Consider the following 142,960-nt stretch of genomic DNA (forward strand, 5'->3'; position numbering starts at 1 on the left):
TTTCCCTCCCCCAGCCCCTGGCAACAGTGAATCCACTTATTATCTCTAGGGACTTGCCAGTTCTGGACATTTCCTATCAATGGAATCATATAATCTGTGGCCTTTTGTGTCTGGCTTCTTTCACTTAGCGTCATGTTTTCAAGGTTTATTCATGTTGTAGCAGATGTCAATCCTTCCCACATTTTTGTGGCTGAATAATATTCCACTGCACGGATAGAACACAGTTTGCTTATCCATTCGTCTGTTGATGGGTGTTTCCGTTGTTCTCACTGTTTCGTTATTATGGATAATGCTGCTATAAACCTTCATGTGTAAGTTCTTGTTTGAACACTTGCTTTCAGTTCTCCTGGGTATATTGTCTAGGAGCAGAATTTCTGGGTCATCGGTAACTCTGTGTTAGATACAGCGGCCAGCCCGCTCTAGAGAGGAGCAATCTGAGTTGTAGTGTTCACTTGCCCGATGTCTCAGTAGTAAGCGTTAGGGCTGGGATTTGAACATAGGCCACGGGGCCATTACCTCTGGCCTCCCCTGCCTGTCACAAATGAGGCTTGGGAGAAACTACAGATGAATCGCATGACACAAATCCTTATTTGTTTCTTTTAACTTTTATATTTTTCAGTGTAATTTTATTTCATTATAAAAGTCATGTGTGCTCATTGCAGCATTCCAAATGATTTTTAAAAGCAAGTATATTAAAAAAATACATGCTTGATGGTCCACAGGCTTTAAGCAGCTCTCACATTTGAGCTTCTTTCTATCATCCGTAAATGCTGTATGATGCAATATGCCGACAGAGTGACACTCAGGTTTCATCGTTTTATTTATTTTTATTTTTTAAAGATTTTATTTATTTATTGGGGGGGGGAGGGAGCATAAGCAGGGGGAGTGGCAGGCAGAGGGAGAGGGAGAAGCATGCTCTCCCTCGAGCAGGGAGCCCGATGTGGGGCTCGATCCCAGGACCCTGGCATCAGGAGCTGAGCCGAAGGCAGATGCTTAACCAACGAGACACCCAGGCGCCCCCAGGTTTAATCATTTTAACCTCTGGGAAGGAGGGACTGATCCTCAGCGGCCAAGGGCTATCCCATTCCCATAGACATGAGTGGTGGGGACCGTCAGGGTCTGAGCCGAGCCACCCGGGGAAGCTCTGTGCCCTCCGCAGCCACTGAGGCCCGGCCAACAGCACTGGCGAGCCTCTGTGGGAGCACCAGCGACTATGTTAGGGCAATACCATCCCACCCTCCATTTCATTTTGGGGAAAATGGCTCTTTCCCTCCCATTTTCCAGATGAGGAGACAGAACCTCAGACATGTGCGAGTCCAATCCAGCTCTTCCTGACCTGGAAGGCAGAGAGGCGTATTTAGTATATACTCTCTGCCTTTGGATGCATTAGCGTATTTGATTCACACCCGTCCCAAGAGCAGATACTTTCATTACCCCCATTTTGTAGACAGGGAAACTGAGGCTCAGAGAAAAGGAGTGATTTAACTGAGATCATTTGGTTAAAGATAGAGCCGGGCTTGAACTCTGATGCCAGATCTGAGTCTCTTTTTATTATAAGAAAGAGTTTTCTCGCAATTCAGGTGTTTATGAAATGCCTCTTTGGCATTCCATCTCAGTGTTAAAAGCTTCTAGGTTTCCACCTTGATTAGCTGGGTGGGCTTTGGTGTCACACAGACGGGGCTTGGTTTCAAACGCTGGCTCTGGGCAAGTTGCTTAATGAGAAGTCAAACGAAAGAAATTAAGGTGTATATATTCCATGGAGAAATGATAAAGAAATAACCAACTTGTCCAAAGAGCTTATTGTGTGCCAAAAAATGGGCAAAGCCCTTTCTGTGTATCAATTAATTCTCACAGTGACCCTTTGACCTAGGTTCTGTAATTATTCCTATTTCATAGATGTGGAAGCTGAGGCACAGACAGGTTAAGTGACTTGCCTGAGGTCCCCCAGCTTCCACCTACCAAGGCTAGAATTTGCAATCTAAGCAGCTTGGCTCCAGAGCCTGTGTTCTCAGCCACCATGGCTTAAAATCATGCTGGGAAACTACATCCACCAGCACAGAAAACTCCATGAGTTCAGCTTAAAAAGTAGAGGTCACAAATCAGTACGGATGGGCCTGTTTATTTTAAATTTATATGTAACACTATGTTTTCTGGGTGCTGACTATATGCTGGGTGCTGAGGCCAGCCCTTGGACTGTATTATTTAGCTTAATCTCCAAGCAGCCCTTCGAGGAGGGCACTCCTCTGGACATACTCAGATGCAAACTTGAAGACTCAGAGAGGTTCAGTCACTCAGCAATGGTCACACAGCCCTGAGAGTAGAAGCCAGGATTCAAACCCAGACGCTCGGGCCTCCAGGATGCACCCACATGGACGCATCACTGACTGAGGGGCGTACAGCCCACTGCCAGGAGCTCTGAGCTCCTTCTCCACCGGCCTGTGGCTGGCGGCTCTGATCTATGGGTGCACATTGTGGTCCTGCACTATCTTTGAATTCCCATATAGATTTTAGAATCAGAATCTTAGTTTGACCTTAAAATCCTGCTGGCATTGGTTGACCCTGTAGATTTAAAGGTAGAGTTTCCCTTTTAACACTACTAAGTCTTTCATTCAATGAACATGGTATATCACTCCATTAGTGATATACTTCTGCAAGGTGCTTTTCAAAATATTTAACAACACACAGTTGGAGGGTGGTGCTGGCCGTCCTCACGTGCTGATGGTGCTTCTTTGGACAATGAACTGGAGGGGAAGGGGGGGTCTGGGTTCATGGGAGGGGTACTCGGGGGGCTCAAAGCAATGCTTTTTGCCAACTTGCAGCTTTTTGCTGCAGCCCTGTTGAACGCTGGCCCCCTTCTTTTCCCTCGAGAGCTGGCTGGGTGCCAGGGCTTCCTGTGTCTTCCTAGGAGCTGCCTCTGGGCCCTGACTCTACAACCCCTCTGCAGGGAGAGCCCCAAGCTGGAATCCAGAACATGGAAGATGTTGGGCCCATGAACGGCTCTGGAGAAGTGGCAGAGGGGACACGGAGCAGGGACAGGCCCAGATGCCCACCCCTCCATGTGTAGGCCAGATGCAGGACGGGAAGCCGAAACCACATCAAAGTGGCAGGCGCCCAGGCTGGAGTGGGAGGGGACCAAGGAAGTGTACAGCATGGTGATAAAAACCCGAGCCCTCACGGCCACCACCATCTGCAGGCACAGAGCTGGGGCCGGCGGGGGAGGCCCGGGTCAGCCTTGATCCACAATGACACTGAGACTTGGGGGTCCCTGGGTCGCAGAGCTGAGAACATGGGCTGGTTTGCCAGCAGGGCCAGCGAACGGGTGGGGCCCAGCCCAGCAGAGTTTCGGGACCAGAGGATGTGGACCCAGAGGATGTGGGTAAGAATCCCAGCTTGACTGATCGCTAGGATTATAACCTTACAACAGTTATTTAGCCTCTCTGGGCCTCAGTTTTCCCATCTATAATATGCGCAGAATACCTTAACTACCTTATGGGGTCGTGGAGAGGATCCAATGTGTTTCGCACAACACGTGGCACGTAAGCAGGGCTCTGGGAGTCAGCGCCCCCAGGGGAGTAGCCCTCAGCTAGGATGGATTGAACTGGTGGGTAAATACCCTAGTTTCCACATGGCTCTGAAGTGCAAGCTCCACACTGTCCCCTGGAGTCCCCAGCAAGATAAAGGCTCGGCTGCCCACAGCCATAAGCTGTCCCTGTGTTGGCTGCCTCCCCTCCCTGCCTGACTTCCCCACTCCCCAGGCTCCCACACACCACTGCTTGCCTCACAGGGTCACTGCCATCACCGTCTCAGGGTGGGCTCTGGGGAGAACTAAGTGCACGACATGGACCACGGCCAATGTCCCCAACTCTCCATGCTGTGAGTTAGGCCTCAGTTCAAATCCTGCGCTGCCCCTTGCACGCCGAGACCTGGGACAAGCGATGCGGGGTCTCTGAGCCACCACTTCGCATCTTTAAAATGCACACCATGATGGCATTTCCCCTCTGGGTTAGTTTTAAGACTTGGGACGTTCTGCAGATCATGTGTCTGGCATAGACCCTGGCACATCGTCACCACTCAATAAATGTTAGCAGCGAATATTATAATCAGGGAGACATAGGGCAGCTCTCTGGGCAAGAGAGCTATGTGTCACAAGGTCCCTGTCTGGTTTAAGGCTCTGCTTGTCACCGTCTTGAAATCCACAATGATTTTTGAACAAAGCATTCTGTTTTGTGCATTGGACCCTGCGAACGAGGTAGCCATCCCTGGGGGACCTTGTCGGGTCTCAGTTTCCTCATCTGTAAGGTGGGGGTGACAACAGAGTGAACCCTACTCTGCAGGCAGTGATGTGGGACGGAAGTGTGGGTCTACAGAAGTGCTTTGCTAATAACAGACAACCCCACTGGAACAGTGGCAAAGGATCTGAAAAGATATTTCTTCAACGAAGATGTGTAAATGGCCAAAGGCCCCTGAAAAGATGCTCCACATCCCTAGTCATCAGGGAAATGCAAATCAAACCCACAGGCAGATAGCACCTCACACCCATTGCAAAGGCTAGAATCAGAGACAGACGAAAGCAGGCGTCGACGAGGGTGTGGGGAAATCGGGACCATTATGTGAGGCCGGTGGGGATGTCTAATGATGTGGCCGCTCTGGAAACCAGTCTGGCAGTTCCTCAAGAGTTAAAACATAGAGTTATCATGACCCAGCGATTCCACTCAGGGGATAGCCAAGAGAAATGAAAACATGTCCACCTAAAAACTTGCACATGGATATTTATGACAGCATTAGTGGAAACAACCCAGTTACCCATCGACTAATGAGTAGGGGAACTGCAGTCTATCCCACAATGGAACATTGTTCAGCCACAAAAGTGAGGGAAGTGGGGGTACTTTGCTTCAGGGTGGATGAGCCCTGAAACTGTGACGTGTGGGGAAAGAAGCCAGACGCAGACCGCATACTGTGATTGCACTTAATGAGAAATGTCCAGAAGAGGAGGACTCCATAGACACGGAGGCACATTCATGGTTGCCAGGGGCCAGGGCTGGGGGGGGGGGGTAGGGAGACAGACCCGGCGAGTGGCTGCTGATGAGTCTGAGGTTTCTCTTGGGGGTGAGGAAAACACGCCCAGAGCTGCTGTGATGGGTACACGGATGTGAATACACTAGAAACACTGACCTCTGCGTTACAAGTGGCTAAGTTGTCTGAATGGTATATTTTGGTATATTTTTGCCAATTCCAGAGTGCTGGACAATGGCTGTTGTGATGATCACAGCGCAGTGCCCCTGCCTGCACGCACGTGCGCACGCTCGCTTGCACGCCCGCGGTCCTAGCTGTCTGTGTGCCAGGCCTGCACCACTCCCCTGCTGTGTTCTCTGTGTTTATTCTTCCTCTTTAGGAAAATACATTCACTGCCAAGTCCTCCGGGGAGAGGCCTCGAATAAATATACCAACCAGGAGGAATCCCTCCTTCCTGCTGCTTACTCCATTCGGCATTCCGAAGCAGAAACTGAGGTCACAGAGAGTCGCTGGTGGGACATGTGATGTGGGCCCTCCAGACCCTCCTTAGCACTTTCTGACCTTGCCAAGGAGGTGAAGAGCCCCCTCGCCTTGTTTCCGGCTGCGGATGACAGAAGGCTCAGGACAGTGGTACCCAGATGCGGGGCTCCCAGAGCAGTCAGCATTCAAATGAAGTTGTGGTGACTCATGTGGCGTTGTCTCCCCTCTTCCTCTCCCTCTCTCGCTCTCTCTTTCCCTCCTTTGCCTTCTCTCTCCCTACAGTGCTTGTGTGTGTGTCCCTCTCTGACCGTCTGATTCTCTCCCTGTCTCTCCCCGTTTCTCCCTTCATTTTCATGTTTTTTGCCTCATAGCTGCAAGATGGCAGCTGAGCCTCCAGACATCACACCGATGTTCCAGGCAGGAAGAAAAGGCAGAAGGAACATTCATCAGTGCCTCAAAATATTTTACCAGGTGTTTGTGACAGACATTCAAATCGGTGAATGTTTGAATGCTCCTTCTTTTACCTAAGCACCCCAGAATCACCACCACTAAAAGGAATTTTATATTTCGCTTGCTCAATGTTCTCCTCTGTTCCATGCTCTAAACACAGCCCAGGTTGTTCCTGGGCTTTTGTGAAATGGAAGTGAGGGACTGACAGGGCCAGGGGGACTAGGAGGCAGGAGGCACAGGAGGGAGGGGGAGGGGCTTGCTTAGTTTGGGAAGTCTTAGCAGTTGTGTGGGTTCTGGTGCCTCAGTCTTGTGGACTCCCACCACACCTGTGCTTACCCCAACCATACCAAATCTTTTAGTTCGTCGTTCACTCTTTCTCCCACTTCCTCATTGACCCCCTCCCTCATTTCCACGAGAACTGTGGGCCTGACAGCCTGTGTCAGTCTCCACCTGAGGCTGTGAGCTTGAGTTCCTCTAGGACCAGGGCCAGGGGGGTGGGTGCTCCGCATGCTGCATGTTCATCAGACAAGTGAAGGGATGTGGGGGCTGTGCCATGGTGCATCCAGAGAGGGACCCAGGCTGGGAAGAGCTCAAGTGATGAGAAATCTCTGAGCCAGAGGAGATGGAGAGAATGAATGTGTCTGATCACCTTTCTCCGTGACCCCTTGATGTTGGACTCTTGCTGTGATGCCCTGGTCGGTCTGGCTCGCCTCCGCGGTGACCCACACAGCTTGAGCGGACCTCCCTTTAGTGCTTGTGCTCTTGCAGAGCCTGGAGCATCACTTCCAGGGACGGAGGCGGGTGGAGATGCTTCCGGGAGACTGGCTGGGCTCCACCCTCTGCCAGGACCTGCCGGGCAGGTCCTCGCTTGTTCTGCACTGGTTGTGACATACAGACATGTCAGTGCCAGGAGAAGCAGGATCTGGGTAAATGGGCAGACTGCTTCGTTGAATTCCAATTAATCATGGTCTCACTTAGCTGAGGCTGGCTTAAGATCTGCTCTTTCCCATGCCCTCTATCTCAGGTGGTGGCAACCTACAGTGCGGTGGGGATAATTTCCACTGGCAGAGTCAGGTGGGTCCCTCGAAGAATGGCAAAATAAGCCTGATAATTATAATAACACTGATAGTAACACCAGTCATTGTGCGCTTATGATGTTCCATAGTATCATAATATGCCAAGCACGTGCTGTTGTTTTTCTTTTTAATCTTCACAACAGCCCTATGAAGTAGATGCTATAATTATACCCATTTTGCCGATAAGCAAACCGAGGCTCAAGGAGGCCAAAGAACACAGCCAGCAAGGGGGTGGAGCTGGGACTGAACTGCAGGGGCTCCACCATCAGGGCGCACACCTTGGTCTTCCTTCCCCCAGCTCCTCTCTGCTGCCACCCTCCCACTTGCCCTCCAGCAACTGCCTTGTACTGAGCTTCCTTCCCGCTTTGTGTAAATTAATTTCCTCTAAGGTGTGAGTGGCTGCTGAGCTCGACTCAGCAGAGCAATATTTGCCTTTTTATTTTAAGTGCTAGTTCTTCCAAATGCACGTTTAGTCAGAATTTAGAGAAGCCTCAACCAAGTAAAAGGGTCCCTCCCATATGCCTGTTCCTGTGGGGCAGGCTGGGGGTGCTGAGGGACACCTGCTGTCCCTTCCCTCTATAAACCCTATTGCAGCAGAGGCAGTGAGAACACATCACCTCCAGCCCTGCCCTTGGCCGTGAGTAAGTCTTTCCAGGCTCTTCCACGGCGACTGTTAACCTCCAGCCCTCACGACCAGACTGTGCTCTGTACTTCCAGGTCTTGTTTGGACTGGAACAATTTAAAATGCTTTCTTCTAATTACAGAGGTAGAGCAGGCGGGGGCTGCACCGCCGGGAGGCCAGTGGACTTGCACGTCTCGGCTGTAGCTGGCAATTTCAGTAATGATAGTCATGCATGCCGGTTATCTTTGGGGTTTCCAGAAATACAGGGACTTTTCCAGACACCCGTGAGTGTCTGTGATATGAGTGATGCGGTCTGCATCATTCTCTGAGGCTGTGAGGCCTCACTCCCTGGATGAGCAGGGACAGTGTTCGTGGCTGTTCGGGGAACGCTGAACTCAGATGGGTGCAGACAATCCATGGGATGGAAGACACTCAGAAGCTACAGCTGGAGAAGGACGGTGTCTCAGGATGGAGGGATCTCCTGGGATGTAGGATTTTGAGTTTCAAAACCAAGAATGTCCTGGGCAAATCAGGGCAAAGTTAGTCACCTCATTCCCAGTGAACTCAGGGAATCGAACACATGTGTTTTCCTTTGTTCCATCTGGAGCCCCGGCTGCAAAGGTAACACATTTTTAAATAAAGGTATAAACCTAAGGAACAATTGGGATAGAAGGAGGGACAACAGCAGAAAAAGGACACCCACAAAGGTCTCAGAAATGGAAACCAAATGAATGAAGACAACCGGCTCAGCCCAGCAGGAAAGCTGCCCTCTGAGACGCAAGGGGTGGGGGGAAGGCAGGCAATGACAAGAGGCCCAGAGAATTAGGCTCCTGGATCTAGCCCCTCTCTGGAAGGAGATGGGAAGTCTACCCCATAGAGACACGAAACACGGGACTCTCCATAACCAGGGATGCCAGAAGGGAGAAGACAGGGTGACCCTGTGGTGAAAACAGGGCACTTAAGTGCAAGTCAATGTGGGGAATGGGGAGGCCTCCCCCTTCACCTGCCACAGGGACTGCCTCTACATCAGACCCAGAAACCAAAACACACACGTAGAAAACAACTAAACATGCAGGAAACAAAGACAATGCAGAGAGAAGAAATGCTCTTGAGAAGAACACCAAAAAGCTCGGTTGATATTCTCACAGGGATAAAAGATTGAATTTGTACAAGAAATGCGATTTAAAAAAAAAAACCAAACAACTTTTGGAGAAGCAAGAATGTCCTCTTGTAAAGCTGTAATGAGAGAGTCAGTACAATAATTGAGGGATAAAAGTAAAAAAAAAAAAATATCCCAAAACTTGGCGTAAAAACCTGGAGATGGAAAAGTAGAAATCAGAGGCTCCATGGTGGGACCTGGCTCACAACTAGCAAGAATTCTAGAAAGAGGAGATAGGATGGAGGGAGAAATTATCATAGCATTAACAATTCTTGGAAAACTGGAGATAAAAAGGACACTCCAAGTTTTCCCAGACAGAGGGGAAAGTTCATATACAAATAAACAGAAATCAGAATAGCCCCAAACTTCTTAACAGCAATCCTGGAAATGTTGCAACTCTGAAGAGCATGAGCCAAGCCCTACTAGGCCTTCAAAAGTCTGGAGGAAAATTATTCTTAAATGAGACATTTTATATTGAGCTAAATTATCAAAGTGTGAGATAGAACAATGTTTTCAGATATTAGAAGTTTCAAAAAATTGCCTCCCATGTATCTCATCCCAGCAGCTTCTGGAGGACTTGTTCCAAACATACAACAGCATAAACCGTGAAAGACGAGGGCATGGGATCCAGGAACTGTGGGCTCAGCACAGAGGGGAGATGAAAGCTCATCCCCAGGTGGTGTGAGGGGAAGTTCCAGCCTTGTAGCAGGCCTGGAAGCCACTGAGAGAGAGCCAGGAATAACTGAAAAACCAAAACAAAAAGAAAGTCACCCAATAGATTATCTGATGTATTTGCGTTGAAAAAAATTTAGAATTCTTTTGAAAAGTTGGAGAAAGACATAGTTAAAAGCACAAAGAAAACTGAGCAGATTATTTTCTAGAGGCAATCATAAACTTCAGGAAAAACGAACGGTTGTGCAGGAAAGGAAACGATGCCTAATATACTACATGGCATCGAGGTAGACAGTGTTTCCATGGCCATAGTTATGTAAACACTAAATGTTTATTTCACCAAAAATTGGGATCAATAGATCAACAGGATGTGGGAGAGAAGTCTATATATGGAGATAGTGTAAGGTGTTCAGTCCTCATGTTCTGTATGAGAGGTCAGTGAATAATGTTTAAAATAAGAAATCAAGAAAGAACAGTATGAACCTATTTTGTAGAAATACAAAGGTATATGAGAATAAAGAGTCAAAAGAGTAAAAAAAAAAAGTGTTTTCTTCTAGAAGGCACTAATGTCCACATTGCAAGTGCTCATCAGGTGCCCAGTGCAATAAAGTTCAGAATGGTGGCTACCCTTCTGTATCCCTTTCTGAGAGCAGGAGCCAGTGCCGGAGCAGGGGCTAGACTACAGAGGCTCTTTATGATAAATTTGTATTCAGTTTAATTTTTCATTTACCTCTGCATAAATAGAGATTAAATGTAAAAAGTAACAAAGGCCCAGTTTTCTATGGGAAGAACAAGTAATACGAGGAATTCATTGGCGTACACATCTGTGAAGCAGGGGTGGGGGTGGCCTGCTTTTAAGTACAGCTGGATTTGGCAGCTCACGTGACGGCACCAAGGGCTGGGGTGGCGGACTCACGTCAGTTCGCCTGGGACTTTCTCAGTGACAGTACCAAAATTCCCACCCTCTGAGGAAACCGGTCCGTCCTGGGTAAAACCAGCACAGCTGGTCACTCTAGCGAGGGCCCAGTGTTTCTGTTTCTCTGGTCTGCCTTCCATGGGGTCAGCGTCATGCTCACCTCCCACGGGGTGGCCCCTCGACTATTTGTGTGGTCGTCCCATCCCAGATGCCAGGGCCATTATCTTCACCAACCGCTACTCCAATTTTATTTTTAATCTTCCTATTTTTCATATGTTTAAGCTTTTTGTTAAGCCTCCCACAAAACCTTTTTTTTTGGGAAGCAGTCCATCTATAAATCCTAAATAAATAAACACATCACTCTCCTTTCCACCGCTGTCCTGGCAAGAGCGGCGTTCCCAGTGGACCTGCCAGGCTTCCCGGGGGTGGGGACTGCCGCAACAAAGTGAATTCTTTCGCCTGAATTATCAGGTTTGCTCATCTAGAGTGGTCAGTGAGCAGGAGCCCCGCCAAAACCCCTCTTCATGCTGTGCTTGGTAGATGACCAGTGAGGTCACTTGTTTTTGTTTTAATTCATCCACATACAGGTTTGGGCAAGAAGCCGTTTCCCTGGATTCTGGTTCAAGTTCTCGGATGGGGGGGCTCCCGCATTGGTGATGTTCAAAGCTGGAAAAGGGTGGGAGGTCAGAGCAGGATTTAAAGTGCGACAGACCTGGGTTCAAACCCCGTCCCTGGCTGTGTGACTATAGCAAGCGACTTGCTCTCTCTGGGTCCGACTCCTTTTCCCTGGGGCCATTTCTAACCCTGCCAAGTGCCTCTGTGTGAGTAGGGATGAGGGGGGCCTCCTTGGTAGATGTGGCCCTCCACACATTCTTGGGGGCCAGTCACAGCATCTCTCTTGCGGGGTGGACTGGGACAGTGAGTGGAAATGCCCCGACCAGCACCTGGCCACGGCGCATGGGGCAGCAAAGAGGAGATCTCCCCCTCTCCTCCTTCAGCAGAAGCTGTAAGCTGCCACGTGCCCACCAGCAGAAGAATGGGTAAAGGAATTTGCTACATTCACATAATGGAATAGGACAGAGCAGTGAAAATGAACAGATGACAACTAAACACAACATTACCAACATAATGTTCAGGAAAAGAGGCCAGACACACGAGAACAGGTATCATTCTGTTTTGTTTGCGTAACTTTCTCTGACGGGCAGAACCAATTTTGGGGGTGGAGTGAGAATCGGGGCAATGGTTACCCTGGGAAGCGGGGCTCTCTTGGAAGAGGCCTCTCAGGGCCATGATGCTATTTCTTGATTTATTCCCAGTGCAGAGACCATCGCTCGGGGTTCACTCGGTGAATATCCACGCTTGCAAGTTTGTGCCCTCTTCTGCATGGATGTCGTCTTTCGGTAGAAAACCCAGAATAAATGCAATGATATGACCTTGACTGTGTTTCCCTTGTCCAGGGGGTGGCGGAGGCCTGGGCTGATGGGAACTCCCCTTGGCGTCCTGTCTCAGCTGAAATGTCACCTTCTCAGAGGAGTCGTCTCTGAAAACCTGTCCTAACTCAGCCACAGTAACCGCCATACCCCCGCCCCCCCCGATTGTCCCTTTGTCCCCAGCCGCTGTTTCTCTTGTGAGCCACTTTCTGTGGTTGGTGGGCTGCCCCTTGCTGGTGTGGGGCATCAGAGGATGGTGTCTTCTGTGGGTCACTGCCCAGCCTGCTGGCGTGTCCTCCCCACTGCGTGCTCGTTTTCTGGGCCGGTGCCGGGCATGGAGGCAGAGAGAAGTCCCTGCGGGTGTTGGGTGTGTTGAATGGACGAGTCAGACATTTATCAACAGATCAGAGGAACGGAAATGTGCGTAGCGTTTTTTGTCCAGTGAGAGGAGAAGGTTGGATATCTTTGCGATGTTTTACCTCTTGCGGTGAGCTGCTGTTTATTTCCAAGTCTAAGATGAGGAGTCATCCGTGTTCAGCGCAGGAGCATTCTGACGCCGCGCCGTAGGCAGCCAGACTAAGGTTTCAGGCTGATGCTGAAGGTCACAGCTGGGCAAAGGCGGGAAGAAACGCCGTCCGGGGTGAGTCCACCGAGCATCCCCGGAGCCCAGCGGCCCCACTCTGGCTCAGGACACGTGAGGAGCAGTGGCAGGTCTCTCCGCACGCGTGACCCCGAGGGTGTCACGGACCCCGTGGGCCAGACTCTGCACCAATGTCACGCCCGCACCAGCAGGCCTCCAGCCCCCTGGGCTATTTATATCCCTGGAATGTCACCAGGCTGGCTGGGAAGCGAAGACCCTTGAGGTGCATTAAGCCCACAACCGCCCCATCTCAGTCCGGGACTTCTGAGAAGACCCGCTCAGCGTTATCAGCAGGCCCACTCCGAAGATAAGGAGCCTCCGCTTGGCCCCACTAATGGTATTATTTTAGGGACCACTCGGAAGGACAGGATGGGATGGGGCAGAGGCATCTGTCATCCTGTCCTTCATCAACACGCTACCCAAGAGTAGAACAAAGACCGGCGCTTGTTTGGAGACACCATCCTCCCCGAAGGCAGCTGGGGGAGAAATGTGCTCAGAGTGATTATTTCCATCCCCTTCCTAGCACCTCTGGGCAACCCACCCGCCCCCAGGCCAAGGCGGGGCACAGGGTGGGGGTTGGTTGGGGGTGGGTGGGCAAAACCTCTGCTCTTCAGCTCCGGACTAGATGGAATGTGTCAGAGGACTTCTGCTAAAACCTCCTAAAACAGAGATCCGGGATCTGGATTCGGTTAGAGGGTCAGAGCTCAAATATGTAATTTTTCTGTTGGCTTTAACAATCGAAACCATTTTTATTCAGCATTTCTATAACTTAATTAAGTTGGATATACACCACTGAGGGTCAAGTACAAAGGTGCAGGCCTCTGAGCAAATTGTGGTCCACGTGTCCTTCCCCCAGTCCCCCGCCCACTTCCACCCTGGTCACCACCGTTCCCCCCACCCCCACCCGACACACACACAAACTGTTCTTGGGAAGAGAGCAAGGTCAGATGCATTGTTCCCAATTCCCCAGCCACTCTCTGTCTCAGAGCAGGAAAAGCAGAGAAGACAGCCGCGGGGCTGGGATGGAAATCTGCGAGAAGGTCCACTGCTCCGTTGGTGCGCCTGGGCACACCTGAGAAACTTCTCACTGATGATCCCAAAATGCGGCCAACGGTGCCCATCAGGTGAGGCTGACTGAGAGACCCTTGGCCCTAGCCTTGATCTGAAAGGGAGGGACGCAGAGGGCCAGGGTTAAGGCCTCCCCAAGTTCATGCAGCTACGAGGGGCAGACCCCGTTTGATTCCAAGCCTGTGAATGAATAACAGTAATGACATGTATTCCTCAAACAAGTCAAGGGAGCTCTGCTATGTGCCAAGCCCTGGGCCGGGCCCTGGGGACAACACAGCGACCGAAACAGACTAAAGTCCTTGCCGTGAGTAGGGCTCCTGCACCAGGTGACCTGGGGCAAAGAACTGATGAAGAGTAGGGAACAGCCTGCCGCTGTCTGGAGGAAGGGCATTCCTGGCACGGGGCTGGAACCAGTGCAAAGGCCCTGAGGCAGGGCACGCCTAGGGTGTTGAGAAGGGCAAGGAGGGTGTGCAGCTGCAGCAGAGTATGTACAGGGAGAGGAGATGGGGTGAGGTGCGGGAGCCTGAATGATGTCCCCTCAACTCTGTCCACATCCTAATCCCTGGAATCTGTGAATACGGTACCTCTCAGAGGTGACATGTGCTACTTCGTGTCAACTGTTTTCACCTCCAACACTTCTGACACCAAATGTGGTGGTGGAGTGAGGGAGTCCCCCAGACCAAGCAAGTCTTCAAATCTTCAGTGCCCTCTGATGCACTTCAATTCTGGTACTCGTTACCCGGAGCTTGGGCACACCCGCGGGCTAAGGGCTCACCCGCAGACTGCCCCCACGTCAGACACGTGGGGTCAGTCCCAGGGAGTCACCTCTTCTGACCACTGGCTATAAATTGGGGGTTCCCACAGCCCCTCCTCAGTTGGTTTTTTTTTTTTAAGATTTTATTTATTTATTTGAGAGAGAGAGAGAGACAGAGATAGGGAGAGAGAGCATGAGCGGAGGGGCGAGGGAGAAGCAGGCTCCCGGCTCAGCAGGGAGCCCGATGTGGGGCTCAATCCCAGGACCCTGGGACCATGACCTGAGCAGAAGGCAGAAGCTTAACCGACTGAGCCACGCAGGCGCCCCCTCAGTTTTGATCGTTAGCTAAAACAGCTCGCAGAATTCACGAGTTACTTACAACTACCGGTTTGTTCTGAAGGATACAAGTCAGGAACAGCCAAATGGACGAGATGCCCAGGGCCAAGTATGGCGGGGAGAGGGGGATCACAGAGCTTCCAGGCCCTCTCCAGCACATCACCCTCCCAGCACCCCCCTATGATCACCAGTTGGGAAGCTCCCTAAACCCCATTTTTCAGGGGATTTTATGGATGTTCCATCAAGTAGGCAGCATTGGGTCAACCATTGGCCAATGGTCATTAACTCAATCTCCAGCCCCTCTTGCCTCCTGGAGGCCAGGGCATTGGGCTGGAAGTTCCAACCCTCCAATCCCAGGGTCCGTCCCTCTGGTTCAGGCAAGAGTCACCTCATTGGCATAAACTCAGGTGCGGCTAGAGGGAGCTAGTTATGGGAATCAGACATCTCAAAAACCCCTTCTTCCCATCCCTCAGGACATCCCAAGGGTTTTAGAAGCTCTGTGCCAGGAACTGGAGCCAGAGACCAAATATTTATTTATTTTTTAACCATTTCCCACCTCGCACTGGGGATTTTGCAGGTGTGGTTAAGGATGTGGAGATGGGGAAATCAGACTGAATTATGTACGTGAGCCCAACGTGATCCCAGGGGTCCCTGTGAGGGAAGGAAGCAGACCGGAGAAAGACGTGAGGGGGTTCGAAGATGCCTTTTTGCTGCCCTGAGGCTGGGGGAAGGGGCTGCAGCCGAGGGGTGATGGCAGGGGCACTCTAGGGGCTGGAAAAGGCTGGAAAAGGCGGGCGCCCTCCAAGCTCTGGAAGGAACCAGCCCTCTCCTGAGGCCTGAGAAGCCTCCTGACCCCCAGAGCTGGAAGGGGTAAGTTTGTGCTGCTGTAACGCACTGAGTTGCTGGTCACTTGTTGCAGCGGTCCCAGGAAACCGAGGGACGGGCAGATGCTGTGGGCCTTTTGGGTTATTTCACTCGAAGTGGCACGGGGCTTGGGGAGGGTTCTGAGCAGAGATCTCTTGTTTAACAGGATCGCTCTGCGGCGTCAGTGAGCCAGGCCCTGAGGTACGTGCTCGGCTTACAACCGCTCCTTTAATGCCCCCAACATCCCTAAGAGGTTATTACTACTGTGTCCATTTTACAGAAGAGGAAGCCGGGGCTTCGGGGAGCTATGTGGTCCCTATGTGGTGTTTCGAGGTGTGCCAGCTCACAAGAGGCTCACATTCTTCCTTTAACAGGGCAGAGTCCTTTGTCCGGTGGCCGCACCTGCTATAGGAGTTTTCCTTCAACTGTCTCCTGGAATAAGTGCCCAGCTGTCCACTGCCCCCCCCCACCCCAACTGCCTCCCGCAGGTGCTTACGGCCCTCCCGACGGGGCAGACAATGCCAGAGAGCAGGCTCTGCCACCAACCCAGCAGGCTGGACATCACGGGGGTTCTCCGGAAGGCGGGAGGGGGCTCCCGCCCCTTAAACTCTCCCCCGAGCTGCCAGGCTCCTGCCGTGTTGGGATTGACTTCAGTTTCTCTCCATCGGTGCCTCTCAACCGGGAGCATTGTGTTCCCAGGGGACATTTGGCAATGTCTGGGGACATAAGTGGCTGTCACAACTTGGGGGATGCTACTGGCATCTAGAGGACGGGGCCAGGGATGCCGCTAAGCATCCTACAGTGTACAGGACGCCCCGCAACGGAGAATGACCCGCCCCAAATGGCAGTGGTGCGGAGGCTGAGAATCGCCCCCTGCCCACACACGTCTGCCGGCCTCGTGTCTCTCCCTCGGGGTCAGCGTGCCGCCCTGTAGGCATGGGGCATTACACGTGGGGTTTCTGTACATTCTGCCCGCACACCCTTGTTACACCCCCTTTCTGACGCCCTCCTCAAGTGGTCCTGATTTGAGTGCCTTCTGTTCCCCTCTGGGCCCCCCACTGATCCCTACCCAACACTCACCGTTGTCAGCTCCTTTCCTTGGTTGCTTATTTGCTCTCCTCTCTCTCTGCCCGGGGATGTGCTAAGAGCATGGGGCCCCCCGTACACCCCGTCGTGGTGTATCCTCGGTGCCCAGAACACTGGCCACAGCGCGCCGGGGCTCAAAATGCACTCGTTGAACGGCAGAGGCGGGGGGGGCGGTTCTGAACTGGACCCGGGCCTGACATCAAAGTCTTTTCTACTCACCAGGCACGGGATGGCCCGGCAGGGGATGGGGCAGGGGGCTTGCTTAGAAGGCAGGAAGAGTTGTGTGGACAGTGACTACAGCACATCCAGCCCAACAAAGGGCCATTCAGAGCCCAGAACCCCATGTGGCTGCCTGGGGCGCACGGCACGGGGTGGGGGAGGGGTTGGTACAATCTTGCAATGACCGTCAGTGGTCACCAGTGTCGTGACAAGATTAGTGGCCACACCTCAGGGCACATAGCCCTTCAAGGAGGGCCAGCTCTGGGACACGCGCTCCATGGAGCTGGGGGGGTGCGGAGTCTGGAGCCCCTGCCCCCCGGGGCGCCTCCGGGGCCTGCTAGCCGGAGTCTGAGACTGAGAGAGGGCCACCCGCCGGAGCAGACACCGCCCCCCCACCCCCACCCCAGGCCAGGTGCACTTCGCCTCCGTCCAAACAGCTGTCTCAACTCCAAAGGCTTTGGAGAGCTCTGTGTTTTTCCTCTTCTATTTTTATTTTCTCAAATCTAAGACCAAGAGAGGGCAGGGCCAGAGTTGTGAAGCCATCTGAGCCAGGGTGAATTGATCCGCAGGGGAAGGGAAACGTGTCTGGAAGAGGTCACTGCAAGTATCCTTGGAAGGGATGGACAGACTTCAGCCTGAGGGTGGGGCCGAGTCGCAATAAGGACTGGGTCCCCTGAGAGAGGGTCCGTCCCACCGGCAGAGGCCCCTGGACTCAGGGCTGGGGCAGGCCCAGGAAGCACTGCTTTCATTGACACCCCCCGATAAACAGCGCCCCCTGGAGGTGTGCAGGGCCCAGTTCACCAACATTCAGCAAACGTGTCATGGTCTCCACCTCCCGAAAGTGGGAAGGGCAGTTAGTGTATGGCTCTCAGGCTTGCCCCGAGCATTCAGTGAGCTCAAGCGTAAAGCGCTTCATGTGCCCTGGGCAGGGGCCCTGGCCCAGAGGGGGCGCTCCAGAGCTCGTACTGTGTTTTGCAAAGATCCAGACAGGTCAGTCCATCGTCCTCCTCAGGCACATATGAGAGTAGCTGAGGTGATGAGTGACTTTACAAAGAATTTGGGGACTGCAGGTAATGATTCTGGGCACAACTCAAATTGTGCCACTCATTTGGTGGGGTGGGGGGGATTCTCAGTGGGAGGACCCTACCTTCAGCTCTAGTCATCGCTCTCTCGTGTGCTACTTGCCAGGGAGCATCTGCGTCCGTGGTGCCTTTAACATCCTCTGTAACCCGAGGCGTGTAGTGGAGCTTAGGTGAGACGCAAGGAAAAACGCCGACGTAGCCCCCCAGATTTCTGCCCAACATATGATGATCGCCCCAAAGATGAAGGGATTTTGCAGGTACAATCAGGGCCCCTCACCGACTGATTCTGAGTTAATCAAAGGGTGATTATCCTGGGTGGGTCTGACCTAATCAGGTGAATCTTTAAAAGAAGAGAGATCCTCCCACTGGCTTTGAAGAATGAATTGACCACGTTGTGAGAGGTCCACTTATAAAGGAGCTGAGAGTGACCCATGGCTGACAGCCAGCAAGAGAATGGGGTCCTTGGTCCTACAACTGCAAGGAATTGAATTTGGCCAATAACCCAAATGAACTAGGAAGAAGACTCAGGTTCTAGGTAAGAATGCAGCCTCCGTCACATTGACTGTAGCCTTGTGAGCTCCTGAGCAGAGAACCTAGCTACATCTTGCCCACACTTCTGATCCACAGAAGGGGTGAGATAATAAATGGGTGATGATTTAAACCAACAAGTTTTGGTAATTGGTAGGTAGCAATAGAAAACTAATAAAAATAGCTAATTGCTATTTAGGATGCTCCAGCCTCCCTAAAATTCTGACAGAGATAGGACCCTGACTGCTGATTTTTGACTATGTACATTGCCACCTAGAATAAAAGACTATAGTTTCCAGTCTCCCCTACAGCTAGGTGTGGTCATGTGACTGTATTTTTGTAAATTGGATGTGAATGGGTATTTTGTGTCTACTCTTTAGGATGGCTGCTGAAGGGAGCATTCAGCCCAGAATACGGATATGATGGCTGGTGCTCCAGCAGCCATATTGGACCATGAGGTGAATTGTGAGGATGGAAGCCATGAATTAGGATGACAGAGCAGAAAGGTAGAAAGAGACTAGATACCAAATGGTACAGTGGAGCTGCCATCCTGATCTTGCACAGCTGATTTTCAGGCTTCTCTTAAGTGAGAAACATTTATCTTGTTTAAGTCACTGTTATGGGGGTTTCTTTGTTATATACTGCTGATGCTAATCCTAAATAATCTAGGTGAGCACCATACCATCTCACAGATGAGGAAACCGAGGTCACAGAGATGGTAGAGAGTTGCCCACAGTGAAGGTCCCACAGCTAAGTAAGTAACTGATCGCAGGCCCCTCTGCCCAACACACAATGCTGCTGACTCGATGGCATGAGAATTCTCCTCCATTCCAAACAGATATTTGTAAGAAAGCAGGGGAGGTCTTCCTCCAGAGCAGGGAAGTGAGTGTCCTCTCAGCGGCCTCTAGCAATGACTTTTAGCAGGTGTCACTTCTCACCCCGAACACCGGGTGAGGGCATCTGCGCTCACCCCACCTCCAGCCTCGGCAGACGAGGAGGCGGGAGAGGTTCAACTGGGGCCTCGGAGCCTTTGTACATGCTAATCCCTCAGGCAGAAATGCTCTTCCCTACAGTAGCTCCATTGCCTTTCAGGGGCCTGCTCTGTCCTTCCTTTGGAGTCTCAGCGGCAAAGGCCCCCCTTGGAGCTCTTCCTTGACCGCTCCGTCTGAGGAGCTTGGCTGCCAACCCCTCACTTCCTTCCCCCGCCCACTGTTTTCTTCCAGATCCACATTATTACCTGCCACTAAATCGCTCACCGTGAGTGCCATTTTGTCCATCAGGCACTGCGGAGACAGTCCCCAGGGCTCGTGGTACCTTCAGGGGCCCACAAAATGGCCTAACGTCTTTTAAAATCAGAAGGTAAGAAATGAACGTGATTCCGCCTAACTTGTATTTGTCTTTGTTCCAACACAGTCATAAAAGCGAATTTGCATTATTTTGCATGAAGGGAGGGGTCCGCACAGGCACACTGTGGTGCCAAGTACCGTCTCCTGTGCTCCCCAGGGGCAAGCCCCGCGGGGCGGACACCTTGTCCTGTCCCCCACCTCCAGGGCCCGCAGCAGCGCTGGGATACAGTGGACACCTGGAATTAGCGCGTGAGCAGGTGAGTGGAGGAAGGCTTCTGGCCAAAGAGGAAGGCTGGGCTTCCTCCAAGCCGTCCCCGCTCCTACAAAGGGCACCGAGGTTTGGCCGCCCTCGACGGTGGTCATCCCTGCGTATGGTCTGCTGGCTCCCCCAGGGGTGACCCGGCCTGGACCCCTGTGCCGCATCGGCCCCACTGGGGGTCAGTGCCTCCAACAGGGTGTGGGCAAAGGGTGGGAATGGGGGGGAGCTGGGGTTGGGCTCCCAAGCCCCTTCTCCAGCCACGGGAGAGCGCAGGAAGCTGCAACTGTTACACCACCAGCACGCACGGCCCGAGGCACGTTGTGAGGACCCACTGAGGCTGGCTAGAAAGTTCTGTGAGGCCCCAAGACTTTGTGGCGGGAGAGGGGAACAAGGCCTTGCGAGAAGGACAGGAGCTGCACTGTAATAGAGTGAATGGTGGCCTTAAAAAAGATCTGTCCAGGGCACCTGGGTGGCTCAGTTGGTTAAGTGACTGCCTTCGGCTCAGGTCATGATCCTGGAGTCCCGGGATCGAGTCCCGCATCGGGCTCCCTGGTCAGCAGGGAGTCTGCTTCTCCCTCTGACCCTCCCCCCTCTCATGTGTTCTCTCTCATTCTCTCTCTCTCTCAAATAAATAAATAAAATCTTTTATAAAAAAAAAAAAAGATCTGTCCACGTCCTAATCCCACCTGTGACCTTATTTGGAAAAAAGGTCTTTGCAGGTGTTAATTAAAGGATGTTGAAATGAGATCATCCTGGATTATCCAGGGAATCCTAAAGCTGATGACAAGTATCCTTCTAAGAGACAGGCACAGGAAAGACACATAGGAAAAGGCAGAGGCCACGTGAAGACAGCCGAGACTGGAGTGAGAACAGCCACGGGCCGAGGAAGCCAGCAGCCCCCGAGGCCGGGAGACACGTGGCAGGGCTTTCCCTGAAGCCTCTGCACGGGGCACAGGCCTGCAGACACCCCGACTGGTGACTTCTGGCCTTGGAACTGTGAGAATACATTTCTGCTGTTTTAGGCCCCCACTCTGTAGGAACCAGTGACGGCAGCCCCAGGAAATGAATACACTCACCTTCTCCAAAAGATCTGAACAGAGGGAAGGACTCAATGTACGTGTGAGAATTCTCGGAGCAGATGGCCTCCGTGACCAGCGCGAACCAACCCCCCAGCCTCCCAGGGAGGCCCACACAGCCTCTGTCATTGGCAGGCAGGGGAGGACTCATAGGAAAGGCCACTGGCCCCAGCCCGGGAGGGAGCTTCGAGTTCAGCAGTGCTTGCAAGGGAGGGCCTCGGGCAGCGTGGAAGCAGGAGGGAGACCCGAGGCCTGCACTGGTGGTCCGGGAAGTCGGCACTCGTTCAGGGACTGACACCTGGGATTGGGGGACCTCTCTGCACCCGCTCAGTGTGGCCCTCAGGGACGTCAGGCCAAGCAGTGGGAGCCATGGGACCCGACGCAGGAGCTCAGAGAGCAGGCGATGAAAAACGGCTCCACAGTGAAAACGAGCAAGAGGGGTGCAAAGCAGGAAGGGAAATGTGAAGGCAAAAGATGAGGCCACTTGTGGTGCTTCAGCCACAACACACCTGCCTACAGGGCCCCTGATAGGTGCCAGACCGGGGCGGGGTGTGTGTGTGTGTGTGCCAGGGATGAAGAATGTCTGCCCTCTCTGCTTCTTCCTGAAGGTGTGGCCCTCTCTGCCCAGCTTTTACCTTCCTGCTCTTAATAGACACATGCGTACAAATACCCAGCTATCTGCAACTATTAATACAGCAACTGATGTTCACGCCTTCGTGAGAGAGGCAATTGGGAGTAGTGGGGACTATGGCAACAACCACTCTTTGGCTCCAGCCAAGAGTTTCCATGCAGGAAGGTGGCCCAGGGTAGCCAGCTCTGCCCATTTCTCAAGGGAAGCCAGAACTGGGGATTTTTTTTTTCACCCCCAACCTTCTGGTTCTCAAAAGCATGTTGGCCATGAATTCATTTTTTGAAGATGTATAAACACCACGCGGGGGGGTGGGGGAGAAGACACGTCTGCAGGCCGCATCTGGCCCTCTGGTTTGTGGCTCTGGTCTTTGGCCTGGAAATAGAACAAAAGCTAACTTGCGCATCGGGACAGTGACAGGAGGGTTTGGAAATCACAGGGGCTGGAACTTGTTAGGAGCGGCTGCTTCATTGGAGGCAACGGGGGAAGAGCGAACAGCCTGGCCAAGTAACAGCTGCGGTTCTAACATCCATCAGGTGACCTCAGTGTGCACTTCAAAGCAAGAAGGAACCTGAGCTGTTGTTCCACACTGCATGGCTGAGTGCTGCTCTGTGCGCAGTTAGGCGGCGGGCCCCGGGCTGCCTCCACCAGGCCCCCAGGTGTCCCTCCACAGCTTGAGCCGGGAGCCGACAGCAGCCCCCAAACCACTGAGATAATTTGCACTGGACAATGTTGGCTCTGGAGTCTGTGCTGCCTTAGTTTTGGGTGTACACTTCCCCCACCGTGCCTTTTTTTCTCTTTCTTTCTTTCTTGTGCCTCTATTTTATTGGGATGACTAAATCTTTAAACTATGTTAGCAGTAAACACAGCTAATTTACCCCCTGCCTCTTTGAAACAGCTGTTGACAGCTGCACTGTAATTCAATCAAGGATCTTTGTAGTGGAGCCTACCAAATTCCCATTTGTTGTTGGGTTCCATCTCTCCTGCCTGGAGCCCCACACAGCTGCACCAAACATTGACGAGCACCCCTTTCTCCCCAGAGCCTGGATGATAAACAACATATTAATGGTGGGGGCCAAGGCAGAGAGTCCTTAGCAAACCAAGAGAACTCCAATGTCCAGGAGTTGAGAGAAAAAACAACACACAGAGACATACACAGCCCCAAGAATCAGAACCAAATGTCTCCTTTTATTGAAAAGTCAAAACCCTTTTTATTTTGTCTATTTATACAGAAAATTCACGGAAGACTGCTCTATGCAACAGCTGAAGGTACATTGGTCTGATCATTAATAAATAGTCTTAAATAAGAAAACAAACAGGCTGGGGGAAGCGAGCTCATCATCCTGAACAAGGGATCAAAGGAGGGTGTAAATGAGCTTCCAATGGACATAAATAATTTCTTTGTTTTGTAACAACTATTTACATGTTTCAATGTACAAAGGATGCTAGCCAGAAACCAGGTGGGGCTTGAGTGGTGAGAAAATTTGCACCAAGAGGGAACCACACAGAAATCCCCAGGTCTGCCAATAGATAAAACAAAGTACGGCAAAAACAGTGACTCTTCCCCATTGACCAGGCAGAGTGGAGGCTGTGGCCTAAGCTATTGAAGAAGAAAAATAAAAGAAAATAAAAACGGGGCCCCAGTGTTTCTAGGAACCAACTTAATCAAGGTGGAGAAATGATTCCCTGCTGGACCAGGTTCCAGGGGCATAGGACTCGTCTGGATAACCCTGTTATTTGTTCACAGACAGCCCAGAGCTCCACAAGGCCTGTGTCACAGCCAGAGGCTGGGTGCACAGCATTTAGGGGACCCACTGGCCAAGGCAAGGGAGGCTCACACCAAGAGCCACATCAGAGATGGCAACTTTGAATTGGAATGCTCAATTAGGACATCACTCTCAAAGCAGTTTCTAGATCCTTCCATTTGAGATTCACGTCCAGCATACCCTGCACCTAGCAGTTCTCCACCATGCCATCCGCTCCTTACCTCAAGGAGCTTATTGTTTGCAGAGCCCTCAGTAGGGGTCAGCCAATGAGAACAGGTGGCTACAGAGGCCCCGGTTGGAACCCAGACTCCAGGGTGCTGCTGCCAATCATGACCAACAGGGGAGCCCAGCTAGGGGAGGGACAGTAAGCCTGCCCATCCTACCCCTATCTAGAGCGAGGTTTCGCTGGCACTTCTTTAAATAGGGCCATGTTAGCTAGAGTTCAGGGTCAAGCTGTGGGTTCTCTCCTGATTGCTGTCCCTTCCGCCCTGTCATTCCACATTGATTTTCTACCACTAGGAGAGCTGGAAAACCAATTCTGAATGTCCGTCGGTGCTTCACATGCCTAATTTAATTTCTGCCGCCACACACCCAACTGAAGGATGGAACATATTTTTCCTTCAAGGTCAACACACCTCCTCCTCCAAGCAGAAATTTGCCCTCTCCTTTCCCGGTCAAATCTTGGATTTGGGCAAGTCTATGTAAACAGCGGGCCTCTGCAAGCCTCAGAATGAAACCAGAATGGAACAGAGAGGGGGCCTCCCCTGCCTCCACTGGCCACAGCTTCTGTTTATGAAATCAGAGTAAACCAAGAAATGGGGATAAATTGTTTAGGAAAATATATCTGTAACATCCTAACCATTTTCATTCATTCGTTTTATTGTGACATTTATTACAGGAACTTCCGTGTCAATTTTCCTTGCGCACAGACACAAACGTGCCCACCCCTGGCCGTGCCCCCTTCCTCCCGCTGCTGGGTGGCCTGGCTGAAGGGCGCTCCTAATTACCCCTGGGAACGAGTCAGTGCACGGCTGAGACGTCACAGCCAATGATCGTGGCTGGGCAATTTTTCTTTATATATTTTTTTTCCTTTAGGTTTTGCCTGCCGCAGCATGTAGGATCTTGTCCATAGGAGGCGGATGAAAACCTGATCAAAAGGCATTTGCTTCTCGAATTCCTTAATCCTCCTACGCCCTTAAGGTTGGGGACGGGGGCAGGGCAGGTCTCATGAAAGGCAGTTGCTGTGCTGGGCGGTGGAAGGCACTGGGCGGTGGGAGACGGAGGACCCCGAACAGTGTGGCGCTGGAGGGTCTGACCTCCAGGAGGCGCTAGTGGCAGCCACAGGCTCGGACGACCATGTTTCTGTATTTCTTCAGGATGACGTTGGAGCTGTCGTCGAAGTAGAGGACAGAGATGGCGTTGAGCTGAGTGGGGGCACAGCAGGGCTTGGGCACCGTTTCAGGGTTGATGAAATGGACCTGGAACACACAGCAAATGGTGGCAGTGGTGAGAAGCGCTGGGTCCCTGCTCCCCGGCCTCCTCATTTCTATGAGGACCGCCAACTGCTTGGGCAAAGTGACCGCACGCGACACTCCCCCCTGGGAGTGACTGCACGTGACACTTCCAGTTCTGGCCCGTGACGCATAACCTCTGTTGCACAGACCAGGGACCCAGAGCATAGAGGTGTCCACAGCACACAGCTGGGAAGTCAGTGGCCAGGTTGTTCTCCACTGCCCCTCGGTCCTGTGCATTGAAGAGTGTTTACCAGCGTCCCCCACCAGAAGCCAGAGGCACTCAACCCCCAACCACAACCACCAAAAATGTCTCCAGACATTGTCAAATGTCTCCTGGGAGGGAGATCGGCCCCAAGTGGAGAACACCTGGGGCAGACAGGGTGAGCCAGCAGGCCAAATCCTGTGCCGCTGCCTGGTTTTGTGAATAAAGTTTTATTAGCACCCAGCCATGCCCATTGGTTCCCTAGTATCAAGGTCTTCTTCTGCACTACGATGGCCAAGTTTAGGAGCTGCAACAGAGGCCTTAGGACTCACAAAGCTAAAAAGATTTACCATCTGGCCTTTTTCAGAAAAAAATAGCTGACCTCTTGGCTAGACCTGTCCTGTCCAAGAAAAATACAATGCAAGTCACACTTGTAATTGAAAATGTTCTAGCGGCCACGTTTGAAAAGAGGAAAAGAAATAGGTAAGATTAAATAATATGTTTCATTTAACCCAGTATTTCAAATATATTATCATTTCAATACACACTTACCATAAAGAATCTTTTTTTTTTTTTTTTTTTTGGCACTAAGTCTTCAAAACCTAGCATATTTTAGACTGACAAAGCATCTTGATTCAGACTGGACGTATTTCAAGTGCTCAAGAGCCACATGTAAAAGTGGTTACTGTATTGGATGGTGCAGGTCTAAATTATACTAGACGATTCTGCCTCTTGAGCAGTGAAACTAGGACAAAACTGGGCAAACACCTGGGTGGAAGTCCACGAGAAAGAAGAAGGTCTAGAAAGGAGGAATGAAGGAAGAAGCCAGCTAGCCGCGCAGGTTTGCTGCTCCTTCTTGCTCGTGGGATTCTGTGCACCTTACAGGGGACGAGGGCCAGGGGCAAACAAACTCAAAGGCCCAAAGGGGCCAGGCAGGCACCACTGACGAGCAAAGGAGGCGAAGAGTAAGACAAGAGGGAATAGTGAGGGTTGGGGCAAACCCGAGGGCGGATGCTGCCAGCTAACTGCGGCCAGCCAAAGTCAATGCAGTTGGGTGTGCCGAGTGTCCAGGACAGGCCAGAGACTTAGCTCTGCTCTGTTTGGATGTGAAACTTCCAGGTTTCCAACACACCGCGTGTGCCAAGTAAAAGCATTCTGGAAGCCTCCAGCCTGTGACCTCTGACATAAGACAGCACACTCAGTAGCTTATTATGGACGATTTCAAACCTTACAAATCTAAACCTTCCCCCCACCTCCTCCAACCTTGAATAATTTGAAAGCAAATCCCAGACATCAGCTCATTTCCTCTGTTTTTCACTAGGACTCCCAGAAAGCAAGGACTCCCCCCGCTGTTTTTTTTTTTTATTTGCTTCAGAGGTAGAATTTAAAGATTCATCAGCTGCATGTAATAATACCCAGTGCCCATTCTGCCAAGTGTCCTCCTTCATGCCCATACCCAGGTTACCCCATCCCGTGCCCACCTCCCCTCCAACAACCCTGTTTGTTTCCTAGAGCTCAGCATCTCTTAATGGTCTGCCTTCCTCTCAATTTTCATCTTATTTTATTTTTCCTTCCCTTCCCTCTTTTTAAACATGACCACAGAACCTCTTGTTAGGATAATCAGACAGCTCCTTCTGATCCCAGAGCTCCCTAGTGACACGCAGACTGAGTGGGTGATGAGGGGACAGCCAGGCTTCCGCTGTATGGGCCATGAAGCAGGGGTCGGAGGGCAGAGGTGTGCCCCTGGCAGCCTGGGAGACCCCCCTGGCACCTCCTAGGGGCATGGGGCAGGACCTTAGGGGGCACACAGGCACAGGAGAACAGGCCCAGGCCAAGGAACAGGTTGGGGGCAGTACTGGCTTCCAGCCCAAGGACTTTCAATCCTGAGCAGGATGTCAGAGTTTGCCTTTGGGGAAGGAAGGGCCTTGGAAAAGCATGGCTAAAAGAGAAGCCTTCACTCGAAGGGCAGAGCGTGGTTCAAATGAAAGGACTAAGGGAGCTTTTTCTCCAAGACATAACACGTAGGGCAGGAACAAGTCTGCCACTAAACAAAAGAAGCCGAAAGCTTCAGAACAAACAGAACTGTGGGATGGCCACAGAGGGGAATGGCCCTGGGTAGTGAGCTCTCTGTCACCAGGAGCATTCAAGCCAGGGAAAGGCCCCAGTAATGTTTATGGCAGGGAGCTAGATAACCAAGATCCCTGAACCTCAGATTCTAAGCTGAAGAACGAAGTTCTTAATTTTTATCACTGCTGCTACTTTCAGTAGAGTAAAAATCACTTCTATCAAGGGTCACCAGGGCTGGGTATCCTGTTAAGAGCTTATTTTCTTATCACAGTGAATCCTGCAAGGACCCCGTGGAAGTGCAGCCTGAAACAGCCCCCGCCCTGCCCCATCTCTCTGTCCTATCTGCTTGCTTCCTACCACTTCCTCCTCTCACGCGTCCCCCGTTGTTCACCTGACTGCTTCTCTCCCTGGAAACTGAGGTCCCAAGGGCAGGGACCAGGTCTATGCTGTTCCCGGTGGCATCCTCAGCTCCCAGTGCGGGGTCTACCTGCAGGAGATGCTCTTGGATGGCCGAACCCCGAAGTTCAAGGCTAGGGGGCAAAGACATGCGCTCAGGGAGGCAATGGGCTCTCAAGCCTGCTTGAACCCAGGAAAGCCCAGACTTTGGGGGCCAGGGGTGGGGACACCGATGGATGCAGAGCAGACACGCGGACAACCAAGAACAGGCACCCAGAGAGAGGCAGGGCCAAGGCTGACTTCACCGTGAGGCACAGTGACCATGAGCCAAGATACCTTTAGGAGCCCCTGAAACTGTTCTTATTTCTTTTTGAATTAGGAGAAATCCGTGAACTTTAGGGTTGGAGATTACACACATCTTTATGCCAATGCTGTTATAAAATACAGTTTTTCATCTTTTTTCGTTTTTATGGAGGAAGGGGCCCACGACAGGAGGAGCGCCCAAGGCCTGCGAGAAGTCAGGGCCCCAGCCTGGAGGAGCGCAAGGCAGGGCCCGGAGTGCCCCCACCACCCCGCCCCGGGCACGCAGGCCACACTCACCAGCGTCTGCACGATGGCGTGGTTGGTGGCGTTCATGTAGGAGTTCAGAGGAAAGGCACACTCGCCCTCACAGTAGTAAGCAGCATAGCCTTCGGGAGCGATGATCCAGTCCTGCGGGAGGGAGAGCGTGAGCCCCGCATGACCTTTCTCGCCCCAGCCCGCTCCTGCAGGCCAGACTCTGTGCTCCCAGGGGACCAAGCCGCGGCCCACACCGTCCCGAGCAGCTGGGGGTCCCGCAGAAGCAGGACAAATGGAGGCTAGGCTACCACGGCCCCCCACGGAAGGCAAAATGAGGGAAAGACCACCAGGGGCTGGGCGAAGCCCAGAACGGACGCTTGCACGGCCTTACTGGGAGGTGGCCCAGACAAGCGTGACCGGGGTGGCATCAGTTCTAGCACTACGAGGTGCCTACACGTTGGCAGTTTGCTTTACACAAAACCTCCATGCGTCAGGTCACCGACATGGGAGAGAGACGACTAACCCACAACACTGAGAATTAAGTGACTGCAGATGAGCCAGCCAGCGCCTGGTACATGTGTGCGGCTCAGTGAAGGATGCCCACCGCCAGGCCCGCCTTCAGGGCTGGGTTAGCACAGGAATACCGTTCTAGCAGTATGTACACCCCTCACGGGCTCAAGTCTGTGGACTCCTCCTGCAGAGGAGCTGGAGTCCGGGGCTCGGTTCCAGCACCAGGGCGCATGCATGGCCGGGCGCCCCGCGGAGCACAGAACCACGGGAGGGCTCCACACTGGCCGTATGCTAATGCCCTGATGGTGCGCTTGGGCACGATCCCCGGGGAAGAACCCGGACTCCCCCACCGGACCACAAGCTTGCTGAGGAGTGGACAACAAAACCAGCGGCCTTGGTGATCTCAACGCCCCGTTCGGGATATTTGAGCTCCATGAGGGCAGGCACACGGAAACGCTCCCTGCCGCATCTCCAGGGCCTGGAAGAGCGCCCAGAATGTCACAGATGCTCATAAACAGGCATTAGATTGTATGACCCTAGTGCCTGTCCTAGGATTCATCCCCTGCCCTTCGCCCCATTCCATCCAAGTGGTTCCGGAAGGAGCCGTCATGGTCCTATGACATGATCTCATCCCCCAAATAGCTGGCTGGTGCAGGACCAAGCACCTGACCTGAGCTGGGCCAATCCGCCCCTGCCCTGGGAAGGGGAATCACGGAAGAAGGAAGGGCAGAGGGTGGAAGGCGGCCCTGCAGGCAGCCGGCTTCCAGCACACGGGCTCCACCACCTCTGAGAGAAGCAGGCAGCCGCAGGGTGGAGATAAAGTTCCCATGGAGAATGAGGCTCAGAGTCCAAAGTGTTGGGGCTCCTGGCTCTAACTGGAGTCTCCCCCACATTTCTGCCCTTGCATGTCATGAGTCATCCCTGTATCCCTGACCTGACTTCTCTACCCTAGTTAGGACACTAGGTTCTGGAGTCTTTGCTGAAGTCGATGAGAAACATGGCTCACTGCCCACATGGGACCCAGACCCGCTGCCTTGGGGGGTGTGGGGGACACCCACGCCAGAGCCCCCACCATCGGGGCCGATCCGGCCACCCGTCCTTACCTGCCAGCCCAGATCGCGGAAGCTCACATACAGCTCGTGCTTCTTGCAGGCCTGCCTCTGGTCACCGCTGCTGTTTTCTACGTTGGCGGGAGACGGGGTGCGGGCAGGGGAGAGGAAACACGCACACATATTAGGGTTTCCTCAGCCTAAGGCAGTGGTGTGAGCAATCGAACTCAGCTGGAAGGTGATCTTTCGGACACAAAAGCCACTCGAGTACCTGTATAGCCTTAAAACTCATTTCCATCCCTAGCTAACGGCCTCCGTAAGAGGCACCACCGTCCCCACCCCTCTTGCGCCACCTTAGCTCCTAATGCTCTCTGGATCCTTAGGTGGACACTGGCCTTTTTGTACACACGTGTTGTTTGGAGGCTGACCTCTGCCCAGATTCCATATAGGAATCCATGCGCCACCATGCTGGCTGCGGGAGCCTGCTCAGAGGGGACTGCCTCTGGCCAAGCTCACCTGCTGAGGCCAGCCCACCTCACGATGCTCACCCCTCTTCAAGGGCAAGAGGGGGCACTGACATGGCCTGGGACAAAGTCCCCACCACCAGGAAGAAATGAGAGGGCAGGAAGTCAAATCCCACTGACCTCCCAGAGAAACACACTACTGAGGTTTTTTTAAGGAGTAAAAACTATGCACTGGGGTTTTCCAGAAGTATGTAAGGTTTGTAGGCATTTGGGTTAGGGCTTGAGCACTTGTAAACACGTAGAAAGCTCTGCCCCCCTCTCTCTCCTCTCACACACACACAGACACACACACACACTCTGGTGTTCCTGCACAATTTTCCATCCTGCAGTTATGGAGATTATTATTATTTTTTCTTTTCTTTTCTTACCCATGACTTGTATTTCCTCCAGCTAAAACTTTCTAAGGGCTTTCTATCATGCTTAGAGCAATGCCTCAACTCCTGCCCTTGGCCTGTATGGCCCTATGTGGCCCTGATTCCTAAGCCACAGCCTTCTTTCTGTGCTGTGTATGTACTGCCAAACCTGTTCCTACCCCAGGGCCTTTGCACTTGCTGTTTCATCTACCTGAAATGCTCCTTTTCATAATCTTTCTATGTCTGGCTCTACTTGATACTCAAGCCTCACCTCGCATGTTGCCTTTTCTAAAAGGTCTTGTGAGGTCACCATTGGATCCCCAGAGCCCAGTGTCCACCCATATTTGTGTAGTTAACACACAAATAAAGAAAACATCAATGCCTCAGCTTCTGTCTACTGCTGTGATCCCTCCAGGCCTCAGAAGGTAATGAACACCAGTGGGTGAGGGACACAAGGAGAACTTCTTGCAGGTTGGAGAGGAAAGCCCAGGAGATGACCCAGGGTTGCCTGCTCACCTAACCTACACTTGGGAAGCATCCAGATGCACCCATTTCCCCCTGCCCGGTCAGCTCTCTCAGATGGTCAGGTGAGTGGCCCTCCTGGTGGCCTCAGGGGCTCATGGCAACCCCAGCCCTTGTCAGTGACTGGTTCAGACCCAGGACTGAGCTCACCAGCTCCTATCTCATCCTTGGAGTGAGGATTGGCTCAGATAAGAGCAAATGACTCCATCCAAGCCAAAGGGACACAGGTGGAAGCATGCTGGGGCTTCTGGAAAAAGTTTCCTAATTCCTAAGAAAGACCCATGGGAAAAGATACTCATTTCTTGCCCCTATTGCCCGGGAACTGAAAGGGAGTAGAGCTGATTGTTACATGCAGCCACAGCCTCAAGGAGAAGCCAACACTGAGCATGGTGGGCAAGGACAGGAAGCCAGGGCTTTCACTGTCCTTGCCTTTCTGGATCAACCAACCCTCATGCCCACCCAACCTTGGCACTGGGAGCCAACAGCTTTCCTAGTGGTTGAACCCACCTGATCTGTGTTTCTGAGACTTGCAGCCAAACCACCCAGGGGGTCCTACCTGGAAAGGTGCATCCCGGTGTGGGGGTGGTAGTCAGCTGGAGCCCAGGGATAGACCCCAGAGCACACCAGCTCCCAAGCAGAGTCTGGCCAGCGGGTCAGGACCAGGTAAGGGGGTGCCACTCCAGCTCTGGAGTCAGCCCCTGGTTCTCCTAGACCTTGGGCTCCTCGTCTGCAGAGCGAGGAGAAAGTGCCTACCAGGGCAGCCGTGCACGTTCCAATCAGTTTAGCACGACGCTAAGCTCATGGCAACAAGATGCTGATGATCATCCTTCCAGCCCACCTGCGAGGGAAGGTTAAAACTATATGCAAACTTCATTCCCACACACACTCTTTAACCATTTGGAGTTAATGACTGCTTCCTCCAAACCTGATGACACGCCATGTTTGGAAGAAGCGAAATATCAGTTTCCTGCTGTCCCCTGATTCACAAGAATTCTATTTGCATGGCTTCTAGGTTAATGAGAAACAGTAAGATAAAAAGGATATCACTGAATTCCCTTCCCCGGACCTCAACTTCCCCATCTGTGAAATGGGTGTGAGAGTTGTGTAGGAAGCCACATGTGGCGACCATACACTGTAAGTCAGGAAGATGTCCTTGGGCACCTGCTGGGCGTTACGCTGTCCTAGAAGCCCTGAATGTACAGCCATGTGGACTACTCCGAGGCTAGGAACAAATCTGAAATGAAATGGTGCGGGAGGGGAGTGGGGGTGGGAGGGAGAAAGAGAAGGAAGAACGAGGTTGAGGAGAAGAAAACAGGGAGGGCAGCAGAGGGTGCAGCAATCAGAAAATGGTCTCCAACAGGCTTTCCGGAAATGCGTAGGTCTGAGATGAGCACGTATTCATGGCTGGGTGGGTTCAATCCCATGCAACTTCCACCTCCATCAGCCTCTGTGAATATTCCTGATTTTGTACATATCTTTATATCTATAGTTCAGGAAAGCAATTTTTAAAGATTTGCAAACCAACGAGGAAAATCATATTGTATTCATTATGACAGAATTGCGTGTGTCTTTATAGGCGGGATCCTGGCCCTTGGGGACACTCAGAGCTCCTGAGATGACCTCAGTGAGGGTGGGGTGGGCACAGTCTCACCTCCTGGGTGCCTGGTGCACCATCCATCCATCCATCCATGCATCCATCCATCTATCCATCCACGCATCCATGCATCCATGCATCCATGCATCCATCTATCCATGCATCCATCCATCCATGCATCCATCCACGCATCCATCCATCCATGCATCCATCCACGCATCCATCCATCCATGCATCCATCCACGCATCCATCCATCCATCCATCCATCCATCCATCCATCCATCCATCCATCTATGCATCCATCCATCCATGCATCCATCCACACATCCATCCATCCATCCATCCATCCATCCATCCATGCATCCATGCATCCATCCATCCATCCATCCATCCATCCATCCATCCATGCATCCATGCATCCATCCACGCATCCATCCATCCATCCATCTATCTGTCCATCTATCCATCCACGCATCTATCTATCCGTCCATCCATGCATCCATCCACACATTCATCCATCTATCCACCCATCCATGCATCCATGCACCCATCCATCCATCCATCCATGCATCCATCCATCCGTCCATCTATCCAACCATGCATCCATCCATCCATCCATCCATACAAACTGTTAATGAGTGTCTACTGGTTTGCAGATGCTGTTTTGGGCATTAGAGCTACAGGTAGGTATGAACAAAACAAGGCCTTGCTCCAGGGGCATTTATCTTCCAGTGACAGAAGCAGGCAGTAAGTCAGCAAGTAAACATAGACTACATCCTGTCGAGATGGAGAATAGTAAGGTAGGAGAGGAGGGTGTGCTTCCAGGGGGACTGTGGGATGGAGGGTGCTAACAGAAGGATCTTCTGAGTAAGGGATGTTTGCGTAAGAACCAAAAGGAAATGAGAGCCAGCCAGAGAGGCGTCCAAAGGAGGAAAATTCCAGGATGAGGACGTAGGGGAATGGAGAGGAAGGTGCCTTCCATGACTGGAAGGTCAGCAAGAACTCTAAGAGCAGTGGCTGCTGACCGAGGGACAGAGAGTCAGGCACTAGAGCCTTCCAGAAATGAGGAGGCATGAGCAGGGCTCAGCAGCAGGCAGCGTGGAGGGGGCAGAAGGTCTACTTTGCTGGACTGAGCTCCAAGGCTGGGGGCCGGGGGAGGCTGGGAGGACAAAGCAGCAATGGGGGCCTGGGGTCCCCCTTCCCTACCTCTGGGCCTGGCAGCCCGAAGGCTGGGACAGGGAACCAGTTACAGGGGTAGCAGGGCCTCCAGAGGGCCAGGTGGTAACTAACATGTGAAGGTCGAGGTCAAGGGAACCATCAGAGAAGAGCTCCAAGAAATCTATCGGACCATTCGCAATACTGTCCAGAATGCACTGAGTGGAAGTCCAAAGATGGCCTCCATCGCTGCGGCACCGCCCACAGTCGCAGGAAGCACCGTCAATGCGCAGCCTCCTTCTCCCCCTCGCTGTAGGGAGATGGAAGGTAGAGGGGAGGGAGGAAGAGCATCCCTCAGCCAGTGATGCATGAAGCAGCCTGAGCAAGACAGAGGACCGAACACGTTAGCTTGGGACAGGGACGTGGCAAAGAAGCTTCGGGTCAAGCACCAACATTTCTGGCTGCTTGATGTCCTAAGTAAACCAGGATCTGAAGCTTTGTGAGGCTCAGTGAGAAGAAGGTGCCACGACTGATTAGTAATGTCTGCCATGGGCGGAGGCGGGGCAAGTATCGGCCTGAGTGCCACTTTTCCCAACCCTGTCTTAAAGCAAAGCAACGATATTTGGCTTCATGTTAAAACCCAGGCCCAATAGACGAAGGCAGCGAGCAGCTTGTGAGGCCAGCTGTGGGTGCCAGTAGGGGCTGGGCACTGGCCCCGTCACCAGAGACACCTGCACCGCCCCTCCGGGCCTCCTTGGATCGTGAGGCTGCTCTGGGAGAGAGGTCAGAAGTCCTGTTTTCTGACGACCGCGTATTAGCCGAAAGACTAAGATAGGGAAGAAGAGCTGCCTGTGAAGGAGACTCCCAGCTCCCCTGTCCCTCTGGTCTGGCCCCCCCAAACCCATGCTGCCACTTCATTTGCCTCGACCAGCCCCTGCCTGAGCAGCTCACAAGCTACAACCCCCAGATCATTTGGGGAAGATGCCTAATTCCCAGGGGGTTGGGTGCAAATGTGGGTGGGGAGAAGAAAGTGGGACCCAGTCTCTCAACCCTAAACCACATGCTCTAAGAGCAGGTGAAGGCTCTGGGGCGGGGTGATCAGCCTACAGGGAAGAAAGTTTTGCAGTGGACAGGAGGTGGGAGGGTGAGTATCCCTCCCACACATCAAGGGCCGCCACATGAGAGGATTCAGCAGGATTCCCAGCCATCACATGAGGTAAAGCCCTTCAAAAGGGTATGTATGTGTGCATACACACACATTCAGGCATTCTGGTTTACCAAGCCTGGGGTGCGGCCCAGGCCTTCGTATTTTTTTTTTTTTTTTTTAATTAAATTTCCGGGAAGGGTTGAGATAAACTGCAAAAAGGGCCGGGAAGTAGAAAGTCCCAGGACGGAGACAGATTCCAGGCAAACTAGAAAGGCTGTCATGTGAGGGAGTGAGAGCCCCGTCCTGGGGGTTATGTAAATGGAGTGTTTGGTGGGGATGCAGGGGGGGAAATTGGGTGTCGAATTCCAGGACTTTGAGGCCTGGTCTCTCTTCCTTCATTACACCCGACAGGCCTCCAAGACGCTGGGTCTGCGAGCATGGAATGTACTAGCACGTCCTGCCTGGCTGATATGGAAAGACATCTAACAAGTCTCCCTCCTCTGACCCTCCCTGAGCACCCCACCCTGCTCCCCACCATTCTCAGCGCAGCCAGAAGGATCATCTGATCACCCCTGCCCCCACACCATAGCTTCAAACTCTGCAGAGGCTTCCAAATTTGTTTTGGATGAAGTTCAAACTCAAGATGTGACTCTGAAGAGGACTCTTGATCTTGCTCACCTTGCCAGCCCCACCCTCCCCTTGTTCCACGGCCTCCCTCTCCCCTCAGAGGAGCGCCGCCGCCTCCCACCCTAAGCCCCATGCCTGTGGGTCCCACTCCCCAGACCACTCTGGTCAAGCCGACCCAGCCAGGCCTCAGGGGCACCTGCTAGTCCCTGAGTTCTTGGCGGGGCAGTCTCCTCTGCAGCCCTAGTCACCATCCCCTGCCCCTCAGGCCTGTTAGTAAGTGACAGCCACGTCCAGCCTGGCCCAGACTCGAGGGCGGACCATGGCTGGCTTTCCCCAGGGGGCTCCAGCTGCTAGAGCCAGCCCAGAGGAGGTTCCCACTGCAAATTAAGGGATTCTGTCGGATTTTCGTTAGGGGGCCTTACAGAGCCTTCCAAGAAGCCTAAAAAAGGAATGGATCCACCTGCCAGTGAAGAAGCCCTCCAGAATCCCTGCATACAAGCTTCAGACACTGAAGCCCATGCAGGGGCCCTGGGGTCAGGAAACCCTGCTCTAAAAACTTCACCAAGCACAGCGACCGTTCCTTTCTTCACCTTCAAAAAGGAAAATGAACAGAAATAGGAAAACTGGATACATGAAGCCAAAGAAGCTGATGACAGTAAAAGGTTAGTCTGGGGGTGGGGGCTGCTTGGCCGCCGCGTGCCCCCCGTGTTCCCCTCCAGGCACAGCTCAGCTCAGAGCTGCCCATGCAACTGGCAGGCTGATTCCGCTGCAGACCCTGCCTGGCCTCGCAGCCCACCCAGCTCTCTGAGATGGCGCAGGGGCACGCGGAGTAAACCACTCTGCAAACGTGGTGGGTCCACTTCCTACGGCTGCTTTAACGAATTATCACAAACACGGCGGCTGAAAACAACACCAGTTTATCATCTTCCAGCTCTGTAGTTCAGAAGTCCAACACGGGCTAAATTCAAGGGGTCACTGGGACTGTGTTCCTTCTGGAGGCTCAGGGAGAAATCGATTTCTTTGTCTCTTCCAGCTTCTAAAAGCCACCCACCTTGTCGGCTTGTGTGCCACACCCCACCTCTATCGTCAAAGCCTGTGACATCACACCTCTCTGCCCTCCTCTGGCCTCACACCTCTCGGACCACAGCGAGGAGGGATTCTCCGCCTGGAAGGACCTCCGTGATTACAGTGGGATGCTGGGCCCACCTGGACCATCCCGGCTTATGTCCCTATTTTAAGGTCGGCTGATGAGCAACCCACATTCTATTGGCAGCCTTGGCCCCCTTTGCCATGTAAGGTAATGGATTCACCAGTCCTGGGGATGAAGACATGGACATCTGGGGAGCTGAGGGAGCACCGCTCAGAGAGCAGTGCAGCTGGTCAAGGTGAGGGGACAGGGCAGGTGGCTTCTTTCAGCCACAAGCTGGGCACCTTGGATCTGGGTGGTCATTTCCGCAGTCCATGGGGAAAATGGTTTGTCGGTGAAGTTAATTTATTTGCAACTTTCCTTTTGGTCTGGGGGAACATCGAGGGGCATCTTTTCAGAAGTGGCACCCAACATGCAAGAGACCATGGGGCGGGGCGGGGCAGGGGGTGGGCATGCAGGCCACAGGCATCCACAGTGTTGAAGAGGCCGGTCCAGGCCAGCCCAGCCCCCAGACTCATCCCAGCAACCCCAGGCCACCAGATGCCAACAACACCCTGGTGCCTGGTCAGCCCAGAGGGAAAAGGACCCTGTTGCAGCCAAGCCCCAAGGCTGGCAAAGGCAGGCCCATGCAGGGCCCAGCAAATGCCTAGTGAATTGTGTGAAGACAGTTAACAGGATTGTTGGGGGGCCCAGAGTTCATCAAGCAGACGCCTCCTGGCAAAACCAAATAGGCTCAAATCCCAGGGCTGCCACTTACTTGCTTTGTGCACTTGGACAAGTTACTTAACCTCTCTATGCCCCATGTCTGTCTCCACTATCAAATGGCAGGCCATCCTCCTCAGAGCCTCAAGAACCACAGAACACCATACACCCTACAACAAGTACCTAAATGTCTCAAGCCCTGGAGGTGTCCTGGAAGGAATGCACTAACCAGTATTTTCTATTAAATCTTTGAATTGCTAGCTATGAAAATGCTAGCTTTATTTTTAATTTGTTTTTACTTATAATAATGCATCATGGCAATGAACCTAAAAGTATCCCCCAAAATACACTGGAAAATCTAATGCTCGTTTTTTTTTTACTTATAATAACAAAACATTTCAAACAAACCTAAAACTATCCCAAATAATACACAAAAAACTCACTACGACCCATATTTAACAAAGTAGTAAAATGAGCCATGAGTTTCAAATATCTCACTTTAAGAACTAGAATTGAAAACACAGCAAACTCCCTCATTTTTTTCTCCTTTTCACTCCCAAGCAGCGGCCTCCCTGGGGAAGGTGGTGTGGTGTCTTCCCACTACATGTTTCTAGAGCTTTCTTTCATTTATTTGTAGCCATCACTTTGTCTACTTGGAAATTTACACGACTGGCATCTTGTTACACTAATGTTTTGCTATGTGCATTTCTAAGTGAACTTACTACTTTTATACAGTTAAGGCGGTGATGAGCTCTGCGCAGGATGGGATTTTGCGGGGTTTGCTTCCTGCTATGTTGGCTCGAGGATCATTTGCGGGGCATAGGAATGGATTTGAGTCACGCCCCTACTGGGGTCCTGCTGTGGGGTCCTGGGGTCCGTGCACTGACCCTCCCGCCCCAGGGCGTACCTGCCACGTTGGCCACCCGCAGGGCTTCCTGGTTCTTGGGAGTCTTGGAGCGGTTCTGGCTGCGCTGCTTGCCCCCCGTGGAGCGGGTGCTGCGAAGGTGGACCTCCGTGGCCTTGAAGAAGGCCACCATGAAGGGCTGCTTGTTCTGGGGTCCGTGCCGCCCGATCAGGCCCGCCAACTTGGGGTTGATGCTCTGCCCTAGACCGGAAGCAGTCAAATGCACAGAAGATCGATTACAGGAGAAGCGGTTTGCGGGGAGGGGCTGCGTGGCGTGACTTCTATCCTCGCCTCCATGGTTCACTCATGCACCTGCTATTGTCCATCCAGCAAGCACTTATTCAGCATTTATGCCAGGTTGTTCAGGAGCTTGGAACACAGCAAGGAAGCGCACAGAGGTGTCCTCTGGGCATGCATGGGGTGCAGGGGGTTGCGGGCAGGCAGCACAGACCACGGTAGCCCGTGGTGATATGTGTGCGGGGAGAAAAACGGAGTGGGGTGGGTTAGGAGCCGGCTAAGGTTTGCGGGGCTTGGGCTAGAGGAAGCTCCACTTACATTTCCTTGGCCAAAGTGGGTCATGTGATCCACCTAATTTCAAGAGGTGGGAGAACCCTGTTTGCCCAAGGAGGGTGGGAACCATGGCAAACAGCCCCAGTGACAACCACCTTATGCATGGAGGGGCCGTTTGAGCAGAGGACTGGGTAACAGCGAGGGAGGGAGCCATGTATGTGGGTATTGGGGACAGGCATTCTGGGCAGAGGGCACCGCAAAGGTAACTGCTTGGAGGTGGGAGTGAGGCTGGTGTGTTCAAGCAACAGGTAAGAGACCAGCTGCCGGGTTAGAGCACCGACTGGGGTGAGCAGGGACAAAGGAGGGGTCAGTGGGATAAATCAGGGGGGACTATCGGGAGCACAGATCATGTAGGGTCCTGTGGGCAACAGCAAGCACTTTTCCTTTATTCTGTTTACTGAATTGAACAGTGTCCCTCCACATTCATGTCCACCCAGAATCTCAGGATGTGACCTTATTTGAAAATAGCATCTTTGCAGACGTAACTAGTTAAGATGAGGTCACACCGGACTTGAGGGTGGTGATGGCAGCTAACCCAATGACTGGTGTCCTTAGAAGAAGGCCACGTGAGGGACGCCTGGGTGGCTCAGTCGGTTAGGCGTCTGCCTTCAGCTCAGGTCATGATCCCAGGGTCCTGGGATTGAGTCCCGCATTGGGCTCCCCGCTCTGCCTCTGCCTCTCTCTCTCTCTATCTCTCATGAATAAATAAATAAAATCTTTAAAAAAAAAAAAAGAAGGCCACGTGAAAACACAGAGACACCGACAAACACACACACACACACACACACACCCGAGGGAAGGAGGCCAACAAACACCAAACACCAACGAAGCCAAGTGAGGACTCGTTCCTCAAGCCTTCGGAAGGGGTACAGCCCTGGGACTTCTGGCCTCCAGACTACGGGAGGACGAAGCCCTGCTGCTTTAAGCACCCCAGTTTGTGGACCAGGGACTGAGACGGTGGTGTGAAGTGGCAGCCACGGGGTGTTTGAGCTGCGCAGTGGGCACCCCGAGTTGTCTCTAACAGAGCACCTCAGGTGCCCCTGGAGGGCCAGGGGGAGGCTACTGGACAGTCCAGGGAGAGGGACAGGGCTGGCTCCAGGCAGCAGCGAGCAGGGCTGGCCAGAGACAGATCCTCAGTGATTCATTTTTCAAATCCATCTTTGGAATTTACATTTAAAGTTTTGTTTTGAAATGATTGCAGAATCACAGGAAGTTGCAGAAGAAAATGTACAGGGACGTGCCCTGTACCCTTCCCCAGTTTCACCCCATGGTCACATAACAAGAGCACATCCCAAGCTGGGAAACAACAGAGCCTGGATCCACCTTGAAAGAAACATCTGGCAGAATTTGCTGAGGGACTGGACAGAGAGGCTGCGAGAAGGTGCAGTCACACCTGACTTTCGTGCTCTGGGCCTGAGCACCTGGAAGAAGGGAGGGGCCGTTTATGGAGGTGGGGAAACTGAGGCAAGGGTGGGGGAGGGTGGAAGGCGGAACGCAGTGTGGTTCAATGGCTGCCATTTTCGGTGTCCACCTGTCGCCCGAGGGAAGCTGGCAGGTGGGCAGCGGACCATCCCAGCCCGGGTGCAGCTCCCGATCCGGGGGGAGAGACGGACTGTGGAACCACACGTGCTCTGGCTGGGCGCCAGACTCCCCGAGTTCAAGTCCTGCCTCTGTCACTCAACACACAGACGCTTCCCAGAACAGAGCTTTGCAGTCGGACATGCTCGATAAATGTTGGCTCGGGGCATCGGGTGGGGTGACAGGGAGGAATTCCTCTGGGGACAGGGTGTAGCTGGACAGCGGCCTGAGGGCCGAGCCCAGGCACCCTGACTCCACCACTGAGAGGTCAGGGCTTGCATCAGAGTGCCCAGTTAGGGAGGATCTGGAAGGATCTGGAAGAAGCTTGGGGAGGAGGAAGGAGGGCACCCAGAGGGTACGGGGCCGGAGAGACAGACAGGAGAAAGCGGACGGAACAGGCGCCATGTCCTGTGCTCTGCTGCTGGGCAGAGCGGGCTGGGAGCTGAGAGCAGGGTATCAGCTCAGGCCACTGGCCAGGGTGTACTTATTGTCATGCCGTATGGTGATAAATATTCCAAAGAAAGGTAAAGCAAGAGACAGGGCAAAGAAAGCCGATCTCACTCATGAGAGAACAGCCCAGAGAAGCCGAATAACCTGACCAAGGACACCCAGCTTGGAAGTGACAGAGCAGAATTTGAACCCAGGCTGTGTAACCGGGACAGAAATGCATAACCCCCAGTTAGGTCGGAGGGGTCAGAGGCCAATGAAAGTGGTGCTTCTGGAGGCCCTGGGCCCGTCCACATCTGGAATTAACTTCACCTGGAGCCCCCCAGACGGGCCCAAGTCAGGAAACCCAGCCTCCCAGGGACCAGATCGGCACCAGGGGGTTCGCTTTGGTTTTTTAACTGCTCATGTTTAAAAGAGCAAACGTCCCCCATCCACCACTGCTTTACCTTCACCCCCTTGAATGTTCGGCTTTCCTGCATTCTTTAGCAAGGGTTTCCTCGAGTTCATGCATTTATAATTCGAACGATTCTATAAAAGAAACCATTAAAGCTGAGCCCCTAGGAATTGTATCTTGCCCCCACCCCCACCTGGAAGGCTTTTAGGGCAAAATAAAAATGCCTCGCTTGAAAACCTGATGCTGTTCCAGATACAGTAAATCCAAGGGCCGCGAGCGGGCCATGCAGCACCAAGGGAGGGGGTCTTGCAGCTAGCAGGACAGCCAGGTCCGGGGACCCACAGCCGCAGCAGAGCATGGGTGGACAGGGGGGAAAGAAGAGGAACTTCAGGGGGTTTAAACCTACATCTTCCACCGACCACCTTGTGTGGGCCAAGAGAGGTAAAGTTGGATGCTGGGATCTCGATTGCCTCATCTGTAAATTGGGGATGATGCTATTTGTCTCACCCGCGCCCCCTTTCCTTGGTACTCAACCCAATTTTCATTTCAGCCTCTGTGCCTTAGCAGACCCCACAGGGGTGGGCCTGTGGTCTAACGGACAACAACTAATCCTCTAGCTGCAGTGATTGGCTCAAGGACGGGCACAGGACCCAGTGCAATCAATGAATGGAAGAGAGGTACCCTGGAAGTTTCTGGGAAAGAAACTTCCCACTTTAGCATTCGAAAACAACCTTCTCTCTCCCTGGACAAGATTGAGGGAGGAGGAATGGATGGAGCCCCAGAAATGGCCACCAACCAGAGACCATGAGATGTTTACATTTTCAAATGGGGCTGATCTGGTGGAAGGAAGAGCAGAGAGACAGATGCGGAATTTCTGGTGACGTCGCTGAGCCACTGGATCAAACCAGTCCTGAAGCTCGTTTCTTGCCCCAACCACCAAAATGAACAAACCCCTGTGATTGTTTAGTCCAAGCCGCACGTATGTGTGTCTACAAAAACACGTGTGTGCAATTCCTCATAATTGGGACGGTTACTGCTGTTTCATATAAACCTGGCTTTTATGCAATATACCGTGACATCTTTCCACATCAACGAAGCACACTGACCTCATCCCTCGTGGCCACAGAGGAGCCTCGCATCTGGAAATGCCTTTACCTTATCCTCTCCTACCAACGGACACTGAGGTTATGTGTCCCAGGCTTGAGCAACTACCCTGTTATTGACCCCTTAGTTCATTCAGCAATACTGACGAACACCTACTGTGTGCCCGGCTCTGTGTGAGGTACAACAGTGAGCCGGAAAGCCCCCCAAAGCACCGCTCCCCCCGCCCCGGGGGGAGGGAAATAAGCTCAGGGATGCAGAGTATTGTGATTGATGGTGGTGATGGCCACGAAGTAACTAGGACCGGGTCGGGGGCAGGGACAAGGGGGACTGGTCAGGGAAGGCTTCTTAGGCACGGGGGTTCTGGAGGAGGAATGTTCCGCAAGGAAGGAATGGCAAATGCCAAGTCCAGGAGACAGGAACACACATGGTGTGTTTGAAGAACAGGGAGGAGGGGAGTGGAGCTGGAAAGAGGGAGGGAAATGGGGCTGGTGATGAGGCTAGGTCACAGAGGACCTTCTTGGGGGCTCTGGATCACATTCTAGGTATGACGGCAGCCACAGAGGGTCTGGACAGGGGAACATGGCCAGACTTCTGTGGTGAGAGACCCACTCAGGCTGGTGTGGGGGGCAGATGGTGGTCCAGAAACAAGCCCCCTCCCACCAGGCTCTCCTCTAGACCCTTGCACTTTGGGTGGCCTCTCTGGGCCCTGCCCATGTTTTGCTGCCCTCCCACGAGCCCCACAATTCAGGGCAGGGTGGTCCCCTCCACCCACTGCCCCAGCACAGGACAGGGTTCTAAGACTGGCCACAGCACGTTGACCCAACAACGGTGGCAACACAGTGGCTGGTCCTCGGCCACCGGCACTCAGACCACTGGGGGGCACTGGCAGATGTGCACACGTGTCCCAGGAGCACCGCTCCCCCGGAGTCCTGACGACCACAACTGTCTCCACACATCGCTAAGTGTCCCCTGGGAGGCCACACATCCCAGGTGGTGAGCCATGGCTTGTCACACCCCTCCCTAAAACAAGCGCCACTCCTGGACAAACACACAAAGGTAAGTCCTCACAGTCAAGTTTTTAACTGTAAAACGCTAGAGACAATGTGGCATTTTATCCAGACAGTTAGCGGATCAGGCACCTAAATAATTCATTCATCTTTTTACAAATATTCATGGTGCACAGGCCGGGGCCGGGCACTGCTCTGTACCCCGGGGGTTACAGCCAGAGCCCGGGGAAGGAAGCACAGAACCAGATGCAGTGTGATCACATCTTGGAGAGAAGAAATTTAAAGCATATACCAACATATGAGAGTATGTATATACATAAGGTTTTTTCTTTTTTGTTTTAATACCCCCAAAAGGGGCCAAGAAGCATTTTACTGGAGGAGAGGACATGTGGGTTGTCTGGCAGAAGAATTCTATTTCATTTTATGATATCACAGGGTATTGGCTTTACTTAGCACGTGCAAGGGCAAGTATCTGTTTTGATGGTGTGTATCTAAATGTCCAGGGTGAATATCACCGAATAGGGAGCCAGGCCACATGCACGAGGCAGAGGGCTGGAGGTAGGCATAGTAACTGATCGAGGCAGGGAGGAACAAGAAACATAATACTTTAACCATAAGGTCTGTGTCTTCAGGGAAGTTGGAAAAGATGTATAGTCTAGCTAAGAATTAATAGGTTAAAAAGAAACAAACCCACCTGAAGATTTGCCCAAGAACAGGGTTGCCAGACTTTGCAAGTAAAAATACAGGATGCCTGGTTGAATTTGAATTTCGGAGAAATGAATAATGTTGGCAGTATGTGGGACATACTTACACTAAGTAATTATTTGTTGTTTAGCTGAAATTCAAATTTAACGGGGTGTCTTGTATTTTAATCTGCCCATAGGTGCTCCTCAAGTGAGGAGAGAAAGGCCTTCCCGATGTAGCATTAGATCTGATCCCCCTGTTGGCTGCAGCAATACGTGATGGACGAAGGCATCTGGTCTACCCGGTAGGCAGGTGCGTGGGCTCAGGGCGATGGCTTCGCTGCTTTCTTCCTCTTTAATAGAACACATGGCTTGCTTCTTTGTGGGATGTTTTAATTCTGTTTTGGTTTTGAGTTTTTTTTTTTTTTTTTTTTAATTTTAGTGCTTAAACGAACATCTTGAATACAGATGTGTGAGTCTTCACAAATGTATAGACTGATGTGATCACCACTTCAATCAAGATGCAGAACGGCTCCAGCGCCCCCCAGAACTCCCCTGTGCTGCCTTTTATCTCAGTGCATTGAAACTGGAGATGTCTCTGCTTCCCAGGGACATGTATCAAGGTCTGGAGACATTCTGGGGTTTTATGACTTGAGGGAGGTGCTTCTCCATCTAGTGGGTAGAGGTCAGGGATGGTGCTAAACATTGTATGGTGCTCAGGATGACCTCCCAACAGAAAGAGCCAGCCCCAGATGTCAACAGTGCTTTCTAGACCTGTTCTTGCCCCACTCCCACCCTCTGGCAACTAGTGACTTGTTCTCATCCCCATAGCTTTGCATTTTCTCGACATTTCATGTACGTGGACTCTCACTGTCTTCTGCTTCAGCTTACTTCCATCTGGACGTCTTTGAGATTCGCCTCTGGGTTGCATGTTCCAGTTGCTCATCTCCCTGTTGCTGAGTACTATTGCATAGTATGGATTTGATCCCGTCGCTGAGTAGTATTCCATGGTATGGCTCTAACCCAACTTGTTGATCCACTCACCTAGTGGAGGACACCTAGGGGTGCTTCCAGCTTGGATGGTCATGAATATGAGAAACATTCACCAACAGGGTTTGCATGAACCTACACTGTCCTTGCTGGGTGGAAAGCAGAAGTGAAATCCTTTGTGCTGCTCATTTCCCACAGCCTTTGCACATTCCACGTGTCCACCTGTTCCCAAATCATCACACCTGCTATCTGAAAGGCCAACAAAGCTGTCTGAGCAGGCTCTGCTCCCACTCCAGAGCTGAGTGGAGAAGGCCCAATCCTAGAAGCGTTCAGTGAGGCAGAAGCGGCTGGCTGTGGCTGCACATGCCATGCCCAGCCCCTTTGTCCCTGGCCCTCCTCCACACGAGGAGGCTGCAAACAGACACTTCCTAGTCTCGCATACAGCTCGTTCTAGGATAGGTGCTGCAGGCTTCTCAGAGATGCTCTCCTCCCTAAAAAGGCAGGCAGAAGAAAAGAAGATCCTTTATCTAGTCCACCTGCTTCCTTCCTCCGTGCTTGGGGATGTGGAGGCCACCATCTTGCCAAATGTGATGTGATGAGTCTCAGGACACAACGTGGGGCCAGGAGGGAAAAGATCTTGACTGTTGTTGATTCTGCCAACCCAGGGGTTGGCAAACTACAGCCTGCAGGCCAAATGCAGCCTACCGCCTGTTTTTGCAAATAAAGTTTTATTGGAACCACCTTGCACATTGGTGCACATATTTACCACCTGCTTTCATGCTCTAATGCCACCACCCACTGGCTCACCTCTTGGAAGACCTTCCTCCCAGAGCTGTGACAGAGACTATCTGACTCACAAGGCCTAGAACATTTACCATCCGGTACTTTATAGGAAAAGTTTGCTGACATCTGCTCTAACCAACCCTGGATCCACATACTTCCAGATTTGTAAAGGAAACCATAACTGCCCCGAGATAAGGCACCTTAATTGTCTGTTATTTGCCCATGAAAGTATTCCTGACAGAGTTGGTTCTACCCATTGTTGGCGCACAATAAATATGAGAAACCACCATTACTGAGCGTTTGCTCTGCGCCAGGCACTGTGCTGAGCCCATTCCTCCTCAGGTAGGCCTCCTGACCCCACATTTACAGATGGGGAAGCCGGCTCGAAGCTGTGAACTTAACCACCAAACCATCACTGAGTCCAGGTGGATGGAAACACAGGAAGGAAAAGATTGCTCGGGCATGAATGTGGGCAACCTACAGAGCCTCCACACTGTAGGAAGGATTCCCCAAGCCATGAGGAGGAAGGTCTTCCAAGAGGTGAGCCAGTGGGTGGTGGTGTGCAGAACTCTGGGCGTGGAGGACAGGGACAAGCCCGTGCATCAGGCCACCGTTGGCGGGTCCTGGAGAGGCAGGAGCAGAATCAGCACGCCCAGCCCAGGGGAAGATCCCCAGGAAGAGGCATGGAGCCCAAATGGGGCCTCTCAGGAGAGGAGAGAGCACAGCCCAATCACAGAGAAGGCGACATCTTCGTTTTCTTGTGGCTTCGTTTTCCAGGCCCAGAGCCACTGGATCCCCCGTGGAGGCCCACAGCAGCAGAATGCTCTTCGCCGATTGTACAAAACACATTAATTCCGGCCACTTGTCTCTGTGGACCAAGGCCCAAGTGACAGTTGAGAACGTAGTTAACACTTGTGACATCTGCCTGGCCCCAATGACCCAGTGTTGTCCCAGTCACTGCTGCCCACCCAGCCCGGGAAGGACCCATCCCAGCCTCTGGGTCATCAAGGCCTCCTCCTGTCTCTCACTCGGCTTCTGAACAAACAGGATGTGAAGCAATCACAAGGGTGACGGCACCTTGGAACCAGCTGCGCGCTGTGGGCGGATCACTCGCCAACCTTGGCTTTACGGGGCTTGGTCTGCACAGCTGCCCTGGGCGAATGGCTCACCTCGCGGTCCCGTCCCAGCCGCCGCCGCCGCCGCCGCCGAGCATCACACCGGGACAGCAGATGCCCTCTATCCTTTAAATGCCTTGCAATCCCATTCAATCCCGTCGGGGCTGGTGAAGAAGAGGGGCACGTGCTCCCGCACCCGAGGAGAGAAGCAAGAGGCTCCCTTTTCACACAGACATCCAGAATGCATGTGTGTCTGACTTCAGGAAGCAGACAGGGGGCGGGAGCGGGGAGACCAGGCCTCCTCATCTACGGGCAGCGGCTGGAGGCAAGGAGGCCTGAGGGGGGCAAATGAGGCCACCAGATTGTCTTCTTGGATTAGAGAGGTCGGGCTTTTCGACACCGTCCTCCAGAGCCTCTGAGTGATTTCTTCTCTGGACAAGGGAGAGGAGGAGGACCCTAGAAACTAGGACAAGAGGCTGGAGTCCTTGTCTTGGGAACAAATGACCAGGTGTTTGCACGTCTGCAAGGACAAAAGCGTCTCAAGCCCGAAGCAGTGTCTTCGTCTGCCCGCAGCTTTGGGACGGAAGGTGGCAGTGGAAAAACCATGGGTATGGATCCAGAGAGCAGCTGGAAGCCCTCCTGAGAACCCCAGAACTTGTCTTCACAGCCTCCTCCCTGACCTTTAGAACACGGTCTCGTCACTGTCCACCTTCCGACGAGAACGTGGGCAATGTGATGGCAAAATCCTTCAGGCCCTACCCCAGTGCCTACAACAATCTCGGGCTCATCAAATGTTTGTTGAGTGAAGAAATGTGTTTCCAGTGCAGGTGGAGGGGCTCTTGACTATAGGAAGCTGGTTCTAACACCCAGGTGCTGGGGCAGGGAGAGGCCAGCATTGCTCCCCGGCCTGGGACGCAGGACCCGGGGCCATCCTGTCTGCAGGTACAGTGCCCAGGCCCATGGTACTTTTGGGGGCCCATGAAAATGTTTTCATTTTTAATCCAGCCAGGATTATATTCATCTTTATACCAACATGGTCATAAAACATCATTTTTACTTTTTTTTTTTTTTTAATGGAGGGAGGAGCCCACAAAAGTCAAACGCAGCCCTGGCCACTTCTGTTGGTCCTGCGGGAAGCACACTGGCCTCTGGGTTCTTTCTCAAACCCTTTCCTTCCCAGGCAGGAAGCCAGGACGCTGTAGGGTCCCGAGCTGTCTGTCGGCAGGGCCCAGCCATGTACCTGGCAGGCGCTCATGGAGTACACACTCCCCAAGCCTGGTCCCTGCGGACCACATTCCTCGGAAGGCGTTTCAGCGAAGAGCGAAGTTGGGGGACTGGAGTCAGAACCAGCGGTGAAGCCCAGGTCTACCCAGGGAACTGGGCAACTTCAGGCAGGTGGCTCCCCCTTCTCGGCCTCGGTTTCCTCGTCTGCTAACGTGTCGATGCTAACAGCCGTGCTCCCTGGGCAGGTCCCCGAAAGCACGAAGCTCGTCAAAGGCAACCATGACGATCCCATCGAGCGTGCAGGGAGCATGGATGGGGTGCCAGACCCAGGGCTCAGCATTTCACAGGAATTCACTCTTCTGCCCGACCATTATTGCGCCCGTGGAACAGAAGAAGGGACAAGGCATCGGGAGGCTGGACCCGCTGCCCAACACGACATGAGGCTGCCCGAGGAGCAGGGACTGGGCTGCTGGCTCCGGGCGGGACCCGTGTGGGTCTGTCCCTATTCTGCACGGGAGCCTCGAGCCAGCAGCCTGGCCTGCAGCGAGGGTTCAGGCCTCATCGGCACCACGGGGACAGCCCCCTTGTCAGCTGGCTAGCCCTCCACCCGGGGGGAGCCAGAACGCGTCAGCACCCCTCCATTCGTGCCTCCTCTCCTCTCCCACCCGCCCCTGGAGCGCAGAACACCGCCTGTGTGGCTTGGGGGCAGCTGCCTCTCCTCTTGCCTTCTGTACAAAGGGAAAGACAAGTAGACGCCAGCCCTCCTTCCCACAGCGTCCTGTCCTCGGATGAGACAATGCTCCCCAGTTGGCTCCCGATGAGCCACAGGTGCCCGGAGCGTTTATGGGCTTCTCCCCCGCACAGGCACGCTCTGTGCTCCTCCCCAGGGGCACTAACAGGAAGGCGCAGCTGGAGGCAGAGGGAGGTCTTCCTCCTGGGTGGTCTCAGGAGGGATTTGGAGACCCGCTGAGCAGGAGGCTGCCCTCGCACCAGACCTAAACCTTCTCAAAGAAGATCTATGACGTCTGGGCCTCACTAGGATGGAAGCAAGCTCACCAGTACAACTACCATCAACATGCCCATTGTATGGGTGTGAAAACTGAGGCCTCTTGAGAGGGGACAGGCTCCATATTCCAGCAGCCACCTAGTGGCTGCACAAGATGCTGCTAGGGTCTGGACAAGGATCAGACGCTGTACCTGACTCGGTGCCCCTTCTCCTTTCCTCCCAGAGCGGGCACTGGGGGCTGGGCAGGGGTCACCGCCCTGGAACTCGGCTTGCCCAGGTGCTGTAGGCAGCAGCGGGGCTCACTGAGTTTAGGTGGATGCCAGCAGGAGCCCCCGGGGCAGGGGCCCGGCTGCTTCTACAAGAAACACAGCTGTGGTGTACCAGCAAACGGAGCCCCAAGTCCACGGACTCCCCAACAGGCTCTGCTGGTCTTTCACGGGTGCGGGCATTTAACATGATGGGGTGCTCAGCCTGAGCGTCATCTTAGTAGCAGGTACCCCAAAACATGGGGCATGACTTTGCCAGCATGTCAGCACTGGGCCAGGCCCCAAGTTACTCAGGGAGCTCGTGAGAAAAGGCAGCTTCCTGGGCCCAATCCTCAGGGACTCAGCATCAGTGGGTCTGGGGTAGGACCTGGGAATCAGTAAGTTCAACATGCCCCCCAGGGGATTCTGAGGGACACCGGGGTCAGAGGGAAAGCAACTGCATAGCCAGGAGCCCATGGTTTCAGAAACGCTGGGCTCACTTGTTTCTTATCTCATTCCCAGAAAGATCCCGAAATTCATACCCCCCAGTTAGCCATTGTACCTTTTATCCTTCTCTGATGGTCTGAGTGGGTGGTCCTTCCCTGACCCAAGCCACCAGGCCAAACTTGCTTCCTGGGCATGCACAGTGCCTGGACAGAGCAGCCAAATCCCTGGGTGGTGGCATCCATACCCAGCTCTGGGTGCCCCATCTGGGAGGGGGCGGGAGGGGAGGAGACAGGCCCTGAGTCACACGTACAGCTTCTGATCCTTGCCCGGACCCTGGGTTGCATCTTACGAGCACTAGGCTATCCTCCCCATAGATGAAGAGGGGTCCCCAGGTGGCTGCCAGAACATGCAGCCGCACATCTGTCAGGGGCCTCCTGTCCCATGAGGATCTTACTGGTAGCATCTGCCTTGTGGCTCACGGTGGGAATTACAAGAGATCATGGCATAAAGCACTGACTCTGGGCTCAGTGGCTGCCCCAAGTTGAACAATTAAACTCTTCACTTGCATGAGCTCATCTGATCCTTCACCACCACCCTGGAAGGTGGAAACTATTATTAACCCCACTTTCCAGATGAGGGACATTAAGTGACTCACTCTGGATCATGTGGGTAGAAACAGTAGAGGTGAGGTTTGAACCTGGTGAGTCTGGCCTCCTGGGCCCAAGCTTTAACCATCAGGCTGTGCCATCTCAATGAGTGCCAAGCCTTACCTGCATTCTGGGGGGAGGCAGAAGCTGGAGGAAATAAGGGCACAAAGCCCCAGACTTTGGGGGAGAAAGGTGATGGCAAGCCTGACACTAGGGGAACTGGGTTGGGTGTCACTTAAGAGCAAAACCAAACTTGGTCCACCCCAAGCCAGCAGGGCAGACAGGGCAGAGAAGCACAGACCCATCAAGGTCAAGCTGGAAGATCTAGACAATATCCACAAGTCCAGGAAAATGGTCACTCTGAAGAGAGGAGTCAAATCTACCGTAGCCCCATTTTTACTTCATCTCCAATATGTTCCTCAGGAGCTTGTAAGTGAAAAAGAAGAGTTGAATGACTCTATTGTCAAGTAAGTTTAGAATTCCTCTATGCTCTATTCCCCATCAGGAAATTCACAACGGACGTTTGCAAAATAAAGGTTCTGAGAAGTCCTGCAGAGAAACCTGCTTAGTTTATCCAACCTGGCCTTTCTCACACTTAACTGATCATGAATGCTTCCCTTCCCCCGGGACACCCATCGACACTTCATGGGACACAGTTTGAGAAGTTCTGGCATACAAGACGGATTGCACACTTTGTCTATAAATAATCATCTGAAAATAATAAATCTTTTCAACTTTGTGGACCACAGAGTCTCTGTCACGACTACTTAACCCTGCTGTGATAACACAAAAGCAGGCCTAGACAATACGTAAATGAGTGAGTGTGGCTGTGTACTAATAAAACTTTATTGACACCAAAACGTGAATTTCATACTATTTTACATGTCATGAGACGGTCTTCTTCTTTTGATGTTCCTCCCCCATTTAAAAATGTGAAAACTATTTTCAGCTCACAGGCCACAGAAAAACAGGATGTAGGCTGAATTTGCCCCTTTCAGGAATTTATCCCAGAGCTATACTCAAGTGGACAATGACGTGTGCACTGAGGTTTTCCACTGAAGCCGTGTTTGTAAGAGCAAAGGACCAGAAAACACCTACATGTCCTTCCCGGGGGGGGGCGTGGATAAGTCAGGAGCAGTAATAACAACACCAATACCATTAATAACAGAAGCAACAGCCCTGGTTCAGGGCGTGTTTCCTGGGCATCGTGTCTAGACTCAGCCTCTGTTTCTCAACGCATGGCCCGGGACCAGCCACCTCCATGGCAGCCTCCCCTCCACTCCAGACCTGTTGAATCAGAATCTGCATTTTAATGAGATGCCCGGGCGATTCCTATGCACACTAGGGCACTGTTTTAAAACTCCTTCTGTATTAATGCCCCCTACGGCCCTGTGTGTTGGAGACGAGGAGGCTCTGGAAAGTTAGGGAATTTGTCCAAAGTCACATGGCAAATGAGTGGCAGGCTACATTCACTCCGCACGTATGCGAAAACACAACAGCCCCCTAGCAAAGAGGGCAGCTCGTCCACGGCTGCAAAGGGCCAACCTTCAAGGTAAGTTGTCAGGTGGAAAAAAAAAAGCAAGGCAGACAACACCATATACACTATGTCACTACTTGCAGGAAGAATAAAATAAAAGCAAAGCAGAATCTATGTGCAGTTGTTTAAACACCCAGAGGGCATTTCTGAAAAGACAGCCAGGAACGCGGAAACAGCAGGTGCCCCCGGGATGGAAGTGAGCAGCTGAGGCGGCGGCCCCGGGGAGAGCTTCACCCTTGCACACATCTGTAACTTGCCTTTTAAGCCACTGGTAAGTATTACCTATTCTAAAGTCAGTGTGTTTCTAGTTTGGGGTTTTTTTCCTGAAAGCTGGTGTAAGGAAGAAGCTACCCACTCCAAAGCGATCTCCCACTTAATAAGAAGCACGCTTTGGGGGCAGGCGTGCGCGCAAGCAGTCCCACCCTGGTTCCCACTCGCCTTCTGGCCACCCTTGTCAGAGCAGGCAGATGCCCGGCAGAGAGTGAGTGGGAGGCCCAGGGAGACGCAGGCCAACAGTGGACTTTCCAAATATTTGGGACTCAGAACCACATCTGGGGTCACTTGGGAGGGGCTTCATGCCTTCCTTGCACCCGTGTTGTGGTCCTTAACCAGGGGCAGTTTTGCTCTGCAGGGAACATTTGGTAACATCCGGAGACATTTTTGGGAGATGCTACTGGCCCCAGTGGGTAGAGGCCAGGGCTGCTGTTAGACATCCTGCCACGCACGGGACACATGCCCTATGTGTCCAGGTTGGGGTGCCTGGGTCAGCACGTCTCAGATGGCCATGTGTTCCGCCATCACCTGGGGCCCCGGCTGAAGTGCTGGTTCTAACGTAGCAGGCCTGCATTTCCAAGAGGATGCCAACCCCGCTGGTGAGGGCCTCACTCTGCGCAATCAGGCCTCGCCCAACCCGGCTGCGGCCAACTGTGTAATCTTCTCTTGCAAAGGGGGTAGGTGCTACTTTGGCTTGGGATCGAAAGGCTGGACAGTGGGTACTGGCTGGTGGGGGCTGGGGGGCCCTGTTTTGATGGAAACAAGCACGAGCTTGCTGAGCTCCTATGCGAACCCAAGAGCACAGGCTGAGTCGGACCCAGGGGGGTGGTGGCCGGAGACCTACCGTCCAAGGTCTCCACGCAGAGCTGCAGGCCCAGATTGTGCCGTGGGTTGACCACCCAGTGATTGCTGGTGGCAGTGATGTCGAACACCAGCCAGCCCTCCTCCGAGGCCCAGAGGGTGCGGCTGTCCAGCAGGAACAGGTCTGACTCCCTGCAAGAGAGGAGGGGAGACACAGGCCCCAGGTCAGCAGGTCATGGCTCCATCACCCCGTCACCAGCCAGCCGCTGTTGGAGAGAAGGACCATGTGGAGTAGGGGAGGTAGGAGGAGGGCCACCAGGCCCCCAAATGTGGGTGCAGCAGAGCAAGACCCAGGCCTGGAGACCTCTTAGTAGCTGTGATGGGAAAAGGGAGTGTGTTAGTGGCATAAAGAGGTCCACACAGGGGACAAGGAGCTGCTCCGAAGCAAACTCACCCTTCACACTTGTTAGGGGGGCACACCAATGGGATAGGGGGACAGGAAGGTAGGAATTTACAGCCTCTGTGTTGCTGGGAGTCTCAGGGGACAGAAGCCCACATTTGTTAGATTACTCACCATGTGCCAGGCACCACCCCAAATATTCTACACACATCATCTCATTCAACTCTCACGACCCTACAGTGTAGGGATATTATCATCTCCACTGGCAATGGTAAGACCATGACTTGCCCCAGGTCATTTAGCCAGGAAGTTCCTGAGTTGGGGTGTGAGCTCAGGTAACTGAGCACGAGTGCAGATGCTCTTCATTTCCATGCCATGCAACTTCTTCATAAGTCCACCAAGTATTAGGAGGTGAACTCCTAGACTGACATTATTAATAGAGATAAGCCTTTAATCCTCTCTTCCTCACATTTTGCACTAGCAAAATGGGTAAAACGACAACTGATGTTGTAGTGGACGGACAATGGATGGGTAGGTGGATGGATGGAAGGGTGGATAGATGGGTGGATAGATGCATGCATGCATGGATGGATGGGTGGGTGGGTGGGTAGACAACTGGATGGATGGGTGGGTGGGCATATGGATGGATGGATGGGTGGATGGATGGATAGGTGGATGGATGGATGGGTGGGTGGATGGGTGGATGGAAGAATGGATGGGTGAATGGGTAGCTGGATGGGTGGATGGATCGGAGAGTAGATAGGTTGGTGAATTTTTACCTCTGGTAAAAGATAGCAGAATTCTAGTATACAAGGTCTCATAACATCTTGGGCAGTTTTACTTATAAACATTCAAAGTTTCAATATTTTGAGTCCTTCAATAATCAGTTAAAGGGCGTCTGGGTGGCTCAGTTGGTTGGGCGACTGCCTTCGGCTCAGGTCATGATCCTGGAGTCCCGGGATCGAGTCCCGCATCGGGCTCCCTGCTCAGCGGGGAGTCTGCTTCTCCCTCTGACCTTCCTCCTTCTCATGCTCTCTGTCTCTCATTCTCTCTCTCTCAAATAAATAAATAAAATCTTTAAAAAAAATCAGTTAAAATATTTGAGCCCCCCACATTGTGCCAGACACTGGGGTACAATGGTGAACAACACCTAACCAGCCCCTGCCCTGGGGCATTGACAATCTCCATCCCATCATACCTGGAGTGATCTAATTTTCCTGGGAACTAAGGTGAATTTTCTCTGACTATTTATGGAGCACTTACCGTGTGTCAGGCTCTGGGTTGAAATGCCTGACCAGCGTTATGTCAGCACTGAGTCCTTACAACAACTCTATGAGGTGGATACCTGGGCCATTGTGCAGACCCCAAAACGGAGGCTCAGAAAGGCACAGTTGTTTGCCTGGGGTTATTAGGGGTCCCTGTGTGCTAAGACAGAGCCAAGGCAGGACTGAAGTCCAATGAGACGGCCTGTAAGCCCAAGCTTGCAACCACATATGAACACAGTTCTTCTGGACACTATCTTTGCTCAGGTGTGACTATCATCATTTCAGAGCCTTTGGCAAATCAAACTCATTGTAAAATAAGCCATGAAGACATCGGCTGGAGCCGAGGAGCAGATGCCCCCTTAGATGAGGCACGTATCTCTTGTTGGCCCCCATCCCTGATTCTCCTATCACCAGTCATCCCCATTCATCTCTGTGGCCTGGAGACTCCACGTTTGTGAGGTTGCCGAATTGTAATTCTGCTGCATGCCATAACACACTGACATTTACCAGTCACCTTCATGTGTACAAGACTTGTGAGAAGGCATGCAGAAAATAAATCAGTAATTTTAGCCAGTGTCTCAAATCTCCTTGAACGCAGAACCCACTGGAGTTGTATGGGGAGAGTCACGGGTCCTCAGAGGGGCGTACACAGGGCTGGAGAACCAGCCTCAGATAGAGCAGGAGCCAAGGCAGGTGTGAGGATGCAGGGCTGTCTCATCAAGCGCAGCTATCGAAGGCAGGAACTTGGGTTCCATTTCTCTCTAGGCATCGCTCCATCCCAAAGCCTGAGAGCAGAGAACCTAGCTGGCTTAGTCAAGGGGGTGCCCAGCCCTTGGCCATGGGAGGGCAGGGATGGGACAGCATCACCGGGACCGCAAGATCGAAAGAGGGGTTATCCGCATCCACGTCCCTGAAAATCTCACTTTAGGTGATATTCAACAATGGCCAGAACCTGACTGAGAAAATGCTGAATTATATTACGCAATGTGTGCGAATGAACCATGACTGGGGATCTCCTAGCCAACAAAACGTAGCTGCAGCACAAAACAGTGCGTTGTCTCCTCGCCAGCCCCTCTGAGCTCACGCCCCCCTCCAGCACGGAGAGATGACAGAAGATGATAGAAGCAATGATGGCTTTTTAGAGCCACAGAGGATACCGAAGACTCTAACTTGGACTGTCCTGTCCCAATGGAAAAATAACGAGACGGTCTTTCGCGACCACCTCTCTTCCACTTCTTCCCTGGGCCCCTGGACAGGCAGTTCCAGAACTGGCTTGGGGGATGTCTGCACAGATTTTCACCTTACAAACAAGAGTTTCCTGCTGTCCCCGTCTCCAGTTTGCCCTGATGACTGCCCTGGCTATGGAGCGCCGCAGTCAGCAGTCCACAACAAACAACAGAGAAGAAACGCCCCTCCAAATCCAAACAGCTCCCCCGCTCAGACAGGCTCCCCGGGCCCTCGTAGGAAGCGTCCACACCACAGCACAGAAGTCGCCAACCTGGGTGGTGACTTTGCTGGAAAATGTTATTTGCAGAAAAATGTGACCAGATATCTGGATAAGCCCTTATGGGCAGTAAAACAACGAACAGTAACTTGGGGCCCTCGAACAGTGAACGTCTTGCCAGATGATACCAAACGTTCTTATTACCAGCTCGCCTTGACTTATCCCGTGAATCAGCAGGAACACACCAACTCCCCTCCCCCCAGCCTCGGTCTGGGTCTGTTCTGGGCCTGCTTGGAAGGAGCAGAGGCGCATTTGAAGGCACCGGGGCAGGAGAGCCTTGGAGAGGCGGGAAGAGCGGGATACTAAAACAGGCTTTGCTTCTGCCCCGAAGGTCTGGGCATGAGGTTGGCCCACATGAAGAGGACAATGTAGAAATGACTCTGCAACCAAGTCCACGGGGACAGGTGGGAGAGTGGGCTCTTCTAGCTGCCACCTTGAGCATCTCATTAGAGCACAATGGTTCTTACACAGGGAAGGACATCTGTGACATGTTATTTACCTTGAACACGCTGGCTTCCCTGACCCAGCCCGGGCGCAAGCAGAGGCGAGAAAGGCTCAGGGTGACGGTCCCCCAAGGAGCCCGACAGCACTCCCCCACCCTCAGCCCTGCTGGAACTCCAAGTGCTTCCCTTGCGTCAATTCTCCAGGGTCCCCAACGGTAAGACTGTTGTTCCCATTTTACAGATGAGGATGGGGGGCTCCAGGGAAGTGAAGCCAACTGTCTACGCTCAGTGACCTTGTAAGGGACAGAACCAGGCGCAGCATCGGAAGTCTGACCCCAGAACTTGAGCACGTGAGCCCTGTCACTTCCTTAACTCAGCTCTCACCAAAGGACAAGAGACACAGGAGGTGGTTGGATCCTACGTAATGCCTATTACTGTCACAATGGTGTGTGGAGCAGAGAAAATACTAGATAGGTATAAGATCTGGGGGGGTGGGGAAGAGAGGAGAGTAGGTCGAGCCAGCTGATTCCTGGGCCTCAGTTTCCTCCTCTGTAAAATGGGAATAATGCCACCTTCTTCAGCAAGTGTGGAGACCCAAGGGAAGACCAGCTAGGCAGCAAACTCTCAAGGTTCCTGGGGCATCTCTAGAGTTTTCCCTGGCGCACATTCCCTGCTAGATCTGTTTGGGCCCCCATGTTATGTGACCTCCCCAAAACCCAAGAGTCAATAGTCAATAGACTACCTATCCATTCAAAGAATGTTCACTTTGACTCCAAAGTTCATCCAACAAGTATACTAGGATGTTCAGAGTCGTAGACTTTCTGCAAATAGGGCCACCCGCAATTCCTCCTACCTCGGTACCCACAGGCAGCTCTGCCATAAATCAGTGGAGTCTGTTCCCCATGTCTGAAGTCCGGGCTGACCTTGCACCTTGCTGTGACCAGTAGGACCCAGTGGAAGTGAGGCCCAGCTCTGTCCGAGGCTTAGCAGTTCCATTTTGGCTCTCTGGGAAGCTAGCCATGGATCAAGAAATCGGACTACTGTGCTATAGAGAGAGACTGCATGGCAGGGGGCAGAGACCATGGGGCAAGAGGGTCTAGCAAAGAGAGAGACAGAAACCAAGCCAGCCCCCAGCTGAGCCGCGAGCTTCATCAGTGACCACGGCAGACACCGTAGAAAGTACAAGAACCACCCAGCTGAGCCCTGCCCAAATTCCTGAGCAACAAAATGACTGTCGATTGATTACACTGTGTTGTGGGTAGTTTGTCCATCACAGAGACAGAACCCAAACCATAGTTGTACTGTTTATTACTGAAAACCATCTACTAAGAGACACGGGTAAGACATGGTGGTGTGCACAAACTTCCATATAAATCAACACTTCTTGATGAGGGGGAGATAGGGTATCAAGCGAAAAGGTGTTATAAAACAGAATGTATAGCGTGTACATTTCCGGAGAAATATAAAATGCTAAAAAATGGTGAAAAAAAGAAATAGAAAATTTCAGCCACACAACATGCATTAAGAATTGAAATAGAGGGGCGCCTGAGTGGCTCAGTTGGTTAAGCGTCTGCCTTCGGCTCAGGTCATGATCCCGGGGTCCTGGGATCGAGTCCCGCATCGGGCTCCTTGCTCCGCGGGAAGCCTGCTTCTCCCTCTCCCACTCCCCCTGCTTGTGTTCCCTCTCTGACTGTGTCTCTCTCTGTCAAAAAAATAAATAAATAAAATCTTAAAAAAAAAAAAAAAAGAATTGAAATAGAAATGAAAAGCCTTTCTCACCCCCCCATTCCTAAATGGCTTTGTACTCTGTTTTTACCAAAATCACCAAATTATCAACAGACAATTCCTGCCTATACAAATTGGTCAAGAAAATGGGAGAGGACAAGGTGGGAAAAGCTAGTCCACCATGGCCTCCAACAACGGACAAGGCCAATGTGAATAGACATCTCTATAAAGATATACGAATGGCCAGTGAGCCAATGAAAGGAAGGCCAGCATCATCAGCCACCAGGGACTCAGAACCACAGTAAGATAGCACGTAGCACCCACCAGGATGGCTAAAACCAAAACAGACAGTAACAAGTGTTGATGAGGATTCACAGTAACTGGGCCGCTCATACACTTCTCATGGGAATGGGAAATGGTGCAGCTGCTTTGGACAACAGTCTGGCAGTTTCCCAAAAGGAGAAACATAGAGCTACCATTTGAGGTAATTTTACTATCCAACAGAAAAATGAAAAATAGATCCACGCAAAAGCTTATACACAGATGTTCATAGCAGCATTATTCATAATAGCCCCGAAAAGCGGAAACAACTCAAATATCCATCCATTGATAAATGGATAAACAAAGTATGGTAAACCCACACAACGGGAAATTATTTGGCAGTAAGAAAGAATGAAGAACTGAAACCTGCTACTCTGTGGATGAACTCTGACATCATTATGCCGAGTAAAAGAAAGCAGACCACATACGGTGTGATTCCATTTATATGAAATGTCCAGAGAAGCAAATTTACAGAGACAGAAAGCTTAGTGGTTGCCAGTGGCTGGGAGGGGGCGCACGGGGGGAGGGTGGGTGCTAATGGGCACAGAGTTTCCTTCTGGGCTAATGAAAATGTGGAATAGTGGTGATGGTCACATAGCTCGGAATAGACTAAAACCACTGAACTGTACCCTTTACAAGGGTGAATTGTACAGTATGTGAATTATGTCTCAATAAAGCTCTCTTTTTTTAAATGGATAAAGCCCACTGAAGCCTAAAATACAGAACATAGAGCCATTATGCTAATAAGATGTGTTCCCCCCTCTGCACGTGGTCATCAATAGCGTCCCAATGCAGCGGCACCTTCTATTTCTGAAAGAAGCAAGATCGACGTGGGACAGCCTATTCCCATGTTCCACCCGATCTGCATTATGACCCCGGGGGAGGGGGCTGGCCCGGCTCTCAGCCCCCTTCCGTGGGTGTGGACGACATGCCCGCTCATCCAGGCTCACAGAGGGGCTACCGAGCTGGGACGCAAACGTGGCCTCGCCTCACCTTCTCCTGCTTCTCCCGATGGAGGCAGCAGTAGCAAGACCCCGAAGGTCAACTGCTCCCTCCTGAAACCCAGGTTGCCCTGAAGCCCTGCTCTCTGTGAGGCGTGAACCGCCGGTGACCCCAGCGTCGTGGCACGGAGGGGTGTTAATATTTAACCACCAGCCTGGGAACAGGGTGGTGCTGGGGCCGGCGGCCTCCTGCTCCTGGGGACAACCCTGGGAACCAGCTGAAATCTAACCCACAGAGAGAAGCCGGAGGACCGCATGCCACCACGAGAGCTCCTTTCCAGCGCCTCACAGCCCCCCTTCCCTGGAAAGTTCCACCCCGCTGGAAAAGTGGGTATTTTTAAATCCCAATGTGGGAAGGTGGAAAGTGCTTTTTTTTTTAGCCCTCTGGCTCCTTAGAAACGATTCAGAGACTGTGATCTCAAGGGCCTTCACCACGACCCACTCCCAGAGCGGGATGATCCCATGCAGGATGTGGGGTGCCACCCCCGGACCAGGGCCTCCGGGAGATCAGCACGCCACACAAATGCAGCCCCAGACAGGACAGCCCTGGAACCGGCAGACTGGCCAGCTTGGAAGTCTGAGGGTTTCTCCGGGCCAGTGCAGGAGCTACAGGAAACAGAGAGCCCAGCTGCAACCCCCCCCCGCCCCAGTGCCCACTGCCTCATCACTGGAGAGAGCCTCCATCCCACAGCCATGTGGGGACGATGCCTCCTCCCACCTTCTGCCAGCAGATCCTAGCGATCTGGGGTCTTAAGAGCTGAACGGGGCCTTGGAAATCTACTCCCGTGGCTTTAATTTTCAGCTCGGGAGGCCAGACCTTGTGCACGGGCCGCTGGTGGCCACATGGGGAGAGCCAATTCTGGGCCTCTGTCTTGGGTGGTATGATGGAAAACACTATTGCCATCCTGGCCTGAGACCCAGCTCAACAGTTGTCCCCCGCCCCCGGGGTCCCTCAGACACAGCCCATCGCCTTCAGGGAGCTGGGGTTTGGAAGGGCCACATCTGGAGGCATCAGGGTCTCTGCAGGAGGTCTGGCTGGCAGCTGGGGGTCCCAGCACCAGAACACTAAGGCCTGGGCCACCAAGCTCGAGTGAGGGACATTCTCTCACCTCATCCTCCCTCCTCCAATGGTGTACGTGAGGTCACGACCCCCACTTTATAGACGAGACAGTGGAGGTGCAGATGAGTTAAGAAAGTGTCCTCAGCCAGTGAACAGCAGGCCCCAGACAGGAAGCCACACAGAGCCAGCCTTCCCATTGGGACCCCCAGCCAGGAGTCCTCCCAGGGGTTAGAGGACGTGGAGAGAATCCAGGAGAATGTGGCTAGCTCCGTGCCAAGTGACCCCCATCAAAGAAAGAGAAATGAATTTCAGATTATGTGGTGGGCAGAATAACACGTGTGCGTGCGTTTCACGCACGCATGTGCACACACACACACACACACCCCGGAAGTCCACATCCTAATCCCCAGAACCTGTGACTTGTCGAGGCAAGAGGGCCCTGCAGATGCGATTTAGGTGGCGCCCTGTCATCACCAGGGTCCCTGTAAGGCAAAGAGGGCGACAGACAGAGGTGTGAGCATAGAAGCAGAGTCACAGGGAAGTGACTGCTAGCCGGAGGGCATGAGCCAAGGAATGGGGGTGGCATCTGGAAGCTGGAAAAGACAAGGCAACGACGGATTCTCCCCTGGAGCATCCAGAAGGGGCTCAGCCCTGACACACCTTCAGATGAACTCAGTGAGATCCATCTAGAACTTCCGACCTCCACAGACATAACATAGCAAATGGGTGCTCTGTCAAGCCACGAAATTTGTGATTTGTCACAAAAGCCATAGGAACGGATGGAGTTCCACTCCTGAAACCAACCCTGAACACCCCTAGGTCCCAGGCACTCTGTGAGCAGCCAGAGATGGAGCTCTGACTCCAGATGAGCTGAACGCATCACACAGTGAAGGCTATTAGACCCCGATCCGGGGGCATGAGGTGAGGAAGGAGTCCTCTGGGGCAGCAGAGGAAGGAAAAGCACTCAAGTGTCTCCTGAGGCAGGTCAGAGGGATGGGCAGAGTTAATGAAGCCAGGAGGGCAGGAAGGGCATTCCCGCAGAGTGTGCAAAGCAAATGAGAGAGGCGAGGGGAGCCTGCAGCCATGGGAAGGTTCTGGGCCGAAGCACAGGTGGGAAGAGTCTCCAGCAGGGGTAACCTGCAGACTCCCCTCCCTCTCCCCTGCTCTGACCCTCACCCCCACCCTCTGGCTCTCTGGAACACTGCAGGGCTGGGCGCTTTAAAACTCTGCACACTGTGAATTGCTGCGGGGCCTGGAGAACATGCCCCAGAAGACAGAGAGCAAGAGTGAGTGCGGTGGGGAAGCCCCAGCTTTCCCGGGCTGACGTGACGTCACGGAGGGGGAGCAGGCATGCTGCTACTCAGCTCAGGATGAGTCAGGCTGGGAAGCCAGCAGCCCCCGTGCACCTGGAGCCCGACCAGCACGCAAACACCAGGCCCACAGGGGAGCCGGGAACGAGATCAAAGGGCCCACGGAGGAAGTCGGGTGTAGTGCCATGGGGAGTGCCCCTCCAGAGCCCCAGGCTGGGGAGGACCCAGCCCAGGTCCCCAGCACCCCACCTGGGGCTCCAGGAATGCCATGCCCTCTACCAAGTCACCCGAACAGGCCCTGGCATCCCTGGAACAGGAAGATGAAGTCGGGGAGGTCCAAGGCTTTTTTTAAACCCACTTTCTTTAAGACTACGCATATCCAGGAAGGCTAAAATTAAGTCATTTGGGAGGAAGGTGGAAAAACACACAAAGAAGCATGATACCCTCCACCCACGGCCAGAGCATGAGTCGCCAGCCCACGGTTTCCCCACCCCAGGACCATCTGTCTGTCTGCCTCTCTCTCTCTCCCTCCCTCCTCCCTTCCCACCCCTGCCCTTCACCTGGGCATTCACAGGATGGTCAACAACACTCCTGTCCACAGTCCAGGAGGCCCCTGTTGTCAAAAGTCAGGAAGCAAATCAGCAGCCATTAAGGTCAGGGCCTCAGTTTCCCCATCTGCAAGAGGAAGGGTTTGGAGTTTACCAAGTTCTCAAGAACTGCCTCCATTAATCGAATACCCAAGAGAGGAAAATGAGAGGGTCAAAAATCAAAAGGCTCTGTATTCAAATAAGGGTAGAATGCACCACATCACTGCTCCTTGAGATATTTCATAATGTGCATTAGCTCTTTAACAGCTCTGAGAAGTCCTGCTGCAAAGAAATGTCTACTCTGGCTTTGGCATGTGATAAAGAGGCTCTCAAACATGTGTGTACACATGGGTCATGGGGGCACGAGGTGGACAAGGAGGAGCACAGCTAAAAATAGAAGGTTCTCCCCTATCGGGGATACAGCAACCAGCAGGAGAAAACAATCAGGAGGTCTGAGTGGAGCCCAGGATCCTCCTTGTGAAGAATCCTCCAGGTTGGTCCTTGGGTCACACTTTGGGTGGGCAGGGATGTGGGCATTATAACACAAGGCTTTGGGTCTTAGGAAAGTTAAATCCTAGTCGAGTGACCCTGGGCAAGCCAACTTCTGTCCTTCAGGTTCTTTTATTTATAAAGTGGGTTAACTATGAGGATTGTTCTCAAAATGGTTTAAATGGGATGATACAGTCATGAGGCCAAGCCGGTGTCCAAGGCTCATGGCTCCAGGTTGGAGCAGACCTCAAAGTCAATGTGAACCTCTGCCCCCCCTCCAGATTTAAGCTACTCCAGCCCCAAAGCAAGGAGCTCACAACAAAGTTCTGACCCTCACTCAAGATGCAACGATCTTAGAGCAGGCCTGGCTCATGACGCCAGGAGCGCTTGCTCATTCACGATACCTGAGAGGCAGCTGCTGTGGTCCCTATCCACAGGTGGGAGGCTGGGGCTCAGGGAAGCCAGCAATGCTTCTGGTGGTGAAGGACCCCAAGGGGTCCCACTCCCACCCTCCCTGACCCGCCCTCCCCTGTCCCCAGGAACCTGCGAGGCCTTGAGGCCTTTCAGAGCCTCCTATCTGAGTAGATAACTGCCCTGCCTTCAAGCCGTTATTAGCTCTTAGAATAAAAAGCCCAAACTCCCTAACGTGTTCCCCCTGCCTCCCCGACACCCCCCGTCACCCCACATTCCTCCTGCCGGCCCCCCTTCAGGCTCTCGTCTGTGCAGGGCCGCAGCCAACCAGAGTTGCCACCTGCTACATTGTTCCCGGTCTTTTCATCTCCATCACACCTGTTCCTCCTTGAGCGCCCCAGGGAAGCTTCCAGCAACACCCTGAGGGGCACGTTGTCCTTAGACACGCTCCGAGCCTCTCCTTTCCAGCGCTCAGGCTGGTGTTTAAATTTGTTTGCAGAGTTCTTTGGGTTTTCCTCTTGCCCAACCAGATTCTGAGCTCCTAGGGCCACAAGAGCGAGGCCTGCTTTGCCGGCCGCTGGGGTAGCCCCAGCCCCTAGCACACAGCATGGCACACAGTAGGTCTCCAATACCTGCTGAGCGAACGTGCTGGCGCCTTCAGACCACTGCCACCAGCCCGGGGGGGCTCCGGATCACGTTCTATCGTCTGTGTTAGTTAAAGGGCAAAAGCGAATGCTTTTGTTTTTCAAATGACTCTAGTGTTTCCAGCAGTGGATTCACCCCCAGTTCCCGGGCCTCGGCCCACTGCTCCCTCCTACCCCAGTGCCCCCTGGGGGTGCCTGGCCCCACCACCGGTCAGTCCCAGGCCCCGCACAGCCCACTCTCCCGGGCTGCCTGTGTCCTCGGGGGGCTGCCGGCTGGCCCGAGCAGACCCCCGCGGGAAGCTGCCGGGGACGCGGGCTTCACCTCCTCCACGCCTGCACCCTCAGCAGCAGCACCAGCTCCTTTATCGGTATGTGTCCGGGGGGACCAGGAGGACACGGACGGCCAGGAAGCCGCAGCTGGGAAGAAAGCCAACGGCAGATTTACTTTGGGACCCGACTCTTGTTCCCCTTTGCTTCCAGTTTCCAGGGTTTGGGCTCCCGAGTTTCCGGAAACTGGAGGCCCTGTCACTCGGTTCAACCGAGGCACAAAGCACATCGACACCAAATGACAAGAGGTAAGCCGCGCTGGTGACATCAATCACCGAAAGGCCTCGGGGGGGGCGGGCAGAGAAACTGGGCCTGCTGGGGAGCGCCGTGGGGCTTCGGAGGTGGCTCTGGAAACCCAATGGGGGGTGGCTGCGTGCATCTGGCTTCGTGGAGGCGGGCGGGCGAGGCGCCACGGACAGCAGACTCATCTTCTGAGCCTTTCCCTGGTTGCCCCGTTTCCTCCAGCGCCAGACCAAAATAGAATGAGGTCAATGCTGCCTCTTCCACGCACACTCAAGGAATAAACAAACCAACACAAACACAGCTTTCATGCTGGGTCATCTTCCCTACCTTTCTTTCTTTCTTCCTTTTTTTTTTTTTTTTTAAAGAACCACAGGCTGTTTTAAGATTCCAAACCCAGAGGCGGAAAAGTCAAGTGAAGCAGGCAGTGGACGGAGAAGGGAGGTGAGCCTTGCAGCTGGGTTTGCGGAAGAAACAAGGATCATGATCGCCAAGGTCAAGGTTTTCAGAAACAAAGGTCAGATCAGAGCGCCTCGATGCAGAGTGGGGCGGGGTGTCTCGGACTTCACTCTGACCGCGGGTCCTTCAACGGAAGAGCGGTGGCCAGAGGGAAGGCTGAGGAGACAGCTCGCTGGGCCTCACGCCACCGAGCCCCCTGATGGCGCTGCCAGCTGGGCACCCCGTCGTATCTTCCGTCGTATTTTGGGGACCCCCCAGAGGCAGATCCTGAGTCAAGGACTTAAATGCAAGTAGCCTGAGAGGTGCCCCCCACCCCGCCCCGGGAACCACCTACGTGAGGGAGAATGCGAGGCAGGGATGGAAAAAAGCCCAAACAGGACACTGTGCATCTGGGGCTCACACCCTCTGGGTCCCCAGGACGCAGCATGAACACCACTCCACGCGGTGCTTCCCAAGGTGACAGGAAGCTGCAGGATTTATCTACCAGTCCCTGACTGCCAGCAGCGGAGGGCTGCTCCCGGGAGCCTTGGCTCCTCCATGGGCTGCAGACATTCCCAGGGTCAGAGAAGACCCTCGGGCAGGAGAGGTCAGTGCCGGGCGGAAGCATCCGGGTCTGCGGCCACCTCACTGAGGAGGGACGGAGGCTCTGTCTGAGGCCACAGCTGGCGAGGCCAACACGGCAGGAGTCATCCCCCTCCGAGGTGGCCAACAGGGGCTGGAGGAGAAAGACTCAGGGCAGGGACAACCACTCAAGACACCCATGGCCATGGGCCAGCGCAAGAAGACAGTGATGAAGAGGAAGGAAGCAGCTCCCTTTATTGCCCAGGAAGCAAGACTGTGGGGGTCACAGGTTCTCCTGGGAATTCAGGGTCTGGAGATGCACCCCAGGCCCTCTGATGGGAAAGGGATCTGAAGCAGGACTCTGTTAGCAAAAGCTTTCCAAGGAGAATCCCCATTTCCTTTCCTTTGACAATAGGTTTCTCTGGAGGCTCCTGGTTCTGACTCTGAGTCCTATCTGCCTCACAAACCACCCTGCCCTCCCTACTCCACGCCCCCCACCCATGGGCCCAATCCCTGAGTCAAAGGTTGAGTGCAAATCCCCAACCTCATGACATTGAGGGGAAAAAAGAAGTCTGCTTTTGGACCTAGGTATCATCTTTCAAGAGTCCTTAATTAGGCCCTAAAGAAGAGTCAGAAAAAGAAATCCTATTCCTTAAAAGGCTCTTATAATCTAGTCTTCACTCAAGAAGCAAAACTGTTTGCTCTGTGCCAGGCACTGGAAGGATGGTCGTTGAAAGCCCCAAAAGTTACAAGGTGCTTCAGGCTGAGGATCTAGTGATCTTGACTCCCAGCTGTCCAGGTTCAAAAGACAGTGAGACCGTGCCATGATGGGGGTCTGAGCTAGATTTTAAAGTAGGCAAGGTTGTGGGGGCACCTGGCTGGCCCATTCAGAGGGAGCACAAGGCTCTCGATCTCGGGGTTATGAGTTTGAGCCCCACACCGGGTGTAGCCATGACTGAAATAAATAAACTTAAAAAATAAACGACAAAGAAAATATAAAACTACAAAAAGAGTCAGATTTAAAAAAATCATACTAATAAAGTAGGTAGGGTTGAGACAGACTAGCAGTAGAGGGAAAGGGTTATGTACAAACACTCTGTGAAAAGCTGATTGAAGGGCAAGGTCATTAAAAACAAGCGAAGTCTAAGAAACTCATAGGAAGAGGTGCCTTAGGGGACACGACAAGGAAAAGTCATGTGGCGTCCCGGATGGGATCCTGCCAACAGAAGAAAGACATGAGGGTAAAAACAAAAGGAATCTGGATAGATTACTGACCTGAGCTAATGATAATAATGCGTCAACGTGGGATCATTTTTTATAGCAAATGCACCATACTAATGTCAGATGCTAATGGGGGAAGCCAGGTACAGTGAGTATGGGAATTCTCTACTATCTTCTCAGTTTCTCTATGTCTAAAACTTCTAAAAAAAAGTCTCATAATAAAAAGTAAGTTATATTTTTTCAAAAAGTTGGTTTGGGGGTATAAGTGTGAGAATCAAACTGGAGTAGACTGGACAAACAGGGAGATGGGCTAGAAAACACGATGTGTCCAGAGCAAAGGGGTATGCAAATGCCAACCTGGCCACACCAGAGGGCATGTGTGTATGTGTGTGCATGCATCAATGTGTGTGTATATGTTGTGTTTTGTGTGTCTGTGTGCACGTCTGTGTGCATCTGTGGATGGGTGTGCGTGTGTGCATCTGTGTGTGTGCCTGTGTGTGCGTGTGTGCATGTGCGTGCATGCCTATGTGCATGTGTGTGCGTGCCTGTGTGAGTGTGCATGTGCACACCTGTGTGTGCATGTGTGTGCGCACGCCTGTGTGCGTGTGCGTGCATGTGTGTGTGCGTGCCTGTGTGTTTGCATGTGTGTGTGCGTGCATGTGTGTGCGCATGCATGCCTGTGTGCGTATGTGCATGCCTGTGTGCGTGTGCGTGCATGTGTGTGCGCATGCATGCCTGTGTGTGCATGTATGTGTACATGCCTGTGTGTGTGCGTGCCTGTGTGTGCCTGTGTGTGCATGTGCATCTGTGTGTGCCTGTGTGTGTGAATGCCTGTGTGTGCGTGTGTGTGCATGTGTATGTGCACACCTGTGTGTGCCTGTGTGTGTGTGCATCTGTATGTGCGTGCCTCTCTGTGTGTGCATCTGTGTGTGTGCGTGCCTGTGTGTGTGTGCATGCCTGTGTGTGTGCATCTCTGTGTGTACATGCCTGTGTGTGTGCATTCCTGTGTGTGTGCATTCCTGTGTGTGCATCCGTGTGTGCATGCCTCTGTGTGTGTGCATGCTTGTGTGTGCGTGCCTGTGTGTGTGAATCTGTGTGTGTGCGTGCCTGTGTGTGTGCATGCCTGTGTGTGTGCATTCCTGTGTGTATGTGTGTGCATTCCTGTGTGTGTGCATCCGTGTGTGCATGCCTCTGTGTGTGTGAGTGCCTGTGTGTGTGTGCGTGCCTGTGTGTGTGCATGTCTGTGTGGGGGGGGGGGTGTGTCTATGTAGCTGTGTACAGGAGACAGCTGGAAATGAGGCTGGAGCTGGACTGTGGAAGGCATGCCCCTGGATTAAAGTCCTGGGATTTCAAGGTATAGACGCAAGGTGTCCATCTGAATAGAGATATCAACAGATATGCACACCCAGAGAGTTGGCAGGGCCAGCTCCACGGGCATGTGACCTGTGCCATCGCTCCGGGTCCCACACACAGAAGGACTCTGTAGATGGTTTAATGCTCTGCCATCACTGTCTTGAAATCCATGGTACATTTTTAGCAAGTAGACCCACATTTTCATTTTGCACCGGGTCTCACAAATGATGTGGCCAGTCTTAGGGGCTTGTTTTTAACAATTAATAATAACAGCCACATCCTGTATGATTCCAACTATAGGACACTCTGGAAAGGGCAAAATTATTAAGACAATAAAAAAAAAACCAGGAGTCGTCAGGGTTTGAGAGAGGGGAGGGATGAACAGGCAGAGCCCAGAGGATTGTTAGGGCAGTGAAAATGTTCAGGATGACATCATAATGGTGGACCCGTCATTATACATTTATCTAAGCCCATAGAATGGACACCACCAAGAATGAACCCTAGTATCAACTGCAGACTTGGGGAGATATGCCATGTCCATGTGGGTTCATCCACGGTAACAGTGGTCCCACCCTGGCTGGGGATGTTGATAATGGTAGACGTTGTACATGTGTGGGGCCAGGGGGTGTAAGAGGAAGTCTCTGTACCTTCCCCTCAGGTTGCAGTGAACCTAAAATTTCTCTAAAATAAGATTTAAAAAAAATAAAAAGAATACACACGAAGACTTCTAGTTTCAACACCTGACCTGTTGGGGTTACAAATGAGAATTTCTGTTTTGTTTCTCTCTCTCTCTCTCTTTTTTAAAGATTTATTTATTTTAGAGAGAGAGAGAGAGCGTGAGAGTGAGTAGGGGGAGGGGCAGAGGGAGAGGGAGAGAGAATGCTGAAGCAGACACCCTGTTGAGCACAGAGCCCAACACAGGGCTCGATCCCAGGACCCTGAGATCATAACCTGAGCCGCCCTCAGGAGTCGGCCGCTTAACCGACTGAGCCCCACAGGCACCCCTCTGTGTTTCTCTTTAAACCCACTCCCAGGTGGTTCTGAGGACACCTCAGTTTGGGCCTCACCATCCCAGACCACGGGACCGAGAGAACCCGTGAGCAGGTGCGTGGCAGGCACTGAGCAGTGTTTCGGGGGTGGCCAGAGGTAAGCAAGGCGAACAGGAAGGTTGGAAGAAGACAGGGATGGTGAAGACCTTCCTATTCTGAGTGTACACATCAGAGCCAGCAGCACCCCCTGGGGCCTGTCCAGAACCCCAGCCTCTCAGACCCTCCTAGGTGGCTCCACAGCCCCCAGGGAGCCTCCCTCCCAGATGCCAGCACCCACTTCACCGGTCAGCATCCAGAGTGGGAGTGTCTGGGGGCTACCATCCCTCCCTCCACTCCAGGGCTTCTCAGCCAGGGGCCGTTCTGCCCTCGGGGGGCATGTGACGACATCTGGAGATATTTGGGGCTGTTGACGCGTGGCGGTGACATCTCACGGATAGAGGCCAGGGATGCTGCCCAGGATGGCCCAGCTCACACAGGGATCCGTGGTCATGCCGCGGCATGTCAGTCTGGCCAAGCCTGAGAGACCCAGCCTTCGAGGCTGCTGATGGAGGTGGCAGCCTAAACACATCAGCCCCTTGGGCCCTGACTGGGGGTCAGGGGTGCGACTCTGTCTCCCAAAGCCCTGCAGGATGAGGGAGCCAAAGTCACCCTACTGAGACTCTCAGTGGCCTGGCAGCCTGCCTTTGCCCACCCACTTCCCAGTGCCCCTTCCTCTGCTGGAAACATTTCCTAATTACTCACTTGCACACATAATCCTCGTCTTGGGGTGAGCTTCCAAGAAACCTGACCTGCGACCAGTGGCCAGCAGGCTTCACTCTGCAGCAATTCACTCAGCAGCAAGGGCTGCCTCACGGCCTCGAGCCCGGCAGGGATCAGGCAGGAGGGAGTGCCGCAATCCATTAGCAATGCCTGCCTCGGATCCCGCAGAGGGAGTGCAGGCCGGCTGTCAGCTTTCCTTCCTCCATTTCTGGAGTGGCAAAACGGAAGGCCATGGGCATTGTGCAGTGCTGGGGGGTTGGGAGAAGAAAATGGTGCTGACAGGCTGGCAAGAAGACGAAGGAAGGAAGAACCAGTGTTTGCAAGAACTTTGAGCATTTGCCCAGATGCCTACTTCTGCCACGAACTTGAAACAACCAAGGACTTCCACGAGCATGGTTGATTCCTTTAAAACATCATCTTCCTGGTAAGCCTGCCCTCCCCATCTTCATTGAGTTCATATTTGAGCAGGCCCTTTTCTTCCCAGCTACAGATGACCGCTCATGACCAAATTGAAAAATATTAATTCTCTTTGTCTCCTGCCAAAAAGGCTAAAGCAATTACAGGGCCTGATATGAAACACAGATGTTAATACATTTGGAAAAACAGGCTCCTATAGGCGAGCAGAGGTCCAAGTATGAAGTGCTTTTGGAATTAAAGCGCCAGATCAAGTTATACAGACAGCCCCCAATGTGAAAGCCATTCTCCCGAAATTCATTCCAATGTAGGAAACCCAGGGCCACAGCACACAGGCTGACATTTCCCCTATTTGCAGACGAGAACCCATCTACCCTTGGGTACCCACTGGCACACAGCTCCAAATAATATAATTATAATCATCACAGGGAAACTTCCCTAAGATTGAAAAGTATTATAATTATAGGCAATTTTCACTTTTTTGGAAATTGGGCTCAAATGCCAGAGAAAGATTGCAAACAAGGCCTTCTCAAGTTTCAGTTCTCGAAGAGAGAACACACTGGAAGGTTTGCTGGGACAGACCAGTCCAAGGCTGGAGGAGCTGGGAGGAGCTGGGAGAGTGCAAGGCCGGACCGGGCCTCCTTGGCGGCCACTCACTCAGACAACAGGGCTGTCCCTTGCATCTTCGTGCCAGGCCCTGCCTCGGAGCTGGGGATACCTGCAGGCAAGAGGCAGCCATGGTGCCACGATTCAGGAAGCCCACGCCCTAGGAGAAGGTCGGACACGCTTTCCTCCCCGCACACACACAGGTTTTCCAGAGCACCTGCTGTGTGCCAGGCTCCAGGTACAAAGAATAGGACAATGGGCAAAAACAGCCAACTCCCGCCCTCCCATCTGCCCCTGCTCAGCCGCTGGGCAACCGTCAGGGTCTCCGCAGCTCCCAGTCACATCATCGGGGAGGCTCCACCAGGGTCCCTGACCCACCCAGCTTCCAAGTGGTGGGATGGCGGTGGATCCAGGTGTCTCCAAAGCCCCCGGCCTTTCCCTCTTCATTACACAGGATTGTGGAATATGCTGGCCGGGTCTTTTGTCTTCTCTGCCTCAGTTTCCTTTCCCCCACTATTACCTGATTCCTAGGATTGCCGTGAAGGGAAAGGAAGAGGCGTATCTGTCAGCCAAGGAAGAAAAACAGATGAGACTGGAGAGGCAAGCTTCCTTTCCTTAATCCCTAACCTGGCACCGTGCCTAAGTTTCCCTGTTTATGAAATGAGGTGGGTGATGGTACCTCCCTGGAGGGGGGGGAGGTTGTGATGGGAAGGACTACAGAGTGCTGCATGGCAAGTACTCAAGGCAATTAGCTCTGTCATCATCACCGTTCCAGAAGGCCTGTCTCTTCTCTCTGTTCAGACAGGTGTCCTCAAGAAGGGGAGGGCAAAGGTCACGCACTGGGAAATGGAAGGCATCAGCCAAATGGATGCAGATGGACAGGCAGCAGCCCTTACCCACAGGCAGATCTGCAAGAAGACCACTTCATGGGGACATTTGCTCACCTTGACCTTAGCAATCAGGCATGAAACCCACCTGGAGGGATCAGAACGGGGCAGGGGTGGAGGAGTGCCCCTTGGTGGAATCATTTGGGTCTTCTCACAGAAAGACGGCCGGACCCATCCACTCACCTCGGGAACCCTACTTGCCACTCAGCTGCACGGTGCACAGCCCTCGAGCCCCTGGGAGGGGAGCAGGACGGAAGTCTGCACCCCCACGGAATGGATGAAGCGACTCATCCAAGGCCCCGCAGATCCTCAAAGGAACAGGAAGGGCAAGTCCACTCTGGGCAACTTCAAAAAATGTCAGTGTCAAGGTGACACTGGGACCAATTACATCAGAATTCTACAGGCGGGACCCCAGCACCCCAACTGTTACTTATTACCTGGTTTTGAGTTCCGCCTCTAGCGTGTGACCTCAGGAGGGTCATCTGACCACTCTGCCCCAGTGGTCTCATCCGCAAAATGGGAGAATATGGACTTCTCGAGGGCATCGTGAGGAGTAAGGGAGGATGCGGGCACTTGCAAAGCACTGACCTGGTCAGTCGCAGGCACGGAACCCGTGATCGTTGATTCCCTACCAACCCTACTCCCCACAAAGCCAGGCTTGGGATGAATTACAGAAGGAAACAAAAGCACAAAGATCAGAAAAACCACCAAGGCCCACCAGTCAGCCTCAGCCTGCAAGACCGGAAGCCAATGGCACTAAGTGGACCGACACAGTCTCTGCCCAGCAGGCTGTCCCTGCATGCAGGCTTCTTCCAGAGTGATCCCTCTGGACACAGGAGAGGACCCCAAGGGGAACCAAGGGGGCATCGGGGGCCTCTGTTCCTGCCCAAGCAGCTCCGAGCTGGGATTTGACAAAGGTGCTAAGGAAACCTGCCAACGTGTCCTTGACCAGGCTGCCCCGGGCCTGCTCTCCGCTCACCTTCCAGAACTCCGGTGGTGCCCAGGCAGCCAGCTGCTCTTTCCCTGCCCTTTGAAAAGGCTACCAGGGAGCTGAATCGGCCACTCCTGAGAAAGCAGCTCAAAACCAGAGCTCCCGCCCTGGGGCTGAGGTGTAGTGGCAAGATGTGCAAGCCAGGAGACGGGGAACCAGGCACGTAGGCCCTCAGGAGCCGCAGAAAGGCTCCCGGAAGCTTCCGGAGGCCTCTGGAGCCAGAGCCCGAGCGATCCACACCCTCAGCCAGCCCCTTCCCCGTGCCCCTGAGATTGTCAGTCAGGGTCTGGACTGCACTTTGGGCGGGGTCCTGTGGAGAAAAACAGCCATCTTTGAGAAACCAGGCTAAAGGGAACATGGGGACCTGTGCTAGAGGGAGTCTGTCCCTTCCGTCTCTCAGGCATATAAGATGGCTCACAGATGAGAGAGAAGAGAGCTCTTGGTCACCAGTCCACAGCCTGCAAGCTATACAAAAAGGCCCCGTCCCCCACCCCAAGACTCTGACGTATCAGGAGTTAAAAATCCGCCCCCCACCCCACCCCGGGGTGATTCTAACCCACAGCCAAGGGTGAGAACCAGAGCTTGGGAATCACAATCACCGTTCGAGCCCCAAGTGAGAAGCACCATGGTGCCGCCATGGCCAAGGACGTGAGCCCTAGAATCCCAGAGACCCGAGTTCAAGGCCCAGCTCTGCCATTTTCTGGCTACATGACCTTGGGTAAGTTACTTCCTCTCCCTGAGCCAGTCTCTGCACCTGGAAAATGGGGATACCAAGTTTTCCAAGGATCATTTTCAAGGTACATAGGAAGCAGAAGTGCCCGGCACATAGTCACATCCAGAAAGCACCAAATGATGGCAAGCCTAGAGCAGAGGGTGGGGATGTGCTCTGGTGTGTGACCGCGTCCCTCTGCCCAGACATGCTCACGGTGATTACAGTCAGAAAAAAGTCAAAGTCTTGCTACCAAGTCCTTAACCTTTACTTAGCATGATGAAAACTGGGGAAGGGACCATGAGCTGCACCCCAGAGCCGTCAATGCTCTCCCACAAAGACCGTCCCTGCACCCAGCACCCACGCACCTTCTTGTCTGTTTCCCTGGATGAAAATCATGAGGGCATCCCCGGGGAGCTTGTCAGAAATGCAGAAGCTCAGTGCCCCATACCCCGGCCCTGCAGAAGGCAGACTCGACTGCATTTTCACCAGATCCCCAGGAGCCTTGTCACCAAACTGTTTAAGGACAAGGAAGCTGCTGGGCTTCCTTCTCGAGAGGGAGAGGTCAGAGCTGTGGCAGGTGTGAGTGTTCCGGGAGGGTTGTGGACACTGCCAAGGAGCCCCAGGACGCCCCCTCTACGAGAGGAGCCGGGAGCGCTGGGGGCTCCCAGGGAGGGCCACTGGGGGTGACAGAGCCCCCCTGGCAACAAAGGGGTACATGCTTGCCTCCTCCCTCTCCTCGTCTGTCAGCTGCCTTGGCAAACAAGCCCTCGGCCCCCACTCCAGCCCGTCACGGGGATAGCTCCTTCTTCCTCAGTGACTCAGGCTGCAGCTGATCCAACCTTGGCCCCGGAGACCACTCTGAGGTCACCCTCCTGGCAACCAAAGTCCCTGAGACAGACCGAGGGACATTTTTCATCCAGCTGCCAACATCATATCGACCTTGGCAGTGACTGACATCCTTTGAACAGGTTCTGCTGCCCTGACAGGCCTGCGCGCCCCCCCTCCCCAGGGGTATCTCACAGAGCACCTACATCCCCCACAGATGGGGCAGCACTGGGGGAGCAAGCTTGGAACCTGCAGCGGGGAGGGGGGTTGGTGAGAATGGAAAATGCCCAGTCCAGTTTCCATGAATGAAACTGGTTAACTAATGCGACCCCCTGTAAAGCCAGGCCCGAGCCGGTCCGGCCTGAGGCCTGGGGTTCAGAAGAGGAGGGAAGGCTCTGATCCCTTGCCCCCCCAGCATGGCCACTGAAGCCAAAGTCCCCATCCCTCGACCTGCCTCGCAGCCCTACTTGTCCCACAGCTCCCCAAGGGCGGCTCTGGCGGCCTCTCCAGCTGTCTGGGGCCACGTTGCGAGCAGGGCCCGAGGGCCGTGGAAGGCCTCCAGCTCGGCGCATTATTGGAATTTAATCTGGATTCCAAGAGATCAAGAGGACTTGGTGGAAAGTGGCTGCCATAGGGGGAGAGATGCTGAGGCTAACCCAAAGGCAGCTAATCCCTGGCACCCCAGAGCTTTCCAATAAAGCTCAGGCAGAGGCTCGCCAGAGAGCCAGATGTCCCAGCTCCACACAGCTGGGCAGCAGGCAGCAGCAAGACCCCAGACCCCTCGGCAGAGGGAGCAGGCTGGCCACACAGCAGGGACAGGATCTGGGCTCCTCTGGGGATCAGATCAGCCGCAGGCCTTCAGCTTGAAGAAGATGCATGTCCCCTCCCCCTTCCCCCAAGTTGGGGAAATGCGAACAAGGGCCCCACCTCCACACAAGCTTAGGCCTTCATCCCACTGGAGACTGCAAAATGAGACATTCAGCAGAGATGGGGGGAAAGCACTATTGCAGACAAAACTTGGCGCCCCCCCACCCCCATTTTCCTTTGAAGGTCTTTGCATTCCCTGTGATGATGGCGATCTTGGTGAAGAAGATGGTGGTGCGGATGACGGGACAGTGGTGGTGATGGTGATGGTGATGAGGTAGGTGATGGTATTGATGGTGTTGATGGTGTTGATGGTGGTCATGGTGGTGGTGGTTGAGCACTGACTATGTTCTAAGGAAGTCTGTTAACCCACTTTATCCTCAGCACAGCTCTGGGAGGTAGATGCAATTATTATCCCCATTGTACAGAGGAGGAAACTGAGGCTCCAAAGGTCACTGCTTCCCAAGGCCACACTGGTATTAGTGTCGGGATTTGAATCCACACTCTAATTAGCCAGATTATCCCACCTGAGGAATCGCACAATAGAATCATTTTGCTTCTGGATTAAAAAACAGAACAACCCACCCAGAAAAAATATGTAAATAATTTAAAAAATTTTTTAACCTTTTAAGTTCTGGAGAATGAAGGTCTCACCTCCTTCTTTCAGGGCCAGAAAGGAAATTTAGACATCTACAGACAGCAGCCCCTTGCTCTCCCTCCATTCCCTGCCTCTTTCATACTTTGCACCTGCCATGTCATCTGGAGGGCGGGGGCGGGGGTCTGGCTACTTCCGCCAGTGCCTGGCACACAGCAGGACCCAGACATTGCTAATGAGGGACCTGGTCTCCCGGCAAGCCAAACGCCCCCAGAGTCAGGAACCCAAAGCAAGGCTCGCGGGCCCAGAGATGGCCTGTGGCCAAGCTGCTCACCGGGGGCAACCTATGATGCCCACCCTCGCCACCTGCCAGAGAGCCGCAGACAGCCGTCCCGCCCATCCCGCTTCCAACCACAGTGACTCAGGCCTTCTTCCCTCCCCGAGGGCCTCCGGATCCACCCCACGGAACGGAGACAGGGTCGAGGAGGGAGCAGCCTCAAACCGTGACGGGACACGTGCCCGCGATGCCAGCAGGCTGACACAGGCAGAAAGACAAGCAGCTGCTGGCTGCCTGCTGGGGAGGCCAAGGCTCGTGTTCCATTAAGCAAGGACCAAGTGGCTCGCCCCGTCTGGGTATCATCACATCCCTCTGTCCTCCCTACGACCCGTGCTTGTCCCCGCCTTAGGACCATGGCCTTTGCCGTTCCCCTGCAACTTGCTCTGTTCCAGCCCACGCCCCATTGCCAGAGCCTTCTTGTCATTCAAACACGCCCAGCTCAACAAGGCCATGGCCATCCATGACCACTCGATCGCTTCATGAGGCCAGCTCGTCTGTTTCCTTGCTTCCTGGTTTCCTGCCCTTCTTCTTCAGCCCCTGGTATGGGTTGGAGTGTATCCCCTGAAAAGATATGCTCGAGTCCCACCCCTGGTACCTGTGAATGTGACCGTATTTGGAAAGAGGGTCTCTGCAGATTAACTTCATTAGTTAAGTAAGATGAGGTCAGGGAGGGCCCCTAGGTTTCCTTCTAAGAGGAGAGAGGTGCACAGGAGAAGGTCCCGTGAAGATGCAGGGCCACGTGGCAACAGAGCAGAGAGTGGGCAGACAGATGTAGCTAGAAGCCAGAGCACCAACAGTGGACAGACACCCCCGGAAGCTGGAAGAGGCAGGAAGGACCCCCACCCACACCCTTCAAAGGTTTCCGAGGCAGCACTGCCCTGCCAACACCTTAACTTCCGACTTCCAGCCTCCAGAACCATGCGAGAGCACATTTCTATTGTTTTAAGCCACGCACCTCGTGGGACTTTGTTAGTCCAGCCCAGAAAACCAGTCCTCTCCTCAGCCACTGTTTCAGATGAGGCCCCTGGTCCCATAGTCCAGTCCCAAAGCCAGCACCTGGCCTATGGGTACTCAGGGGGGTGGGATGAACACATGGCTGGGCTCACAAGTCTCTCTCTAAGTGCAGTGGCCTCTGACCCCCACAAAAGAGGTCCTGTGCCTGTCACACCAGGCTTGTCTGTCTCAGGGCCCGGTGGGTGGCGACACCCCTCGCGAGAAATGGCAGCATCCCAGCCAAACCCCGGGGACACAGCAGTGGCCGGGAGGGCAAAGGCATTCTGGGAACTCCAGAAACTCGGAGAAAGAACCGAACAGGTGACACCAGCCAACACTTGCATTCTCTTCAGCCAAACCCACTTGCGGGGGCCACATTCCTGAGGTGAAGCCTCTTGCCAGAGACTCCTGAGGCAGGTGTGGGGAGCCTGCCAGGAGGGGTGGGGAGGGAGCCGGGCTCGGCGTTTGCACAAGTTGGCCGATGGAGTGCTATTGACGAGCTGCCTCTGGGTACCTGCCTCGCCTCCTACTAATCAGCCTTCAGGAGAAAAGTCAAACATATGTTTTTGTTCAGGAGTCCTGGGGGATCTGTCAAAACCCAGAGCAAATGTGTGTCACACCCCCAAAATGAACTCGATGCTTCTTCCTATAATTGGGTCTGGGGGATGGGGCACAGATGCTGGGGTTCAGCGGGTCATCATAGGATTTGGAGGTGATTGCCAAGACCGCGTGCCACCTCCCCCACGGCTCACCCTCCTTCCCGGTACCCTCCCCTCCAGGAGGGTCTGCGGGCCTCTCTGTAGTATAGGGTGAGTAGGGCTGTGCATGCGAGTGGGGGCTCTAAGATGCAAATTTAGTCAGCACTAAGACACCATTTGTCGCCCATCAGACCGACAAAGACCAAAACCGTCTGATCAGAGATGATGTTGTGAGCACATGAGAAACCGGCCTGCTCTTAGGTTGTTGGTATCAAGTGACATAACCTCCAGGGACAGCTGTCCAGCCAAGTCGATCAGTTACTGACGCGTGCACCCTCTGACCCCAGGACTCTACTTCCGGGGCTGTACCTGATAGACACGCACCGGTGTGAAATAATGCTGTCGACAAAAATAATGTGCCTCCCGCCTGTAACCCAGAAACGTGGAGAACCCACCAGGGTGGAGAACCTCAAGAAGCGGGAAGCGGAAGCTGCCTGCGGGACGGGCACCGGGGCTCAGAGCCGGGAGGGAGCCTTCCTGTTCACTGTAGCTGCTTTTCTCTTGTGAATGTGACAACGTGAGCACGTCTTACCTTCGCAAAAATCTCTTTTCAAAAGAAATACTTTTTGGACGCCCGGGCTCAAGTCCCAATTTGGCCACTTTCTCCCTGGGTGGTGGCACGCAGATGACACACCCTTTGGCTTTCAGCTCATGACTCTCCCCATGTCCCAGAGGAGTGGCCGCCTCACAGGGCTGCCGTGAATACGAAACCAGGTAACAAGTGCAAAACAGTGGAAACCCTCAGAAAGAGAGGCTTGGTTTTCTTAGTCTTTAAGAAGACGACCCCTGACATGGTGGTGCTCACGAAGGAGGTGGTGACGTTTCCTCTGTCCCCAGGGTGGTAATGGGTCCCCATTCCCGCTGCAAATGCTGAGACTGTCCATCAGGAGGTGCCCAGAGCACCTTCCCACCATTCATTACTGAGGAATGGCATCCAGCCATGACAAGAGTCATCCTGAACCAGTCCTCGAGTCAGCCCCTGGGCAGCACCACTGGGGTTGGTCACAGTCACCTCTGGAAGGCACCACGTGCTCGCTCGAAGCTCCGGCCCATCTCTGAGTCTCCTGACCTCTCAGGAGACCTCGAAACTGAAGGGTCTCAAGACAGTCAAGTCTTTCGACACAAGATCTGGGTTCCCAACCTCATGATCCTTAGAAGGCTGAGTTCTCTCTCTGCCTGTTTATTTCCGGGTTGGGGTTTTTATCCCGTTTTATGACAAATGGCCACCTTCACCGGTTGCCTGATGTCATGTGCTGGGTTTCACGGTGAGCAATGGGAGATAGGTAGACCCTCAAAAGATGCTCCTTCCTCTTCCCTATCCCCATCCCCTCTGTGCCCCTGACCCAGACCACCCATAAGTACCCACACGGGCTCACCTGGCTGTCCCCTCTTCCTAACTCAATTTGCTGACGGGGAGAGTTTAAAGAAATAGCAACCCACACCACAGACTTTCTTGACAGAAGAGGTGCAGTGTAGGGCCTGGCAGGTGGTGGCCCCAGATGGAAGTGGCCCGGCCCGAGCCACCGCCCCCTTCCTCCTCTGCAGCCTAAGGCAGCTCAGCCCCTGGCCCGGCGCCGGCCCCAGCACCCACCTGCCCAAGTGCTCCTGCAGCACCTGGTAAACGCTGATCCGGAACGTCTCGTTGTCGAAGCGCTCCCGAATGTAGTCCTTGTAGATCCGGAATTCAGCTGCGGTCACAGCTTCTCCTTCTGGGATCTTGGAAAGATCAAACCGGAACTCGCGATGGTGGTAGCGCGGGTAGAAGAACTCTTTGTCGTGCTCCACTGGAGAGGGAAGAAAGCACACACCCGCACCAGCCGCTCATTAGTTACTGGCTTTCGCTCTCCTGGCGCAGAGCCCAAGCATGCCCACGGCCAGAGACCCCTGGGCCCGACTGCCCCTTCCTCGCTGGCCCACGGCAGCCTGCAGACGCACAGCCTCGGACCCTGGGGTCACCTTGAACGAGAGCAGTGACTCTGCATCAACCCACTGGGAAGAGTGGGGCACTGACCGAGCCATCCCAGAGGCCCTGGACAGACGCCGGGTCATGGACGCTCAGGCCTGGGTTCAAATCCAGGGTCAGCCACCAACTAGCGGGCCTGCACAAGGTACCATGTAATCTATCTGGACCCCCATTTCCTCATCTAAAAATGAGGATAATAATCCTGCACGGGCTGTTGGGAGAGCTAAGTAACTGAACATCAACAGCTTGGCTGCTGGGAGGGCTCGACAACGGTGAGCTATTACGAATGCAGACAGACCGCACTCTGCCTGTCATGGGGCCCCTGAGGCCCAGCGGTGCTCAGCCCTGGCTGTAGGTGGGAATCATTATGGGGGCTTTGAAAAAACACTGACGCCCTGTCCCAGCGGTGAGCTGGTAAATACCTAGGAACTGGCTCTCTGGGACCTTATCTGTTGTGTTTACCAACTTCCATTTTGGCAGATTTCGAGCTACCGACGTGAAATCACTGAAGATGGAGGTGGGAGACTGGCACATGGGGGGGGGGCTCTGGCACTGTGCCCACTGTGCTCGCCCCTCCCTGAGCCAACTCAGTATCTTTGGAGAGGGGGTCCAGAAACCCATACTTCTTAAAGCACCCCAGATGTTTCTAACAGCCATCAGGGTTTCCAAACACAGCCTTAGACTAAAAGCAGAAAAAGTGGTGAATGGCAAGGTTGGGGGATGAGGATTTTTAAAATGACTTCTGGATAAAATAAGGCAAAGGCCTCAAGTCTTCTCCTTTATACTGGCAGTGAGACTAGACGAAGAGATTATGCCCATTTCATTGAAAATAAATGTTGAAATGGACGTAAGCCCAAAAAGAGTGTTTCTGGGCGTGGGCCTGTGATTCCCAAGGATCATCCTCTGATCCAAAGTGGAACGGGGATGAAGCTGGGAGTCATCAAGTGCTGGAAAGATGCAGAATGGCTAAGTTCAGGCAAGTGTGAGGCATCTGCAGATACCTTTCCTCTCCTGGGAGAAACAGCCCCATCTCCACTTCCTGTCTGGGGGAGGGGGGTGACCAGAGACACAGGGAAAATAGAGGAGAAACATGCCCAGCTTCACCTCCAGCTTCATCTTCCTAAGCTCTAGAAGCTCTCAGGCTGGATCAGGGCTGCCCAGCTGCAGGCAGGGCATGAACGCCTTTGAGGAAAAAGGTTCCCAACACTGGCAGCCCAAAGGCCCTTCCTACAGGCCTTCACTTAAAAAAAAAAAAAAAAAAAACAGAAACAAAAACAAAACTGTTTTAAACCTTAATAATACTTCTAAAAGATACTAAGATGAGGGCAGGGGTGTTGATGAATTATCCACTCATCAGGCTATTCCCTGTTGGGCAGAGGGGGCAGGTAAAGTCCTCAAGGCCAGGGGACTCCGGCTGGGCACAGGAGTGACCCTGCCTCTGGAGAGATCTCAGGAAGGTGTCCTCTGAACTTTAGCTGCTGGAATCTTGGGCCACACGTGGAGAGCTGGCCACAGGAATGACTTCTCCAGAAACCGCCCCGTGGTCCCTGTAGACTGCACCTGTCCTCCTCACTTGCTCTGTCCTTGACCCCCACCCAGAGCACTTGCCTTCTGACCCAGTCTCTGGGAAAGGCTGAGCTGGGGGACAAAGAATGCTGATGGGGGCGTCACCAGGCCCCCACTTTGATTTATGCAGAAGGCAGGTAGGGGAGGGGTCTTTGTGGCAGCCTCTAAGAAGTGAACCTCAGGAGGGGACCTCAGAGTGAGGGAGCAGAGCAAAACGCCTTGCCCCGGTCACTGTGGAAACACCAGGGCCAGGCCTCTGTCATCCTTCTAGCTCACTCAACCTTCAGGTCACCCTAGGAGGTGAGCCCAATGCCACGTTGGTAGGGGACGCACCTAAGACCCAAGAGGTGCCGAGTGCCCCGCCCAGGGCCAAAGAGCTGGGCCTCAGACCCAGGCCCCACCAAATCTTAGCCACGCCTCTCAGTGCCTGAGCCAACAGCTCTGCAAGGGCAGTTCTTATGCTTGTCATCAGAACTTTCTCGTTGTGCGACAGCATGCATATGGTGTTCACACAAACTGCTTGTGTGAGGTTCTGCGCCTCGTCACAGTGAACCTCCCCGTGGGGCCTCCTCCCAGATCAAGAAACAGAATGTCGCCAGCAACCCTTTCCTCTCCCCCAACTTCTCAAGCCTCAGGTTGCTTTAGCTCGTTTCAGAATATCATAAACAGGAAATAATACGGTACACGTCCTTTTGTATGTGGCTTCTTTAATTCAACAGTGTTTGTGTGGTTCATCAACGTGCTTGTGGATGTTCATCCATCCTTGGTGCTGTATAGTATTCCATGCTTGGATTTCACCATGATTCACATATCCATTCTGCAGTTCATGGGCATGCGGGTCATTTCCAGTTTGGGGCTCTCAGAGCAGTGCATTCTGGTACCCATGTTCCCCGTATCTTTGTGAATGTGGGGAGGCATGCACAGAAGTAGAATTGTGTGTGTTCACCTTTAGTCCTATTGCCGAGCTGTTCTCCCCAAGTATTGCCCTGGGAGCTTTTTCAGAGTGTGCCAGGAGGGACAGCGGAGAAACACAAGTCTGTCCTATTAAGGAGATGGGCACAGTCCGGGGCCCCTCAAGGGCTTTTTTGCTTGGGACTGGCTGAGAGTGGTAAGGCAGCCACCCCTGGAGAGCGGCCTCCCACCCCAGCGAGCAGTCCGGGCATGCACCCATTCAGCCCCCACCTGGGCCCCCTCGCTGAGTGAGCTCCCAGTGAACACACCCGAGCTGTCCTCCAGCCCCGCCACCCCACCCGACCTGAGGTCACTGAAGACCATCTCATAACTAAATGGAAAGTTTGGTTAATGGCCATGATCTTGCCAGACTTCCAGGTAATAGCATGCAGCACTTGGTTCTTCCTGCCTTCAAACACCCCGCCTTCCTGTGGCTCCTTTCACCGTGACCTGCTAGCTTTCCCCCCAACTCTCTGGCCACTCCTTAAAACATCCCCTTAGACAGTCCCACTGAAGTCCCCTGGAGCTGTGGAAGAACAGGGGAGCATTCCACAGGCCACCCCCCTTCCCCGCATGCTGATAGACTGCACAAATAAAGTCTCCGTTTCCAACCATCTGACTCTGTCCTCTCCCAGAGAATGGGGGTGCAGAACCCCCTGCTTACAACAAAGAGGGCTAAAGAACCCAGAAGTACAAAAAGGCATGTTCATGGAGCACTTGCTCTGGGTTGCGTCCTGCTCTGAGCACTCTCAGTCATCATCTGATGGAACCCGTGAGGCGAGATTGATCCCCATTTCACAGATGAGGAACCTGAGGCTCAGGGAGGCAGGTGACTTGCCCAAGGTCACAAGTTTAGTGAGTGGCTGGGCTCCAAAGCTCACACTCCTTGACCTTTACCCTTTCTGGAGCCAGGCGCGCTCAGTCTGAATCTGTGTCCCTATCAGCTGTGCGGTCTTGACCGAGTTACTTAACCTCTGCGTGCCTCCCCTCGTCCCAGGATCATAATAATGGCCCTTTCTGTGTACAGAGTCGGCACTTACAGCAATGTAAGTTCACGTCTGCCATGGTCACGGGGCCTCTCAAACAATGAGGCGGGAGAATTCCAATCAGCACAGAAGCCTTATGCGCGGGTAGGTATTTGCATAGTTTGGCTATGACAACTGTATTTGAAAAATATCATAGTCAGACCAAACACTAGAGAAATGTTTGAAGGAGCAAGACATTAACACAGGTGTAACCACTGAAGTCACACCCAGTGAAGAAAGAAAACCCTGATACATAATCACAAAAATAAATCTGTTGCAGCAGGTGTATATACAACGTCTTAAATGAATAAGATAAAATGTATCTTAACTGTTAGTTAAGATACCAGGGTTATAAGGTTTCTTTTGTTAAAAAGATATAGGCAGAGTGTCCAGCTAAATTTCTAGCAAACATCTGCAGGCTCTCTGGGACAGCTTTCTGTGTGCATCGCCTTCATTCATTATTTTAAGACAATGAGCAGTATGAACCACGTCAGCCTTCTTCTCGTCCTGAAACCGCATCACCGTGGGTTCTAAAAATACTTCTGTAATTTATCAAAGTCAGATAATCATATTTCTTAAAAAAAGCAGTTCATAATTCAAAGTCCAAACCAAATTCCAAATCTCATCTCTCCGAGGCGTCCATTTTATACAGAAGCCACCCCACGGCATGGAATCCACACCGTTTCAACCTCAGGGGTCCAGGCGGTTCAACTGTCACCACTAAAGTAGATAGAAGCATGAACTTTTAGGGAGAAAATACAGCTTTATACTTCTTTCCTATATTACCATATCTGATTACCCAAGACTTGGGTTTTTAAATAACTGTCTAGAGTTGGTATCTCCCTTTGTCCATAAAGAGAAGCTTTCTAAAGGCAACCCAGACCCTAGGAATCCAGCTTTTTCTGCACCGCCCTTAACATTCCAGCACCCCACCGGCTAAGAGAGCTCATAGGCATTAACGAAGACTTTCATCTTCAAAAGATTAAAAGGGCCCAAATCCCTGAGACCAAAAGATAAGTCCAAAGAAAATGGATTCCGGAAAACACCATCCTGACAGCAACCAGCCCCGTGACTGTCCCCAAAGCCGACTCTAGTGTCCTTTTACAAAAGCCTGGAATAATGACCCCAAAGCTGGTCCCGGGAGGGGTCATTCTGGGTTCGAGGGTGTCCATAAAGGGTAGAGGCAGGTGGGAATCGGAAGCCACCCACCTGGGCGTCCCCGCTCATGGCCCTCGGACACGCCAGGGGTGACCTCTGCCCCACGTACAAGCCTGCTCCCCTGCATCCCCCAGAGGGTTTCTGCCTCCTCTCAGCATCTGGGCTCCTCCTCCCACTGACATTACACAAAAAGTACAGACATACCTCTCACTAAGTTAGTGTCCTCTGAACAAAGGGGTTATGATAACCGAATGGAACTCGCCGTATAGACTTGCCAAGGGCAGCACATATTTAAACAGTACCTAAGCGTAGGTATTGAGAACCATGCTTTGTAGAACTGTATTTAACCCTGTGAAATGAGGGGTATGGACCCCCCAATATATTTATACTTACATCCATACATAATAATACACCCCAGAATACAATAAATTCTTACAAATGCGAGAAAACAGAGAAGGTATCATATATCTTTTGCTCCCGCTGGGTGGGCAAAGCGGCTGCAGGACTGACCACTCACAGTGATGTCACAAAAAGGTGCCGTGACTGTACCATCTCTTTCTCTTGGAAAGCCTCATTGGGGCTCTCTCCGTCAAGCCATGTGAGCCCCGGGGAGCTGCCATCTTGTCCCATGACCCCTTTTGGCAGAGTTGAGGGATGGGCGGGAACAAGCCCCAAGCTGGGCCAAACAGGGATGTCTTTTTTTCCCCTGGAACCTGGAGGGAAAGAGCCCCTGTTTGTCTTCTCTGCCTTGAATTCTACAGGTGTAAGTCGGCACTGTGGGCAGCCATGAGCCACTGCTGTGCAGAGGAAGCTGGTCTGTGATAAGGTAGATGCCAGGCAGGGGGCGCAGACATCAGCCTTGAGGAGGGAAGCCTTTCAGGTTTGATCCTTTGGTCTGGTGATCCCCATCCTTCGTGAAGTCTGGGGTTTCAATTCTTCCAACCGTGAGTTATGTGGAGAATCCCCAAACAAGTCCCCCTTAAACTAAATGGAGTCAGCTTTTGCAACTTGATAGTTTGCAACCTACTATTTGCAACCAAAGCAGTTCTGAACAAAATAATCATGAGCCCAGTAATACTCCACGTCTGGGAATGGATGGGCGGGGAAACACGCCCAGATAATCATGGTTATCTCCAAGTGACCACTTGCCATGAAAGCCTCATTCTTTAGACTTGGATAATTTCCAAATACAAGATGACCCCTTGATCTAGCTCTGTAGGAGCAGGGGCCCTGACTGACCCCATCATGAATCCCCAGTGCCCAGCACAGCCTGACACATAGTAGGGCTCCATAAGTCTATCGGATTGAATATATTACGCCTCGTGTAATTTCCTTCTGGTCTTTAAATAACATGCATACAGTAAAGCATACAGATGCTAAGTGTTGACAAAGCTCGATTAACTTTCTCAACACAAATACACCCAGAGCGGGAAATAGTACATTCATTCCTCCGACCGAAGATGTCTCCACAGGGCCCCTCCTGAACACCAGCCCCTCCTCCCCAAAGGTGACCACCATCCCAACACCTGGCACCACAGACTCAGTCCGCCTGCTGGATGCTTACCCTTCTGTGTCTGCATCCCTGTGGTTGCGTGTGGTGGTGGATCATTCATTTCCACTACTGTATGGAACCCTGTTGCAGGAATTGGCCACAGTCTATTATTTGATGGGCCTTTGGATGGTTACCAGTTCCAGATAGTTACAAACTGTGCTATGAGGAACATCCTTGTACATGCCTTTTGGTGAACACATTTCTATTGGGTAAACACTTTGAAGCAGGACTGCTGGTCAGAGGGCAGGAGCGTGCTCATCTTTAGCATATGCATCTGACTGTTTCCACATCAAGAATTTGGGGGTAACAGGGAATGGAGCCAAAGGAGACACAGTCCCTAAAGGAACAGTTCATTTTAATTTATTTCAGTAGACCCCAATGCATTTGTTTAGGTATGAGGAAGTTCTTCACGGGAAAGATGTTGAATGCAGTCTTGAGGAAGGATGGAGGTCCACCAGCCCCAGAGAAGAGGGAGAGGAAACAGACTGGTTCCAAAGACCTCCAGTTATGAACCTCTTTCATGAGGATGAGGCTCTGGGAACCAAGAGAACCAGCCAAAGTCCACAATATAACCAGAAGCTAGAACTGAGCTTTCAAGGACCCTTGACTGCTTAAGATCCCGTGTCCCAGAACCTACCCCCATCCGGATTTAACTCCAAAACTTCCAACGCAGCCTTCCTTTCTTTCCTACGGGGATGCGATTCATCCAGAAGGTTCTGGCACATGCCAGAATTGACCGGAGCTGACTGGGACCAAGGCAGCTGTCGGAAGGCAATTTATGGTGGCCCCGCAGCTTTGGGGATGTGAACCTTGATGATGGCTCTTCATTCGTTCAAAGATTTACATGGCGAGATGAAGGAGCTTGAAAAAGCCACCAGAGGCACGCCATAAATTGGGAGCTCTGGAAAATGGACCAGACATACCCAACTACTCTAACAGGAAAATGTTCTCTTGGGAACATGAGCGTTGACATACCCTGCAGCACAGCTATCACAGAAGAGAGGACCCTGTCCTAAACCCATAGGAAAGGAATATCACCTAAAAGTCTAAAATGATACATGCTCCCAAGAAAATATCTCTGCGTGTCCTCACACCCCAGTGTGCTCATTTAGCAAGCGCTTCTTGACCACCCCAGCAAGGAGCGAGAGCCCTCCGTCAACATGCGGTGGGACAAAGACAGATAAAAGCCCAGTCAGATTGCAGCTCTGGGGGCGCCTGGGTGGCTCAATCGGCTAAGCATCTGCCTTCGGCTCAGGTCATGAGATCCCAGAGTCCTGGGATCGAGCCCTCCGTCGGGCTCCCTGCTCAGTAGGGGGCCTGCTTCTCCCTCTGCCTGCCGTTCCCCCTGCTTGTGCACGCTCTCTCTCTCTGGCAAATAAATAAATAAAATCTTTAAAAAAAAAAAGATTGCAGCTCTGTCACCTGCCTGACCCCTGAGCTGACTAATGGCTACTGTTTTTTCAATTTGATTCTTAATTGTAGTACAATATACATAAGATTTACCGTCTTAACCATTTTTGTAGTTCAGTCATGTTAAATACATTCACAGTGTGGTGCAACCAATATCCAGAACTCTTTTTAATCTTGCAAGACTGAAAGACGCATTAAGCAAGCCCCCCATTCTCCACCCCCAGCCCCTGGCACCCCCAATTCTATTTTCTGTCTCTGTGAATTCAACTCCTCTAGGGACCTCCTGCCAGAGGAATCTTACAGTACTGGTCTTTTTGTGTCTGGCTTATTTCACTGAGCATCGTGTCCTCCAGGTTCATCCACACGGGAGTTTGTGTCAGGATTCCCTTCCTTTTCAAGGCTGAATGGTATTCCATTGTGTGCACAGACCATGTTTTGTTTATCTGTTAATCTGTCGATGGACACTCAGGTTGCTTCTACCTTTTGGTTACTATAAATAATGCTCCTATGAACGTGGGGAGGCCAAGATCTCCTTCAAGCCCTGCTTTCAACTTTTCTGGGTCTGTATCTAGAGGTGGAATTGCTGAACCATATGGCAATTCTATTTTTAATTTGTTGAGGAAATGTCATTCTGTTTTCCACAGAGGCTGCACCATTTTACAGCCCTCCCAACAGTACACAAGGGCTCCGATTTCTCCACATCCTCACCAGCAAGAGTTGACTTGTTATTTTCTGATGTTTGGTTTTGTTTTGAGAGTAGCCACCCGAATGGGGGTGAGGGGGACAGTCACGATTATAAAGGCCCTCCCACTGTCCTGGACGTCTCATCACGTGTCCCACACAACATCTCACCGAATCCTTATAAAAATCCTACTCACAGGTAGGCACGTGAATCGTGTCCATTTTACAGATGGAGACACTGAGGCTCGGAGACGCAAAGTCACTTCCCCATGGCCACACGGCTGGCCTGAATACCCACACCATCTTCACCACTCGGCCATGCCGACTCTCTCCCTGACACTGGACACCACCGCCGACTTCACAGCCATGGAGATAATCAAATAAGGACAACCCCAGAGTATCGCAAGCTCTTAGCACACATGTGAACGCACCAGTAATCTCCTTAAAAGCTGCACTCAGAGAGCAAAGACTGTATTCGATTCAGGTCCCCCTTTGCTTTGCGAGTTTTGCTCCTGCCCAAGGCCAGAGTCGCCCTGGAAAGAGGGTGACAGCTTGAAGACGGCAGAGCATTAATCTGTCTCCCCATCCTCCCTCCCTAGCCCCCAACATCGGGGTGGGGGGCAGGGCCCCGTCTGGCGGAGGGCACATGAGCAGCATTGTCTCCCTGCCCCTGGACTGCTGTGTCAACTCTCGAACTTTCCACCAAATACTTGGGCTGCCAACAAGACCACCTGGAGTCCCAGCGCCGGGCGCTCCGAGAGGGTCTTCGGAGACACTGCCTCCTTGTTAGATGCCCAGAGACGCAGGCGCGGAGGCCAGGCCGCTGGGCAGGCCAGGCATTTGTCATCGGTGCCGCGGCACAGATGTGGGGTGGGGGTGGGGCAGGGGAATTACTGTACCGCAAGATTAAACACTTCAGTGTCAACATGTGCGCGGTATTGCTCGAACAATGTTATCATTGTGAATTGAATGGACCAAAGGGTTTAGGGGATGGGGCGGAGAGAGGGAAAAAAGATGGGTTTAATTATCTCTAGGGCTGAAGCCAGTTGTTTGCCTAAAGAGACCCAGACGCTGGTAGAGCTGGAAAGAAACATGGGCTGTAAGCCTATGTCGATCTCTCTGCCATCAGCCGAGGGCAGCCATCCCTCATTCATGGGCGCCCCCATCTCCGTGCAGGGAGGAACCCAGCCCCCAGGGATCCCTGGGTCCCGATGCCATCCCCAGCCAGCTGCAAAGGAGGGAAAAGAATGGAAACTAGCTACTATTTTCAGCTCAACTAGTAATTCTCAACCAGGGGTGATTTTGTCCTTTCCCAACAACCCCACCAAGGGATATTGGGCAATGCCTGGATTCATTTTTGTTTGCCACAACTTAGGGGGTGTGAGCTACCGGCGTCTAGTGGGTGGAGGCCGGGGACATTGCTAAACATCCTGCAAAGCACAGGACAGCCCCCCTCCCCCAGGGAATGGTCCAGCTCCAGCTGTCAATCATGCCAAGTTGAGAATCCCTGAGCGAACAGATGAACAAACCTCAAGAGAGTCTGGGAGGGGCGCCTGGGTGGCTCAGTCGTTGGGCATCTGCCTTCGGCTCGGGTCATGGTCCCAGGGTCCTGGGATCGAGCCCCACATCGGGCTCCCTGCTCGGCAGGAAGCCTGCTTCTCCCTCTCCCACTCCCCCTGCTTGGGTTCCTTCTCTTGCTGTGTCTCTCTCTGTCAAATAAATAAATAAAATCTTTAAAAAAAGAGACAGAGAGTCTGGGAACCTGGGTTTTGGCCCCATCTGGGCTCTCAGCGAGGGGGGTGGGGCCCCAGGTTCACAGGGCCTCAGTTCTTCCCTCTAACAAAGGGATGGGTTTAATTGGTCTTGCCCATTCCCTGCACTTCTATTAGGTTGCCCCTAGAAAGTCGCCAACATTCTACCCATTTTGACCTATCGATGGTTCAGCCTAATACCTCCAAACCTGGATTCTACATCTGTGCTTCTGGTATGACAGCCACGAACCACACATGTCTACTGAGCACTTGGGACGTGGCTGGTGTGGCTAGGAAGTGAACGTTTACATTTATTCTGGTGTGATTAATCAGAATCTAAATGGCCACGTGAAGCTAGTGCTCCCATATTGGACAGCACAGATACAGAACCTGTCCATCACGGCAGAAAGTTCTATCGGAACTTAGAGCAACGCTCAGTAGTATCAGTGTGCTGGCTTCTTAGAGCAACACGATGACAGGGAGAGCTTACTGCAAACCAGGGTCTGAATACACGTTCTCAGAGGCACAAGGGGAGGGTCCCCCCCCCCAAAGACATCCCCATTGTGAGAAATGCCACGGAAGCAGGGAGAATTTAATCCTAGAGCTGTGTGTGAGGCCTGGGATGGAAGCTGGTGGCTCTGCGGCTCTCGGTTCTGTCTGTAAACAGGCATGATGGCCCCCTGCTCTGGTCACAGGACCACCGGGAACCTGTCACTTGGTGAGTGACATCGCGCACTGGATAATCATCAGACACACCAAGTTCAGGAACACGGGGCCGGGGCTCTACTCCGGGTCCAGCTGGGCACCGTAGCCCTTTCCCTCTTGCGGAGCTGGGCTCAACCTGACGGTCACAGCCCGACAGAGCCACCGTCCCTTAACGTTCCCTCCCCACTAGCCCGTTCCGTTTCCCTCCTAGAACTTAACTGCTCTGATTACTGTATTGATTGGTCTGCTGACCTGTCTATGACCTGTCTTCTCTTCTAGATTTTAACCCCAAGAGCACACAAACTGAGCAAGGGCACAGAACAAAGCAGGTTTCAACCGTGGAGCGAGGCCGGGGTGTGAGTCCCCGCTCCGTGGCCACCGGGGGCTTAGTGAGTTACTTCTCATCTGTAAGATGGGAGGATGAGAATACTTACTCCATCGGGCTGTTGTTGGATTAAAACAGACCAGGGATTCGCACACCCCGGCGTGCTTCAGAATCACCTGGGAGCTCGTTAACACGAGACCACTGGGCTGACTCCCAGCATTTTTAATTCAGGGGGTCTGGGGTGGAGCCTAAGGACCGGCATTTCTAAAACATTCTCAGGGGATGCCGAGAGCCTGGGGACCCCACTTTGAGAACTGATCGCACAGAGGCGGTCTGCCAGCACACAGGGCGGTCCTGAACGATGTTAGCGGTCACGACTTTGTTGTTCTCCACTGTTCCATCTGCTGTACCCACTTGCCTGGCGCTTGGCAGAGTCTCAAGTGTCTTAGTGCAGAGTCTCCAGAAACTTCCCCCACAGGACCCTTGCCTCACTCAGCTCAAGAAGCAGTAGAAAGCTGGGGCTCAGGTGGGCCATGGGGCCTGATGGCCTGGGTTGGAACACAGGCTCTGCCGATCGCCAGCAGGGACTCAGGACAAGTTAACCCAGCTCCAGGAGGCTTAGCGTCCCCCCTCTATAAAATGGAAATGTGAAGGGGCCTCTAGTTATGGGGCTTTCTGAGAATTCGAGGACACAGAGGCTAGCAATCATGGGGCATGGCGGGGGGCAGGGGGAGACACACGTGTACCCTGCCCAGAGCAGACCCCAGGAGCAGCCGGCGGTGGGGAGAGGAGCGGCCGTGGGACAGGAGGGTGCCTCTCCAGACCTTCCCCCCAGAGCAGCCAGACTCCTGGGTCAGCTGGGCAGGCACAGCTGGTTTAAGGTATTTTAGAAGCAAATCAAATCAAATGAGAATTTATAATCCTTCCTGAGGTCTGGGTTCCATCAACCCAAACTCATTAGGCCCTGGCCATGCAGGTGCAGCTAAGGAAGAGATTATTCTGCGTTTCCTTCATGCTGGGCTCCCATCTCCCTTTCAAAATAAGAGTTTCTGCAAACCCTGTACTCGGACCAAAACACCACAGAGCCATCTGCACTTCTTCTGCACACAGGATGGTGTGGAGGGAGGTGTGTGGAGGGAGGTGTGCGAAGCCTGTTCCCAGGGGCTGGTGGGGGAGGTTTGCTGGAAAACAGCAATCCTCAAGAGCCTGATCCATTTGATATTCACATTTTCAAGTTCTTTTTTTTTTCTTACATTTATTTATTTTTAAGTAATCCCTACACCCAACGAGGGGCTCAAACTCGTGACTCCAAGACCAAGAGTCCCAGGCTCCACCGGCTAAGCCAGCCAGGCATCCCGATATTCATATTTTCAACTAGCTGAACTTGGATTCCCAAGCTGAACTACCAAAACATCCTCAAAACTGCACTCTTGTCCTTTGAACACGTTTCTGGTAAGGGAAGGAAAACCCACCATCAAACCAAAGAATGGCTTGGAAATTGGAAATCTGTGGCACGTCATCAGGAGGGATGCCAATGAGTTGTAAAGTGAGTCTCCAGCTCACGCTTAACAGTTCTAAATGGGGTCATCTTACAAATCATTGGAAATGATTAGCAGTGATTTAAGAGAATTCCTGTACAATTAAATTTACATAAAATTTAAAAACAGGTGAGACTAATCTATGCCATTAGGACAGTGGTCACCCTTTGGGAAGAGTGCCAAGGGGTTCTGGGAGCCGATCGTGTTCTGTTTCTTGATTCGTGCACCGTTCTGTACCCGTTTACAAAACCATCAATAAACAATGTTCGTAGTAAATGTGGGCTGGGTTTATCCACCTTCGGTTCAACATAAGAAGTATTTGTCACCATATCTCCTCTATTGTAAGAGGTGTGATCAATGTCATGGCAGCTCTTGGGGGAAAGGCACCTTTATCAATTTTAAGACATTTTGGTTTCAGAAACACTGATCATCAAAGAAATGGGGGATGATGCCTAAAGCAGAGTTATGTGGCTTCCGCCTGCCCTCACATATGATCCGCCCATTAGCAAGGCTGTTCACTAACCTGCTCCACACCAACTTTTGAGCCTGAGGAGCATTTCAGGATCAAGCACTTCAGGAAGTGGACCTCCAAATTCAAATTCGCTTCCTGGCTATGTATCCTGGGCCAGCTACTTGCTTCTTTGTGCTCAGTTTTCTGGTCTATAAAATAGGGAGGATAAGAATGGCCCCCACCTGAAACGGTTGTCATGAAAATTCATTAATTTAGGTAAAGAAAATAAATTAAGTAAATTTAGGTAAAGTTAATTGGCACATAGTAAGCCCCTGACAAATGTTACCTGCTTAGATTATTATCATGATGGTTAACACAGCTCTAACTGAATAGTTGCTACACCCCCACCTAGCCACAAGGGACCAGAACCTGACTCCCAGCAACCTTATTTATGTAGCGTGATCCACCTTCTAGATCCAACTGATGCATGCATGAACATGTGATTCAAGGTGCCGAAGAGTCTCTCCCCAGAAATTTTAGTTGGGTCCAATAAGTCAGTCGTGTCATCAAAAACCCAAGTTTCTTCTGTCTCTTTGCTCTGCTATTGATAATTTAATCCTTAGGCCTGTTGCCTCATGATCACAAGATGGCTGCCATGACTCCAAACATCACATCTCCACAGAACCACATTCAAGGCAGGAAAAAAAAGAAGAAGAAGAAGAAGAAGAGTACAGAGAGTTCTGTTTGCTCAGCTGTCACTCATCTGGAAGCAAAATATTTTTCAGAAGAACCACCTCCTATCCCATTCCTCCCCTAGCAAATTTCCTCCTGTGTCTCATTGGTTAGGACAGCATCCTGTGGCCATTCCAACCTGCCAGGGAAGTTGGGAAAGCAAATATGTGGCTAGCCAGATAGTTGTAATTACAAGTTGCTGTGGGTGGCCTTCTTTCTCCCAGTCAGCAGGGGAGCAGATGAACCCAGTGAGGCAGAGAGGCAGGAGGGGCTGTTCAGTGACAGATGAGGGACATGGAGAGAATAATACTTGGATTCTCTATGGACCTGCAAGTTGCCGGCGTGTCCTTTCCTCAGGCTTGGGGATGCACTGATTTCCCAATTTTTTTTTTTTTATTTTCACTTAAGCTAGTTTGAGTAGATTTATTTTGCCCGCAACCAAAGAATTCTGTTACATGTACTTTTGTTGACACCAAACAAACGTTGCCCAAAAATAATCCCTGAAAATACCTTCTACCTCCTTTTCCTCTGATCAATTCTAACTGGTGAACCTAAGGATACACTCAGACCCTCGCGCCTTACTCTCTCGCAAACCAGCAGCAACAACCCAGGTGCCCAGAGCCCACCTCCTGGAAAAAGTTGTTTCAGGCTCTCAGTGTACACACAAGGTTCCACCAGGACAGGCAGGCCTTCCCTCCAAGCAGCTCCCCACCCTTGGCTAGCAAACAATGTGACACGGATTCTTATGATGCCTGAGTATCTTGATCTATTCGTCCTCTACCCAGAGGGAAACAGGAGCTTCCTGTCCTACAAGCAGAACTCAGATCAAGCCCCAGCCCAGCCTCTGCTTCCTCCCAGGTTACAAGGACTCCTGACCTTCTCAGGTCTTTTCAAATACTTTGGCCCCTTGTCTGAAGAGATCAGGAGGGTTGAGCTGATAAAATAAAGTTTGTTTTCTGCAAACAATTGGCTGTTGGCTAGAGTCCTATGAGGACCAAAGTTGTACTGACTTACAGGTTTGAGTTTAAAGAGAAGCTCAAGTCTTTCCATGGGCTGCAGAGGGTCTGAAATCATGTCAGCATGCCACCAATCTTCCGCTTACATTCAAGTGCCAAACTGTTATTTGGAGACCAGAAACTAGCTTAGGGCCTCTAACTATCATACAGAGGAGCAAAATCACGTGTGCAAATAACTTACGTAAATCCAACTATATAGCACATAGGCAACAACAACAAAGAGAAACAATTTAAATAAGTTGAATGTGGCTACCCAACAACCTCTTCCAATCCACTTTTCCCTCACCCACCTCCCACTGTGTTGGCCAGAGGCCAGTTTCATACCTTCCCATCCTCCCTTGCAGCAAGTGCTGGCCTTATGAACCAGCCGGGCTCATGGGACATAAGGAGAAGTTTTCTAGAGACTTCTAGGAAATGAAGAGCTAGGCAAGCAAGGAGAGCTCTTTGAACCCACCCCCCTTCTCCTGCCTTGAACATGAGATTGTGTGAGGATGTGATGTCCGGGGCTGTAGCAGCCATCTTGTAACCACGAGGTAACAGGCATGAGGAATCTGAGGATGGTGATGGTAAGGCATAAATTTCACATATACCCGAATGATATCACTGAGCTGCTGCCCCAAACTTGCAATCACCTCCCTGAATTCTTGCTGTTATGGGAGATAATGACCTGTTTTTAACACTGAAGCCACTGGTAGCAAAGGCAGATGTTCTGTGACTTAGAACAAGTCCTAAATGAGACATCGTTTCTCTCCACTGAAGCAGGGAGAAGGCTTTGGGAGGCATATACCTCACAGCATCTGCTGTCCTTGAGGGTGGTGCTAATGGTTAAAGATAAGTGCTTCGGTCCACTATGGGCCCTGAACCTCAACCAAGCATTGCACCTAACGTGCAATGAAAGAAGCAGCAACGTGCCCCACCACTGAAGGAAAACCGGCTCCGGGTCTTCGCACACAGAGACGGAGTGTGTCTATTTTCTGTGTGGCTTCTTAAGGGACTTCAAGGGAGATTTTCACTCTGCTCAACTTCTGTCCAACCCGCTGCCTTCAGCCTAGCCCCCACGGAAGGGGGGACTACAGCATCACACTTTTTTTCAAATGCCCAGGCCTCGTGTCAAAATCTGTAATGGGGGGCACCTGGGTGGCTCACTGGTTGAGCATCAGGCTCTTAGTTTCGGCTCAGGTCACGATCTTGGAGTCATGGGGTTGAGCCCTCCGTCAGGCTTTGCAGTCAGTGGGGAGTCTGCTTTAGGATTCTCTCTCTCCCTCTCCTTCTGCCCCTCCCCCCACTCATGTGTGCACGTGTGCTCTCTCTCTCTCTCTCAAATAAAAAAAATAAATCTTTGGGGGCGCCTGGGTGGCTCAGTCGGTTAAGTGTCTGCCTTTGGCTCAGGTCATGATCTCCAGGTCCTGGGACGGAGCCCCGTGTTGGGCTCCCTGCTCGGTGGGGAGTCTGCTTCTCCCTCTCCCTCTGCGCCTCCCCCCACTCGTGTTTTCTCTCCCCCTCTCTCTCTTTCTCCCTCTCAAATAAATAATAAAATCTTAAAAAATAAATAAATACATCTTTAAAAAAACTGTAATGGGAATTGAATAAAAAAACATGAATATAATTTTTAAAATGTGAAGTCACCTACAGAAATGCAGTCTTGGATATGAGGGCCCGGGCAGGGTTGGGGAGGGCTTCACGGGCACCCCCAGGGAGCTGCAGCTGGCTGACCAATCACCATGGGCTAGCCCAACACCATGTTCACGGAAGGGCCTAGAAGAGACTCTATAGCAACCCAGGCCATCAGCTCTGCTGACAGCTCACTGCTACTATCTGGGTTGGCCCCAAAGGCCCCGAGCTCTGAGCCACCCACCTTACAAGGACACTAGGGATTGAATTGTGCCCCCCCAATTCACCTGCTGGAGCCCTAAACCCAAAATGATGGAATTAAAAGATGGGGCTTCAGGAGATATGAGGTTTAGATGAGCTCATGAGGGTAGGTCATGAGAGGTAGTGTCCCCACAAGAAGAGAAAGAGATGGGAGCTCTGGATGCTTGCAGCGGGTCATCTACAAGCCAGGGAGAGAGACAGAACCCAACCACGCCGGCAGGCTCATGCCAGACCTCCAGCCTCCAGCATTGTGGGGGAATAAATGTCTGTGCTTTAAGCCCCCCGCCGTAGGGTACTCTGTTCTGGCCCAAGCTGACTGAGGCCCTGAGCGCTGGGCTGCTTCCAGTGACCCGCTTGAGGTCACACACCAGGGAGCTGGGACTCGAAGCTGGATGGACCTGCTGTCCCCAAAGCTGGACAAGTGGCTGGTCATCCCTGACTTCCCCTCTCCTCACACGTAGTAACAAATGTGGGAATCATGCTAACGGCTGGTGTGGGTAGGACCTCACTTAAGATGGAGAAATGTCAGGTATTCCAATCAAAAAATGAGGGGACACAGGAAATGCCACCCCACAAAGTCTGACATCAGTGGAGTTCAGAAAAAAAAAATCAAAATACAAAAAAACAGGTGCAATTTGACTATGACTTTTTCATTAATTAATTAAGAGTAGGCCAGCCCACAGTCAAGTGTATACATCTGAGGGGCTGTTTGTGCCCTAAGCTGGTGGACACACGGAGAGCTGGGTCTAATGATGTTTCGGTGTTTCCTTAAAACTCTGCTTCGATAAATACGGACTGGAATCAGCAAGAGGCAACTTTCTCATATAACAGGATTTGTCATAAGAAAACCAGCTTCCTCGTTCGTCTCGTGTCCAGTTAACACAGTCGAGCTTTCCGCTGCACCGTGGGCTATCACAGCTAAGGGTGGACCACCCTCAATCCCAGCCCCGCAGAGCTCAGCACGTGGGACACACGCACACTCCCTGCCCCCCATCACTTCCAGAACCAGCCGGCGCCCTGTCTCCCTGCCTGGGACGCCCAGAGGAGCTGCACCCACGGCTGGTGCAGGCAGGCCCCTCGCAGTGACCACATCACTGCTGGCAGCTACTGGTCCTGGGCGCCTCATGCCCCACGGGCACCGTGCTTGGCTCTCCTCCTGCCTCCGCACCGGGACTCCCCCCACCCAGGAGCCAGAGCTGGTCTTAACTACCACCTGAGATGTTGTAGGAGGATTTTTGTTATTTTTTTTATTTTTAAAGATTTTGTTTATTTATTTGACAGAGAGAGACACAGCGAGAGAGGGAACACAAGCAGGGGGAGTGGGAGAGGGAGAGGGAGAAGCAGGCTTCCTGCGGAGGAGGGAGCCCGATGTGGGGCTCGATCCCAGGACCCCGGGACCATGACCTGAGCGGAAGGCAGACGCTTAACGACTGAGCCACCCAGGCGCCCCAGGAGATTTTTTTTTTTTTTTAAATGGAATATGGGGAGGAGGCTACTAAGACCAGCAAAAATGCAACATGCTACAGCACCGTAGGGATTCTCGATGCCGAGAAGCCATCCGAGGAGTAATCTGTTTAAATCAGAGTTTCCTCCAGCTAGGAGGAGCCCCTCGGCACGTCCAGGAGGACAGAGGGTGCATTGTGTCACTGGTTGTCTGCCCATGGACAAAGGGGGCGGGTAAAACTCAGGCTTTTTAAATTTTTATCCTTTCCCAGGTAGAGGGTATGGACAGTCGAAAAGCAGGGGTCGGCAAACTTCTTCTTTTTTTTAAAAACTTTATTTGTTCATTTTTGTGAGGGGGGAGGGGCAGACAGAGAGGGAGAAGCAGACTCCCCGCTGAGCAGGGAGCCCCACACAGGGCTGGATCCCAGGACCCCAGGATCATGACCTGGGCGGAAGGCAGACGCTTCACCGACGGAGCCCCCCAGGTGCCCCGGCAGACTTCTACAACCCACCAGATAGGAAGTATTCCAAGGCTCTCTGTGGCAGTGACCCCACTCCTGCGGCGGCGGGGGGGCGGTGGGGAGCAGATGCAGACGACACATCAGTGAGCATGTCCCAATCAAGCCTTACAGACACTGGGATTTGAATTTCATCTAACTTTCAAATGTCATGAAATATTCTTCTTCTTTTGATCATTTATCACCCTTTTAAAAATTACATAAAAACCATTCTTGCTCCCAGGCTGTGCAAACCCAGACGGAGGTTTGGATTTGGCCTGTGGGCCATGGTCTAAAGCCAGCAGCTTTCCCTGAGCCAGCTACGGTGGCCGTGGCCACACGAGGCTTCTCTGCTGCTTGCCTGCTCCCCACCCCCCCGAAGTTACCTGCCAACAGAGGAAACCAGGTAAGAGAGGTTTTTGCCCTAATTCCTCCTGAGGAACAAAAAAAAGAGGACCCACTTTGAAGGGTGTGTTTAACAACCATTTAGTATCATGGGGCAAAAGGCACTGTAAGACTATTTTGGTTCCTGGGAGATGATGCTACTCTGTAGAGATGTGACCTCCATCTCCGTCCCTAGGGTGTTGCTAACCCAGGCAGCGCTGTGTTCCCAGGAGAGGGCTCACATTTTGATCGCAATCCGTGTTCCTTTTAACCGGAAAATAATCCCTCAGTCTCGAAATGCTGGCTTCCCCCAGTCACTGCCATGGGCCAATGGGTTTGAAGCAAAGGCTCTCAAATCAATTTCCAACTTTGAGGAAAGTTACCCTAAACCAGTGGTTTGCATTTGGAGGCAACTGTGCTCTCCGTGCCCCCTTCACCCCAGAGGGGGGAACATTGGCAACATCAGGAAACATTCTTGGCTATCACAGCGTTGGCTTGGGGCGCCCCTGGCATCTGGTGGGTAGGAGCCTGGACACTGCCCACCATCCTGCAATACAAAGGACAGCTCTCGCAACAGAGAACTGGTTCGGCTAAAAATGTCATAGTGCCAACGCTGGGAAACCCTGTCCTAAATCTACCTAAAAAAGGCATTTCCCAGTTCTTAGTGTGTTTGAGCCACAAGAGACCCAGAGATTTCTGGGCCCCCCCTTTCCCGTCCCCCCTCCCCCCCAAGAATTTAAGACAATGAGGAGCTCAGGGTTCAAGTTGGTATAAGGCAAGTCGCTTCATTTATTGTTTCCTCCTCAAGGAAATGACCAACTGGTGCCTCTACCCTATAAACGTTTACTAGCCCTGGAAGGTTCTGAGGCCCCACTGCCATTTTTAAGGGCTTCTCACTCAACAAATGCTAGCTCAAGTCAGTCAGACTGTGGAACCTGAGAAAGGGGAAGATGGTGGGGGGCATTTTACAAAGTTCAGGACCAGGAGGAAAACCGAAAGACCTAACACGACCTCCCCACCCTGTCTCTCGTGCTCATAAACGAATGTCTGCTTCACACTGGGCATCTTATGAACAGGGGCAGGAAGAGTTTTAAAGGTCTCGGGGCACGGCTGCTCGGGGTTTTCATACGCCAGCTGAGTCCGCGTCGTGCTAGTGGGTCTGGAGATTGATGAGTTATTGGCCCTTGGGGCATGAGACCCTGAACCCACTCCAGGACTGGCTCTCCGGGAGGCTTTCCCAGTTCCTTGGGGCTTGGGGAAAAATGTAATCACAAAGAAGAACACAGAGGAAAGTGTAACAAATATCCAGGTACCCATAACTGAGAATTAACAAGAATTAATATCCTGGTTGTTTCCTTTGCGATAAACTTTTTCTTTTAGAATAACTTCAGATTTACAGAAACATTGCAAAGACGGTGCAGAGTTCCAGAGCACCCTCTCGCCAGCTTCCCCCTGAGCCAACATCCCCCAGAACCATGGGACACTTGTCAAAGCGAAGAAATGAACATCAATGTTCATTTCTACTTACTAGTAACTAAACTCCAGATTGTTTTTCAAATTGCACCAGTTTTTCCACGGCTGTCCATGTTCTGTTCCAAGATCTGATCCAGGATACCACATTGTACTTCCTAATGGTTTCTTACTAAGAGAAAAAAAAACTGAAGGGAACAGTCAGTTTACTTAAAATTTCTTCCCAATCACATCCCGCCTCCCGCCTCCCTAGAGGCAGCTGGTGTGAGTCCTGCGGCCCGTGTTATGTTCCTCTGGCCTGAGTACCTATGTATGGGCCCACGAACGACATATAATATTATCTGGTGCCCTCCTAAGTGTGTGTTTTGACACAGTGACGAATGGTTACACCCTAAACATCCTTCTGCAACTTGCTTTCTCCCTCTTGACATTGTTTTGAATCGGTATTGATACATAAGAAAGAATCTTTCCATTCCCTTCGGTTTATTGTAAATTTATAAATAAATTTATTACCAATCTATTTCTCCAATCCCCTGCTCACGGACATTTAGACTGTGGGTGATTTCATACTATTACAAACTATGTAATATTTATTCTGGTATACCCGTGATCTTTTCTATAGTGTCTTTTTTTTTTTTTTAAGATTTTATTTATTTATTCGACAGATAGAGAGAAAGCACAAGCAGGCAGAGTGGCAGGCAGAGGGAGAGGGAGAAGCAGGCTCTCCGCTGAGCAGGGAGCTGGACGTGGGGCTCGATCCCAGGACCCCAGGATCATGACCTGAGCCAAAGACAGCCGCTTAATCAACTGAGCCACCCAGGCTCCCCTCTTTTCTATAGTGTCTTGAGGTATTGCTATTAAAATACCAATCTCTAGCTGCCTCTGCAATTTTCCCGTCAGAGGGGCATAAGGTGCATGCAGGAGCCCTAGTACATGGTACTCGGGACCCTGGGCCCTGACAATGGTTTGAAGTCATAGAGATGGAGGAGGAGGAGTTATCGTAAGCAGGATGGACAGCGAAAGAGAAAGGTATGTGCTGCTCATCTCTACATTCATTGTCAGTGCACCAAGCGCCAAGGTCAAGGGCTCGGTGTGTGTTTTGGTGGTGCCTCAACACCACTCTCCTTGTGTGTCCCCCCACCCTCAATCACATACCTCCATGGGGCCAGGAGGAAAGAGTTTATGGCCTTACATTCAGCAAGAGCTGGATTAAAATGTCAACCCCACCACCTCCTAGTCATGCAAGTTTGGGCCCCTTCAGTCTCCTCCTCCCTAAAATGGGAATGAAACCACCTGCTTTGCAGAATGCTGAGAGAATTAAATGAGAAACCCAATAAAGAAGGGTATCATAAATCCATTACTGCTACAAAAAGATCTCAACCTTCCCACTTTATCACTATGATTTATTTCAGTGATGCATTTAGGTAATGAAGGACTCTCTGAATTCAGTTTCTAGATTCAGCCATGCAAGATTCTGCCTGCACTACGAATTGCCTCTGAGGCCCAGGAAGAAAAGGCAGCAATCCCATTCAGGGCAAGACTTCATGACAGGGCAATCACCTGCACGACCCACACTAACGCCGGCCAGGACAAGCACCTCTCCAGCCAGGACCAGAGGCAGCCTCATTAATTCTCTGGGTAGTGAACCAGACTAAGGCTGAAGCGTGCTTTTGCTGAAAGACAAGTCCCAAAGAAGCGAGTCATTTTACAAGTGGGAATAGAGAGAAGTGGTTATTCTCGTTGAACCATGTGAATACCTCAGTGATGCAAAACTTCTAGAAACCCTGGTCTCCAAAATGGGGTGCAAGCACTTGGGGGAGGCTAGAGGGATCCACTGGGATATGGGGGAAATGTTACAATCATAATTAAGTAGATTTCAAGGACTGATGGACATCGGGAGAAGTTGGAAAATAGTGGCCGAGCTCTGACAAAATCTCTGCGTAATTGGTGGATGAGGTTGAAAAGAGAGGATCTTGTTGCAGCCAACAAGCTCTTCGTCCCATTTCCATGTTCCTCCCGGGAGACGGCCTTCCTACCATAGTATGACAGGCACTGGTGCAATTCCCCAGCTCCTTCTGGTGCTCCCCTCTGCAAGCTCAGGTTTAGTTTCCTGCCCACCTTCGGTCTGGTGTGACCACCTGACTAGCTCTGACCAATGAAATGTGAGCAGAAGAGGGGCATTCACCTCCAGGTGGAAATTTTAAAATCCCAGGCACAACTCACAGAGCCTTTCCCTCTGACACGGTAACTGGTGACCTTCGAGAGGGGTGTCAGCCCCATCAGCCAGGGGACCTGAGCACCCTCCCACCTGATCAAAGTGCAGAGCCCCCTACCAACCCACCATGGAGCCATGACTTAATACAAGAGAACAAACCTCTGTGGGGGGTTTACCCCACCCCCCCAAGGCTGTGGGGTCTCTGTTAGCACGTGATAACTTCCTTTATGCCAAATAGACAAATGAAGGATGAAAATAATCAAAATGTAGGACCAGACCTTTAGCTCACTGATCCCCAACCGTTGAACCACGATTTTGAAAGACATCAAATTCTATCACATAACATTAACTAATTTGTGAGAGCAAAATGAAACGTGTCTTGTTCATGAAAAGCGTCATTTTATATTAATTAATAATCAACTAGTTAAAATGTGTATTAATGAACATCAGAATTTTATATTGTTTTTATCTTTAGTGCCTCCTCCTTAAATGCGTATTTTAGTCTACGTTTTTATAAGGTTAAAAAAAACTGTACTAAAACAGTAGGATTTATTTCTATTTAGGGTGTGGACCCAGAAATTTACTGGCGGGGATGCGAAATCAAAAAGCATCTAGAAGATGCTGCGTTAGAACACCTTCCACTCATTCATGCTCACGAGTAGCCAATACCCGAGCCCTGTGCCGTGAGAATTTGGCGAGGCAGCGCAAGAACAGGATAGTAAGAATGTCTGAGAAAACAGTCAAGAAAGGAGCCCTTTATCAAAGGCCAAACACAAGTCATTGAAACCACAGGATCACTCGCTTGCCCCCGTTGGCAACGTTCAATTGCCGGGCAGGTGAGCACTGGGTCCGTGACAGAACCAGTCTGAGGCGACCGTCATGCTACGGGTTTAGATTTTTTTCTTTCCCAAACTGCATAAAAGCAAGAGAGAGGCTGGCGTTACAAGACAGTACAGGCCTAACCCTGATGCTTAAAAACATGCAAGTCCTCGATTTTGGAAACAGTGCAAGTTTTTATTCACAGCCAAATTTAATTAAGCCAGACAACAAAAGATTGGAACTTGAAAGCTACTCTGGGGAGATAAAGATGTGAAAGAATAACACGTGACCTCAAAGACGCAGGGAAACCTAATACCCACCAAGTCAGATTTTTTCAAACAGTACAGAAAGAGCTGAAGGGAATTTACGGGAAGCCTTGAGTGATTAAGCCCACCCCTCGTCTCGGGGCCCTGGAGACATTCTCTTTCGTCCCTGGGTCTCCAGAGGCTTCTCAACGCACTGCATCCACACAGGGCTTCGTTGTGGCCTCGGCCCAGCTGGGGCGAGTGGGGGGCAGCCTTGCACCTGCTCCAATAAAGAGTGGGGAGGCTGTGCTGTTCTGTTAATGAATGCTTTGGGCTTGACACTCCCTTGAAGGAAAAGACAATTTGTACTTTGACCATCTTCCAGAAGGGGTGGGAAGAAATACTTCAGTCATGCGCTTTTTTTAAAATTAAAACTTTTTATTTTGGAATGATTTTTGACTTAGAGAAAAGTTGCAAGGATGGTACAGAGCGTTCCCAGACACCCCTCACTCAAGTTTCAGTTTGCCTAGTCATAAAATTTTTAAATAGTCATAGATGCTAAAAGCAAGAGAAAGAGTCAGCATTATACTCTATTTATCCTCAAGTAAGTTTGGTGTTCTCATTCAAATTTCAGTGATCTCTGAAAGAAGGAAACGTGTGTGCAAACACACACACACACACACACACATTTTGGGGGCCATTTTCTCCACCTCTTTAAAATAACATAGGAGGCTTAATCTCAGTATTTTAAGATAAGGATTTAAAAACTGGTATTTGGGGGCACCCGGGTGACTCAGTCGGTTAAGGGTCCAACTCTTGGTTTCGGATCAGACCATGATCTCAGGGTCCTGAGATGAGCCCCCCACGCACCTGCACTCAGCGGGGAGTCTGCTTGAGATTCTCTCTCCCTCTCCCTCTGGCCCTCCCGCTCGTGCGCTCTGTCTCTCTCACTCTCTCAAATAAATAAAATAAATCTTTAAAAACTGATATTTGGACTGATACGGCAGAGTGCGTAGTGACACGGTCGCCACAGGAACAACAAGAGCCACGGTTTATTGTGCACCTACTGTATGCCAGCCTCCACGCACGCGTGATATGCTTTTGCCTTCGTGAGGATCTGGGAAGGAGGGGAGTATTATCCACCTTTATAAAATGAGGAGACCAACTCAGAGATGTTAAGAAACTTGTTCAAGGTCACACAGCTAATATGCATCCACAGTGGAAACAGACGCACGGGTTTAAGCTGTGTCGAAAGAGAATCACTGTGGATGCCGGTCCATTCGCCGTTGCCAAGTCACACCCTCGGCTGTCACCGAGAACTTCCGTTACACGGCAGTGAAACCCCCCAACCCCCACGCCATATATCACCCAGAATTAGCTGCAAAGTGTCAGGAAACTTGGCCAGGCAGCCCCAAGCATCAGCGAGGGCTGGAAGCCTTCACTGTGAAGCCCTTTATAGAAAGCCGCAGTTGGCAGCCCCCTCTCCTGCATGGGAACAAATTAACATTGGCATTCCAAACACAGGAAAGGAAGGAAATTGGAAACACAGTTCATACTTGGCCAGCCCTTTGAAATACTGTACCATGCTACCGACATCAATTAATGGAAAGCAGGGTTGTGCTGAGAGGCTCTGGTTTGGAAATGCATTAACACACGTTAAACATGTTTGTACAGGAACCGGATTATAAGCACCCTGGCTGCAAAACAATAAAGCAATTACCCCAAAACTGGGGCTCTCAGAGTTGTCATTAATTCAATCCACTCCACGCGGATCAGCAAAGGCTTTGCGCGGCTCCCACCAATGCCTTCCACCACAAACGCTGAAAGGACACATCGCACACGCCTTTCGGAGTTGCACGTAAGTGTCAAACTCCATGCGCTCCTCGTATCCCCCGAATCATCAACACTCCACTTCGGAGAGGGGAAGAGGCCACAGCAACAGCGCCCGTGTTGGTCCACGCCGGGTTCGCGCAACCTCTCGTCGGGGAAGGTTAACTACAAAATACCTGTTCCATATTAAGAAATACCAAGTCACATTTGTGTCAAATATTATTTGTCAAATACCAGTTGCTGCAAAACGCAGAATTCAATTGCAGCCGAACACACAGCTAATACCAAACGGTTCACATAATAGCCGTGCTCATACATGGGATCGTTTGCAGCGAAGGAACGCCCCCCCCCCCCCTTCCTCTATAAACTGTTTCAGGAATTGGAAAGAAAAGCATCTGAAGCTCTGGAATAAATAAAGTACTGTGCCTTGAGCTGCCCCGTACAAAAGACCCAGCACGCTGGGAGCGAGGACTCAAAACGACCAAAAAGGCAAGTGCCCGCTTACGGATTTTGTAAGCACGCGTAAGAGGTAAGGTTGTGGATGATGTGGGTGAACCTCAACGTTTCTGGCGCGCAGTGAAAGAATCGCTGCGTTTCTTCAAAGACCAGCCTCGGCCGGCGCCTCGCCCACGGACGTGCCCACCTGCGCGCGGCATCGGGGGGCCCCGGGGACCCGCCTTCCCGGGGACCCGCCGCCCCTGCTCCCGCGCCCCGGTGACATCCCGCCACGCCACGCTGCTCTGGGATCCATCAAGTCCGAGCAATCTGGGTGTGTAAAGCGAAATGTGTTATCATTTTCACCGCAAATTAACAGTTTCTATGTAAATATTGGTATTTCCTCACCCCATGAAGGCGAGAGGAGGCAAAATGGCAGTGGCGCATTTGATTTAAACTAATTAAAAGCAGAGGGTCATGCAATTCAATATATTGATTTTACCAGTGGGACTTAAGGCTTTTGTAATAAGTGTAGACAGCTGCCGCGCTCTCCCACCACCACGTTTTAAAGGCTAATCCTCGCATTCCTTCTGACAATAACATGACAGGTCCCACACATCCCTGCCTATACCCTAACCCCGGAGACACTGCCAGAGTGCATTAAGGCGAAGCGGTGCAGCAGCCTGCCAAAAACAGTGTGTCGACAGCCCCCAGCTAGGTCTGAAGAGTGATTGCGAAAAAATTAACATGGCCAGCCATTCGGGCTCTCCATTCTCAATATTCATCTGGCACAATGGATGGGCAGGCTGCGGAGGGTGGGGCCTGGGGGAGCGTTAGGACACTCTGATTCTTGCAAGGGGCCAAATATGACCTTACCCAATAGGGAAAAAAGATATTAAAGCGACAGGGGTGATCAATCAACTTAGATGGGACTCTCCCCGGAATGAAGTCATCACTTGCCTCTGAGTTCAGCAGACATGTGATATTGGCTCGCATCGCAGGCATTCCGGCGGTCAGGGGATCGGACACCAGCTGTGTTTATCTTGCAGAGGTTACAGCCCTACTACGCGACCAAAGGCCCCCCGAACCGCCGCTCGCAAGCCCTCTCTTCTCTCTGAGCCTTCAGAGAAGCATCCCTTCACTGCCTACAAATCGATTTTTATCTGGGCCACCTCCCTTACACCTTGGATGGACCACTCCACAACCAAATGAGAGCCCTTGGAATAAAAACCAAAAATAGCCCCGTAGGCTGGCATCCAGGGCTTGGCCTTAACCTGCCTTGATCCCAGAAGAGAAATACAAAGAAGATCAAAAAAGTTCAAATCTGGGTCACATATATCCTTGGGAAAAGGGGAATGGGGGGGGGAGAAGCTCTTTGATTTAAGAACCAGGAAAATGAGGTTTAAAAGAAGTGATTTGGAAAGGGTTGCTAAAAACACAGCTGTTGGTGCACTCCTATAGCGAAGTCACTCTGCAGCAAGCAAGCAAGCAAGAAGGGGAGAAGCCTGTGTGACATCTATATTAACCTCTGGCTGCTTACAAGTGAGGGCCGTTGCTCCAAGTGCTGGAATGTGGAAGAGCCCCTTCCAAATTTTAACACAAGCCAGGTTACAGCTGCAAATGCCTGCAATCCATGCTCCTTTCCCGAAGCACTCCCTGAAGGAAATTTTTTTAAACTGTAACAGAATCTTTTTCTAATACTCTACAGTGGTAGGGCCTGTTCTTAAGGGGCAAGAGGAGAGATCTTAATGCCAAACACTTGTCAACAAAAAGGACAGCCAGATGGTATAAAGCAAAAACTACACAGCCTTCTCCTGACTCTTCAGCTATATTAACAAAAGCCACTTTTACACACTGAGTCCAGTAATGACCGGTTTCCAAGTTTTTATTTTTATTTTTTTAATTTAGCTTCGAGGAGTAAAACAAATTTGCTTCTTTCCTAACCTGGGCCAGAGAGGAACATGCATCACACGCCCCCTAATGCCAGGCGACTTCTTTTTGGAGATCCCAAAGGAACTGCTGGATTTCTCTAGAGGGGCCGGGGGGCCGGGCGGGGGGTGGGGGGATGGTAGGGGGCTCTGGCGGATTCGGTCTGCAGAACTCACATCGCCTGGGTTCCATTTCAGAGAGGGCAGCCTGTTTTGAAATCCAGAATTAAGTCTACACAGAAGAGTCGGGGGCTTGTTCATCCAAACCAGCTTACAAATCTCGCCATTGAACCCAAGGGGCCCCGGCGGATGAGATGTGGGTCCCCCGCTGTAGCTCAGCTAGCATCACACGGGGCTTCGTGGGACAGGCTGGTCTTTGTCATAAGGTGGGGTCTGAAGTCCTCATTCTCCGCATCTGGTTTTCTCCCACATTCTCCTCTAGCTCCCGCTCTAGTTTAGATCCCACTCAGCCTGGCAGAAAGCTTGAATTCCAAGGAGAAGGACTTAGAGGAACAAAAACCAGTTTGGCTGCAGACGGAGGGAAGAATAAACGCACCAGGTCTGCAAAAGCCTTCAGAATCCGGTCAGAGGTCCCCCAAGCAGGGCAGGACAGCAGCGGTATGCAGTGGAGGGAGGAGGGGGGCATGGAGAAAGTCAGCAGCCCCCCGCGCGGGTTACCAAATAATGATCTGATATGGACGAATGACATTTTCTTATTATTGGATAAAGTGTGAGACTAAATGCACCTTTAGAAAACTTTGTATGTTACAGATCAATTATGATTTGCAGTCCAAGGAAAATCAGTGTGCTTCCTCAGCAAATTTAGCTTCCAGATTAATCTCCTACACATTCCCCTCCACCCCCACTGCCACCCCCAGGCCCCTCCTATGGAGAAATTCCGGAGCCCACGACAGAATGGAAGGGACAGGCGGTTTACTCCTGTGCTGTTGCTGAGCAGAAATGAAAGGCCACCCTTAAAGCATCTGGAGGAGGAGTCTTGCCAAACTGCAGGCCAGGTCTTCACCCAACTAATGACCTCGAGTTTTAGGGACAGCGAGGGAAAGAAAACAAGGTCAGCGCACTCTGTTAAAAGCCACTGCGCCATCTAATTTGGAGTGATGTTCCAGAAAGCAAGACCTGAGAAAGTCAGGACTGTCCCACAAAGCCCAAAGCCAGCCCGACTGATTAAGAGGCTCAGACAAGCCGGTCTTTGTCCTTTCAAGATGAAAGAAATGGGGCTAACGGGTTGAAAGGTGTGTGTACAGGCAGAGGAGAACCACCCAGCTGTGGCCTTCTCAAACAAGTCCTGGCTTGCTCCCACCACCCAGGGGGAGCGAACAGCCCTGCCCCAAGGTTCCCAGAGGCGCCCAGTCAGCAACCTCCTCCTGCTCTGGGGTGGGGGGAAGAAGCCCTGACCACGCTGCTGGTCCATAGAAGCAGGGTGCTTTTCTGCACTGGGTTAGCAGGACCCAGGGCTTACAAATGCCTTTTTAATGACCCCAGCCTGGCTCTGAAGGCCACCAGTACCTGCTGCATTCACGGGGAGTCATGGGTACCCAACAGAACAGAAGATACCATAAATCCCTCACCAGAGAAAGGGCCTGGCCCAGGCTAACCACCGGCTTCAGTATGGCGACAGAGCCCTGCTTTAATTTACATATATATATATATACATAAATTTGGAATTTTTCTTTAGTTTCTGGTTTAGGTCATAAATACACATTGTAAAAAAAATTTTAAAAATCACAGACAAAAGTGCAGACAATGAAAAATCAGAAATCAGACCCCAGGTCCCACTCCTAAGCCCCAGCCCCAGCCCTGCCCCGCCCGCCAGTAAAGTCTATGTCCAGTTCACGGTGTCTTCTTCCAGTGGGAACAGATGATACACAAGCACATACATAACCTCACGGATCTGCACCTTGCTTTTTTCCACCTCATACATCCTGCAGATTGTTCTAAACCGGGACATATGGAGCTGCCTCCTTCTAACTGGCTGCTTAGTATAATTTAAACTTTCTTGAAGTTGTTTTGGCATCTAAACCTCCCACCCCTTGCTCGCTGAAACTCGTTGCACTATTTGATTTGGGGGCTATTATTAAGGGCAGACAATGGCGACCCGGGAACTCGCGGGCCTTATCTGGGGCTGGAAGCTTTGGGGTTGATCCCCGCTTCCCCGCTCCTCCACCCACGCCCCACGCCCCCAGCGGGGGGGGCTTCGGTATCCCGGCGCTGTTGACAGGGCGCCCGTGGGCGTGAGTTTGCTGTCTTGACTCCGTTCGGATTTTCGCAGCAAGTTACACACGTAGAATGAAATCGGCTCAGGAACAGCGCTATCGGGGCGTGTTATCTCGGAAACCAAATATTTGATCATCAGTCCTACGGCGCGCTGCCGGGGGTTAGTTTGAGCAAGTCTGGTGAATGTGCGTGCACGGAGGGAGGAGGAGCCACCGCGCCCCCGCTGTAGCGTCAGCCTCCGGTCCCCGGGGCCCCTGCGGCTCGGGGAGTGAGCTAGGTCCCCCGTCCGCCCCCGGCAGCGTCTGCTCCGAGATCCCGCGCCACTCAATCGCCCAAAGCCGTGGTTTGCGCGCCACACGTGATAAACGCTGGAAATGGATTCCGCCCGCCTGGGACCTATCATTAAATATTTAAAATAGAAAGCTCGCAAAGGCACCGTTTCTTCCCCAGCTCCCGCCGGGAGAGCTGAGAGCCGGGGCGGGGCGGGGGGGGGGGCGGTGCCGGGTCGCAAGGAGAGGGGCCCGCAGACACTGGCGGCGCGCGGCACGCTAAGGCGGGCGCACCGCGAGGGGACAGGTAGGGCTGGCCAGGGCGGGGAAGGGGGCGCGACGCCTGCGATGCCAGGTCCAGACAGGGCTGAGGGGGCCCCGAAAGGGCGGGAAGGCGGCTTCGCCCAGCAGGGCCCTTTAAATCCAGGTAGCAGGGGCCGCGCGGGCCCGGCGCAGCTCACATGACCCAGCCCCGCGCTTTGAACTGAGCCGCGGCCGGCCCGGCGCCTCCAGCCCCAGAGGTGCGGCCGCCGACTTAACCCGGAGGGGGCTTCGGACCAGCCCTTTCCTCCGCCTAACTCCCACAGGCCACATGAGCCCGGTTCGCCCTACCTGGGGTGCGCACAGCTTGGGGTCCCCTGGGGCCGGGAGTAGGAGACCCTCGGCCAGGCACTGTGGTTTTGCAAACGGCCCGGAGTGTAAAGATGGGCGGACTGGATGTAAGAAGTGGCCCCCTCCCAGTCCCAAAGCGCCTCCTGACCTAGACGCTTCCCCCCACCCCAACCCCTCCCTCCTGCCCTCACTCACCGAGGTTGACGAAGCTCATGACCATGTCGGCGTCGGTGAGGAAGTGGCTATCTTGCAGGCTGGCCAGAGGGGGGCCCTGGGTACTGAAGACGGCCTTGTAGGGGTAGGAGAAGCCCTGGCCGTCGGGCCCGCCGCCCTCCTCCACCGCCATGGCATTGTACAGGTCCAGCATGAACATGGGCGCCGAGTTGTGCTTGCCCTGGAGGTGGGGGCGCGGGCGATGCGGCAAGCCCAAGATAGAGAGGATCTCGCGCTGCATCTCCCGCCGCTCCTGGCTGCGGAGGCGCCGGTGGATGAAGCTCGAGTGCACCTCGTTGTCCAGGCTGAAGTCGGCCAGGGCGGAGCGCAGCAGGAGCAGGGGCGCCCAGAGCGCCACGAAGCTGTGCGGCGCCGCGGCGCGCAGCGAGCGCACGTGCATCGCGCCGGCTCTACGCGCGACCCGGGCTCCGGGCACCCGGCACCGGGGGCCCCGCGCCGCCCCAGGTGGCGGAGGGGGGCAGGCGGCCGTCCACGCCGCTCGGTCACTTGCTGCAGACGGGCCCCGCTGCGCCCGCGCCAGACATGGCCCCTCCCCGGCCGGCTGCGCTCTGCCCGGACCCCCGCCCCCTGCTCGGCGCTAGCCCCGGGGGCCCCTCGCCCGGCACTCGCCCGGGCGCACCGCGCGGCTTGGAAACCGGCTGGAGCGAGCGAGCGAGCGAGCGAGCAAGGAGGCGGGCGCGGGTGGGAGGAGCAGCCAGCAAACCTAGGAGCCGGGAGAGCGAGCGCCGGGGAGGCAGCGAGGCGGCGGGCGAGCGAGCGCTCCTTTCTCCCGCTCCGCTCGGGCGGCGGCGACCCACTCTCTTCCGAGCTCCGGCGCGGAGAGCAGGGGCCGCGCGTCGCTCTCCCAGCCGTGCGCGCCCTTGATCGCACGAGAGGCCGCCTCGGGAGCCTCAGACTGGTACGCGCTGGGGCCTGGGAGGAGGAGGAGGAGGACGGGCTTCCAGGGGCCCCTCCCGCGCCCGCGGCCTCCCACCTGCCCTCGGCCCCGCCCTCCCCCCAGCTGCGCCCAATGGGTTCATTCATTCCTTCTAGTGCGCTCTACAAATATTTACCGAGTGCCCACGCGGTGCCCAGCGCCCGGCCGAGCGCCGCGGGGATGCGGAGGGAGGAATCCGAGCCGGCCCTGCCCTCTCGGGACTCGAAGTCGGGACAGGGAGGAGGCCTGAGCGGGACCCGTGCGATTCGTTTCGGGCTGAGGTGGAAGAAGCTGGGGGAGTGCGGAGGCAGCGCAGCAATCGGAGAAGGCTTCCCGGAGGAGGTGACCCCAAGTCCCTCTCGTCCCTCTGCTCCACCACCGCCCCATTTACTCCAGCCAGGCGGACCCCTCCGCGCCTCCCGGAACTTACGGCTGGCTTGCCTTTGCACTTGCCATTCCTTCTGCCTGGAATTCTCTCCCTTCCGTTTAATCCCTCCCACCCCCGTCTGTGCCTAGCTCCGATGGCCAACCCTCCACCTCCCGGTGCCGCTCGGGTGCCACTTCCTCCCGGACCAGCAGAGAGAACGTCGCCTCCCCTCCTCACCCCTGCGCGCATTTGTTTTATTTCCTTCAACTGCCCTCACTGTTTGAGGGGATTCAACCTTGCCTTCTTCCCCTGCTGGGGCTGCCCAGAAGAGGCAAATCCACAAGCTAGGAGTTCCCAGATGATGGGCTAGATGGGGGGGGCACCACAGGACGTTTCGGATAAAAGGTGAAGGGCTGAGTTTGGGAGACAAGGGTTGGCGGGGGCAGTCTGGCTCAGCCTCACATGGGGACAGGAGAAAGCTCCAGGATTGGAAAAGATAAACCCGGTATTCTAGAGTTTTCTGGAGCAGAGAGGGTTCTGCCATGCCGCCCTCTGGGGGCTTTTGGACAAGATGGCAGCCTGAGGGGCCACGTGGGTGGATACGTGAGGCCAGAGGCCAGGCAAGGAGGAGAGAGATGCAAGGTGCAGATCCTAGCCATTCCTATCACTCTCTCCGGCCCTGTTACTGAGGCCCCCGGCTTCCAGATGGAACAGGTCCTGAGCCCCCAGGCCCAGGGCTGGGCCTCTGCCCACCTGTCAGTCGAGGCACTTTGAAAGCCCCCTCCACCTGCCCTTGATCCATGAACTCCTTCCTTCAACAGAAGTTTGCGAAGTCCTTCCTGGGTGGCAGGCAGGGCGGGCTTCGTGGGCGTGCAACCTGCCTAGACGCCCAGGCCTGCACGCTCAGAAGGGCCTCACGCTTGGCTTTCTGTTCTGCTGCTTCGGCATTGCCATTCTTCGGAATCTGTGAACAGAGGGCCCCCGCTTTCCTTTTGCACCGGGCCCTGCAAATTGTGTGGCCCATCCCGGTGCCAAGCACCGTGCTGGGCGGGAGGGTACCGTGGTGAGGCCACCTCCATGACAAAGCTGGCGTTTGGCCCAGGAGACAAAGCAGCAAGCTTCAGTAGGATTTGGGGGCAGGAGGGGTGGCAGTGCTGTCCCCCGATGCTCTCAGGGAAGGAGGTGGTGCTCTCAGCAGCTGGAGCCGGGCAGCACAGGGAACACAGGAGGGTCAGGGAGGAAAGACGCGGATGGGCCTCATGGTGGGGGGAAAGCTAACACAGGGACCTGTGGGGGCAGCCAGAGCAGTGCTGGCCGCTGTGTCCACCGCTGAGGGTGTGACCTACATCATCTTGGCTGGTGATAAAGACAGGGCTAAGTCAACAGGGTGAGGTGGGGGGAGGGGGGAGGGGGGAGATGGGAAGGGGATCTCCTGGAGGAGACGCTCTGAGCTGAATCCTGGAAGGATGAGGAGGGGACAGCTTTCCCAGGGAAAGGCGTCCTAGGCAGAACGACCAGCAGGTGCACAGGCCCTGCAGAACGAGGGACAGATGCCAGGCTTTGTTGCCCCTGAGCTGCCCCGTGCCCCGGGGCTGGCCCTTCAGGGGCAAAATCATTGCAACTGCTGTGCCCACTTCCAACACCAGCTGAGATGAAGGAGGTTACTTTCTTCCCGAAAGCAACGGCCTTCTCTGCTTTTCAATCGACTCTCAAGTCTTTTGGGGGGATTCTGATAGGCATTGGGGGCTGGGGGCGGGGGCGGCAGGGAGTGGTACTACCAATTTACATGTGAAAACAACTGGTTGGTCTGCATCTACCCTGTCCCCCTCAACCGGGAAGGCCCTGAAGCAAGGATTATAGTGTCCCCCCACACACACACTCCCACCCCCATGCATCCCACCTGAGCCCATGGGAGCCTGGCACACGGCAGGTGCTCAGTAAGTACCCATTGAGTGAATAGCAGTAAGCACAGCCAACACCTAAAGAACACCGTTGGCTGAGGACATACTGTGCAGGCGCCAGGCTGAGGTGTCTCCCAGACCCCTCACCCCAAGACCCTTCCTCTGGGATGCCATCTTTTCTCATGCAAGATGAAGAGAAAACATGCTCTCCATATCCAAGACCTGGGCAAGATAAGGTTCTCTCTGAATTCCCACAACCTCATTTAGGCTTATCTTTCCTGTAATCCATGCTGGGGAGGGGGTGTCCCTATTTTCCCTGCTTCCTTCCCCACAGGAGTGCCCAGCACTGCCCCAGGCCCTCAGGGAAGGCTTGCTTGATTACAGAACAAATGAATGAATGAATGCAAACACACAGGCAAGAAACATCTGGCTGGGAATACGTCAGATGCTGCTTTGAGAGCTGAGGACGCCAGCAAACTCTTCGAGAGTGTTTAGAGAAAGTCGGGTGGGAGCTAGCAGCCTGGCCCTGGGAGCCTGTCTGTCTGGTTTCACACCCCAGGCCTGCCACTTGTACTCATGTCTCGGAGATTTAAACTCTCTGAGCCTCAGTTCCCCCATCTGTATAATAGGAGCCTATTAGCGCCCATCTCCTAGGGTCGCTTGTCTCCCAGGGTTGCCAGGAGGATTTGTAAGTGAAATCAATTCATGTCAAGTGCTTTGCAAGGTGCCTGGGGCACAGAGAAAGCATTTGATCAATGTGTGTTACCATCTGGATGAAAAGGAAAATACGTTAACAGGAAAGCCTTCTAAGTTAAAATAACAACACAATTCTTCATGATGGTCTGCTTTTGGGCCGAGCAGAGAAAGGCACATTTATCCTGACTATGAGAGATCCAGAGCAGGGGTGGGGGGTGAGAGCAGGAGAGCAGAGCGGGAGCCCAGTACTAGTGACGAAAGGGCAGTGCTTGCATTCTGATCCCCTCATTGTCCCCCAGCAGCCCTCCCGTGCCATCCAGGGCCCAGAAACCTCCTTGGGGCCTCTCTCAGTTCCCAGCAGCCAGCAGCCAGCAGCCAGCGCCCCAGCCCCCACCCCAGTTGTGGTTCCCCTAGCTGGGCACCCAGCGCTGGACTCCCCGGCCGCCGTAACCGGATCTGCCCTAGTCTGCTCCACACCTGGGGCCAGCTCCGCCTGGCTGAAAGACAGCCTGGAAACGTGAGGGGTATCATTGTGTCTGGCCAGCCCAGCCGAGTGTCCACACCCCGCGCTCGCCGGCCTCCCAGCACCGGGCAAGGAGTTTTCATTTCATACATCATCAGTCACATCTTGCCGAAGCGATTTTGACCAAGTCAGCATGTGTCTCGAAGGCAATAAAAAAGAACGGAATCCTGCTGACGCTCACATTCAGCAGGAGGTAGGGAGCTCATCTTCACTGTGGTACCATCTGCCCTGGAGGAAGTTCAGCAGGCCGAGGGGCTCCCCGGGGGCACCCTCCCCAGCCAAGGCAGTCTGGGAGCTGTTCCCCCTGTCCACCCACCTGGCCAAGGCCTGATGACCTGGGCCTCAGACACCAGCAGGGAATAGGAGGCCAAGGGCCTCCTCATGCACAGGCTTTAAACTCCTCGAGTGCAAATCCTGTGTGTGTCCACTTACCCTGGAGAGGAAATTATTTTAGCACATCTGTAATGAAATGTTGCTTTCCATGCCAATCTTTCATTGCACTGGAGATACAGACTCAAACTTGCTTACTCTGGGGCTTTCTTTGCACAATTTTTTAAACAGAGGGGTAAAATGCTGAACAGCTTCTATCGGTCTTAAGTACATTCGGCAGTAGCCACAGTTGCAAATGGAAAACACAGACACGCACACACACTCCAGAGAAAGCTGATCTCTGGATCTCCCAAACAGCTAGGAGGAAGCTTCAGTTTTGTTTATTACTTGCATGGCTGTTATTTCTTCCTCAGTTGGAGGAGCTGCTGTTGAGCATTTACTATTCCCAGTTCAGCTTCGGAAGGAGCCCTTTCCTGCTTCCCAGACGTGAATAAGAGCAGCTGACGGGTTTGAAGCCAGGCACCTGCTATGCCCTACACTGCCTAAGCCCGCGTCACCCTCCAACGTGCAGGGGGCTGTTCTACTTCTCAGGCCGCAAAGTAAACCGAGATTCTGACAGCGACTTGCCCAATGTGATGGAGCCATTATCCGGAGCTACACTTGTCCACGCAGCCCAGGCTCTTAAACTTTACCTGGTGGTTTAGTGATCTGGGAGCAGATCGTTTTTCCCCCTTTGGTCCAAAAGCAACACTTCCCCATCCTGGTTGTGCACACGAATTCCCAGGGAGCTGTCAAGTAAAGGAGACCCCGCACGAGACAGACACAACATCAGGAGGCAGAGGACACAGGGCCCAGATATAACAGGGAGGGCTGGGGAGAGGGTGACCCGAAAACCACATTTCCATGGGGGCTGGGGGATGCCATCCAGGACTTAGATTCTAGGGGTGCCTGAGTGGCTCAGTCAGTTAAGTGTCCGATCCTTATAGACTCTTGATTTCAGCTCAGGTCATGATCTCAGGGTCGTGAGACGGAGCCCCTCGTCAGGCTCTGTGCTGGGCATCAAGCCTGCTTGGGATTCTCTCTCCCTCTCCCTCTGCTCCACCCCCACCCCCCCATCTAAAGAAAACAAACAAATAAACAAACACATTCTAAAAAAAGGAATTTTAGTCTAAGGTTACCACCTAGTTCTAATTTTTAAGAGAAGCCGAAAATCTGTTTGTGTCTGACAACTCTCCATGTGCATTGGCAACTAACTGAATTTGTTTAACGGTTAGACCAAAGAAAACCCATCTACCAGTCAGATTCTGGACTCCAGTGTGCCTCTGGCCTTATAAAGGGCTCTGCTGGGTTTGGAGGGTGTATCGGCCTCCCCACCCCCCAAACCGAAGGACCCTCAAGGTCTGTGCATTTCAAAGCAGCTCCATTTTATACACTATTTGTGGAACATTCAGTGAGCGAGAGAGGTGGGAAAGACCTACCACCCTCCCCACCAGACCCTAACCTTCTCCAGAGTCCCTGTCCCACTGACAGTCTCTGTCCCACCGACTCCTGCTGTTTGGCCCTGGTAACTGATCTTTCCATAAACTCACCCTCCCCCCCAGCTCAGAAAATTCACCCACAAACATCAACATCCAGAATTCTTTCTTGAGGAGGTAGGGTCTTCATTGTCGTTGCTTCCAAGTGTCTCCTACCTCCACGCTGCACCTGGGACTTTGTGCCCGGGGACTGTCCCATCTTGGGAAGCAGAGCCTGCCCCCCGGCCAGGAGCTGCACAGCCCAGAGATGCGCTGTCCCAGCCTGCTTTGCAACCAGAGCATGTGACCAAGTCCCAGCCCGTCAGACGCAGTTAGTCTGTGCCTGAACCACTCTGCAAAGCCATTTGGATCCATGTTCCCAACTGCAGAGCCCCCCAACCTGGTTCTCTGGCCTTTCTGAAAGTTCTGTGAGCCCCCCAAGATCCTCTGGTGAACACCTTTCCTGTAGCAGTCAGCCCCAGATGGTTTCTGTTGCCTGCAGCTATGAACCCTGCAGGATGCAGCATCAGGGAGCTTGGAAGGGGCCATGGAGATCATGTCCATCCAAAGTTTACAGACCTTCCCCTTTTTTCAGCAGCTGAAACTTTTGATCAAGGAAGCTTTTCACAGACGCTCAACGTAGAAAACAGAGCTTCTGTGGTTAAACCAAGCAAGAAAGGGAGCTAGAGTTGCTACATTTAACAAATAAAAATGTAGGATGCCCAGTTAGATCTGAATTTCAGATAAACAATGAATAATTTTTAGTCTAAGTATGTCCCATACTTTATTTGAGACACACTTATGCTACAAATTTATCTCTTTGTTCTCTGAAAAGGATGTTTGATAGGTTAAGCCACGATGTACTGGGTTTCAGTCATTTATAGCCAAAATCCTACAAATGTGTGGTTCATGTCCTTCAGCTTGAAGACAGAGAAATTGAGACCCAGAGAAACACTGTGGGGCCCAAAGTCTCCCAGTGAGTCAGGGCAGAGCTGTCATTCAAATTCGGGCTCCTGGCTCCCAGGGTCCTAGAAGCTCTTCACTCCCCCGCATCATGCATCTCTCCATCTCTGCTCCTTCCTTCTCTTACTGTTCCTTCTTACTCTCTTACTTCTCTACTCTTACCTCCTCACTGTGTTCCTGCCCATTTAAAAGAAAAAAATTCTTCCTTCTACTTTGCAGTTTATCTTTATTGCCTCCCCCCTTGGTAAACCCTCACTGCAAAATAGGTTTAGTCCTGAATCGCGTAAAAAGATAATTTGGGAAAATGAACAGATTTGACCTCACCTTACATATGATGCAAAGAATAATGAGGGTCAGCACTGATGAATGACACAGCTATCTGGTGCTGGGCACATTGTAGATTATCTCAAATCTTCTAACAGCTCTGAAATTAGATGCTCTGTCTCCCATTTCACAGATGAAGATATCAAAGCACAGAAGTCAAAGAGCTTGGCCAGGACAAAAGGCAATGCCAGCATTCACACCCTGGGCAACCTGCTTCTGACTCCCTTGTTTCTTCCAGCCACACCTCTCCATAAAGCCAGCCACAACTTTTATTTCCATGGCTCACACGGTGACAGACCACTGAGTAAGGTTGCCAGATTTAGCAAATCAAAATATAGGACACCCAGCTAAATTTGAATTTCCGATAAACAGTGACTAATTTTTAAATATAAGTAGGTCCCAAATTGTGTGGGACATGCTTATGCATACTCACCACCCCCTGACATATATAGTTACGTGTCTATTGGTTTCTTGTCTCTCCCCCACAGGAAAGTGGGCAAGGATTTTGGTCTGACTCGTTCACTGCCCTAAACAGAGCCCAGAAAGGGTCTTGCATGTAGTAGATGCTCAAAAAATATTTGCCAAGTGAGTGAATGACCTCCCTGAGAGCACATCTTGGTTTCTGTCTGGAACATCGCCCGAGTCAGAATCAGGAGCTGGGACTGTCACTGATAACCCGCCACTGAGGCACTGAGTGATAGTGGGCATGCGCCTGAGGGGCTCATCATAGAGCCCAGTGTCACCAGGGAGATCAGGTGACAAAATGGTCTTGACAGATGGATCTAGACGGGAACGGCCATGTGTTCAGGTGTTCAGGCATGGCCAGGGAGAGGCTGAGAACAACAGCTGGGAAGGCTTCTCTGAAAGGTGATGTCGGGGAGCCAGGCATGTGATGCACAGGGAAAGGGTGCTCCCGGTAGGAGCAACTGTAAATGCAAAGACCCCGAGGTGACTCCCAAGAGCATCTGGGCTCCCTGACTTCAGGAACACCTTCTAACTCCAGCTTTTCCTGGGGCCCGATGGTTCCCTGTGCCCAGATCCCCAGACACCACCACATTCTAGAGGTGGCTTGCGTGGGTGCTTAATTCTTACAGCCAAAAGAAGTCAGCCCAAACCCCTAGCCTGGGCCCCTGTCCTGCAGCAGCGTCCAGACATGGGCATTGCTGCGTGCTCCTCCGCGGGTGGGCTGAAGCTCAGCATCCTCATCGGCCAGACCCGTCCCTGGCTGGCCGCCTCCGAAGAGCGCACTCCCAGGAAGCTATCTGCAGTTGCAAAACCAGGAAGCATGATGTTCCCAGACATCAAAGAGGTTGCAAAGATTGCAGTCACCTCAAACCCAGACCTCTTCCTGCAGCTGCTGTTTAGATACCAAGTCCGAGGATTTTTCTTCAGGGCTCCCATGAATGGGAGAAGCTGCCACCCCCACCCCCACCTCCCGGCTGTAATCTGTCCCATGTCCCTCCATGTCTCTGGCACGATGGCCCTGATTTTGTTTTTATGGGGTAATATTCTTTGATTCCCAAATGCCTTGTGGGAACTTGCTAGAGGTTGGGGGTAGGAACCAGAGAAACAAAAGGATGATTTACAGAGCTTCAAAAGCTTCATTATAACCAGAAAATTTAATTACAGACATTTGGTTGTTTCGTTTCCATTTTTGAAGGAGGAAAAAAAAATCAGTTGAATATGGCCACACTGAGTCCCTCTTAGAGGTTAGTTCAAGGCATCTGTGACTTCTGCAATCCTTGTTGGCATCCAGCGATAAACAGGCTGAGAAGATAAAGCCATCCTGTGTTTAAAAAGGGGGTCTGTCTCTGAGGCAGAAATTTTATAGATAAAACAACGGAATGTGACTCACAGAGGTCATCTAGTGAAAATGGCCCTGTGTGGACACAGATCTCCTCACACAGGAGCTGAACCCTAAAACAGACAGGAAGCTTGCGGGGCAGGAGGAGCTAGATCATTCTCTGCATATGGCTTTCGAGGAGCCACCTCCAAGCTCCATTTTCCAGATGAGTTTGATGTTGTGAATATCCCCTCCCCGCCGCTGCCATCTCCCCGCCTGCACCGCCTTTCCTCTCTCTGTCCATTCATCAAACGTGCGCACGCAGTGCATGGAAAAAGGACTTCCTGGTCGGGTCAGTTTAAGAAATGATGAGCTGGAGAAAGACAAACAGGTTTCTTCACTTCCGAGCTTCTCAGTCTGTAATTAGAGTACAGTGTTTCCCTGAGCTGTTTAAGTCAGGAGTGTATCCAGTGCCAGGGATAGGAGCGCAAGCCGAGGTGGTGCCTCTCAGAGGGAGAGGTCCCGTCCAGGCAGCGCTGGGTCCCGGGGGCACACAGGGCAACCTCTTCTTTGTGGCTCTCTTCTCTCCATCTCTCTAGCTCTTTTGATTCGGCATCTGTCTGAATGTTGCCTTCATTATTTCCCACCACGGACTGGCGTCCTCTGCACGGCAGGGGGACTCAGCCCCTGATTATTCCAGATGGACAGTGCTGGCTGGTGACCCTGGTGGAGAGGGAGAGCTTCTTGCTTCCAAAAAAAAAAAAAAAAAGACATCCAGGTCTTGGGCCAGGAAATGGAGCACCTGAATTTCCCGGTCTAGGTCACCTGCCCACCCCAGAGTCAGGATGGAGGTCCAGGCACTGGGTCAGCCCCACCAGAGACGTATGCCATGGGGCAGAACCAAGAACGCCAGTGTTTAATTCAGTCTAGGTCTGAGCATCAGGGGGGCAATGGTGTAAGCCCCAGTCCAAGTCTGAAGGCCCAAGAGTCAGCAGGGTAGGTGTCCAAAGGCAGGAGGAGACGGATGTCCCAGCTCAGCCAGAGACAGCGAATTGGCCCTTCCTCCACATTTTCAACGTGTTCGGACCCTCAGTGGATTGGATGACGCCCATCCACATGGACGAGGACGGGCTTCTTTACTCCGTCTACCAATTCAAATGCTAATCCCTTCCAGAAACACCCTTACAGACACACCCAGAAATAACATTCTACCAGCCATCTGGGCATCCCTTAGCCCAGGCAAAGTGACACCTAAAATTAACCAACACAGGGGGTAAGAAGGCTCCATCCCAAACTTCTACAGGCACGTGGTGGGTGAGTTTCGGAACCACTACCCAGGGGCGGGAGGATGAGTCCGAGGTCATCCGTGTCCTGGGGGGCAGGAGAACCACAGTCATGACAGTTTGAACACTATCTACCGTGAAGAAGAGCGCGGAGGCACTGCTCTTCCTACTCCTTGACAGCTTCCCAAACGTTCGCTGGACTGGAGGGGTCAAGAGTCACTCACATCGCTTTCATGCCAGAACATGTCACCTGACCCCCGACCTACCCACTCAGGATGCCCGGGAGGGTCAGAGACGGCACGTCTGACTTTACCAACCCTGAATAATGACCACTTCGTAAGACTTCATCACGTGCCCAGCACTGGACGGGTGTTTGAGTTGGTAGGATTGCGCTAGGCTGTGTGTAACAGAAACCTGCCCATAACGGCTTAGCCAAAAAGGACATGTGGGTTTCGAACATAGGAAGGGTCTAGGTAGGAAGTCCAAGGCTGATGCCGCTTCCCTGTAAGGACCTTCCTCCTCCTGAGCGCCCTACTGTCCTTAGCTTGTGGTTTCCACCCTCGGGGTCACACGTTGCCCCGCTCCGGGCATCCCGTGAGTCTTCCAGAATGATGAAGGGAAGGAAGAGGGAGGACAAGGGAATGACACATCTCATCAGCCAGCACGGGGTCACACAGGCACGCTTAGCTGCAACAGAGGCTAACCCGTGAGTATTTTTGGCTGGCACCATGTTGTTTTGGTAGAAAGGAAGGGGGAGAGAATGGGTCAGCAACCAGCAGCATCTGCCCCACACGCCACCAGCCTGACTTGGTTCGCCCTCCTGACATTTTCTTGAGGTAGCGACTGTTTGCATCTAGGCGAGGAACTAGATCAGGGGTCTGCAGACTATGGCCCGTGTGCTGCATCCGGTCGCCTATTTTAGTTAAAGTTTTATTAACACAGCTACGGCCAAATGTTTACATCTTATCTAAGCCTGCTTTCATGTTTAACGGCAGAATTAAGTAGCTGTGACGGAGACTGTACATGCTGCAGAGTGGGAAATACTTACGATCTGATTCTTTACAGAAAACGTTGATGGACCCCTGCAAGAAACCCTGGTTACTCAAAGTGTGGGTGGGGGACCAGCAGCATTGGGAATACCAGGAACAGAATCTCGGGCCGGTGGAGACTAGAACCTGTGCTTACTCACTGTGTGAGCCTGCACGTTCCCGAGTCCCCATTTTCTCACCTGTAAAATGGACACAATCATCCCTCTCATCTCTCTCCCTCATGTCGCCTGGAGGAATCAGAGAGGCAGTCCATGGAAGTGCCTGGCGGATGATAATTACTTGAGAAATGGTAACAAGTTGCTGATGTTGGTCTTCATGTCTCTCTCGCTTTTTTATTTTTTATTTTTTTATTGTTTTTTTTTAATTTTTTTATTCTTATATTATCCCCATACATTGCATCATTAGTTTTAGATGTAGTGTTCCATGATTCTCTCGCTTTTTTTTAAAGGTCACTCTCATAATCCATACTCTCAGGAATTCCCTGGGGGATAAAGAAAGACAGGCTCCTGCAGGCTCCTGGTTGCTGGGCACCGGGAGGGAAACAGCCATGACACCCATCTGGTACCGAATTCTCTCTGGGGCTTTTATTCGACATCGCACAGGAATGTTTTGGTCCAACTGTTGCCCTCTAGCTCTCTGGCTAGTTCTTGCGTGTTTGCACAGGAGGGTCCTCCTCAGGCCTCAGCGGTCACGTTTTTCCCCAAGTTGAGTCCCAAACAGTAAGGTTGGTTCCTTTGACTCCTTTTGTTTCGATGTGCTCACGAGCCTGCATGAAAATGGTTGTGAGCTGCATCAGGCCCTGCATAGCAAGAAAAGCCGACAGCCAGATGGGCTCACCCTTCTGGAAATGTGGAGGAAGAGTCAACAGGTCAAACGAGATGAGATTCTGAACCTAGTCATTCTTAGAAATTTCATCTTTGCCAATACATAAAATAATAGAGTTAAAAACTAATTTTAAAAACCCAAAAATTAAAAAAAAAATGTTTTTAAAGTCTCTTTTAGGTGGTCCATTCCGAAGAATAGGTGGCATTGAACTTTGATAACCCTGAAAGCTGGCCACTAAAGTTCGCATCCCCCCACGACGCACAAAAAGTTCCACTTTGGGGCAATTCTCCCTGTTTCCGGAAGATTCTGGAGGTTTACCACAAAGGCCCCTGCCTGTTTGGAGCTTCTCAGCAGCAGAAAATTACTAACCACAAAAGCTTTCAGGACAGGCATTTAAAATCAACCCAAAGACACTCTTCTTTCACGGGCTTCTGCCTCCAGACAATTTTTCACAGTCCAATCCCACACCGTTCCTCGCAGACAGGATCACCATCCAAACCAAGGATTCTTTTAAGAATTCTGTATGCATTAATATGATCACCTTGAACTTGTGCAGGACGAAGAGCTCCAGTTAGCAGGGGGCTTTCGAAGGCTTTTAATAGGAAACATTTGTGCCAAATATAAAGGCTTCTCCTTGTGTTTTGCTTTAGCTGTAAATTATCTCCTCCAAGGATCCATCCAGAAATCTCTGCAGAGGGTGAACTCTGCAGCATGGCTGGATCCAGATTTGTTGCTTGGTGCAGATAGATTTTCAGCTGCTGCATCCAAACCGCAACTGGGGGGACAATAAGAACAGAACTCCTTTTGTTCTGATTAAACTGTTTTTAATGGTCCCTTCTAGTCTGGGCCTTAGTGGACGTCTCAACAAGGCCCCTCATTGAGACGCCCTTGAAAGAGGCAAGTGGAGCAGAGCACAAGGGAGCCCTCGGGAGGGGCTGGACGCCCTTTGCTCAGCCTTGGTGGTCCTGCCACAAAGGAAAACGGGGCTATTTTATGTGTTGTCTAAGATGGAAAAGGGGAGGGGTGGCAAGAGAAGGACACGCCCACAAATTTCCATAATTAGTGCTTGCAAAGTGTTAGGGTTCACACACACACACACACACACACGGTGACATCAAAAGTCATCCTGGAGGGACAGGGGTTCCCAAAAGCTGAAACCCCAGAAGCTGGTGGAGCAAATCCACTAAATGGAATAGCACGTGCTCCCCTGGGCTGAGAACTCGGGCTGTATTAAGAGAGCCACGTTTCTGACCACTTTGCTTTTCATCGGGAGGCCTGCGGAGTCCCTTTGGTTCATGCAGGATCCAGAATACAGAAGAGAAGAAATACACCAACCGCTCCCACGGCACAAGATGTGTCCCACGCAACACCTCTGTCAAAACCCAAGGTCCACACTGTCCATCCTCTGAGGGTCTCCCAGGTGGCACCTGCAGGATATGGTCTAGGTAAGAACAGGGACCAAAGAGAGGAGGCAAAGAAAGCTGTGATTTATCCCTCGGAGAAAGTTTCCCCACTTTGAACGGTACACGTGCAGGCGAGATTTTAAATGTGTTTACGTGCTCTTTTCTTTCCTAAAGACCACACTTTGGTTCCCCACGTTAGTGATCAGTGATTCTCAGCCAGGTAGAGTTCTGCCCACCCCACACCCAGGGGTCATGTGTTAATGTCTGGGGACATTTTTAGTTTTCACAGCTTGGGGAGAGTAATACCGGCATCCAGTAGGTGGAGGCCAGGGATGCTAATCAATATCCTACCTTGTCCAGGACAGTTTCCCATGACGGAGACAGATCCGAACTGAATGTCCATAATGCCGAAGCTGAGAAACCCAGGGCTAGAAGAAAGTGACCCAGACCCCAGTCAAGCCCCCACCCCTGTCACCAAGGTTGGAAGGATCCAGATCCTCATTTAGTTGAAGGTTAGGAAAGATCGAATTGCTTTCTGCCCGGTGGAGGCACAATTTCTCCCAAATGCGTTAGAACAACAACAGGGACTATAGCTCTTTGAAGCAAGGGCTTGGAGGTTAGTCTTTATTTGGCACTAAATCATCTTAAATTGCATGGGGAGATGGACTACAATTCAAGTTATATTACTAATCAATCTTTCAGTGGAATAAATCATGTGGAATGATATTCTATTAAATCTGTAAGTAATTAAAGGTCATGCGGACTTCACGGGGAAAATTCCGGACTTTCATCAAGTTTCCCTCATGCTCACCACCCCCCTCAAAAAAAAAAAAAAAAAAAAACACCTGCTTCTATCACAGGGGACTGTATGGAGGTAGAACATGCTTATTATTTGACATAGTGATTTATTAATCACGCCTATTTTTCCACAGGAAGTAATGGGAAGGGGCTAATACCAGAGAACTTTGAACAGAGAACTGGATGCAACTTAGGGTCCCCATCGCAGGGTTTGCATCTTGGCTTTGCCAGCTGTGAACTTGGGCAACCTACCTCCTCCCACCAAACCTTGGGTTGTCTCATCTGTAAAAGGGGGAAAAAATAGTTCCTTCCTGGGTGCCTGGGTGGCTCAGATGGTTAAGCATCTGCCTTTGGCTCAGGTCATGATCCCAGACTCCTGGGATCGAGTCCCGCATCGGGCTCCCTGCTCAGCAGGGAGCCTGCTTCTCCCTCTGCCTCTCTCTCTCTCTCTCTCTCTCTCTCTGTCTCTTATGATTAAATAAATAAAATCTTTAAAAAAAAACAGTTCCTTCCTTGTAGGGTTTCACCAAGATGGAATGAGATCATGGATTATAAATGCTCAGCACCCTCCCTGGACCCAGGAGGCGTTGGCTATCTTTTTCCCTCTGCAAGAAGCCTGGAGTAGCGAGGTCCCCCTGCCGCGTGTTCTTGGGGCACCCTGCTTCTCTGTACCCACGTAATTATATGGGCTCTCAGGACATTTGTGATTGGAGTCTGCCCTTCCCTCGAGGATGGGGGCTCCCTGGGCACACAGCAGGCTGCAGCGTCTGGCACAGGCACACAGTAAGAGCTCAATAAATGCTTGTGAGATGAATGAATGATGAAGAGAGTATTTGACCAATGTCAAGAGCCTAGATTTCTAGTCCTTTATCCACAACGCAGTAGCAGTGGACCTGGAGTAAGAAAAACAACAGCCTCCTCTTTTCTCCTGCACGTCTGGGCCATCAGCAGGTCCTTTTGCTTCCACCGTCAAGCTAGATTCAGATTCTACCCACATGTCCCACCTGCAGCCGGATCCAGGCCACCACCACCTCTGCTTGGACCGTGGCTGTGGCCTCCCCCTGGCCTCCCCCAGAGCCTCGCAGTCCACAGCTACCCTACCTTCCAGCTGCCTTTACCACACTCGCTCTATTCCAGATGTTCCAACCACCCAGCCTCCTCCTCAAATGTCACCAGCCAGACCACCCTATCAGAATAGTCCCTTCTGCTCTGCAGCACCACACATTAAGATCACTGTCCCCAAGCTGGGCACTCTCAAAATCCATTTTAGTCAAGTTCTCCAGGAAGCAGGCGATACTGATCTACAAACTGAGACTCCTTCACAACTACATCCCCTGGTTTCAATATTTTCTTTGTTTTTCCCTGCTCTCACATGGACTGCCTTCTTGGTGACCAGCGGTTTCGGGGTGCTATTTTTCCCTTTATGGGTACTTTTGAAGCTAATGGCCAACCTCTGACTGCCTGAAATCTGAGCTTTGTCTAGCGTCAAGGTACAACCCAGCATTCTCTTTTAACTTCATTTTTCCTATTACAGATAACAATAACCAAGGAATGACATATTTTGCTTTTTTTCTTATTAGTTTGCCTTTCCTTATGTATCCTGTGATCCAACTCTCCCAAAGTTGGATCCAACTCTGAATTCTGTTTCCTAACCTGTATCTTTAGTAACTGATTACGGTACAGCTGCTGCTTTGTATGGTGGATGACCATGCGGCCATCATCCCCTGCCTTCCACGTTCTCTTTTCAAATCACATGTTCTCATGAAACAGGGTGAAGCTAACAAATCCCACTTCTGACACCAACTGTGATCTATTTCTCCTCCAAATGTGTGTTTCTTCCTACCCCAACCACTACTCCAGTTCTCTGGACACCAACTGGATGTCCTGCAATTCAGTTCAACTCTGACATTACCTAGAGTTAGCATAGACCCCACAGGTTAAGGGTTTGGTCCCAAAGGACTATGTCAACATCAGGTGCCAAGTCCTGGGACTCCCATACTTCTGACCGACCAGTTATAAACTGGGGGGCGGAGGCATGACATCCCTCCACAGGTTTAGTAATTTGCTATAATCACTTACAGAACTCAAGGAAATACTACTTATATTTACTAGTATATTATAAAGGATATTATAAAGAATACAAATGATCAGCCAGATGAAGAGGTATATAGCAGTGGAAGCATCCCAAACCCAGGAGCTTCTGTTCTTGTGGAATTGGGGTGCATAATGTTTGCACACATGGAAGTGTTCACCAACCCAAGAAGCTCCCTTCGTCATTTAGGGTTTTGTATGGGGGTTTCATCACATAGGTATGACCAATTTTAATTATTAACTCAGTCTCTTACCCCTCTCTCCACCACTCGGATTGGGGGATGGGGCTGAAAGTTCCAAGTTTCTAAACAAGATTTGGTCTTTCTGGTGACCAGGCCCCATCATGAAGCTATTTAGGGATCTGCCAGGAGTTGCCTCATTAGAACAAAAGACGTTCCTCTCACTCATTAAAATCCAAAGGATTTAGGAGCTCTGTATCAGGAACCAGAGCTAAAGACCAAATATTAAAACAAAAGATGCTCCTGTCACCCCTGTTACTCAGGAAATCCAAAAGGATTTAAGATCTCTGTGCCAGGAACTGGGGATGAAGACCAAATATGTATTTTCCATTATAGCACAGCCTCCCCTCACTCACCTCTTATCTCACTCACACTCACCTCCTATCTTCACGTTACTACCATTATCTATAATATTTTTTATCCATCTGCTATGTGTTGTCTTTCTGTCTTCATGGGACTGGCAAGTTTATCTTCCTTATCACTGTATTCCTAATGCCTAGAATAGTGCCTGGCCCATTTAAAAAAATCTCAACTAATATTTCTTGAATGAATGAACAGATTGATTTAAAATGATTGATGAGTGGTGAAGAGCTTGGGTTCTAAATTCAGACTGCCTGGGTTCGCATCCTGGCCACTATCCATCCTAGGTGAATGTCCTGGGGTATGTGATTTTGGCCATATGAGCCTCAGTTTCCTTATCCAGGAAACAAAGAACAGCTATATCCATCCTTGGGGTTGTTGCAAGGATAAAGTGATGTCCATGTGATGTGCCAACTTAGCCCAGTGCTTGCACCTCACAGACGTTGAGTGACTACTTGTAGGATGAGCTCACCCCCTGCATTAGTACAATGTGTACCCACTCAAAACACCCTCACACTCTTCCCTTTTAACTGGTTCAGGTACAGCCATATGGAATTACCGATGTTTGGCCATTTTCGACCTACAAAAACAGCAGTTTCATAGGGTTTGGTCTAAATAGGTAGGCAGAACCACTATTACTGATCCTGTTTTGCACATAAGTAAAATCACAGTCAGGCAAAAGCCAGGAACCTTTCCCCAGACCACACAACTGGGAAACACTGGAACCAGTCTGAGTCCAGAACTTCTGCTCAGTGTTCTAGCTGGGACCCCTCCAGTCTTTAGAAGCTGGTACATGATGCCAAGAGAACTTCAGGATCCCTTTGTCCTCCCCTGGTTGCAGGAAGGAGGTGCCATTTAGGAGTGGGGGCAACAGGGGGAGGGCCGTGGCAGGAACCACTTTCCAGCTGAGCAGGAAATGAGCTCATTCTGTGATAAGAAGAGTTGTTCCTACCCAGCCCGTAGAAGAGCCCCATCCCTTGAGAGTTTCACCAGCTCTCCTTCCTCCCCTCCCCCTTCCTCCTCCCTCCTTCCTTCCTCCCTTCCTTCCTTCCTTCCCTCCCTCCCTCCCTCCCTCCTTCCTTCTTCCTTCCTTCTCTCTTCTTTCTTCATTTTTTAATTAAACAATGACAGGATTCCTTTCTAGTGGTTTCATAGGCGTGAAATCTCTTAGCAACCTTAATTATTTTCAACTTAATAACTTCCTGGGATGGGGGGGAGCGGCCGAGCCCCCAGTGGGTGAAATGCCTTGCTGGTTAAGCTGCTCAGAAGCAGGCTCTGGAGCAAATGAAGCGTTTGACCAAATACTTCTCATATTTTCCCTCTCCCTGGTAAGCGCTTTTGTTTGGAGTGAACCTTTTTTTCTCCCCCTGATAAACATGAGTGACTACAGTTGACTGCAATTTTTTCAGCTGGCTATAGCTTCAAAGGTTTGCGGGTTTTGAATTCCAGGCTTTTAAATTAAGTTTTTTTTTTTTTCTTTCTCAGACACACCTATAGCAGATAGTAGAAATATGAACTTGATCTTCAAATAAAAGAGAGAAAGGGAGGTGTGCTGTTGGCAGCAGTTTTCAGTGTGGTCAGGTCGGCGTGGACAGTTTCCAGTGGTGGAAACCCCATAGATCATTGCAACCCCGAGCAATGACAAGGGGACCTGCGTTGCCAGACCCCAGCCCACTGGGGCCAGATAAGCACAGGAAACAAGTACCGAGCCCTGACCGTGAACGCTTGGTGGAGATATAAAGTCACTGAGCCTCAAACCGCCCTAGGAGGTGGGTGCCAGGATCACTGAGGGAGAAGCTGAGGCACAGAGAGGTTAAGCAACTGATCCCGGGTCACACAGCTCCATAATGAAGCTGAACCCAAACATGATTTGCCTCCAATGCCACCTGCCTCCCCAAAGTTACTCCTTGTACCAAAGGACAAGCACTCGATGAGCAAGCACCTATAAATCAAGACTAATAAAATACCTACTTTGAAGTGCTACCATGGTGATTGAATGAGATAAAGGGCATGAGAGATTCTGGTACGTGATTCCTTAAGAAACATTCACCCATTTCCTGCCTCTCCCAGCTGGCAAGACACATTTGTGAATACCAAAGACAAAGATTCAGACAGATTAGGGTTCAATTTGAGCACTCATCACTTAGTGGCCATGTGATCTTGGGTGAGTCACTTAACCCTTGCTGGGCCTCAACCTTCCTCACCTGGAAAATGGAGCTAAAGATAGTGCGTACCGCAAAGGTAGGTGAGGGTACAGGGAGAAAGACGCGGGAGCACTGCATGAACGTCATCTGTGGGTTTAGAAGACTGTAACGAGCTGGTGACCTGCAGAGCGTGGCTTATCCTGGAGAGCACTGGTGTCTCTGGGGAGGCGGGAATTCTGTGATGCAGACTGAAAGGAGCCCCAGAGTGACTTTCCCAGCATTTGCTTTGTGTCACGGGCTGTGCTAAGCTCCGCCCAGGAACCAACCCTGGAATTTTCCTCTAATTCTCACGTCACCCTCGCAAAGACCCCAGGGAACTAGGTCCAGGGATGAGCAGACAAGGAAACTGAGGCTCGAAGAGCAGTCACTTCCTCAAGGTCATATACGCAGGGGCGTGGCAGGATGAGACTCTCAACCCGGCCCCTTCCCAGCCCCAGCTCCCCATCACTCTGCTGTGGTCCTGATCTGCCACATTTCCACTCATCAAATGTTCAGTGTCCACTATTCTACGTTGGCTGCCGAGCAACCTAAGACCCTGTTCGGGCAGCACCATCGCGACATCCTTAGCTGGTTAGAAACGATTCGAGAAGACGACGACTTCGGGGAAACCGCAGGGATGCTCTCATGGCTAGTCCCTAACCGTACGGGGTCAGGGTTCCTAAAAAAAACCCAAATCCCACAAAGCAGCCAGGCTGCAACCTGTACAAATACGTCCCCACCCGCCACCCCCAGCAGGAAGAAGCAAATCCCCAAATTCTTTCAGCCCCCCAAGCGTGCTGGTCTGGTGGGATCTTCCCACGTCCTCGGGGGTGTCCAGAGACCAGGCAAGTCTTTGCCATGTGTATGAATCATTTTAATAGGGTGTCTTAACAGAAACATTTATCACCTTCTGTGCAACAAGACTTTTCTTTTTTGTTTGATTTAAATGGTTAAGTAGGTAATAAATGCCTATCAGCTTCCCCACTGTAGGCTGGTAATCCCTCCAAACCGTCAATCATCCCAAAGATTATTATGGTCCTGATAAATTAACACTTGGAGGCAATTGGTAAGCCAGGGCTTTGGGGCTGTCTGTCCCACAGGAGCAAGGAAGAAAAAGCTGGGTTTTCTATGAGACATTAATCCGCGGACCAGTGAGGGTCTTACTAGAGGAGGCCCCCACTTCTGCCCATCGAGGCTGCAATGCCAACCCAGATGGTTGTTTCTCCCCCTGAAAGCCCCCACCCCCTTCTGTCTGGTACAAAATGCCCTACTATGTGCCGGGCACTTTGCTAGGCCTGGGGCAACTGAAGAGAAGGAATCAGATGACACGTCCTCACAGAGCAAACCCGAAGGCGGCTGGGAGGTGGGCAGGGATGCCCAGTGTCCCGACGCACTGCTTGGCCGCCCTGAGGCTTCACCAGGATGGAACTGGGCAGTGACTGGCTCAGCTGTGCTCCTTGGGGAGCTGAGGTTCATCTGAGAGGCTGGGCTTGCTCTGAGCCATGGCACCCCCTTCTCTGTGGGGTGTGGGAGGGGCTTGCATTCATTTCCTCGGGCTACTCTAGCAAAGGACCAACAGGTTAGATGGCTTAACATGACAGGAATTTATTATCTCACAGTGCTGGGGCTGGAAGTCTAAAATTGAGGTGTGGGCAGGGCTGTGCTCTCCCCAAAAGCCTTTAGGGGAGGATCCTTCATCCCCCCTTCCCGCTTCTGGTGGCCCCAGGTGTTCCCTGGCTTGTAGCTAGCTGCCTCCCTCCAATCTCTGCCTCCACTTTCATGCCATCCAGCCACACATCTGTGTCTGAATGTCCCCTCTCCTTTTAAGGTCACGGAGCTAGAATCGGACACCCTACTCTGATATGACTTCATCTTATGACCTCAACTAACTACATCCGCATCGATCCTATTTCCAACTGAGGTCACACACAGACATCCAGGGGGTAGGAGTTCAACATCTCTTCTGCGGCCGAGGGGGCGGGGGGGCAAAATTCAAGCCCTAACAGGGGCTGCAGGAGAGATCAGGAGGGCACGGTGGGGCTCAGCCCTTTTGTGGCTCACACACTGTCCCTCACCTCCTGCCTCACCTCTGTGGCACCAGGCCTGCCACTGACCCTCCTCCTCCCCAGGGTCCTCCTTCAGCTTCTTCGACTCCGGGGCCAGGCTGTGTGTTAAGCTTTGTGATGTTCTGGCTGCCGCAGGACACCCTTGTCCCCCTCCGCACACCCCCGCCCGGTCGGAGGGAACAAGAACCGGGGAACCAAGGAACTGGAGGGAGCCGGCTCCAGTCCATCCTCGGGGGCTCCCGCTCATGCTTGCAGTTCCAGCATGTTCCAGATGTCCCCCGCTTCCCATCCACCTTCGCTTCCTGTCTGTCCTCCAGCATCCGTCCAGGCTGTCTGGGGTGCCCCTCCGGCGCCCTGCTCTCCTCTCCAACAGCCCGAGGCCCCCGCACCTGCTCTCCTCCTGCCGTCACTTCTCTGCCTGCAGGTACAGGGAGCAGGATGCCCCCAGTTGTTGTCATGCCCATGGCCTGGAGCCAGTAAGCCCAGCCCCTGCTTCCAGGCAGGCCAGGCTTTGAGTGCCCTTCACACTCCAGAACCTTCCGTGGGATTGGGCCCAGCCGGGCACTGAGCCTGAAACCACCCCCAAGTTGGGCTCCTTCCCTCCCCTGTCTGGCTGCCCCTGGGCACACGTCCTCAGTAAATCACTGCACCTGAATCAGGGCCTCAGGGGCTATTTCAGGGGGACTCAGCTAATGCAGAGACCTTGAGCAACACAGTTTCAAGCAGTGGGTTAGGGGTCAATCTGACTGTGTGCAAGTTCTGAGAAGCCAAAAGCAGGGGTATTGGAGAGTCCATATGCGTGTATTTTGAGTGGCTTTCCCGTCAGTCCACGCATTGGATGAGTGGGGGCACACGGGGCTGGAGGAGAGACAAAGGACAGACCTTGAGCCACAGGATAAGGAGGTCCCGCCGTGCAGGACGTGCGGGGCCTGCAATCAAGTCCATGAGGACCGTCGGGATGAAAGGGCCCCTCTTCTTGAGAACGTTTTGTTTTGGAAGTAATTTTAGCCTTGCAGCAAAATTGCAGAAACAGTACAGAAGGCTCCTGTGCCCCCCTCGGCCCGCTTGCCCTGCATTTAGCAGTTCACATAATGCTGGTACAGGGGCGTCTTTTACTAACTCAGACTAGAGACCCAGGGCTAGCAGCTGCTCTCCCCCCGGGGTGAGTGCGGGAGGCAGGGGCATGATGCTGCAGGAAGGGGGGACCTGACCTTATCCTCAGGGCACACGTATTCCAGGAAGAAGGAACAGCTTGTGCCGAGGTTCGGAGTAGAAAGCACCAGGCCCGTGGGTGCAGCAGGTGGGACGTGTGGGAACACATTGGGGGCATGCGCCAGAGAGAGCTGCCAGCCCTGGGTCTACCATGCTGAGCACTTTGGAGCTTGATGTGCAAACGGGGGATCCCTGGCCACTTCTTAGGGACCCCCCCAGCCCCAGAGTTTGCTGTCTTCACACCAAGAGAGTGCAAAGGGAGTGGGTAGGGAGTGGATGAGGACAGAGCCAAAGGCAAGACACGGAGAAGCCAGACGTACAGGACCCATCCCCTGGGATGGGCTCACATTCTGGCTGTGGCAGCCTTAGGCCTTGTCACCTGAGGGCTTTTGCAGGCCACTCAGGGTCTCACGTCATCCCCCCCACCCCCCTCCAAGTAATGCCCAGGTCTGGCACCTTCCTCCAGTCCACCCACCCCAACTCCTTCGAAGTGGCCAGGAAGCTGCCCCTCTCCCCCTCATTCCTGGCCCACTCCCTTCTTTCCCCGGTTCCTGAGGGAGCTTTGTCTCCACATTCACGCTGGGCCGCCCCCACCACCAGCCTGGGGCTATCTTCCTTCAGAAATAAGTCTGTCTCCTTCCTGATAAGGCCTTAGGGGAAGTTTGGGCATCCAGGAGGCAAGGTGCTGATCTAATTAGCTGAGTAAAGCAATCAGCACTAAGGTGTGAGTGACAGATAGGCCTCACCTGGAGGTGGATGTTTGCAGGGCCACAAAGGAGAATGGGTGAGTCCTGACAGCGAATGGAGAGGGGCACACAGGTGGCTGCCCCGGGAGTGCTAGGAACTCCCAAAAGGGCTCACCTGCCTGTTACCTGGAAGTGCAAACGCCCTCCTGTCTTGCTTCCTCACCTTTGCAGGGATTCTGCGCCCCTGCCCTCCTCCCCGCTAAGGGCTATTACAGCCTTGCCCAGGAAGAGTCTTGTCCTTCCGTGGGTGGAACCTGCCCAGCTCTGTGCCCAAATCATCCCCTGCTGTCCCCATAGACCTCCAAGGGCACTGTCACCGCCATCCATCAATGACACCAAACCCACTACTGACAAAGGCAAGGAATGACTGGGGAGAGGGATCATCCGAGGGGCCAGGAACCCCTTGGGTGGCCATGCGCTTCTTAAGACCATTTTCATGTAAATGTTCTTTTATTTAAAAATTAAACAGATGTCATAATCCCGAATCCCCTTGTACGAGCTGGGTGATATTAAGCAACAACCATTTGGCCTCTGTGCCTTGGTTTCCCCATCAGTGAAGGGAGGTGGTTGTGATGATTACAATGGGATGATGCATAAAGCATTTTGGAAGTGCTCCATAAATGTGGGCTATGGTCCTCCATGACCTGCTTTCGTTGGAGAGTAGGAAAAAAGGGTCAGTTGGCAGGAGAATACTTGGATATGATCTTTCTGGGGGTCAATGATGGAATATGGGTCAAGATTTAAAACACACTTCTTACCAGCTGTGATTGCAATTACTTCACTTATCTGTGCCTCAGTTTCCAGACCTGTAAACAGGGCTAAAAGTGACTGTTGCACTGATCTCTGTAAGGATTAAATTAAATTAATACACAGAAAGCATTAAATCATGCCTAGGTCCTATTAGGAGCTTGATTCATATTATATTCATTGACCCATTGATTCTGCTTTTCCAGTCTGAATTCCAACTTTCAGTTTTGGAATTCCTCCAGTGCCTTCCAATATGGACATAAGGCTGTTCATTGCAGCAGGGTTTGTAATAGCAAAGAATTAGTTAGAAGCCACTCAATATCTACCCGTAGCGGAGGGAATGATATACTACAGATTGTCCCTACAACGGACTCTTCACAGCTGTTAAAAATGAAGGACTTGATTTGGAACAATGTCTAAGATGTGCCTAAAAGAGTGCCCGGGTGGCTCAGTCGGTTAAGCGTCTGCCTTCTGCTCAGTTCATGATCCCGGGGTCCTGGGATTGAGCCGTGCATTGGGATCCCTGTTCTGCGGGGTGTTTGCTTCTCCTTCTCCCTCTGCCCCTCCCCCCTGCCCTCTCTCCCTCTCTCAAATAAATAAATAAATAAAAATCTTTTAAAAAAATAAGATGTGCCTAAAGGTAAAAAAAAAAAAAAAAAAAAAAGGTGATTAAAATAATATGCACAGTGTTACCCATGTTTGTTCAATAAATATTGTCAGGATACACAAAAAATCCTAAAGAATTTTTCACGAACTGCTCGTTTCTGGGGAAAGGGATTTACTTTGGCATTCAGGTTTCAATATTTTAAAAATGAGAATATATGGCTTGTGTAATCTAAAAATAACAATATAACAATAAAGATACATTGAAATGAAAACGGCTATAATTGCATGCCCCAGGGGAGGACAGAGATTGAGCTCCTGAGAGGCGGGTGGGAACCAACCATGGGATAGTCTGACTCTGGAAAGGAGCAGAGCCCGGCTCCGGGGGTCACATTCCACTGCAGTGACCTGGAAAGGGGTGTCCCGTACTTTGCAGAAGTGCACCGAGTGTGACTTTGACGTAGGTGATCCGGGAGCGTGGCTGGGAGATGTTTTGCTGTTCAGAGGCAGGTGCAGGCGAGCAAGGAAAGGGACATGCGGTGCCCTGCGTCTGTCCACTCTGGCTACCCAGAGAGACTCACTGGCTGCCCAGACCAGGGAGACTGTGCTGGGAGCTGGCCGACGGACCCCCACCCCCACCCCGACCTTGGAATGCAGCCACTTGAGGGTGGGAGAGGAAAGAGCAGATGGGGGTACAGAGGACCAAGGTGGTCAAATCCTCTCCTTCCCATCTCCCTGGGACACACCTGCTCTCTCACCCATTCCGCATCCCTGAGATGACACACAGCTGTCTCGGGCATGAGCACAACCTGAGCCAATGTAATCGAGGGCTTTCTACGAGCAGGCACTGGGCACTCAGCATTACGCTCACTTTATTTCATCTCCAAACAACCTGGGGTTAGACTATTATCCCCCTTTATACAGTCAAGATCCTGAAGCTCAGAGCTTTTTAAAATAATTTATGCCAAGTCACACAAATCACAAGCGGTGGAATTTACACCTTTGTAACGTGCACATCTTTTTATACAAGCTACTGTTTTTGCAAAACATAAAAGCTGAAATTTCAGCTCATGATGTGTCGAAGCCATCACAACACAAAACAATAAATAAACCACCAATATCCAAGAACGTCATTGCTGGCAAGCTCTTGAGAGATTCATTTCATTGTCCAACAGATGTTTGTTGAGCATTTTCCATATACAACACACTGTTCAACTGTTCTAGTCCTGAAATGCCTGCCTCGATTTCAACAGTGCCGGACACCTGGAGGGACCTCAGCTGGTGTTTTGAATGAATGAATGAGCAAGTGAATGAGTGAATACACTTTTAACTTTGCAAAGGCCCTCGAATTCCTGGATCAAAAATCTGGCAGATGAGCAATTTAGGTCAATGGGGAAAGAGATAGGCTTTGCCCTAGAAGACCGTGACAACACATTCTTCAAAAATGTAAATGAGTGAATAAGAGGACTGTCCACCCTCATCCTATAAAACCTCAATCCATTGAATTTCAGCATTTATAGAAAACTTTATAGAATGCCTTTTAAAATTGGACTTCCTTATACTAATATCTGCAACTCACTTTGAAAGAATCACCAAAAAGTAGATGGAAAGAGGGATGGAGAGATGGACAGATATGAGAAAAAGCAAGTTGAGTAAAATGTTAATTACAGAACCGAGACCATGGGGATATGGATGTTCACTGTATAATTTTTTCCACTTTTCTATATCTGAAAATTTTCAAAATCAGAAGGAAGTAATTTGGGCTTCCCTTCAAAGCTGTTAAGGAGTGTTCTTGTAATTATTCAGACCAATGTCTATCGATGAGCTAACTGACCATAAAATCTCATTTTTATCTTGTGACTCCAAAGAGCACAGACTGAAACTTTCATGTGAAGGAAATCAATGTTCTTCTGATGGAGACTTGGTGAATTCTTTGCAGTTCACTGGGAATTGGAAGGAAGACCCTTCCATAGTGGGGACTTTGGCACAGGTCCCCTTGCTTATCCCAGAGCTGAATCAGCCAGGGGATGCTCTCTTGGGGTTGCAGGACTGAGGAAGGCTTGAGGAGCCCTCTCAGTCTGCTGCCTTGGGGCCAGTCACTGGGTGCCACAGGACACACGAAAACCGTTTCTGTGTTAAGACATCCTCCTCGACAGGACCTTGCACCTCTCCTTTCCCAAGATTAGAAATATTTAGCCAAAGAGCTCATCCTTTTGTTTGCCCTAAATCTTCAGTGCTGGGGTGTAGGCGGCAGGCTCCAAGATGCCCCCATGAACCCCACCTTCTGGTATTCACGTCTTTGTGGAATCTCTTCCCCTTGAGTAGGGACTGGCCTATGATGTGGGATGTCACTTCCTGAGTAGGCTACAAAAGACTGGTTACTATACAGCACAATACACTGTGATATTCTATTGATATGTGATTCTATGATACTCCACTGATACAGTACAATACTCTATGGATACACTATGATACTTCATTGATACTATGTAATTCTGATCATTCCAATCCCTACCTCACTCCTGCTCTTAGAACAAGGACCAAAATTCTCACCAGGCCCCCAGGGCGCTGCATGCCTTTGCCCATGGTCCTCTCTGGCCCCCTTCCCCACTCTCCATCTTCCCCTATCCCCCCCTCTCCAGCTCCCCAGCCTCGCCCACCTTCTGACATCACCATGCTTTCCCCAGGGCATTTGCACATGCTCCTTTTGCCTGGAGCTCTCTGCTCTGCCTCTTGGACCAGGTAACTCCTCTTCAGACCTCAGCTCAGGTGTCACCTCCTCCATGAAATCTTCCCTGGTTCCCCAGAGGAAATCAAGTGCCCCCCCCCCCCATTAAACATGCCTTCAAGGTCCAGAACACTTTTCCCTTTCCCATTATTATTTTGTGTGATTGGTAATGTCCATCCACCAACTTAAACTATAAACTTCACAAGGGCAGGACCATGTCTGTTTGTTCTCTGCAGTGCCCCCTACCCCGCAGATAGATGCTCATTAAGTAACCACCGCCTAAGGTCCAGCCTGGAGGGGGACGGTGAACATGTGGTCCAGATAACCCTAAGACAAGGCAGGCCAAAGCCACACATGAGGTTGTAGTAAGAGGGGAGAGGAAGGTAAAACTGCCCCCTGCCAGAAAACACAGAAGACACATGATGGAGGACAGCACAGGGACCCGGCCTCAGAGAACAGGAATCAAGGCAGCAGGGCAGAGAGTCAGAAAGGCTGAATGGCCAATACATCTTCCAGCAGGGCTGAAGGCTGGACGTAGGAATGAGGGACTGAGCCCTAAGTACCTGTGATGAGGACAATTTTTGTTTCTCTGAGTTGCTGTCCTGGCATTTTACAGTATGACAAGCTTGCTCACACCCAGTCTGGACAGTTAGATAAGGACCTGAGTTGTGGATTCTGCCAGAAGTTCCTGCTTTGCTTTCCCTGGGGCCCCTTTTAATATAACTGCTCAGAGTTAAGCTCTTGAAAATTTAGTGACCTCCACCCCAAACCCCTTCTAAGCAGTAAGTGCTCACCACCTGGCTTGCTCAGGACCAGGGACGGAGGATTGCCCTTCTCCCAGCTCATTGTGCTCCTCCATTCCTGGGATCTGTAAGTAATAAATCTGGTGACTTTACTTCCTTGGCGTGGGTGTACTGCAACTGCGCCTCCCATCAAGACGGCCCTGTGTTCTCGCTTCCTCAAGGCGGCAGCTCAGATGCTGGGGGAGCTCCCTGCGCGCCCCATTCCGCAGGTCATAATCCGCATCGTCTTAACTCGGCGCACCAGCTCTAGCTTCCCCGCACAGCATCAACGTCTATTCTGCGTGAAGCAGAACCCCTCTTCTCAGCAGGGAAATGGTTATACTACTAAGGGGCAGGCGCCGCGCACACCCTTAAATACGTAAAATGACCTCAGCTTTAGAGAAAGTCTCTATAGTACATAGGAAAGCCGCTAGAATGGAATATGGATGGCTGCCTCTGAGTGTGAGATTATGGGTAATTTTTTTTTTTTCTTTTTCGTTGTATTTCCCAACATGGCCACGTGTTCCTTTATAAACGGAGGAGAAAATATTGTTGAAGGCGGGTGCAGGTAGGTGGGGCGGATGACATCGGAGCAGCTCCTTCGGAAGAGCGTCCTGCCCTCTGGTTTGTGCGAGATGGCAAGCACGTGAGCAGTCGGGGGTTGTAACGGGGGTTACGGCAGAGTTACTGTACCTTCAGTGGTGAGAAAGACATGGCAAAGAGTGGATAATATCAGAGATTTTTCTATAATAGGACAAAGCTTGCGGCGCGTGGCTGGTTCCAACAGTAGAGCACATGACTCTCCCTCTTGGGGTTTTGAATTCGAGCCCCATGGTGGGTGTACCTAAAAATTACCTAAAAATACATTGAAAAAAAAAAAAAGCTTTGTAAGAGGACATTTGATGTTTTTGTCTTCTCTCCTCTGTATGCCTAACACTTCTTTTCTGGACATTTCTCTTGGAGACACACCCTCCTCTGAGTCCGGGGAGCTCTGGTCGGGCTGGCTCTGGCTCTCTATGGGCGAGCCAATCAGAGCACAGCATCCCCCTGCGGCCAAAGTGATTGGTTCAAGAATGGACACATGACTAGGCAAGGTTAGTGAGAGTCAGCGCCCCTCAGTCAGTGCCCGTGTTTCTGTTGGAACTCTTGTGAGATGGACACTTCTTTCCCCTGGACTTGCTGAGACAGTTGGACACAAGCCTGGAGCTGCTGACACCATCTTCTGGGAGAGGGCCTGCCTGAAAAAGGAGACTACAAAGAGAGAAGCATTGTTGGAGCACCTGGATCCAGCCGTACCTGAAGTCGTCTACTCTGCACTTTTAAGTGAGGGAGCCAATATTTATCTTTCGGTTTTTCTGTTAAGCTGATTTGATTAGGTTTTCTGTCACTTGCAACCTAAAGTGTCCTGCTGACACCAGAGGCAGAACACACAGAGTTGCTTTTGAAGTAGCTTCTGTGGCCACACCTCCTCGCTTTCTTCTGGGAGTTCTGCAGCTGGCCGCAAGCTGACACTCCTGCCCAACAGGCCTGGGCTCCTCTGGGAGGCCTGTGCAAATCACCAAGGCCGCCCAACCTCCCTCCCTAACACCTGCACTCCTTTCTTCCTCTGATTCTTCTGTCCCCTCCCAGTGTTCTCCCTCTTCTCCTGAGGCTGTCTTCTTTCCTGTTTTTTGTAAGAGGAAAAATCATGAGCCAATGAAGGGTGAGAGTATGGAATTTGGAATCAGACATCCCAGACTTCAGATATCCAGCATCCCCGCTGTGTGACCTAGGCAGATTACTTAACCTCTCTGAGACTCACTTTGCTTTTCTATAAAGCAGGGATAATAATTCCTATTCATGATGAATCTTATAAATCTCTTGTGCACAATGCATCATGCATAGGAAGTACTCATCAACGTGGACTGTTACTGCTAGCCTTTTTTTCCTCTTCCCAGCACGTGGCCCATGGATGCCCGTAGCCTTCAGTGACCTTGAGCCATCTCCCTGGCTGTTTCCATGGAGTCATTTGGAGACACTGTTGGCTGATGACAACTCTTCAAACAAGGCCCACCCCTCAAGGAAATGCCTGTCTGCTCAGCCACATTTTAAGAATATAAATACCACCATCGGCAAGATTCAAAGGCCAGGACCAGGTAATGACTACCCCTCATAGGCCCTTAGTCTCAGGCAGGTTTCAGCTTGCTGTGCAGGTCATGGAGCTTCTCTTTGGTAGCTCTTTGCTGTAGCAAGCAGCCTGTCTTGCAAGGAGCATTTCACCTCAGCTGAAGGAATCAGAAGCACGTGGGAACTATGCTTTGTGTCTTCTCGGCCCCCAGGTTCAGCATCCTTACAGCAGAAATGGAACACAGTCAATGAATAGACATTCGCTAGAGGACATTAGGAAACTGCATCACCAAACTTAGCCTGTAAATGAACTGGGTGGTGAGGTCTACACCTCAAGCCTCCTCCATTCACAGAGCATTCTTCAAACATCCTGCTATTTGTGTAAAATATTTAACACCACCTGATACAGAGGTCACACCCCGACCCATGTCCTTGCATAACTAGGGATTCTCTTGGAATGACACGGAAGTCAGTCCAAGGCATTCTGGAAACATGGAGTACAGTGTTGCTATCTGAGTGTAGGCTTTGGAACCAGTCCTTCTGTAAGGAATGCGATCTGAAGCACATTGCCTGCATTTGACTTTTCTTAAGTGCAATGCAGTGCAGAGCTCAGCTGTTTTTTGTTTTTGGGGGTGTTTTTTTTTTTTGCGCAGTTGCCTCCTCCCTCCATACTAAACTGCAAACCCGCTGAGGGCAGGGTGCCTCT

General features: G+C 52.1%; 1 protein-coding gene across 2 annotated transcripts; it reads right to left on the reverse strand.

The window, feature by feature from the left end:
• Positions 1 to 22,474: 22,474 nt before the first annotated feature.
• Positions 22,475 to 112,619, reverse strand: BMP7 (bone morphogenetic protein 7). Of its 2 annotated transcripts, XM_045885987.3 has the most exons (7): positions 111,678 to 112,619; positions 79,996 to 80,188; positions 53,337 to 53,485; positions 38,446 to 38,643; positions 29,821 to 29,897; positions 28,250 to 28,360; positions 22,475 to 24,948 (listed from the first exon to the last, which is right to left on the reverse strand). In XM_045885987.3, the coding sequence occupies exons 1-7, from the start codon at positions 112,093 to 112,095 to the stop codon at positions 24,799 to 24,801; spliced, it is 1,296 nt and encodes a 431-aa protein (XP_045741943.1). In that variant the 5' UTR covers positions 112,096 to 112,619; the 3' UTR covers positions 22,475 to 24,798. The 2 variants fall into 2 exon arrangements, with proteins under 2 accessions (XP_045741943.1, XP_064429460.1); XM_064573390.1 differs by lacking the exons at positions 22,475 to 24,948; positions 28,250 to 28,360; positions 29,821 to 29,897 and adding an exon at positions 31,722 to 32,003.
• Positions 112,620 to 142,960: the final 30,341 nt, after the last annotated feature.

The sequence above is a fragment of the Mirounga angustirostris genome, unplaced genomic scaffold, assembly GCF_029215605.1.
Source record: "Mirounga angustirostris isolate CCGP_5_RB_7025 unplaced genomic scaffold, mMirAng1.0.hap1 SCAF_10, whole genome shotgun sequence".
NCBI classification, from domain to species: Eukaryota; Metazoa; Chordata; class Mammalia; order Carnivora; family Phocidae; genus Mirounga; species Mirounga angustirostris.

Bases quoted from the DNA above. Each gene is read 5' to 3' on its own strand.
- BMP7 (XM_045885987.3), bottom strand. From the start codon at position 112,095: ATGCACGTGCGCTCGCTGCGCGCCGCGGCGCCGCACAGCTTCGTGGCG. The intron at 38,644-53,336 runs GTAGGTCTCCGG...CTTCCGGTCTAG, and splicing joins CTGCGTGGAGACCTTGGACG to GGCAGAGCATCAACCCCAAG. The intron at 24,949-28,249 runs GTGAGTGTGGCC...TGTGTGTTCCAG, and splicing joins ACGCCATCGTGCAGACGCTG to GTCCATTTCATCAACCCTGA.